The following is a 144,179-nucleotide window of genomic DNA, read 5'->3' as shown; positions in this document are numbered from 1 at the left end:
TATTTTTAAAAATCAGTATTTCTTGACATTATTCATTTGAATTCATTCTGATTTCTTGTTTGTACTTTATTTCATTCGTCACATTAAAATTAAATCCAGAGCAGCCATATTTTTTAGATAGGAAATTTAATTTGTTTTAATTTTAAAAGCATTTAGTTAATAGTTAACTTTAGTTGAAACATCCACTGAATTTTTGTTTATTTGTAAAACTTATTGTAGGCTTATTTTTAAAGCTTATCTACATAAGTGTGTCGCAAGGAATACTTTAAATCTTATCATAATTTAAACGATGTTGCTACGGTTATTCTATTAAATCTTCCTTTTGTATTTGAAAGTCGTGTATGACCTAATACGACTATAACAAAACTCACTTAAGACTGAAAGCGCCCATCTACATAACTCTGTTAAGACTACTAGTTAAAACCATTTCTGGACCTTTAAGATGTGAGGCGCAAATAAACTATCAAAATTACAGCATATTGCTATGGTATGTTCTTGAGACGGCAATGAAGCATCGAATATGACGTCATAATAATGATTGAGAATTATTAGAGCATTATTATGTTGTCTTGATAATTTTTTCTGATGAAATCCCTCGCGTAAGAGCAAACATCCATTCCAAGAAAATTTCACTGTTGAAATACATTATAATAATTAGAACAATATCAAAGCGCTTCAATAATTAGCACCTTTTAGTTAAAAATTATAATATTTAAAAAATACAGATTTGTTTTAAACGCCCCCAATTTGCACCAAAAGCTTTGTCATAATAAACATGACGTGAAAAGTGTTTTGGAAATTGCAATTTTTGCTTTGTCATGTAAGCTATGAATTTGTTTATCAAAATATCAACATGACGGACACATATTGGACACAAAAATCAACAATCATATGAATAAAAATGAATTTCATTGGCTTAAGATCAGAAGGACTTTCCTGATCACAAGTTCAGTTGATTTGTAGTGCAATATGTGTGGCTAAGATCGTTTTAAACAGTACATAGATTTAGGAAGCGCGTGTGCAGACTAGTGATGGGTCATTGGAATCGCACCCACGACTCGGAATCGCTTCCGAGCATTGCTACATTGCTACAGAATTTTGCACCTACCTTCCGGAACCGCTTCTTATTTTGGCGGAGTCATTTGGAAGCGATTCCGGATTTTTGTTGAATTTACCCATCACTAGTGCAGACTAACAAGTTTTAAGACTCTCCGCATACAGGCAGTGTCAGAGATACGCGGGACTTGATAATCGCATATTTACATAATCGCAATTTTCTCAGTTTTATTCCGTGCATAGATTATGAGAATCCCGTGCATAGAAAATACAACTTACGCAGAAGTTAAAGATGCTCGGCTTATCCACGTTTTGCGTTAATAGCTTATTCGCGTTAATAGCAATAGCGAGCTTTGTGGCCATTTGGATATAACAGAAAGTTCTGCAGGAATGCAACAGGTTCGATTTTCAACAGACCTGATACGTTGTATGCCTTTGGTGACACAGATGTATGATTTTTTTATTATTATGCACTAAGTAGTAACCTCAACAACGTGTTCATTGATTAACGTATTGATGTGTAGTGGCCGCTAGTGCATATACAACATGTTTAGATCCAATTCCAATTGCGTACTTAAAAACATACAATTCCGAAATGCTCATTTCTGCTCCAATCCATGTTCTGTTTTTTGTGCCCATAAATGTAAGATTGAACTACAAAAATATGATATCGCACGTGGTTCGAATTCCATTTCTACTCTTTTTTCGACCTATATTTCATACGTTAGGTAATAAATAATAGATGCTTAGAACAATTTCAATGTAAATATTAGCGGCCAATGAAATTTAATGAGGGTCGTTTCCAAAAACGCCATCAAAATTTTATTTTATTTTTCTGAAACTGGTTTTGAAGTATTAAATGGAATTGGTATTTGTGTATGAGACAATTGTTATTGTTGCGCCAAATAAGAAAATTCAAGGGTATGCATATAATTATTCCTACTTTGTAGTTCTGGTATTCCGATCTATGCTGCTATAGAAAGGGATGGTTCAACACTGTTATAGCCCTCCCAGATCAATTAACCAAATTCTCAAGCCACTTTATATGCTCTTTACGCCCCACATCTTTCAGATTTTGCTTTTAATTTGACGTATCCTTAACTATGGGCCGGTCTGGTGGTACAGTCGTCAACTCGAACGACTTAACAACATGCCCGTCATGGGTTCAAGCCCCGAAAAGACCGTGACCCCATACGTAGGACTGACTATCCTGCTACGGTAACAAAAAGTCACTGAAAGCCAAGCCCACTTTCACTAGGGGGTACAGACAGGCCTTGACCGGCAGCGGTTGTTGTGCCAAAAGAAGAAGAAGAAGATTCTCTTGGGCGTATTTCGATTGCTGATCATTCTGCAGTCGATGCTGATCTGGCTTAATGCAGTGGGCAAAGTTGCCCACCTTACGTGCAGTGTATTGCAGCCATGTCACGCAATGAACCATCGATCCCTTTAATGCTTTGTTCCGGAAGGACAGCCGGAAGGACAGCCGGAAATAAGTATTTCTTCTCGCCCGCGAGTAAATCGTTCAACTTTAACTTTGTCTTTAAAATTTTCAACTTTAACTTTCAAGCCGTCAATATTTACGCCGCTTTCTCGCTCGAAATTTCAGCAAGGCTTTTTAGTATATGGCCGCTTAGGGTCTCTCGCCTACATCTGCCTTTTTTGTCATGTGTTTTCCCGGTCCCGACTCAGCCAATAATGTGAAGTAGTAGATTTGAGGGAGTGTACATGTTCAACGTCCAGGGTATAGCATTGGTTTTTTTTTTCTTCAGGATATTCTTTACCACACTTATCTGCCGATAGTGTATGTAGTACTCGAGGTGCTTAAGCACCAACAATTAGTATGGTTGACTTTATGAATGATTGACTTAATTGGAATATCAACCATTTCACAATTAACCTACTTTGCATGGTTTTCAAACATTGTTTAAATATTGTCTTGAATATCTTAATTTATAATGGAAGAGGTATGAGGTGGGACACATAATCACCAGTTGGCTAACTTGCATCTTTAATTATTAAAAAAATCATTATTTCCAATACCATGTGATTTCAAGTTCAAATGTGCAAACAAAAATCTAATTAACCATTGCCCTCATCACTTGCGGGCTAGCAATGGTGCAGGGAGCAATTCTTTTCGCAGCAACGCGCGTTGCTAAGAATGCTCTCTCTCTCTCTCTCTCTCTCTCTCTCTCTCTCTCTCTCTCTCTCTCTCTCTCTTTCTCTCTCTCTCTATTTTCGATTTTATATATAGCGAGAAGAAGAAGCGAGAAGCAAGATTCAATAAGATCAATTGATTTTGATGCCTTAGTCTCAAATAACAAATCTTTAAATGTGCTAAAGAATACGTTTACAGGTTGATTAACGCCAGCCATCAAATCTCAAATTATACTTTTAACAGACAGTCTTATAAGAATCTTCAGAACGTTTCAAAGGTTTAACCACTTTAAAGACTGTTAAGGATCTTCAAAAGACATGTTAAAACTATATGGCTTAGTACACTCATAATAAAGAATGCTTTAAGAAATGTATAAGGTATGGGGAATTTTTCTTGGGTGTAGGATTGTATTTTATTATAATCGTGCTCGCTTTAATAAATTAATTTAGCAATCTGAAACCTGTTAATGGAACAAAATTAATAGTTCGGGATGTGTTTTCCGTATGGAATAGACAATTGTGTTTCATTATATTAAATTTCATCAATTGTGTAACAACAATCATCTCTAAAAAATTAGGTTGTTTTTCATCTTTTTGTTTAAAATTATTATTATATTTTTAATGAATGTTGAAAAATCATTTCAAACCATTTTTTTGCCTTTTTAAACAAAATATGTATAAAAAAATCGTGAGCTGCTGCTATCAATCATGCGACAAATCGGTATTTTGTTTACATTTTTTGTATGGAGTGTTGACATGATTTAAGCTGCCAACTGTCAAAATCAGTATATAAAAAACTGGCTAGTATTGTGAACTCCTACCATGTATTTTTACAGTTTATGTTTTTTAAAAATGTTTTTGTTTTGCTCTATCGCAGATTTTTTTTCGTAATTTTTATAAAGACTTTGAGCCGATTGGCATTCGCCTCTTTTAATAATTTAATTAATTCTGTACTTAAAATCTACCATTCTTCTTTGTCTGTCGCAGTTGATTTTGAGATGTTAATGTGATAGTAAAAAAATGTCAAAACCAAAATGAAAAACAGGTCGCAATTTGCCACCTAGCTTGTCGGGTTTACCTTCTAGATTTTATTAATATACATAAAATATACACAATAACCGCATACTCCGAATGATTCGATTCAAAAACTCATGGTCCATCACCTGGTCCCAGGTCTACTTTCTATATGCCGAAAAGAGTAAAAATGATGTTCAAAAAGGAACATACAAAAAACTAACATTTCTTCCCAAACCAGCAGCAACATCACGCATGTCAGTAAGCATAACTGGGCAACCACGAAGGAAGGAAATGGAAGGAACGAAAGTAATGTGTGCTGGGGGCCGATGCCAGAAATACATTTTCGCTCGAAAAACCCCAATGGAGAGCCCCTGCAAGGAATGAGGTTTTTGGGTTTGCGTTCTGTGGTCTCTCGCAGAAGGGCGCACAGAGGAAGGTGAAGCTCTTCAAAGGAACGAAAAACGCGGGAAAATTATTGGGCGAAAGGGCGGATGAAGAATAAAGGCGGTTAGGAATGGAAAGCAATGCATAGAGCAGCAACGACTGAAATGTGTGCATAGTTCATGAGGCGGGAATGTGAGAGGTGATGGGATGAATTTGTTGGGTGGGAAGAGACGCTACATGGGGTGTGAGAAGCAGTTTAGAAGAGCTCGATAGGAAGGAACGGTGGCACAAGGACGTATACGACATGACGTGCAGGAGGTAACGGAAAAGAAGGGAGGATAAGCACGAGATCTAGAATGATTGGTTTGCCTTGGTCAACGGTAGAGGGAAAGATTGGTTGAGAGCGAGCGAAAGGACGGTATGTATATGCCTGTATGTCGCTGGTGGTTGATTGGGGTTGTGGGCACGCGGGACAAAAATGGTATGTCGGTGTGAAATATGATGAGGCGGTAAGGAGATATCTGAGGAGTGGTGCTTCCGCTCCAACCTACTCTTATTCGTTTGCTACCCTGCATTTCCACTTGACAAACCCAAAGGCGAGGCAAAAAATATTGGTTTCTTTTCATAAATAGTCGACGAATGCTTGATTTTCATTGGCCCACCGAGTCAGAGGCTGGTGTAATCTTGCTTGGCATTAACTCCACGTGGAGTGATTCCGCTTCGCGTTAGGTTTGTAAATGGAGTGTGTGGTGAGTGACGGGCGAGTGTGTGTTGTGCAGGGAAGCGGGAAAAGAAGAGAGATAGATCTAAAGAGGATATTAGATAGAGATAGTTATATATGTATATAGAGAGAAAGAGAGTGTGTGAGAGAGAGATAGATAGAGAGAGAGAGAAAGAGAGAGAGAGAGAGAGAGAGAGAGAGAGAGAGAGAGAGCGAGAAAATGGGCTCTTTTCCGCTACCTCATGCTATCGTTTTGCTACGCCGCTACTTCTCTTCACATGTATACATCACCCTTCCACGCTCTTCCTATTAGACATACTCACCTACTGTGACGCTTGTCGGCTATGTTGCGTTGCCGGATAGACGGGAATGGTGAACGTTTTCATTTGTTAGCCGTCGTCTACGCTTCGCTTTACCTGCTCACGACCCCTAGTCTTTAACAGCCAAGCTCGTTCTTTTATCTCCTTCCCCTCTGTGTGAACCCCCGTTAACCTCCTACTGATCACAGTTAAACAATAACAATAACAGAAGTACAAAAAATATACACACAAACGTGGACACAGGTATAGCACTTACACAGTTTTTTTTTTTTTTTTTTTTTTTTTGGAGGACAGCTTAAACGCCACGGATAGTCACCAATTCCTTTAACTCCTGCCCTTACCTTCGAATTATTTCTCTAACGTTGGTTTCTGATTACCTAAAGCTGTCGGATCTCTCAACCTTCCCTGGAATCGTTCCGACAAACTTACTTTTATTTTTTGTGTGCATAACTTGTGTGTTTTTTTTTCGTTTTGACAACACGAACCCTGCCGTGATGTAAAGCATCGGTAGATGCTCACTTTTCATTTAATGAATTCGCTTATTTTTTCATCCCGTAAGATGTGCGTTTTATCTTTGCTCACGAGACTCAGAACTGTCAAAATACTCAGCATAAAGAATGGATTGTAATGTATAGTAAACCTTCTTCAATGTACTACATGTCTGTACCGCAGTGTTCATGAGTGTGCACTCGCTGCACTTAACTTTACATCGTCTTACTAACGCAATTAATGTTTCTTATACGTTTCCCAGAGTTTTGAGTTTGTTGTTTAACAACATGCCTGTACAGGCATCCCCCAAGTTACGACCCCCTCGAGTTACGACGATTCGCAGATACGACGATTTTGATTTTGACAGTTAAAACCTGTCACTGAGAAGAAATTGATGTTTTTTTTGAATTTCTTGCTGATAACGGTTTCACACACATTTCCAACTATCCTATCTTGAATATCTATATCGTGTAAACGGCTTTGGGAGTAAAATTAATACATTATCGAGCTTTATTTTAAATAAATTACACGATTTCCTAGATTCCGACTCTTCCATTTCGGTTACAAACTTTATGTTCACAGATATTCGACATACGACTATTTCGATTTACACCTTGCTTTGGGACATTTTTTTGGTCCCAAATACATTCGTATCTCGGGGGACACCTGTAATAGGTTTAACCACCATATGGATCGTGATGGAATAGTTCAATCGCTTAGGCCCGGGTCTATGCAAATGTTGCGGGAACATATGTTACCAAATTGTATGGACGAACATTCAATCTCATTTTTGGGAACATTTTTGTAGCAAGAGAAACAAATCGGTTTGTTTCACGTTTAGATGTTGCAGGAATATTTTCATTAGCGTTTGCATACCACAAAGGATACACAATAATTTCAACTTAATTTTAATTCATTTTCTAAGTATTTAAGCGTACAGTTTATGAAATTAATATAAATATCCTAACATGTAGCTATTGAACAAATGTTGCCGCAACTTGTTGCCGTCAACTGCCGGGCTTTAGCGAGCATACTGTGGAGGTTTGCAATCATGTAGGCCCGTGGCAGTGCTTCATCGGATACGATTCTATCGGAAGGCCTGTCAACATATTATATGGAATTTGACAGATTTCATCGTACGACGGAATCAAATCTTTTTTCCATGTTTTTTTTTTATTCCGTCGGATCGTTGCATCCGATTTTATCGATAAATGTAATTATGTAGGATATGTAGGAACAACATGAAATTAATCATGTATAATTGTAAAACAATTAAAATCATGAAAATAGCCGCAATATGGACCGGAATAGCGTGTGACAGAAGGGTCTGATGAAATCGCATTGAACTGTCACAGGCCATACCTGCGTCACACGAAGCGTAAGCATTAGAGTACATTTTCATGGATTTCAGCCATACCACCCTTTGATCTTTTGACGGGAAGTCTAAGCTCTCCCATACAAATCAAGCGTAAACTTTATGAGTTTACGCTTCATGTGACGTTGGTAACATACCGCTCTTTTAAGGATTTCGACAACTCGACTCATATACCTATAAAAACAGCTTCAAACTGATACCGACGATTTTTTCTTTAAAAAAATCATTTTGAGTTGTTTTCGTGTGGCATCCATCTGTATATGTAATAAACTAAATAAATACTGCCACGTAGTCACAAGCAGACATGATTAATCAATAAAATTAACTAAAATATTTTGGGATAATTACACCGGTTACCGCAGTCCAATGAAAGCTCCACAGCCAGCTTGCTTCTACCGCGTGGCATAATGCTATAGCACAATATTACAATTCACACAGTTGTGAGACATTTCCTACTCGCAGCCATAGAAGCTCACCTACGGCAACCATGGAAGGATTGTAAAGGCATTTGAAAACTTGTTGTGAGCACATTCAGATCGATGGTTCCAGGACCTACCAGTCAACTTTCACGTATAACGTTGGCAGGACCTGGGGCTTACCATTGGTCCTTTGGTAGGATACAACAAACATTGCGGGTAAAAGATCTTATAACCCCGGTTGCACGCGAGTCTTAAAATTGCATGCAAAAGCACTGAAAATATTACTCCGATTGGGAAATAAAGTGCGATAAAATCAATTTTGTTTAAATTTAATGATTTAACATCGTTCTACATAATCCGAGCTCCAATCCTGACTATTTTTTGACTAATTTAACATGCAATTTTAAGACTCGCGTGCAACCTGGGTTGTAAGTTATTTTTGCCATAAGTTATTTTTACCGCATGCAATTTTAAGACTTGCGTCCAGCCTGGGTTATAAGTTCTTTTTTGCCATAAGTTCTTTTTGCCGTATTTTTTACCGAATTTTCGATGGATTGCACGGAAGATGGCGCTCGCGTTGAGATACAGGCGAGATACACAGAGCCTCTAATACGCGGAATCGGAGATACGCGGTTTTCTAAATTTGACAATTCTTTGAGCAAATTGTACTGTTTTAAAACATCAAGTGTCAAATTCCATCTAATTTCCTTTTTGATTGAATGTTACAAACTTTAAACGGTTTAAACGGTATAACCTCAATTGTGCGCTGTAAATAAACCTTATGCTGCTGGTGGATCTGTTGCTCCGTCGCAGCGCCCAACGCCGATGCTTTACACCGATTCGAATATAATTTTCCTTCGTCGACCGGAGAGCGCCTCCGATTATTAAGAAACGAGCGATCCTGAGGTTTGTGTTCGAATGCGCTTGCTTTATTTAGGTTCTCATCTCTTATATGCTATTAAGTTGCTGACCGTATATAGGTCAGCTAACTATAACTATGACAATTTTGATAACAAGTTTTTAATTATACTTAATGCGACATGTACATATGTTTTATGAATTGCGTAAGGTTACTTCCTCGTTTGAACCGTGTGAACGGTTGACTACCTGTTTATGTTTGTTGCGTTTCTGAAGCGCGCGCTATTGCTTGATATTTGTTATATACGCGCTATGGCATGTTTTGCTTGATATGTGTTTACCTGAACTTTGTTTTAACTTGAAGTAGGGGAAGGTAGGTAAAGACGGACACGTTAAGGGAAATGGTAAAAATCTAGGGATATATAAGTGCAACGATCTTGAAAATGTGCATATATTATCTTACACTCATGTTTTATCAGAAAATTTGTTAAAACTTTTAAGTTTCCATCGATTTTTGCGTATTTTTCATGAATGAAAAACATGGTTTTTTTCGTGCGGTTTTGAAATGTTCGGGTAAGACGGACACCTGATATGGGAAAGATGGACACCATGAAGGGTAAGATGGACACCTGTAGAAATCGTTGGAAAGTGAAGAGTTTTACAGTATTTTAACAAATTCTATCGCTTTCCACGTCCTGGTACGTTTATAAACCAATTTTTGGCCTATTGCAACGACGATTCATTCAGCTGTGGTTTTAGAAATTGTAAGCACCACTTCTAATATATCGTAGAATGCAGAATCTAAAGCATTATTGAAATATCGCGCACTTACAGCTGACGTTGCTCCAGCTTACAGAACAACAGTCTAGAACTGCCTTTAAGGAAATTACTACGCGAAAAGACCACGACCCCAGTAATTTTTGAGGGACTTGTTAATAGTTTAATCCATTTTCCACCATGTCAAAATTCAACATTTGATGTTTGTAATCCCATAGAATTTCTTATCTATTCCTGAACAATGTCGTATCAATGCATCATCTTTTTATTGTTAAAAGTTGTCCAAGTCGTGACAAGATATTGGATTTCGTGAAGCGCCTCATCAGCGTCGAGCGTGTAATAGCATAACGAGTGGCTACTATTTTGACCGGTGTTTCATTTCTCGATTATTTAAATACTTTCTCTAGTTAATGATTGATTTATAGCACCGGAATAGCCTTATTTAAGGTATTTGAAGAAATATATTCATCACCAATTGATATAAGAAGTAAAAAAATCAATAAATTTGGTGTCCATCTTTCCCTACAACAAGGTGTCCGTCTTTCCCGCTTTGGTGTCAGAATGTTTAAACCACCAGAAAACAATATTTTGTATTGCTTTTATCCTCGTTCTTTCGCCAGTTTTTTCATTAATGATCACGACAACCCATTCATGAAATAAAACTTCCGGAAATATAAACAATACAAGTTGTAGAGCTTAAGATCCGTAGAAGCCAAATTAGATCCACAAGGATGATCATGATTGAAAGTTTATTTTGTTCGCTGATTTAACCAATTTTGCATATATATTACCAAAAATGTTCTCAAATGTGTTGTTCAACTTTAAGTTAGGATCCTGCATTGTTGATTTTTTCGAAAATTACCATTTTGATGCATTTATGAGGAGTGTCCATCTTACCCGCAGTGTCCGTCTTTACCTATCTTCCCCTATTTTACTTCGCTACATTCGCATACAGGTGTCCCCCGAGATACGACTGTATTTGGGACCGAAAAAATGTCCCAAAGGAAGGCGTAAGTGGAAATAGTCGTATGTCGAATATCTGTGAATATAAAGTTTATAACTGAAATTGAAGAGTCGTAATCTATGAAATCGTGTATTTTATTTAAAATAATGTACGATAATGTATAAGTTTCCTCCAAAAGCCGTTTGCACAATATAGATATTCAAGACCGGGGAGTTGTAGAATCTGTGGAAATGTATTTGTAACGATTATCAGCAAAGAAATTCAAAAAAATACATCAATTTCGTCTCAATTACAACTTTTAAATGTCAAAATCAAAATCGTTGTATCTGCGAATCGTCGTAACTCGAGGGGGTCGTAACTCGGGGGACGCCTGTATATGCTTTTACTTTACAATGAGGTCGTACGCAACAAAACCAGTGATAGTTCGAAAATGCGACCTGGGCAGCTGTGGGCCGATCCACACTCTTTGTGTCAGTTTCAATTGGTGTTGTCTTAATTTTTTGCGGTTTGTTTACATTTCGTTGCGGGATCTTTGCTCTGCACCCAAATAACCAAAAGCCTGAAATTGCCACCACACATGATTTATAATGAATATTAAATTTTCTATCATTTCTCAGGATGTGCGTATTTAAATGCTACTCATGGATGCCTCAAATATACTTGCGAAGGGGAGTTTAGTCCCCTTTCAAATACAATGTTTTTTAAAAGCATTAATGCCCCTCTTCGTACTGAAAAAGAATTTCGAGCCGAAGCATACCCAGATCATGTGAAAGTATTCTCTCTCCTCTTTTAGAAATACCTGACATCGATATAATGAGAGATGGCATAGTTTCAGAATCCCTGCATTTGTTTTACTTAGGTATATTGAAAAGACTTTTATTTGGATGGAAAGATGGCAAGTTAGGGAAATGTTACAAATGGCCTGGTATGCAATGCGATAGTGTATCAGAGCACCTAGTAGGTGTAGAATTGCCATCAGAAATACATAGAAGGTTTAGACGATTAGATGAATCAAAAAATTGGAAAGGTACTGAGCTAGCATCATTTTTACACTACGCTGAATTAGTGGTTTTGGAAAAGGTGTTTCCATCAAAAGGTGGGTTACAACATTTTCTACTACTTTTTTGTGCAGTCACGATCCTCTCATCTAATGAATACAAAAAAATTCACATAGCTGGTAAAATGTTGGGAACATTTTTCATCCAGTATGGACAAATATGTGACGAACAATATCTTACTAGCAACGTACATAATTTGCTGCACGTTTTGGTTCCTTTACTCTCCGCTTTTTGATATGAAAACAAACTACAGTTTATAAGAAATTCTCTTCGTGCAACCAATAGACCTTTAGCTCAGGCCACCCAGTGGCGCGTTAAACGGTGGGCGGACTGGGCGGCCGCCAGGGGCCCCGGCGATCTAGGGGCCCCCGTCATTGTGGATGTTCGACTTCGTATCGATTCTACCTCCCTCCCACCCACCCCCATCGCAGTCATTTTTCCCATCGCTTCACTCACTGTATTTTGTGGAGGGCCCCGAACTGTAGAAAACTGGGGCCCCAAACTACTCAAAGCAGCACATTAAATGTTCTAAGAAATCTGCCAATACTTGCATCAAAGTCGCAAGCAAAGAACGGTGCGACACGCGCGCACAGCTCAAATCAATACCTCATCATTGGGGGCCTTCACAATTCTAGTTAGTTTTTTGTATGGAGTTTGACAGTTGGAGGCTGAAATCATGTAAACAATCCATACAAAACCACACAAAAAACTAGCCTGCGATTTTCAGTCTAGAAAATTTTAGCCCAAAAGCTAGAATTAGATTCGAGTATCTGCTCGAAAACACGGGTTTGTTTACATTTATCCCAAGGTGCATTAAAGAAATCAGGTGATCGAATCTGGAATCAAAGTGTATGTAGTCCAGGTGGTCTCATAGCATTTTTTATAACCAAATGTGAATTTCACTTTTTGACAGAACGAGTGAAAACTTTTGCTCCAATGAGCTTTCTGGAGGCTTGACGAATACTCAAAACACTCCTACAATCTTCATTCAGAAGCAGAAGCGATAAAAATCAGCCTTCTAAATTCATACACCTTGGGATAAGCCCACCTGTATATTATACTCAATTAGATAGCTGCTCGAAAACTGCTATACAATGCAAACAGCTGACAGGCTGAAATTTCAGCCTACGAGCTTCAAACGGAAAGGGCCCCATTGTTGGCGCAAAGTATTGGACAGAGCGAGAAACTGTCAATTTTTGCTGGTGTGGATGGCCTGTGCACGAGACACCCAAACCCAAAACCACGCAGAGCAACTTGCTGCAAAAATGGAATGCACAGAACGCTGCGCTTAACTACCACCGAAAACCCGTTACACAACTACAACACACCCTAACAAAAATTTAAAAGCCCCGAAACACAATATCAATACACTGGCTCGTAGCCGGTAAAATTAGCAGGAAAAATTGACTAACATCAAACAAGCAACGGTGCTCCAGTGGGTAGAAGTTTCATTCGAGAAACGATTTCTTCGATATCGATGTGCGCGCTTTTCAATTTGGCTTGGATGAAACGTGTCTGTGCTTCTCTCTGGAGGCCCCTATACTTGTTTTGCAGATGTATGCCGAAAACAGACAGCTGTTTTCACGTGAAAAATGATATTCACATCTCAAACCTGAGATCGTGGAGCGTGCCTGCTTTTAACGCAAAAACTTAAATTTTCACGCGGGGCCCTACTCCACTTTTGTGGTCAACTGACAAATAGGGGCAATCGGGAAGGGGTGGTATTCAAATGTCTAAAGGGGATCTGGGCCATGTTAATATTAAAATTATGTTTTATCACTTTTTACATACAACTTTTAGCGTGAAGACATGATCAAAAACCGTTACAGCTATACGGAAGCCAAAACTCAAAGGTGATTTACGGGGCCCAACGATTATGTGGACTCTTCGATGAAGGGGCCCCGTCGGAAAGGGCCCCCGTCGGTAAGGAGGCCCCGTCAATAATAGGCTCCGTTCATTTGGTGTCTTGGCGTGGATGGTCGGTGCACGAGCTCACCAAAAAAAACGCGGAGACACTTGTTGCTAAAATCCAATGCACGAAACACAGAACAGAACGCTGCGTTTAACCACAAAGACAACCCGTAACAACAGCCACAAGCACACATCATACACAGACACAAATTTAAAGGCCTTTAAACCAAATTTCAATACACCGTCTCGTAGTCGGAGAAATTAGCAGGAAAAAATGACACCAAGCTCGCGCCGCTTTAAAAAGCCTAGGAAGGTCGTTTGGTCAACGGTGCTTCAGTGGGTTGAGGTTTCATTTGAGAAATGGTTAAATCGATGTCATTGTGTGCGCTCTTGGCTGGGATGAACCGTCCTGTTCTTGTCCCGCCATGCAATTGACAGCGATTTGCGAGGGCGCGCGAGGGCTCGCACGCCATACAAGTTCACCGCCCCAGAGCCCTCGCATTAAAGAGCTTGCGAGCCTTGGTAGTTTTTTCACCCCTAGTTTTAGCAGTTATTATTATAGCACCCCGAGAGCAGGTATAACAGTGCGATTTGTAGCATACTAAACACCTGAATTTTGACATTTTTTTTTTCAAAAATCCACAAAAATTTAAATAGTGATCTTTTCGCCAAATACTACCGCCAAAAAAATTCCATGAATAAAAATAAACGATTTTTTAAAATACCATAAGATTTCGAGCACATTAAATGTTTCGCAACCCTCGCAATGTTTGACGGGGTATACGGGGCCCTTGCTACCGCTTTGCGATTGTGTGCCGAAAGCAGACTGCTGTTTCACACGAAAATTGTTATTCACATTCCTGGCCTGGGATAGTGGATTGTGTGTCTTTTAATGCAAAAACTAAAATTTTCATTCTTGGCCCTTGTTGCGTTAGCAACGTCCGGTGATATTTATATATATTTTTTTATCCCGAAATGATTCACTCGCGGCGTTAGTTAGGTTCTCTTAACTTCACTTTATTGAATTCTATTAACGCAGTACGTAACGGTGGTACTGTAAATTTACTATAACAAAGTGGTTAAAAAAATTCCACTGCTTCTGGTTCCGCGGTGATGACGAGAAAAAAGAAAGTGCTTTCCCAAATTTCCCTTTTATGGCCTTTCCACCATTGCAAATTCGCGGGCTTGCGATTTGCTCGATCCTCATCGTTAGTCGAGCAGTCCCACAGTCGAGCAGTAACGTGGGTCAAATGTCACTGCTTGACACTTGCGCTGACATTCGATGTTTTCCTGTGTTAAACAATAACATTCTCCCGCCCAGTCAATTGCCCGGAAGCTCTTGACTCTTCAGTTCGTTATTGTTGTTGTGTCGTGACCATGTGTTTTCGCTTACCATTTCGTGGGTTATTCTTAGTGCTGTCGACTGTTGATCTCCAGCGGGTAAGTATTATTTTCCTGTTGTACATCCAACACGGCTATCTTCGTGGCCGGCCGTTCGTAGATTCCGGTGCTTGTAGCTACGGTTGCGCGCCGGACTTGCCCGTCCTTCGACTGGATGACCGCCACTACCCGTCCCTTGGGCCAAGTGTTTCGGGGAAGGTTTGGATCCACGATCACTACAATGTCGCCCTCCTTAATCGGACGAACCTGATGATGCCACTTAACTCTGCGCGTTAAGGTCGGTAAGTAGTATGCTACCCACTTCTTCCAGAAGAGATTAGCCATAACCTCTGATACCTTCCATGTGGTTTTTAGGGTAGCGACGTCGTCACTGAATACTGCTTTCGGTGCCTCTCCGTTAGCTGTCCCTAGCAGAAAGTGGTTCGGGGTTAAAGGAAGCTCGGATTCGCTGTCAAGTGGTACCTGTGTAAGAGGGCGAGAATTAAGCATCGCTTCGATCTCCGTTAATGCAGTCGTTAACACTTCGTCGGTTGGTAGCCGAGACATCCGTATTTCGCTCATCGCCTTCTTGACGGATCGCACTAGTCGTTCCCAGCAGCCTCCAAAGTGTGGTCCACCAGGTGGGATAAATTTCCACGCGAGACGCGGTGTTGTAAACTCCTCCGCTAAACGCTGTTTGTCTATCGCTTCACAGGCCTCAGCAAGCTCTCGCGATGCACCGACAAAGTTCGTACCGTTGTCGCTGATGAATTCCAAAGATTGCCCACGCCTAGCGATGAAACGACGTATAGCTAAGATGCATGATGATGTGGTCAGGGAGTGCGCAGCCTCTAGATGGATGCCCCTGGTGGTGAGGCAGGTGAAGAGAACGCCCCAACGTTTTTCGACTCGTCGACCAACTGCTACGGTTACCGGGCCAAAATAGTCGACGCCCGTGAATGAGAACGGCTTCTGATAAGCAGCAAGACGCTCGGAGGGAAGGTTCCCCATCTCTGGAGGCTCTGGCTTGGCATCACGCTCGAGCTGAATCCATGGCTTCGTGTTTGTGTTATGATGCATCATGTGTAGCCGTAACTCTTCCTTCGTGTCGGTGGGATATTGTTCGGGAACTGGCCACTCACACTCGGGCTTCCACAAGAAGTCCGGTCCGCGAAACCAGCGACTATCGGGATCTGCAGTTGGTACCTTCTGCCACTTCGTTCCATCATCAGCTACGTTTAACTTTGTTGATAGCCAGCGCCACTCATGCACAGAAGTCGTCTCCAGGAGTTCGCCTACTCGGAAAGCAACGAACTGACTAAATCGGCGATGATCAGACCGCATCCAGCATATCACGTCACGTGAATCGGTCCAGTAGAAAATGCGTTCGATGGCTATTCGGTGTTGGGCGATAATCGCTGCAGCAAAGCGGGCTCCGATGACTGCGGCCTGCAGTTCTAGGCGCGGGATGGATACAAACTTAATCGGAGCTACGCGAGTTTTGGCACCCACCAGAGAGCATTCGATAATACCCCCATCGTTGAAACGGAAAAACGCCACTGCAGCCATCCCGTTCTCGCTGGCATCGCAGAATACATGAAGCTGTATTTTTGCATTTACCGAAGTGAACTGACGATAGCACCTAGGAACACGTACTTGTGAAATAGTCGGCAATACCGCAACCCAAACGCTCCATTTTTCGGCTAGTCGACCGGACAACACATCATCCCATCCAAGGCCAGCACGCCAAATTTCCTGCATAAGAATTTTTACGTACATGAGAAAATTCGCGATGATTCCCATTGGATCGTAAATCGCCATCAATGTTCGCAGAACGTCGCGTTTTGTTGGCATCCGTCCTCCAGATAGCAGCTGTATGTCGTGTTTGGGGGATAGCTTGAAAGTAAATGTGTCGGTTAACGTATCCCACCACATACCCAAAACCTTTTCGGTGCGATCATCGGAGCACATGTTTATCTTGTCTTCGGGTGATGCCTCGCGTTGTAGGTGAGATGTCACACGATGTGAGTTAGACAGCCAGTTTCGGATTTCGAAACCACCTTCAGCATGGATATGCCGGACTTGTTCAGCTAACGTGATGATTTCTTCGTCAGTTTCAGCGCTGGCCAAAAGATAGTCTACATAATGTTCTTCCTTTATGCATTTTACAGCCCGTGAATATTTGTCAGCAAAACTGTCTGCGTTCAAATTTTTAATGAACTGTGCGGTACTTGGCGAACATGCAGCACCGAAAGTCATAACAGCAACTGCATAGACATCCGGTTCGCTACCTGTAAAGTCGTTCTCGTTCCATAAAATCATCTGGGATCGTTGATCATCTGGTTTCATACGGACTTGGAAAAACATTTCCTTAATATCCCCAACTATGGCCACACGATGCTCACGGAATTTATATAATACGGATAGAAGCCCTGCCAACAGATCTGGTCCATTTAGTAAATATGTGTTGAGGCTAACACCCTGAACCTTCGCCGCTGCGTCGAAAACTACTCGAACCTTGCCTGGTTTGTTCACATTGAAAACCGGGAATATGGGCAGAAACCAATCTCGGGGGCCTTTCATCGACAGTTCTTCAGGCGATAATCGTCGTATATAACCCTGCCTTTCATAGTCCCTCATTTTCTCAATGACTGCCTTAGCTAATACAGAATCTTTCGACATTCTTTTTTGCAGGCATTTGTATCTTCTCATAGCCATGTCACGAGAGCATGGCAACTTAACATCGCCAAAACGCCACAGCAATCCGGATTCATAATGCTTTCCGTTGAATTTCGATTCCGCGTTGAGAATCCCCAACGCTCGCTCATCATCCTTTGAACGAAGTGTTTCCAACGGTTTGACGATACCGAGCGATTCGAGCGAAAAAAAGTTTTTTACCGCTGCGTCCAGAGTGGCTTCTGCATCTGCGCCGCAGTTGCATATGTGGATGGTATGTATTGCTTGTATGTTAACACTGTTGGAGTTCTTATTACGTGGGCCATATACGATCCATCCCAATGACGTCTTTGCCGCAACGGGCTCATATTTCCCACCTTCCGCGTAACGAGTCGGTCGAACCAAATGATGGTTGTCGATACCAATGAGCAATCGAGGCCTAGCGTTTTCGTACGCATGAATTGGCAAACCCTGTAGATGCGCGTACTGTTTAGTCAGTTGTGTCACTGCCAGAGTCTGGGCTGGTAGAGAAAGGCTTTGCACCGTGTGCACCTTTGGGATAATATGTACACTGCTGTTTTGCCCGACTCCTGAAATCTCCAAAGGTGACACGCGAATTGAACCCGTTTCGTCGCGTTCCGAGTTACCTGTCCACTTCAGGCACAGAGGATGGGGCTGTCCTTCCAGACCGAGCTCCTCAATTAGGCTATGCTCGATGAATGTATCGGTAAATCCACTGTCAAAAAGGCAAAGGTCGTGATGGCCTTGTCTCGCCCGTAAACTATTACAGGGATGTATTTTAAAAATACATCACCGGTAACCTCAGAATGCGCGTTCAGTGATGCTGTGGCAACCGCGTACTCGTTTGGTTTTGAATGGCGCTCGGGATTGTGTAATAGTTCGTGGTGCAGATACTCGCAACCATTTTTCCCGCAAGCCTTTTTCCCTTTGCAGCCGTAGGTGTGTATTTTCAGACACTTCCGACAAGCATTCAGTCTGCGTATAGTTGCCCATCGATCATTCACATTTAGTCTGTTGAACTGCTCACACTGCGACAGGTCAACACAAGTGGCCTCACACAGTAGACAAATTTGACTTCCTTCACTAACCAACCCCGTAGCGTTATGTATGTTCATGTGATACGTTCTACTCTTATGGTCGAGTTTTCTCTCTGGCCTGAATTCTAGGGATGGCAATGTTATCAGACTAGCTGCCTTAACTTGGGTTTCTATCCACTTGCCAAACTCCGAGAGTGTCGCGGAGCTCGATTGCATACGGTGTCGTGCCCAGTCTAGCCGAAGCGCATGAGGCAACTTTTCTACCAACTCGTGCATTAATGCCACGTTGCACTTATATTCTTCTAGCCCCGAAGCGGTTATAGTGGCACACATATTTCGGACCGCCATCCCAAAATCGATTAAAGTTTCCAGGCGCTCGATTCGTGGTGCAGGCATTTGATGTATGCGGTGGATTAACGAATGCACAATTATCTCCGGGCGACCGTATAACATGCGCAGCGTCTCTATCACACTAGTAAGGTTAGAGGCATGAAGCAAACATGGTTGAACGGCTTCAAGAGCTTTGCCTTTAAGCGCCCGCTGCAGTCTTAAAGTGTTCTCTTCATCGGAGTACCAACAAGCAGCTGTCGAGGTTTCATATGTGGCGATAAAAATGGGCCACTCCTCGGGTTTGCCGGAAAAATACGGTAACTCCTTGCAGCTTGCCTTTCGAGCCAGAAGTTGACTCTGGTTGACATTCATCAACGTGGTTCCGATGCTGTTACGGAACGGGTAAGTATCAACCGCCCCATCAGCAATATTTAAATATTTTTCACTTCTAGGCTGACGCTGCTGACTGACCACTGAATCATTTCCCAGTTGTGCGTTTCCTGGAGGCTCAGTACGCGATGTAGAAGGTGACACATTCGGATGGTATGAACTATGCCCCTCACTATCCCCACGTCTCGACCAATCAACCATTTTATTTGACTCACCTTCGTCGTCAATCATGCTGATGAAGCCATCGCCGATCCTCTTCGATTCAGCCAAGATCAGCTGCTCTTCAAACTCCAGCTCTCGTCTCTCAAGCTCCAGCTTTCGTCGAGTCAAATTTCGCATCCGAAGTTCCAAGGCGGCAACAGCTTCGCTCGACTCCGCAAGCTTGTCCGCCATCGTCCTCCCGGGTGTGCCGGTTTGCGATGGCGTCGGCTGATGAACGTTCGAAATGGCTGCCCCAGATGCGCCGACCGCCGTCCGCAGTACGGTTCCCGCAGAAACGCCTCCCCTGCGATGGCGCTGGTTGTTGCACGTCCGCAGTGGTCGGTAGGTGCGCTAACCGTGGCACGGTTTCCGAGGATGAGCCATGTAAAGGCCCCAGGTCTGCCACAGTAGAGTTTGCAAGCGGTGTGTACCGCGATGCAGGGGCTTCGCGAACCTCCGAAGTCAACCGTTGCTGCGGTTCCCTCAGCAACAATCCTGCACCTAATGGTGCGTTCGGGGTCGATGACCTTGCGCGGTCAACGATCTCCAAAGACGAGTTAACCGTCCAATCTTGTCCTGTCGGCGCGAACGATCGGAAGTGAAGTGAATCCGCGGCCGGTGCGAGTGGCCTATGATCCAGTGCTCCCGTTTCAGGTTGCTGAGACTCGTTCGTTTGTGCTACCGCTGGAGGTGCTTTCGATTCGTGCTCGTGTTCCATAGTGAGAAATTGCGTATGTTGGTGTAATGTGTAACGTACACCTCAACTATTCTCTTGCCGTCCGACGTATCGTCTGTTGGTCGCGTTCCTAGGTGTTTCGCGGCCTCAACTGTCTTGCGACACGGTTCACTCACGCACTCGCGTAAACGCGTAAAATTTCCAAACGTGGATTTTTTTTTAAAATGTTGCGTTAGCAACGTCCGGTGATATTTATATATATTTTTTTATCCCGAAATGATTCACTCGCGGCGTTAGTTAGGTTCTCTTAACTTCACTTTATTGAATTCTATTAACGCAGTACGTAACGGTGGTACTGTAAATTTACTATAACAAAGTGGTTAAAAAAATTCCACTGCTTCTGGTTCCGCGGTGATGACGAGAAAAAAGAAAGTGCTTTCCCAAATTTCCCTTTTATGGCCTTTCCACCATTGCAAATTCGCGGGCTTGCGATTTGCTCGATCCTCATCGTTAGTCGAGCAGTCCCACAGTCGAGCAGTAACGTGGGTCAAATGTCACTGCTTGACACTTGCGCTGACATTCGATGTTTTCCTGTGTTAAACAATAACAGCCCTAATCGAACACATCAAGTTTGTGGACCGAAGAGAAGTGGAAATGGAAAAGGTTTCAGTTAGAAGGAAGGGGGCAAGGGTATAAAAATACTCAAGGAACCTATGGACCTATATGGTTTTTATCGACTATTTCAAATTTTCTGAATACAACAAGACCAAAAACCGTTACAGCTGCATCTACATACAGCCATACAGAGCCGTAATACGAAGAACAATCTCCATTGCCTCGGCCATTTGGGGCCCCGTTGATGATCCCGTCGATTGAGGGGCCCCTTCTATTTGGCGTTGTCAACCCAATATACTCCCATTTTTCCCCGGGGGTTATGTTTACAATCAGATTTACTATAACTACCAGACCTATCAGAAGCATATTTATTTTATTTATCAGAACCATTTTACTAACAGAATCAGAAAACATTTGCCTTTTTAACATGGGCAATATTTTTACCTTAGTTGGAAGCGCAGAACGCTGCGATACATGCCCACAGCTCAAAACAATAGCCGGCATCGCGAATAAATGAACACATTTTAACAGTCGTGTAAAGTTCATTTTGGTTTAACCGAGTTCATTTGTTGTTCATTCCTGTTCAAATAAACGACCGTCAAAACAGTTAACGACTGCTCGATATCGCATATAGGCAAACACGGGTAAAAAATTCGAGCAGTATAATTAAACGACTGTTAATTTGTATCGCATACGGTCTTGACAGACGTTTGTTTAACGACAGCATAGGACCAGTCGTTTAAATTAACAAATGAACTCAATGCGTTCGCGATGCCAAATTCTAGCAATTTTTAACGACTCTGGTTAATTTTTAACGACTGTTAATTTTAAACCAATTCTTTCGCGATACCAGCTAATATCATTTCATCATCGTTGGGCCAAAGCGTTGGATCAAATGCATTGAACGTTACGCACGAGTTGGGTAAAGCGAAAATCCGTTACAAGAGATGCCTCACGCAAACTACATGCACATACGACATTAAAAGGCTCCGAAACCGATCTTAACACAACGGTTCGTAGCCGTAGAAATTAGCAAGAAAAATTGGCTGAAACCAAGCACGCTCTTTATATCTGTTGAGGTTTCATTCAAGAATCGATTCCGATGTCGATGTGGGCGCTCTTTAATTTGGCCTGTGTCTGTGTTATCACGCAAAAACTAAGAACTCGTGCCCTGGCTAACCTTTGGGGCCCCAGTCAAAATTGTGGACTGGACGAAGTGATGGTGGAAAGGCAAGCTGTTGAAGGGTTTGGGTCAAATTTGGAAGGGTCGATGGAAAGGAAATATCGATATGAATGATCGCGTAAAATTTGAACTTATTAAGCTGTCGGCAAAGTCCGGCCCGCCACATGCAGTCAGGCCCGAGAAAATATTTGCGCGATTTTGAAAGATAGGAAGATCCTATTCATTAAAAATTAACTGAACATATTTTAATATGACAATTCATATCGTTGAACTCTTCCAAATTTGATCACCATAACATGGATTGTTGGACCAATCAATATGGTCAAATTTGAGGAGAAATTAGAAAATAGAAACGAATAATTCCATAAAAACCTGACTGTTGATTTTACGAGGACAATGGTTAGGGGAAGGTAGGTAAAGACGGACACGTTAAGGGAAATGGTAAAAATCTAAGGATTTATAGGTGTAACGACCATGAAAATGTGCATATATTATCTTATATTCATGTTTTGTCAGAAAATGTGTTGAAACTTTTAAATTTCTATCGATTTTTGCGTTTTTTTTTCATGATTTTTCATTTATGATGATGATTTTTTTTTCGTGCAGTTTGGAAATGTTCGGGTAAGACGGACACCTGATATGGGAAAGATGGACACCATGAAGGCTAAGATGGACACCTTTAGAAAACGTAGAAAATTGAAGAGTTTCACAGTAATTTAACAAATTCTATCGCTTTCCACGTCCTGGTACGTTTATAAACCAATTATTGGCCTATTGCAACGACGATTCATTCAACCGTGGTTTTAGGAATTGTAAGCACCGCTTCTAATAGAACGTAGAATGCAGAATCTAAGGCATCTTTTTTAATATTGGGCACTAACAGTGGACATTGCATCAGCTTACAAAACAACAATTTAAAACTTCGCTTTAGGATATTATTCCGCAGAAAGTCCGCGACCACAGCATATTTGAGGGACTTGTTAATAGGTCCAGCCATTTCTTACATTGAAGATTGAACTTTTTGAACCCCATTCTGTAAAGCCATATAATCTCTCATCTATTCCTGAACGATTTGATATCAGTACTTCATCTCTTTTTATTATGAAAGTTGTTCAAGTCGTCACACGATATTGGATTTCGTGAAGCGCCTCATCAGCGTCGAGCGAGTAATAGCATAACGAATGGCTACTATTTTGGCCGGTATTTCATTTCTCACTTATTTCAATACTTTCTCTAATTGCTGATTTGTTTATGGCTTCGGAATACCCTTATTTAAGGTGTTTGAAGAGTTATATTCATCACCAATTGATATAAGAAGTAAAATAACTCAACAAATTCGGTGTCCATCTTTCCCTATGACAAAGTGTCCGTCTTTCCCGCTTTGGTGTCAGGATGTTTAAACCAGCAGAAAACAAGATTTTTCAATTCTTTCATTCTCGTTTTTTTGCCAGTTTTTTGCTTAACATTTATGACAAATCGTTCATGTAACAAAACTTCCGAAAATATATACAATGTAAGATACAGAGCTTACGACCTGCAGTAATCAAATTACATCCACAAAGCTGCGCACAATTGAAAATTTGTTTTGTTCGTGAATTTTACCAATTTCGCATACATTACACGAAAAATGTTCTCAAATGTGTTGTTTTACCTTCAGTTTGGATTCTACATTGTTGAATTACTCGAAAATTACCTTTTTGATGCATTTATGAGAAGTGTCCATCTTACCCGCAGTGTCCGTCTTTACCTACCTTCCCCTACACACTATTGCTTTTTAAGGATGCAAATATTTTCTAGGAGCTTGTTTTTTTTAAAGAAATGCGCTATCAATTTGTCTGACCTGGCCTTACTTGACCGTGGCCTCATAATAGTACTGAACGTTTGTCTCGATAATTTTTCAGCTGTTAAGGTTTTTGTACCATCTTCAGAATATCCTGAAAACAATTTGTAACATGGAAGGAAGGGTGCATTAATTAATTAATTTATTTATTTATTTCATACACAACCGACTGACCATCGTGTCTAATCGGCAACCTTATAATTAAATTAAGATATATATAACAATGATCATTTATAACATATAAATAGACCTCTAGTTATAAGCTAACATTAAATGTGACGTAGACGCAATTTCTCCTTGAACGTAGATGTAGACATACTAAAATCGAACAAATCTAACACTTCATTGAACTCGAGGGACATACGTATAATGGGGTGTCCCTGGCTATGGTTGTTGCGGGTACGCGGTACACGGAGATGGAAATTGGATCTAAGAATCCGACAGGGAGCGAACAAATTGATGCTGGCTAGTAATGCCGGGGAATCGATCTCTCCGTTAAGGAGCAGGATTATGAAAAGGCATTGGGCGTTTTTACGTCGAGAGCAGAGTGGTTCAAGTTCGAGAGGCAGACACCGCTGATGGTAGGAGGGCCGAGCGTGGTGGGATTGCCATGGAAGGAGTCGAACCGCGTACCTGGTGAGTCTCCGTTGAATGGCTTCGAGGAGATTGATGTCACCAACGCCAAGAGGGCACCAGATCGGACAGCAGTACTCCAGGCACGACCTGATGGCACAGAAGATCGACTTGACGCACATGGGATCGGTAAACTCACTTCAGGTCCGCGTAATTAGACCAAGTTATCAATGTGAGGGCGAAATGACATCTTCTGATCGAGTAGCACCCCCAGATCACGGATACATGTCGTGCGAGACAAAGCCGTGTTGAGCATAGTGTATGTAAACGTGACAGGGTGACGGGCTCTGCTGAATGATATACACTGGCATTTATCAGCACACACTTGGAGAGCGTTTCTGCTGCACCTGCTGTCAAGATTCTCAAGGATCATTTGAAGGCGTACACAGTAACTGTCGTTTCCGACTGGAGCGAATATTTTTACATCGTCGGCGGTGTTGGTGACATTAGGTGTTGGCCTGGCGGTAAAACGAAAGATAGATCATTTATATAGATGAGGAAGAGTAGCGGTCCCAAATTACTCCTTTGAGGCACACCGGAGGAGCTGTTGAAGGAGTGAGAACGATGAGATCCGATGCTTATGTAGTACAAACGACCAGTTAAATATGATTGCAGCCAGATGATGTGCCAGTCGAGGAAACCGAGTTTTTTTTAGCTTCAAGAGTAGAATATCATGAGAGATACTATCGAACGCAGCCCTGAAGTCGATATATACTGCATCAACTTGAGTACCACGATCCATGTTGTCGAAGCAGAAACCAACAAATTCAGCAAGATTTGTGGGGGAAGATCTCCTTGGGAGAAATCCATGCTGACTAGGGCTCATATAGTTTTGAACTGCTGTGAGTAGCGGATTGTATAGAATGAGCTCAAACACCTTTGCACAAGCGCATAGAGAAACAATGCCACGATAATTACTAGCATGAAGTCGACTGCCTTTTTTATGGATAGGAACCATTCGCGCATGTTTCCAGGACGCAGGATACGTGCCACGCATAAGGGAATCATTAAAAATTTTGGCAAGAATGGGTGCGAGTGAAAGACGGCAGTGCTTCAAAATGTATGCGGGAATATTGTCAGGTCCAGATGATGTAGATGGTTTTATATCGCTGAGTGTGCGCGCAACTAGTGCTTCGTCAATTGTGGGTAAAATAAAGTCGATAGCATCCGATGGAGTATTGCGAGTGGCCTCAGCTAGTGTGTTAGGATTGTGAACAGGAAGGGTGAATGCATCAGCGAAACGATTGGCGAAAGTGTTGCAAATATCGGATGTATCGATACTAGTTTCACCATTGTAGCTCATTGACGGAGGGATACTTCTTATATTGCGCCGTTTGTTCCAGAAGCTCCAGAACCGTGTAGGGTTAGAAAACAGCTGCCTTTCAGTACGGCGAATGAAGGAGCGGTAGAGCACACGATTTTGTCGACGATAATTGTTCAGTGCATCGAAAAAAATTCTCCTATGCAGCGATGATCTCGTTCTACTGTAATCCGCGTAGGCTTTTGATTTTATTTTTTTCAACCGTCTTAAAGATGCATTAGACCAATCGGGGCCAGACTTTCGTTGAGCAACAGGAACGCAGGAATTAATCGCTGAGCGAATAAAAACGCTAAAGAAATCGGTGGCTTCGTCGATAGTGGCAAAGTTGGAGCAGTCAAAATTGCGGTGTAACGACACAATAAGAGAATTCATACGTTCCACATTCGTTTTGAAGAAATTTCTATTGACTGTACCTTGAGTGTGACTGTTGGTGGTGTGGGATAGTTGTACGGGATAATAAATCATCATATCCAATGAAGGATGATGAAAGTCCTCACTGAGATGTGGAATACTACAGTGTGTTACGTATGGGAGGGAGTTCTCTAGAGCCGAAGTACCATTCACAGAGTGCAGAGGTGTGATTGAGTCGCACAAAATATTGGTTGCGGCAAGGTTTGCGAAGACCAGATCCAATTGACGCCCAGATTGATTTGCAATACCACTCAACTGAAATAATCCGGTACTATGCAACCCATCAAGGAAATCAGTATTAGCCACGGAATTGCATAAAGGTGCATAATGCATGACAGAATAACATGGAGAGCAATCGGTGGCTTCTGATGTATTAGTCAGCTCCCATCTGATATCAGGTTTATTGAACTCTCCGAAGACGTATAATAAATCGCTCTCTTTAATGCGGCTTGAAATTTCACGTACACTATCATGTAAAGCGTTCATCACTGCGGGGTCATTCGCATGACTAGGCGGAATGTAAACAACGCCGATGTAAACAGAGACACCTGGCAGCAATGTTTTGATCCAAAGTTGTTCCAGTATGGTATTAGGCGATGCGATTTCACATGTCGGTATTGAAGAGGAACATTCAATTAAAACACCCTCACCGCGTGAGAGGGCACTGTTGGAAAGATTCCTATCGCACCTGTAGATATGATAATGATCGTCAGTGAGGAGCGAAGAAGGTACGGACTGAGTAAGCCAAGTCTCAGTGAGAATGATAAGATCATATTCTGATTCTGATAGCGCCAGGCGAAGATTTGTAGTTTTCGTTCGTAGACCACGTACATTTTGGTAGTAGATAGAGAGACTGGGATGAGCCGAGCGAGGTGCATCGCCGGATGCAGTGCAAGATTGCTATTCATCCGACGGGCCAGCGTCAGCAGATTCATCAGTCCGTTTAGCGTTTCCGCGCTTCGGTCTTTTTTTAAGTGCAGCTAAGCATTCCGGAGGCGACCTGGTAGGTGTGGTAGTGACAAGCATTCGCTCATCAAGGTCCTGTTGTGGTTCGGTTGTAAACAAAACTGCATCTGTGGTGGTCATATCATATGAAGTCGCAACAGGCTGCGCGGGCGGATCTGTATTGGCAGTTGGTATCTCAGTTGGTATTGTAGTTGGGAGTGCTCAATCCAAACCGTGGGAGAGGATTACGATAAGTGTCTGTAGTGAGAGTGACAGAGTGATCGAGTGTAGGTTGAAGCATCGAATTTGTATCGGCGGCTGCGAGAGCATTAGTGTTAATATTATTGGTCCGGTAGTCACGGAACTCACGGTACGTTAGAGCGGAGGGCCATGTCTCAGGTGAGAGAGCCTTGCTGCGTAGAGTGACTGGTATGCCCACCTTTTTTTTTTTTTTTTTGTTAACGAAGAGTAAGCATATTCCATCCCCCTCTCCGACTCACCCAACTCCAAGCCCGTAAGGCAGTTCTCCTGAAACGAAATTTGGATAGAGGAAACAAGAAAAAGGAGAAAGATATAGAAGAAAGCTGAAAATAGATGAGAGAAGAGAAAAGAAAGCTGGAAAGAAACGAAAAGAAAAGAGATAAAATTTTAGTAACTTTCCAGCTTACGGTGGCCCTTGCGGCGCGGGTTGTTGCCGTGCCGCAGGGCCTGAGGGACCACCATTTGCGTCCCTCACCCGCCGTCTGGCCCGCCTGCGTCGCCTTGCCGTTGGTGGACGCTCAACATCCCATCTCGCTTGGAGAGTGGAGAAGATTGTCCTGGCGGCGGTGCGGACGGCCTCCCACGTATCGCTGCGGGCGCACATTTCCGAGACGATGTTATCCATTGTTACTCGGGAATGGCACCGCTGCTGCATCTCGTTCCGGATCCGATCGAACCGTGGACAGTGGAACAGCACGTGTTCAACGTCTTCCACGGCGTCCCCACATTCGGGGCAGTTGGGCGAGCCTTCCAGGATGCCTTTCTCGACGAAATAGGAGCGCAAGAACCCGTGCCCCGTGAGGAGCTGGGTGAGGAAAAAGTCGACTTCCCCATGCTTGCGGCTGACCCAGAGATTAATGTCTGGAATCAGCCTCCTCGTCTTCAGTCCTGGTGCTCCTGGTTGCCCTGCACCCGTTTTCCACTGGTCCTGCCAGCGCCTCATCGTCTCCTCCCGTTGTCGCTTCCGTAAGTCTGATTGAACACCACCACTCGCTACCTTTTCGCCGTGGCAGCGGATATCCTCCTGCATGAGGAGGACTAACGGGGTGGTGTTGGCGACAACGCAAGCGGCATCATAAGACACGGTCTGGAAGGCGCTGGCGACTCGGAGAGCCCCCGGTCGATGCGCTCTTTGGACCGATTTGCGATGGGTCTCCTTGTCGAGCACCCATCGCCCCCAGGTGGCAACTCCGTATCGGATGATACTGTTGCCGATGTTTACGAGCTGTCTCCTACTGCGGCTCTTAGGACCACGCTTATTCGGCATTAGGCAGGTCAAGGCGTTCGTAATCCGTGAAGCCTTATTGACCACCTTCTCCAGATGCCTGCTGTGGTGCTGTTTGCGGCAGAGGTCCACTCCCAGGTACTTCAGCGTTTCCGTGGATTGGATCGAGTGACCGCCCGCTTGAAGCTCTGCGAGCTGCGGGACATGATGGTTACAAAAGATCATGAACCCGGTCTTTTGGTGGGCAAGTTCCAAACCGACTCCTTGCAGCCACCGCTCGATCCTCTCCAGGTTAGCCGTTGCTAATGCGCTGACCTGTTCCGTGGTCCTTCCCAAAAATGTGAAGGCCACGTCGTCAGCAAACCCGATGATGTCCGCTCGTAGTCCCTCGAGCGGCAAGCGGAGTAGGTCGTCGTACATGACGTTCCAAAGTGTTGGTCCTAGAACCGAACCCTGAGGAACGCCAGCAGATACAGTCCTCGACACTACTCCTTCATCCGTATCATAGTGGAGCGTTCGGCCAATGAAATAGTTCCGCAGCAACGCCTGCAAATAAGGCGGAGTGTTTATACGCTGCAGAGCTTGGCCGATCGCTGTCCAGTTTGCCGAGTTGAAGGCATTCCGGACGTCCACCGTTACCACCGCTCAGAGACGATCCCCTTTTCGCTTTTTATCCAGAGTGACTTTCCCGTTGTTCATCACCCGAGTGATGGCATCAACGGTTGAACGCCCTTTACGAAAACCGTATTGGGCGTCCGAAAGTCCGACTCCAGGTGGGTTGTCAGCCTCCGCTGAATCAACCGCTCCAAAATTTTCCCCAGCACACTCAGCAGACAAATTGGCCGGTATGACGAGGGCTCCCCAGGTGGTTTCCCCGACTTGGTAAGCAGCACCAGTTGTTGCCGCTTCCATGCATCGGGCCTGCCTCCAGTAACTGCTTGTAGCTTTTGGCAAAAACTTACGGAAAAGCCAGAATTGCCGCAGCTGCAGCCATGTTCGGAATGTTGTCGTCCCCCGGAGCTTTCTTGGGGTTGAGTGAGCGGGCAATCTCCTTCAACTCTTCCGCCAACTCCTCCTCCGAGACCGGATCCTGTGGATCCCCACCTACTTCCGTCTCGGGCCACTCCATCGGGGGACGATCGGGAAAGAGCTCATTCACGATGAACTGGAGCTTATTGGCATCCCGTTCCATCGGAACCCGAGCTCCTTCCCACTGCTGCTTGCGGATTTGGTACGCAGGGCCAAAGCCGTGCGGTTCCAATTGTTCCGGCAGATCCTGCTTGTGTTGGTCCTTGCTGAGTTTGATGGCCCGTTCCAGTGCAGCGCGTGCGTCCGATTTCATTTGACGCCTTTCCTCGCGCTGCTCCTCGGTCCGAGCCCGGTTGTACCGCCGTTTCATTCCATGAAAATGGCTGCGCAACCGATCAATCTCGGACGTCCACCAATAAACTGGCCGCCGGCCCTGTCGCCTTGGGGGTTGCCTAGCTGGTATGCCCACCTTAAATGAGACAAATGAGAGTGTACTGGTGTCAGCGCCAAATTTCGTCAGACGGTGAACGAACACATCCCGCTTGTCGAGTGCTAGACGTACTTGCACCATGTGTGAGATTTGCTCAGTGGTGACCGATGGGGCAAAACGTGTAAAGAATAGCCACATTCGCAAGTCAGTGTGTGGAATGATATCCAATGAATCCGAGACAAGCGGCGATCTGGATCCCTAAGAAGCGATATTGCGATTTCGCTTAATTGTTTGGAACTTTTTATGACTTCTGCACACTATGCTGCTGACTCTTAATTGAAGAATCTTTACAATCGATTTTAGTAATTGTAATTTAATAAAATGAATTTGGAACTTGCTTAGATGATATAATAATTTAAGAAAAAAAACAACAATATAACCAATCGCATTGTTTAATATCATAAACCAGTTATTTTGTGGATTAACTGTAATAATATAATAATGTATGTGTAAAAAATGCATTCTCCTGGCCCTCAACGCTCGATCATTTAGAAAGCAGCTGATCTAAAGCAGTAGTCTCCAACCTGTGGTCCGCGAATTACTTGAGACAAACATACTGCAATACAGGGTATTTCCAGTTACTTTCGAATGAAAATATTGTTTTTCCCGCGTGCAAGAAGTTATCGCTCTGACCGATTGAAAATGAAGTGGCCGTAATTCAAAGCAAGACGGTACTTCAGTATTCATTGTAAAGGTAAAAGCAAAATATTGTTTTCATGTTATGCTCACGATGACGATTTTAAATCAAATCGTCCATACTATGAAACATGAGCTGGAAACTGTAAAGTAGGAAAGAAAATATCGTTCAGAACCATCGTTCTTGTCAATAAAAGACAAACGTAACTAGCTTAGCGAAAACGATAAGTTTCCGACCTTTAACTGCTTTTGAGTATAAATATAACCAACTCCGATCATGGCAAGTCAGATTTGTTCGGATTGTCAGGATAGGACTAAGCCCATCCATCATCTATCGATTTCTCATTTAAGGAATTTACATATGTCCTCCTACCCAAGGTAAGCCCTTCAAACTCCAACGTCCTAAAGGATCGCCTAGACGATCAAGTGTCAAAAGTCCGCTTCGAAACAGTATCCACGTTACCCAAAAAATTGAACATACCACAAAGCTTTTCTGATATTACTGATTGTTTAGTCATTGATATCGATTAAAAATTGGCGAAAAAAAGGAATTGAAATTGGTGTTTTTATAGATGCGCAGGGTGGCAGTCCATTCTGCTCATGTTCATCTCTGTTTCATAAAGTTTTATACAGATGTAAACTGTATTTTGTCGAAACAAGTTTGTTGATTTGGTATGCACTCTCGGTTACTACGAAATTTCAACAAGAACAGCAAAGTGGTGTGAAGATTTTTCTCAACCAAAACGTTAATCCCGCAAGCCGAATACGCACCTAAAATTTTATCGGGGTGTCTGTAAGAGGTTACCAAATCAAGTTTTTGTTTATCACGAGCAAGCGGGCATCGCATTATATTTTCTTTTAAGGCTCAGACATGTCGTTTTGACAGAATAAATAGCTGCATTTTCAGTAATTAGTTTTACTGATATTCAGTGAAACGACAAAACCATGTATTACTCAGTAGCTTTCAGTAAAAAATGTAACTGCAGCAAACTTAGAAAATTTGCAGTGTATGATTCGTACTAGTTGTTTCTTAACTTTAGACAATCAAATAATTCGTTACCATTCTTTTGTTATCGATTCTAAAACAGAGATTATAATTGAAGTTTTGTTTTCACAGGCAATACAGACTATTTTCAGTGTCCCATGAAATCTAATCATTTATACATTTTTCGGGGAAACCGGCGAGATTTAAGAAAAAAATCTTCTATGTTAAAGTTAAGTGATTTAAAATGCAAGCTAGCTGCTGTAACAACAAATGATGGCGATGAATATGTTTTTGTACCTTTGCTACATACGTTACGATGAATATGAAGTGTCAATAAAAAAACAATAACATGTGAATAACTACATTGTTTTTTTTTATAAATTCATATAATTTTTATTTTTGATTATTTTTAGTTCACAGTCACAGAGTATGTTAGGTAAATAGATTCGTCACAATTATATTGTGAGTTACTAGAACTATGTTAAAAAATCAATTTATCACATTTCATCGTGTTTGAAAGTATGTTTAGTCGATTTTGTTAATCCTAATAAAGGATTATTATTATTATTTCGTCGCTTCTGTGCATACTTTAACGTATCCTTGAAATAGTTTGCAACTGCATTAAAAGAAAGTTGTTCATCATTAGTAGACCCTATTTCTTTAAAAAGGTCAACAACATTTTGATATGATAGAAACTGTATCTTGTTCCCAGTTCTTCCTACACCTGTTCAACTACATTTCGTTAAAAAGGTTTTGTCAAATAGAATGTCCAATGCTTGTATCAATCTATTATGGCTGATTTGGTTCGATATAAAAAAAATCAAGCCAATCAAATATTGTTTGCATGTTGGTAAATGACTCTAGATCTTTGTTAAGTTTTTCGAGATCTTCCAACGTTTTTATAATTTTAATATTAGCATGCTTTTCTGTTAGATGTGGAGACACACGAGGACAGGTCTTATCAAGCAAACTATTCATTTGGGTGATAAGAGTTGCTTGCATCTTTTCGATTCATGAAAGCCTGTTATCTATTTCGTTTAGTTGCTGGGTATGGTTATAGTTCCCTTTTCGGCTTTGTGTTTGTCTACGAACATTAGCCGGCATCGCGAATAAATGAACACATTTTAACAGTCGTTTAAAGTTCATTTTGATTTAACCGAGTTCATTTGTTGTTCATTCCTGTTAAAATAAACGACCGTCAAAACAGTTAACGACTGCTCGATATCGTATAAAGGCAAACACGGGGAAAACATTCGAGCAATATAATTAAACGACTGTTAATTTGTATCGCATACGCTCTTGACAGTCGTTTGTTTAACGGCGGCATAGGACCAGTCGTTAAAATTAACAAATGAACTCAATGCGTTCGCGATGCCAAATTCTAGCAATTTTTAACGACTCTGGTTAATTTTTAACGACTGTTAATTTTAAACCAATTCTTTCGCGATACCAGCTATTGTTGTTTTCATTTATGGACAGATGATTGCTTATTATTAAGTTATTTGTTTTATGTTGTTGTTGACTTAACTTTACTTTAACAAAACATATATATAAAACGATCAAAATATAAAAGTAAGGTAATACGGTGCCGCGCGCGCTAGCCACGTCTATTGCTGGTGCAGATAAAATCCCGAGTTTCCGTTACATCGCAGGATCCCCGATCGTAATGGATCATGCACGAGAGAGAGTGAGAGAGACGACTATATTCGCTACACATCGAATGCTGTCAGTTCCCGGAAAGCATCGAGAGTGCGAAGAGGCTGCAGTCTCGGCTGACTGCAACATCTCCCAAGGGCTAAATGAGCTGATAGGCTCCGAGCCGACGCGGAAGTCTTCTTACTCGAGAAGACCTGCGTGGCAAATCTATCAGGTGCTGGTCGGTCCTACCTTCGTGACGGTTGTCGAGGTCGGCAGCGCTAATGAATGATGGCTAATGATGAATAAGCGGGCGATGACGGTGGAAGCGCTGTTGGCTCGCTTACGATTGGTTCCAGCTCCGGCTGGGTTGGCTCTGGTCGGGAAGAAGAAGAAGACCATTCCTCTAACAGTACATCAAGCGGCAGCTGATGTCCCTCAGGTGCACGGGCTACCGCACGACGCCTGATTTGGTTTATGTGGCGCCGAAGTAAACGTCCATCGTTCGCAATGATGTCATACATAACGCGTCCACAGCTACGAACGATATTTCCCGGTATCCACTTCCATGAGTATCTATAGAAAGATTTTGTAGAAACGAGTCCGCCAGGTTGAAAACCTTCGCACTGAAATAAATGAGAAAGGAGATAGTGAGTGTGATGATGGGGGCTGCAACAGCTCCAGTGCTGTCCTGATGGGGCGGCCGAACATTTCCTCAGCTGGAGATTTCTGCTGGCTCAACTGCGCGTTTGGTGTCGATCGGAACGTCATGAGAAACAATTCCAGAGCCTCATCAAGGGACGTTTCGTCGCTCTGGATCTTCCGCAGTGCTCGTTTCAGTGTATCGACGAACCGCTCCACCTGTCCATTTGATTGCGGATGGAACGGTGCTGTGGTGATGTGCTCGATCCCGCTGCTGTTGCAAAACTCCGCAAACAAGGCGCTGGTAAATTGCGGACCGTTGTCGCTAACTAATGTTTCAGGCATACCGAAGCGAGCAAAAATGTTCCGTAACATGGAGATGGTGGCAGATGTTGTTGTACTCGTAGTCTTGTAGATTTCAGGCCACTTGGAGAAAGCGTCAACCACGACTAAAAGGTAATACCCTTCCAGTGGCCCAGCATAGTCCACGTGTACTCTACGCCAGGCGCCCGATGGTGTTGGCCATGTAACTGGTGTTGCTCGAGGGGGTGCTTTAGCGGCCGGCAAACAGGATCCACAAGATGCCACGTAGCTCACAAGATCGTCGTCGATCATTGGCCAATACAGGTAGCTTCTCGCAATCGCCTTCATTCTCTGCATCCCCGGATGACCCTTGTGCAGCTGCAGCAAACAACGGGAACGCAGTTTCTCCGGGATGACCACTCTCTCCCCGAAAAGTATACACGCCTCAACGGTTGAGAGCGATTCTTTCCTATTGTGGTTCCATGCCAAATCTGCTCCGAAGGAAACATCATGCGGCCATCCGTCCTGCACGTACTTATGGACTTTCCGGAGCAAGGGGTCAGTCTGCGTAGCTGTCTTAACGTCTCTAAAACATAAAGGAAATGAGCTAAGCGCATTAATGGCAACTGACCTTAAGTCGTTTTCTAACTCCAGGCTGGCGATGACGTATTCAGCTTCAGGTTTGGTGTGATGATGTATGAGCCGAGATAACACATCGGCGTTTCCAAATGAGCCTGTTGCTACATACTCGATGTCCATGTTATACAGCTGAAGAATAAGTGCAAACCTCTGCAGTCGGTTTGCTGTGTATGTCGGAATTCCTTTCTTACTGCCAAATATGCGTACCAATGGTCGGTGGTCGGTCTGCAGTGTGAAATGACGACCGTATATCATGCGATGAAATTTGGTTACAGCGAAAATTATTGCCAGTCCTTCTTTGTCGATTTGGCTATAACCAATCTCCGCCTTGCTGAGTGCTCTGGATGCGTGTTGTACCACTTTTAGGGATCCTCCTGGGTACTTGTGGCATAGCGTTGCTCCTAAGCCAACTGATGATGCATCGGCGGACACAACTATGTCGCGCGTTGGATCGTGTGTGAGCAAGAGCTCCGTGGACAAGAGGGGTTTAAATTGGTCGAAAGCTTTCTGACATTCGGGTGTCCACTGGAACACACTTCCGGCTAGCAGCAACTTATCCAGTTGGTAGCGCAAGTTTCGCATGTTGGGGATAAACTTGGCATAAAAATTTATCGCACCGATGAATGATCGAACGCTTGTGACATCTTTTGGCGCTGGTAAATTTTTGATGGCGTCGATCTATGCCGGGTCAGGTCGTAGGCCTCGGCTGTCGATGATATGCCCCAAGTAGTGTATTTCCGACTTGTTGAATGCGCACTTTTCACTCCGGATGGTAAACCCATAGTCCCTTATGCGCTTCAGCGTTTCTTCAAGAGCTGCATCATGCTCTTCCTGTGTTTTTCCTCCAACTATTACGTCATCCATGTAAGCAGATACTCCATTTACCCCGGCGAGCATTTTATCCATAATCTGCTGAAAGGCACCCGGGGCCACTTTTATGCCTGGAGGAAGCCTGTTGTAATGGTACAGACCACGATGCGTATTCATGGTTAGCAGGGGTCGGTTCTTTGCTTCTATTTCTACCTGCAAAAATGCATCGGATAAATCACTTTGTGAAAATATTACGCAACGGGATAGCTTGGAAAAAAATGTCCTGGGGTAAAGGAAGCGGATATTCGTGCGGGTGTAATGCTGCATTGAGTCCGGTGCTATAGTCTCCGCAAAGCCGTATTTTGCCGTTCGCCTTTCGAACCACTACGACTGGTGTTGCCCAATCCGAATGGTCGCAGCAACTGATGATGCCTAGATTCTCAAGCCGGTCCAACTCCTTATTTACAGCATCTTCCATCGCGTATACAACCGGACGTTTCGGTCGAAAAACTGGTCTGCTCCCCTGTTGCAGCTGTAGGTGAATTTGTGCCTTGGTGCACAGGCCCGTTCCACTAAAAAGCGATGGAAATTCTTTCTCCCAGGATCGTGGTTCAGCTGTGCCTATGTGATTGCAATAGCTATCCATCGGGACGGTCCCCAAGCCGAAAAGATGAATTAAATCTGCCCCGAACAATGACACATCAGCTTTTGACACGCGAATTGTCGCTTGCTTGGTGGTATTATTAATGCTCACGTTCGCTTCAAACTCACCTTGAAGGTCGAAAACTTCACCACTAGCTGCTTTCGCTCTTACCTTGGGTGGGTTGAGGTGAGGCTTACCCAACTGCTTCCATAGTTGCTGGTTAATGACAGTGATGTCCGATCCGGTGTCTAGTTGTAGTCGAGCTGGCTTCTCTCTGATGAGTATCCTATAACAAATTTTACAAAAAGGTTCTCATTTTCAATCTCTCACTACAGAGCGTTACTTTTTCACTCCTATAGTGAGACGAAGTTGGTTAGTGAGTTGGTGGTAGGTGCGGATAGCTTGGATGATTTTTGTACCGTGTTGGTTTTCTTGCACACTTAACACCGATATAGCGATTCATCGATGTAGGCGTTGCACGAAAAACGACAACCATGTTTACCTCAAACAAACATACGAATAATATGTTGTGTAATATTTATGAAGTGATATAAATAGTTTAAAAATTAAATAAGTACAAGTAAGCATAACATTAATTGCAGCAGCTTCCATGGTATGTTGGTACGGGTAACCAGTGGATCACACACCGCTGCCAGACTGATATCGTTACTGACCGCATGGTGTACTGTTGATGTCTGGATTTTTGCAGGACGACACCAAAATATCGAGGACCCTACAGGAAGCAGTTTCATTTGGAATGCTCAACATCTGCGTCACCTATTTTCCCTTATATTATCGGAGGGAATGTCCCAGAATCCTCTTTTAATGTAGGACGCAAACGTCGTTCTGAAGACTTTTACCGGCGAAATCAGAGCCGGAGTATGCCGCAGGTATCTGACTTTATGCAGATAGGACCAGACCTGCTACAATGCGCCTTATCTGTTGCCGAAATATTTTCCCTAATGGACGCGGAGCACTCTTATGCTATCGGTGTGCTGGACAACATATTAGTATACGTGAACCATTCGAACAACGAATAATAAATTACGATGTAATTATCGCAGCAGTGGATAGTTACGGTTTAACAGAACATTCCAGCCGAGAGAAGACACATGGACATAACTTTTTCTTTGATGGACCTGGTAGCACCGGGAAGCCGTTTCTGTTCGAAACTATTATTGCGTACACGGGATGCCAATCAAAAATTGTAATCGCAGTGGCTCCAAATGGAATTGCTGCTCTGCTACCCAAGCGCCACAGATTAAGCTTAAACGACTGGAAAATTGAATATCCATAGAAAAAAAATGAAAGCTCTACAGCTTCGTTGGTTTGATCAATAGATGGCGTATTACAACTCATCATTATATTGCTATCCTTTTTTTGCAATGTGTTTCGACAAGTTTCATCTTATCATGACGTATATAGCTTCTAACTTTCCGAGCAAAAATCTATATGAATGGTCTTGTGGTCAGATACGTGGGTATCAACACCAACGACCATTATTCAAATCTCACTTGCTTCAGTGCTGGTGGTTTCCGTTGGAGTTTAGTATTTAAACAAACGTATCGCCGTTCTAGTTCTAGCGATACATAACTTCAATGTGAAACCGTACAACAGTACAGAGGAAATGAGAAAGCTCTCCTCCAAGCGATGAAGCTCAACTGGTTGGGGTATCCCACCAACAGAGAGCGCCACCCCACCAGCTTTTTCGCTATTTTTAGAATGCATGAGTCGTTTGCCGTCTGCTAAACGAAGTCTTTCTATATTCCGTTTAGGTAGAGAACTTGAGTCGTTTAGAAGCCGGTTAGTGGTCGTTTAGTGGATTTGTGGCACTTGGGTACTGACCGGGGGACGTACGTTTCACTCTTCATTCAAGCTATCGCTATACCTGGACGCTAACAGTTCCTGTAACATTCATGTATTATCAGCACTGGTTGAATTGATGCAAAAGGCATCACTGATCTTATGGAACGAGACATCCATGAGCAGCTGCTATGCTCTAGAACAGGGGTCTATAAACTAATAATAGGCTCTCGAGGGCCGCATGCGGCCCATGGGCCTTAGTTTGGAGACCAATGCTCTAGAGGCTCGCGCTCCCTCGATCACGCCCTGCAGGACGTTATGGGAAATCGCCGAACGTTCGGTGATAAGGTGGTGCTGGTATGTGGCGACTTTCGACAGATATTGCCAATCGTTTCGCTTGGTACCAACGTTCAGGTCCTGCAGCAGTGCATCTGGCGGAGCATGCTGGGAGGCAAATTTAGGGCATTGTGTTTGCGGGAAAACATGCGTGTGCCGACAGCCCAGACTGTTCAAGATGCTGAAGAGCGGAAAGAGTTCGTAGAATACGACATTCCCGGGATTCGATAAGGCGTATGCCAAGATACCACGGGACTTGATGTTACCTGGAACGTATGACCCGAAAGATCAAATTTTTCGCAAACAGTGTGTATTTTGATAAAAAAAATTATTCCAACCGGTACACCACTCACAATTCAATTTGTAGTACATTAAATAAAGAAAATTATCAAATCCTATACACTGCAAAGTTTATTATAAATAATATTAGCACACAACAAATTCTTTTACAAAGGATTCAAAAACAAAATGATTATTTGAAGTGCAATTCTTATATCGTTGATAAGACGTATATGTCCCAATAAACGTTGCGTAGCCCTGTAACCGGGCCATTTTAACTAGTCCTATAACAAATTTTACAAAAAGGATCTCATTTTCAATCTCTCACTATAGAGCGTTACTTTTTCACTCCATAGTGAGACGATGTAGGTTAGTGAGTTGATGTAAGGTACGGATAGCTTGGATGATTTTTGTACCGTGTTGGTGTTTTCGCACACTTTGCACCGACGTAGCAATTCATCGATGTAGGCGTGTGACGTAAAACGACAACCATGTCTACCTCAAACAAACATACGAATAATAATATGTTGTGTTATGTTTATGAAGTGATGTAAATAGTTTAAAGATTAAATACGTACAAGTAAGCTTAAAATTTATTGCAGCAGCTTCCATGGTATGTTAGTACGGGCAGACAGTGGATCACGCACCGCTGCCAGACTGATATCGTCATTGGCCGCATGGTGTACTTTTGATGTCTGGATTGCGGCAGGACAACATTAACATATCCAGGACCCTACAGGAAGCAGTTTCATTTGAAATTTTCAAAATCTGCGTCACCTATTTGCCCTTATATTGTCGGAGGGAATGTCCCAGAATCCTCTTTTATTGTAGGACGCAAACGTAAAACGATTTTCTGAAGGGCAAAATCAGAGTCGGTGCACTGTACACACTCGGAGCAGAATCGGCTGCTGCGAACTGTCAAGCACCTCGAAGTGCAGCGACTCATTGATCAGCACCTGTGCTAAATCGCGCCGCAGAAGACGCTGACGATGTTTCCTGTATGCCGCAGTTATTCGACTTTATGCAGATAGGACCAGACCTGCTACAATGCGCCTTATCCGTTGCCGAAATATTTTCATTGGTGGACGATGAGCACTTTTATGCTATCGATGTGCTGGATTACATATTAGTTACATATACGTGAACCGATTAAAAAACGAATTTTCTGCTCTGCATCAACGTGAGTCATACGACGTACGGCATACGACATTCCCGGGATTCGATAAGGCGTATGCCAAGATACCACGGGACTTGATGTTACCTGGAACATATGACCCGAAAGGTAAAGTAAATTTATCGCAAACAGTGTTAATTTTGATAAAAAATATTTAATCCAGCCGGTGCACCATCCACAATTCAATTTGTAGTATATTGAATTAAAGAAAATTATGAAATCATAATCATATACACTGCAATGTTTGTAATAAATAATATTAGCACACAAAAAAATCTTTTACAAAGGATTCAAAAACAAAATGATTATTTGAAGTGCAATTCTTATATCGTTGATAAGACGTATATGTCCCAATAAACGTTGCGTAGCCCTGTAACCGGGCCATTTTAACTAGTGCTGACAAATTTCCGCTTCTGCTGCACGCTGCACACGTTGACACGTACTACTCGCGATGACACTGCACGGCGATGATCAAATCGCGGTCGTCCTTTGCGCCGTTGTGACGAGTTGCAGAAACCCTCTCGATGACCAGTACGTCCACAATCTCGGCACTTGTTGGTTCTGTAGGTGCAGTCACGGGTCCAATGCAGAGCACCACAAAGCCATCACGGGGTGCGGGGTTTGGAGGCTTCGTTTCGGGGTGCTGGTTTGGGGTAGCGCTCGTTGTTGGTGTTTCGTTGCCACTGGCGGTTGTTTCTGGCTTGCATTGCCTGCCTTGATCATAGCGCTATCAGCTTTCACACGCACTAAGCGTTGGCAATCTGCTGCTAGCTGCTCTAGGGTGGCGTTTTTCCTGTCTTCAATGGCGGCTAACAATTTCATTCTTATGTCCTGTACGCTTTCGTCCTTTGATCCGCATACGAGGATGAGGCACTTAAAATCTTCCTCCGTCATCGAAGAAAATTCCGCATCGACGCACGCTTTATTAACTCGACAGGTAAATGCTAGCAGATCCTCGGTGCGCGTTTTGGAAATATTAAGACACTTGAAGCGTTTGCTTAGCACCGACTCCATTTTGCCGAACAGGATGGTAAGCTTTTCCACCATTTCGTTGAAGCTGAAATCTCGCGGTGCACGTGGCAAAATGAAATTACTAAACCGGGCGTGTTCAGCGGTTCCAAGCTTACGTCCCAGGACTCGAACCTTGGCGGCGTCATCCAAGCGAGAAGCATCCTCACTAAACTAATCTACATACCGCGTGTACCATGATTCAAAGGTTACTCCCGCTTCTGGATCGTACCGGAACTCACTAATATTACCGGCAAGGGCTTCCAGTATCAACTCTGGGTTGCTCGGTTTTGGCACAAATTGCAGATCGGGGGTCGGTGGCTGCTGCTGCTGCTGTTGTTGTTGCACGAGCTGTGATAACAGTTGCTGTTGCTGTGCCATTTGCTGCTGCTGTTGGGCCAATTGCTGTTGTAAAAGCTGCAGCGTTTGCTGCAGCGACGATGAATCCGATGGCGTGTGCTGCGGTGGCTGAGGGTGAATGAATCCTGTGTTCAGGACCCCATTTTGTGAGAGACGACGTTGCTCCTCGATGATTGGCGTCTCTTTTGAACTGGACATTCTGCGGCGTTTCCCTACTTGTCGTTGACCGTTTCCACTTAAACTCCTCGCCACTTTTATGTTGTTGTTGACTTAACTTTACTTTAACAAAACATATATATAAAACGATCAACATATAAAAGTAAGGTAATAGGGTGCCACGCGCGCTAGCCACGTCTATTGCTGGTGCAGATAAAATCCCGAGTGTCCGTTACATCGCAAGATCCCCGATCGTAATGGATCATGCACGAGAGAGAGTGAGAGAGACGACTATATTCGCTACACATCGAATGCCGTCAATTCCCGGAAAGCATCGAGTGTGCGAAGAGGCTGCAGTCTCGGCTGACTGCAACAATTTGGATCACAGGGGATATATGAATGGGGGTATTGTACATTAGCATCGTTCATATCTGCAAACATTGGATAGCCATGGTTTGAGCACACTGTTGCTACCGAGTCATTTATCGTATCACATTCATCATTTGCGTCATTTTCATGAAGCCATTCTTCTGAAGAGTATTTGGCAGATTGATTTTCTTTTATAGAATCTTTATGAAGCTATTCTATAGAATATTCAGACCATCGATTTCCTTCAACAGCTTCTGTAGTTTCATTTTTAACATAATCTATAACCATTAAGATTTCAAAGTTAGCTCTTTTTATACCATCTAATGTATGTGCGGATGATATGCTAAAATCAGAGTTATTTTCGTCACTCATAGCAGTTACCAGTTGCTCCGCATGTTCTATCGTACCTATGTTCTTTTTTCACGATGTACTTAATCTTCTTCCAGTTGGGATCAGTGTTGTTAGTGGTGACGTTCTTTGACATGAAATTGCCTACTTTGACACGATTTGAAGCTTCGAATTCAGTTTTCACTCTTTCATTCTACAGTCATGTCAAAAAATGTCGTTTGCTTCGACGACATTTTTTGACGACATTCATTTGACTTTCATTTTCGAGTGCACTACATCGCCTTCTCCTTTGTAACATTTTTTCTTTTAAATTCGTGTACACCAGCAAGAAGACACTGATTTTCGCACTGGCCAAGTTAAAATATTTAATTTTTCAGTCACCTACGATCCTTAAAGGCACCAGGCAGTTCTGGATTCACAAGATGAATGTCAATTGAGATTCAAACTACATTTTTTTACAGTCATGTCATCGCAAAGACACTGACGGTAACTAAAGAAATGAATGTCGTTCTTCAACAGTCGTGTCATGGCAACAGTGGATGTGATGTACGAAAAATGATTTTGACCAGTAGCCTACTGCGAACGTCAAAAAAATGTCAACAGTTTACAACACTGGTTGGGATTGCCTGTGCAATTCCCATCGCTAACCATTTGTTGAAGATGGCGTTTGTTTTTGGCCAAAGATGATATGATTTGCCTCGGTTTGTTTCCTGTATCCAGCCCTCTGGGACTATATATAACTCGCCATTTCCTCTTGCATCAGTGGTCTGAACTATGGCGTGCGGCATTTTACTGAAAAAATATTTCAACGACGATGATTATTCGCCATCCATTATATACGTGTACTTGTGGCTCATACGCCGAAGCTATACCTGTTCTATATGTCCTCTAACAACTTGGAAGGTTTTTCACATCGATATCTCAATGTTTCCAGATAGCCGAAATGACAAAGACACTACAAGATGGATGCACAAAAAGGCCTCGGACAAGGACTTCACTAGAATAGGTAAATATAATAAAACCTTGGATAAAATCACATCACACTAATACCATATCACAATAAAGCAATAAACGCAATATTAACCAATAGGTGGGGAGGTAAAGCGAGGGATACACGCAATAAAGGCAATATTAACCAATGTGTATCCCTCGCTCCCGACAATCTCAGTCTGTTTGCCGACGATGCAAAAAAATTTGCGTCTATACATAACACAGGTGATTGTATATTCCTGCAAGACTGCATCAAAATCTTCTGTTCGTGGTGCAAGCGCAATGGACTGACTATCTGCATTGAGAAATGCTTTTGTGTCTTTTAGTCGATGCAGGAGCTCAGTTACTGGTGCCTACTTCATGGACGCCACTGCAGTAAATCGACAAAATCATGCCAAAAACCTAGGCATTCTTCTTGATTAAAGTTTGTACTTTAAACAGCATACCGATGACTGCTAGGTTCGCGATTATTAATTCCGTTACGCACGTATCAAACTGTAAATTCGCGTGGTGCGCGATCACCGTAATCTAGAAACCGGGTACGCTGCGTGTAAAAGCGGAATAAATATGCGTCACAAACACTAACACATGGCACTCACACGCAAAGGATACACTAACACCCTAAAATTGTATGGGCTTCCGGGGGTATAAAAGGGACGGAAAATTGAATAAAGATACCATTCGGATTTTGCAACTCTAAGGCTGGAAATAGACGAACCGAGATCATCGCGGTACCGCGAAAATCGCGTATGACTTGAGCTGTCAATTATGTTATAAAATCTGACAGATAGGCGAGATCAATCGCGGTTCGTGTATGGAACCATCCGAGGTCTGGTGACGATTGAATGTGCCAAGAAGAAATATTTTTCTATCAATTTGCGAATCAAATTATTTATTTCACATAGTGTATGCAAAATAAAATCCAAAACTCATTTCTCGACACGAGTTTTTACACAAATCCGCCAGAAAAGTAAAAATAATCGGTTCGCGCTACCGCGAAAATCTCAGCAATACCGAAGTTGGGTATCTCGGCGAAACAGCAGGCGCGATTGGAGGCGCGGAAGAATTGACAGCTCTACTGTTATACAACTGTTAGGCTGGAAATAGACGAACCGAGATCGTCGCGGTACCGCGAAATTCGCGCCTTGTTTATAACAGTTGTAGAACAGTTGGGCTGTCAAATCTTCCGCGCCTCCGATCGCGCCTGCTGTTTCGCAGAGATACCCAACTTCGGTATTCCTGAGATTTTCGCGGTAGCGCGAACCGATTGTTTTCACTTTTTTCTGGTGAATTCGTTTGAAAAAACGTGTAGGGAAAAGAGTTTCGTATTTTATTTTGCATAAACTATGTGAAATAACCAATTTGATTCGAAAATTGATAAACATTATTTCTTCTTGGCACATTCAATCGTCACCAGACCTCGGATGGTTCCATACACGAACCGCGATTGATCTCGCCTATCTGTCAGATTTTATAACAGAATTGACAGCTCAAGTCATACGCGATTTTCGCGGTACCGCGACGATCTCGGTTCGTCTATTTCCAGCCTTATAAACAAGGCGCGAATTTCGCGGTACCGCGACGATCTCGGTTCGTCTATTTCCAGCCTAAGAAACTCTTCGCCTTTTTTAATTTGCATATTCGGATCAGAAAGAAATCTCTCATCCCTCTTCACCCCCTTCTACGGCATAGGCTCTTCAAATTACTTGAGAGAGCAACTAGCGGGAAGGTTAATCACTGGTGTCGAACGGTTGAGAAGATCGCTGTTACCCGAGCGGGTTTGATTTACAAGGCCGCATCCTTCGCGTCCACGCAAACAATGAGACCCCAAATTTTGAGTGATTCAGGCCGAGGGGTATGAGGGAGCTTGAGGAAGCACGGAGAAACGCGCTGCGATGAGAGTTCGCATTCTGTTTTACACGCGCGCTTCACTAACACCAATACAAATACCGTGCTTTGACGAGCCGTCTGTGAATATGTGTGTCTTCTTTCAGCGAGCTCACCAACTTGGATCTGCTCGTCACATCGTGTTGTCTCGCTTACACTACAGCATCAAACCATCGTTCCGTATGCCCGCCCCCCCTCCTACGCGTACAAAACCACCAGTACAGCGCGACGCTTTGCCGGAGATGGTTGTGCGCGTTTTGTTCTAAGTCCCGCGCGCAAAATACACTCATTTTGCCGGACGGGGTGGCCCACAGATCCGTTCGCCGTAGTAACAATGACGTTGTAGCCAGAGGAAACAAACTACTTGGCGTGGTTATCCGGACAACTAATTGTTGTATTTACGAAGTAAAAGTTCTTGCATTTCGGTAATTCAGATAGTTCTAAAGGGTTACAAATTATTCTGGTTCACACACACGTCCGTACACCGTGGAGATCGCATACAAAGAGCGCGCACTTTCCTGGCTTCGGTTCCGACCAAGGTGGATTAAAAATATCAGGTGGTGGATTAGGGCCTTTGGGGGGTCGCCATAGTTGAGGGACTTTACGTCAGTTTAGAACCGTTAACCTTTGGTTTCCGCACACAAAGCTTAGCAAATAGAACAGATTTCTTTGTTATTATGTGCATTTTTGTGTGTCTATTGATTTTATCGATAAAATGAGATATATTAACAAAAGATTTGATGAGTTGTTTATGCACGAAAATTAAAATCATGTGAGTATGAGTTCTAATCTCACGTAAATTGTCCATGCGGCTCGTAGATAATGAGGATTTAATGTGAAAATTGAAAAAAATAATGATTTCTTATTTTTTTTCATCAAAAATGTCGAAAACACAATGAATTATAGAATAAATTCACGGAATAAAACAAAATAACACAGTTTAATCCATGTTCTAATGTTTAATAAGAACTCGCAAAGTCCAAAATATATTTTTAAAGAATATTTAATTGAAAAAATGGGGTAGATAAATTATATGAACAAATTAAATAAATGTAAACAAAGTTTGTATCATGGGGACCTTACGTCAAGTGACGAATTGTCAAAATGCACTAGAGTCCACCACCTGATATTTTTAAATCCACCTTGGTTTCGACCCAAGCAGCAAACGTCAAAACAACGCAACGCGTTTATGCCGACGGGTTAGCGTCTCCAACAATTTTCATCTCCCCACAGAATATGTTGAAGTGGACGGTCTGCCTCTCTTATCCATATCTGCCTATACATCTTCTCGATGTCTGCGGTCAATGCGTATCTCGGGATGCGAAAACGCAGTACGATACTAATCAAATCGTCTTGAATCACAGGGCCAACTAACAACGCATCATTTAGGCCCGAGTCTGTGCTCCATCGCATGCGATTTTATCGCACGTGCTGTCAAACGCTTTTTCGTATAATATTGCGATTATTTGGATGATTTTAATAATATAATGATTATGAAAAATTAAGTTGAGATTGTTCCTACAAAACACCACACATTTAGTTTGACAGATAAAATCGGATGCGGTGTCCGACGAAATCAAAATTTTTGATTCCGTCGTACGACGAAATCGCACGTCCGACGTTATCTGTCAAATTCCATATAAAATTTTGACAGGCCTTCCGATAAAATCGCATCCGATGGAGCACAGACACGGGCCTTAGTGAAACTCCAGACTCAGTTGCACAAGAGGCATCAAAAACAACCCTCAGTTTGGTCGTAAGGCTGTCCGGACGAATAATGCAATGGTGTGGCATGTAATACGTGGGTTCGTTTATGACTTAAGAGCTTTAACTAATCCCTTCCATGTGATTGAGTTCTAAATATTCATCTAAAAATTCCTGATACTGTTGTTTCAACTCAGGGTTGGCGCTTAGACGATGATTCAGCAAGTGGAGTCGACATTTTGCTATTTCGTAAGAGATCCTATTCTCCTAATCCTTTCCATATCTTTCGGCAATGCTACTATGAATTTACCATCGATTCCCCGTTTTGTAGTGCTTTCAAATATCGCTTCGCATTTCGATTCTTCAGGCGAAAACATATTCCCTGACTGGCACGCTTCTATCTCCCAAAACTGCTTTAGCCTCTCATCTAACGATTCATCGATGCACACTACGTTAACCAGACTTCTTTGATTTAAACTTCTGCATATCATAGATTTTCCCGACACTACCCATCCAAATAAATTCTCTTGCAGTAACAAATTATTTTCTCCCGATCGTAGCCTAACTAATCCGTTCAACAATATTTCATTATACACCTCCCTTCCGAGAAGCATATCGATTGCGCCAATCTCTGCACAGGTTGGGTCAGCTAGCTTAACGTTCGGTGGTAGTTCCCATTGTTGCTGATCAACCTTAACTGACGGAAGGTTCCACATGATCTCAGGTAGCACGTGCAACCTTAAAGGAAAGCAAAAATTAGTACATTGCGAATGAATCACCACATTTACCGAATGAGTTGATGTTTGGCAGCCTCTACCCACTGCTCCAATTGCGAGATGATCTCGTAGCCTTTGTGCTCGTAAACCTTGCACTAAACGTTCGGTGATGAGATTCACTTGCGCTCCTCCATCCAGTAATGCGCGTGCGATCATTTTGTTGCCATTCGATGCGACGACAGTTAGCAGGACAGTTGGCAACAATATAGATGTTGTAGGCACCAGTTGGTTCGCGGTCGGGGTCAGCATCACCGTATTGTTCGGTTCGATGAAAGATGTCGCTCTCGTTGATGTTGTCACCGTACTCTCTGGAACACTCGCGGCAACTGTAGACGATGATTCAATCGGCGTCCGATGTAACATAGTGTGATGCTTCAGCTTACACACACGACACGTGCAGGAGGTGCATTCTCGTACGCGATGGTCTGGTGCCAAGCAATTTATGCAAAGTCCTTTCTCTTTCACTTTGTCGTACCGTTGATTTACAGGCAGGTTTCGAAAGGTGTCACACTTAAATCTACATACCGCGTGTACCATGATTCAAAGGTTACTCCCGCTTCTGGATCGTACCGGAACTCACTAATATTACCGGCAAGGGCTTCCAGTATCAACTCTGGGTTGCTCGGTTTTGGCACAAATTGCAGATCGGGGGTCGGTGGCTGCTGCTGCTGCTGTTGTTGTTGCACGAGCTGTGATAACAGTTGCTGTTGCTGTGCCATTTGCTGCTGCTGTTGGGCCAATTGCTGTTGTAAAAGCTGCAGCGTTTGCTGCAGCGACGATGAATCCGATGGCGTGTGCTGCGGTGGCTGAGGGTGAATGAATCCTGTGTTCAGGACCCCATTTTGTGAGAGACGACGTCAAAAAAATGTCAACAGTTTACAACACTGGTTGGGATTGCCTGTGCAATTCCCATCGCTAACCATTTGTTGAAGATGGCGTTTGTTTTTGGCCAAAGATGATATGATTTGCCTCGGTTTGTTTCCTGTATCCAGCCCTCTGGGACTATATATAACTCGCCATTTCCTCTTGCATCAGTGGTCTGAACTATGGCGTGCGGCATTTTACTGAAAAAATATTTCAACGACGATGATTATTCGCCATCCATTATATACGTGTACTTGTGGCTCATACGCCGAAGCTATACCTGTTCTATATGTCCTCTAACAACTTGGAAGGTTTTTCACATCGATATCTCAATGTTTCCAGATAGCCGAAATGACAAAGGCACTACAAAATGGATGCACAAAAGGCCTCGGACAAGGACTTCACTAGAATAGGTAAATATAATAAAACCTTGGATAAAATCACATCACACTAATACCATATCACAATAAAGCAATAAACGCAATATTAATCAATAGGTGGGGAGGTAAAGCGAGGGATACACGCAATAAAGGCAATATTAACCAATGTGTATCCCTCGCTCCCGACAATCTCAGTCTGTTTGCCGACGATGCAAAAAATTTGCGTCTATACATAACACAGGTGATTGTATATTCCTGCAAGACTGCATCAAAATCTTCTGTTCGTGGTGCAAGCGCAATGGACTGACTATCTGCATTGAGAAATGCTTTTGTGTCTTTTAGTCGATGCAGGAGCTCAGTTACTGGTGCCTACTTCATGGACGCCACTGCAGTAAATCGACAAAATCATGCCAAAAACCTAGGCATTCTTCTTGATTAAAGTTTGTACTTTAAACAGCATACCGATGACTGCTAGGTTCGCGATTATTAATTCCGTTACGCACGTATCAAACTGTAAATTCGCGTGGTGCGCGATCACCGTAATCTAGAAACCGGGTACGCTGCGTGTAAAAGCGGAATAAATATGCGTCACAAACACTAACACATGGCACTCACACGCAAAGGATACACTAACACCCTAAAATTGTATGGGCTTCCGGGGGTATAAAAGGGACGGAAAATTGAATAAAGATACCATTCGGATTTTGCAACTCTAAGGCTGGAAATAGACGAACCGAGATCATCGCGGTACCGCGAAAATCGCGTATGACTTGAGCTGTCAATTATGTTATAAAATCTGACAGATAGGCGAGATCAATCGCGGTTCGTGTATGGAACCATCCGAGGTCTGGTGACGATTGAATGTGCCAAGAAGAAATATTTTTCTATCAATTTGCGAATCAAATTATTTATTTCACATAGTGTATGCAAAATAAAATCCAAAACTCATTTCTCGACACGAGTTTTTACACAAATCCGCCAGAAAAAGTAAAAATAATCGGTTCGCGCTACCGCGAAAATCTCAGCCGAAGTTGGGTATCTCGGCGAAACAGCAGGCGCGATTGGAGGCGCGGAAGAATTGACAGCTCTACTGTTATACAACTGTTAGGCTGGAAATAGACGAACCGAGATCGTCGCGGTACCGCGAAATTCGCGCCTTGTTTATAACAGTTGTAGAACAGTTGGGCTGTCAAATCTTCCGCGCCTCCGATCGCGCCTGCTGTTTCGCAGAGATACCCAACTTCGGTATTCCTGAGATTTTCGCGGTAGCGCGAACCGATTGTTTTCACTTTTTTCTGGTGAATTCGTTTGAAAAAACGTGTAGGGAAAAGAGTTTCGTATTTTATTTTGCATAAACTATGTGAAATAACCAATTTGATTCGAAAATTGATAAACATTATTTCTTCTTGGCACATTCAATCGTCACCAGACCTCGGATGGTTCCATACACGAACCGCGATTGATCTCGCCTATCTGTCAGATTTTATAACAGAATTGACAGCTCAAGTCATACGCGATTTTCGCGGTACCGCGACGATCTCGGTTCGTCTATTTCCAGCCTTATAAACAAGGCGCGAATTTCGCGGTACCGCGACGATCTCGGTTCGTCTATTTCCAGCCTAAGAAACTCTTCGCCTTTTTTAATTTGCATATTCGGATCAGAAAGAAATCTCTCATCCCTCTTCACCCCCTTCTACGGCATAGGCTCTTCAAATTACTTGAGAGAGCAACTAGCGGGAAGGTTAATCACTGGTGTCGAACGGTTGAGAAGATCGCTGTTACCCGAGCGGGTTTGATTTACAAGGCCGCATCCTTCGCGTCCACGCAAACAATGAGACCCCAAATTTTGAGTGATTCAGGCCGAGGGGTATGAGGAGGCTTGAGGAAGCAAGGAGAAACTCGCTGCGATGAGAGTTCGCATTCTGTTTTACACGCGCGCTTCACTAACACCAATACAAATACCGTGCTTTGACGAGCCGTCTGTGAATATGTGTGTCTTCTTTCAGCGAGCTCACCAACTTGGATCTGCTCGTCACATCGTGTTGTCTCGCTTACACTACAGCAACGAACCATCGCTCCGTATGTCCCCCCTCCTACGCGTACAACACCACCAGTACAGCGCGACGCTTTGCCGGAGATGGTTGTGCGCGTTTCGTTCTAAGTCCCGCGCGCAGTGTTTGGCTCGACCCGGTACTTTGCAGTATGACGTCATTCGTGAGTATGATAGATTGTGAATGTGTTGTGAAAGTGTACTTTATGTTTCAATAAAGTGTTTACTGAAATAAAAAATGACCGTGTTTGTGTTTGTTGTTAGAATAAGTGCGCATTTGCGATCGTGTCTATGCATGAAAGAAAACGAGAAACGAAAGAAACAACTATCTTTACATGTGTTCGTAGCATGGCTCGAAAGAACACAAACACATTGAGAACTGCAGAGCGCACCGTGCGTTACGGGTCGGGAGGGGGAGGGCTCGCGCGAGGGTGTAACTCATTCGTCGAAGAGACACTGTATTTCGACAGCGTCACTCAAATCACTCAAAAAATACACTCATTTTGCCGGACGGGGTTGTAGCCAGAGGAAACAAACTACTTGGCGTGGTTATCCGGACAACTAATTGTTGTATTTACGAAGTAAAAGTTCTTGCATTTCGGTAATTCAGATAGTTCTAAAGGGTTACAAATTATTCTGGTTCACACACACGTCCGTACACCGTGGAGATCGCATACAAAGAGCGCGCACTTTCCTGGCTTCGGTTCCGACCAAGGTGGATTAAAAATATCAGGTGGTGGATTAGGGCCTTTGGGGGGTCGCCATAGTTGAGGGACTTTACGTCAGTTTAGAACCGTTAACCTTTGGTTTCCGCACACAAAGCTTAGCAAATAGAACAGATTTCTTTGTTATTATGTGCATTTTTGTGTGTCTATTGATTTTATCGATAAAATGAGATATATTAACAAAAGATTTGATGAGTTGTTTATGCACGAAAATTAAAATCATGTGAGTATGAGTTCTAATCTCACGTAAATTGTCCATGCGGCTCGTAGATAATGAGGATTTAATGTGAAAATTGAAAAAAATAATGATTTCTTATTTTTTTCATCAAAAATGTCGAAAACACAATGAATTATAGAATAAATTCACGGAATAAAACAAAATAACACAGTTTAATCCATGTTCTAATGTTTAATAAGAACTCGCAAAGTCCAAAATATATTTTTAAAGAATATTTAATTGAAAAAATGGGGTAGATAAATTATATGAACAAATTAAATAAATGTAAACAAAGTTTGTATCATGGGGACCTTACGTCAAGTGACGAATTGTCAAAATGCACTAGAGTCCACCACCTGATATTTTTAAATCCACCTTGGTTTCGACCCAAGCAGCAAACGTCAAAACAACGCAACGCGTTTATGCCGACGGGTTAGCGTCTCCAACAATTTTCATCTCCCCACAGAATATGTTGAAGTGGACGGTCTGCCTCTCTTATCCATATCTGCCTATACATCTTCTCGATGTCTGCGGTCAATGCGTATCTCGGGATGCGAAAACGCAGTACGATACTAATCAAATCGTCTTGAATCACAGGGCCAACTAACAACGCATCATTTAGGCCCGAGTCTGTGCTCCATCGCATGCGATTTTATCGCACGTGCTGTCAAACGCTTTTTCGTATAATATTGCGATTATTTGGATGATTTTAATAATATAATGATTATGAAAAATTAAGTTGAGATTGTTCCTACAAAACACCACACATTTAGTTTGACAGATAAAATCGGATGCGGTGTCCGACGAAATCAAAATTTTTGATTCCGTCGTACGACGAAATCGCACGTCCGACGTTATCTGTCAAATTCCATATAAAATTTTGACAGGCCTTCCGATAAAATCGCATCCGATGGAGCACAGACACGGGCCTTAGTGAAACTCCAGACTCAGTTGCACAAGAGGCATCAAAAACAACCCTCAGTTTGGTCGTAAGGCTGTCCGGACGAATAATGCAATGGTGTGGCATGTAATACGTGGGTTCGTTTATGACTTAAGAGCTTGAACTAATCCCTTCCATGTGATTGAGTTCTAAATATTCATCTAAAAATTCCTGATACTGTTGTTTCAACTCAGGGTTGGCGCTTAGACGATGATTCAGCAAGTGGAGTCGACATTTTGCTATTTCGTAAGAGATCCTATTCTCCTAATCCTTTCCATATCTTTCGGCAATGCTACTATGAATTTACCATCGATTCCCCGTTTTGTAGTGCTTTCAAATATCGCTTCGCATTTCGATTCTTCAGGCGAAAACATATTCCCTGACTGGCACGCTTCTATCTCCCAAAACTGCTTTAGCCTCTCATCTAACGATTCATCGATGCACACTACGTTAACCAGACTTCTTTGATTTAAACTTCTGCATATCATAGATTTTCCCGACACTACCCATCCAAATAAATTCTCTTGCAGTAACAAATTATTTTCTCCCGATCGTAGCCTAACTAATCCGTTCAACAATATTTCATTATACACCTCCCTTCCGAGAAGCATATCGATTGCGCCAATCTCTGCACAGGTTGGGTCAGCTAGCTTAACGTTCGGTGGTAGTTCCCATTGTTGCTGATCAACCTTAACTGACGGAAGGTTCCACATGATCTCAGGTAGCACGTGCAACCTTAAAGGAAAGCAAAAATTAGTACATTGCGAATGAATCACCACATTTACCGAATGAGTTGATGTTTGGCAGCCTCTACCCACTGCTCCAATTGCGAGATGATCTCGTAGCCTTTGTGCTCGTAAACCTTGCACTAAACGTTCGGTGATGAGATTCACTTGCGCTCCTCCATCCAGTAATGCGCGTGCGATCATTTTGTTGCCATTCGATGCGACGACAGTTAGCAGGACAGTTGGCAACAATATAGATGTTGTAGGCACCAGTTGGTTCGCGGTCGGGGTCAGCATCACCGTATTGTTCGGTTCGATGAAAGATGTCGCTCTCGTTGATGTTGTCACCGTACTCTCTGGAACACTCGCGGCAACTGTAGACGATGATTCAATCGGCGTCCGATGTAACATAGTGTGATGCTTCAGCTTACACACACGACACGTGCAGGAGGTGCATTCTCGTACGCGATGGTCTGGTGCCAAGCAATTTATGCAAAGTCCTTTCTCTTTCACTTTGTCGTACCGTTGATTTACAGGCAGGTTTCGAAAGGTGTCACACTTAAAGGCGGAATGGTTCTCTCGGTTGCAGAATGTACATTTCTTTTCTATTACGTTTACGGTTGCACACGCTTGCTTCCATTTTTGTCGACCGTGGTTAGTGTGTGCGTGAGGGGCAGTTTCCTTTGCACTGGGCAAAGCTTGTAGGACCATAGCTGGTGCTGTCGCAGAAAATTCACCAAATCCTCATAATCTGCTACTTCACTACTTCGATGATGAGTTTCCCATTCCTTTCGAGTGTTAGAATCCAATTTGTCGCATAACATGTACGCCAAAAGCACATTCCAACCATTCGTACAGACACCAACCTTCTCCACCATTTTGATCGTTCGCTCGAAACCGTTTAGCAAAATGGTGTAACTTTCGTAACTTTCACGTTTTGAGGGAGAAATGGCGAAAAGATCATCCAGATAGCGCCGCACTAACACTTTTTTAGTTTCTACTACGTCGATCACCTGTGCTGCTTCTTTGGAAGCCACTCGTTTTAGATAAATTAATTTATTTACATCCGATAATCCAGGATGCCCATCAATCATGCTATTAAATGCATCACGAAACGTTGGCCACGATTCTAGCGCACCATCGAAATTAGGTAACGGAATTTCCGGTAAACGCACTTTCGATTTGGGGTTCGACACTCTTGGATCCTGCGCATCCGCATTAGGCACCGCATACTCCAGCGCTTTCGTGTTAGACACACACATCTCTGCTTCACGCCGCTTCAGCAATACCGTTAGCTCGATGCGACGTTGCTCGAACTCATCATACCGCTTCTCTTCTTCCTCCCACTGCACTTCGTCGCCCGTCTCCAGCAACGAAGCGTGCCTTCTCTCGAAGGCGGCCGCAATTGTCGTTAATTGCTCCGTACACGCTTGCAGGTATGACAAATCAGGAACTGCAGCTTCCACTGCTTTCACGAGGGAATCCATCCTACGCATTAAATGCGCTTGAAAACGTCCGACTACACTTGCCATCGATGTCGTTTCCTTTGGACTTGACGATGCTTGCACATCCACAAATGTAGATATTTCCGGATTCGACATTTCTACACTTTCACTACTCCAACTAAACAATTACTTAAAACGGTAAAAGTTATCAGCATTACTTTATAATCCGATCGAAGGACCAAATTTTATGTAGGGGATTCTCGATACAACTTTTCCGTTCGGCTTCTGGTTTTTGACTAACTGTTAGAAACTGGCGCTCTAACCAAAAAATAAGAAAACAAAGTGAATTTGATAGGTAAGCACTGAGGGTGCACCAAAAAATTAGTTTTTTTTCTTTATTCTCTGTTATCTTCGCTCTTGGGTGTTTTTATCGCAATTATCTTATTTTGCGCGGTTTTCTCCCTTTTTATGCTTATGTACACACACAAAAACATCGCCTTCGCTGACAGTTTGTTGGAACCTTATAACAGTTTCCAACACTAACTTTATTTCCTATCATTCTTTACATGTAATCGCTTATTCGGGCACGATTAGTGTAGCGCCTGGGAACGATCGTGTAACATCGGGTTTTTGGCTATCTGTACTAATTCAATACTTAACACCTTCAAAGAGAGTGTGACAGATAGATCCCAGTCGGAAAATCGGAATTCGACATGCTCAATTTTTACTGTCAATGTCAGTAGAGCATATTGAATTTAATTTATTTAATTTATATTGAATATTGAAGATAACAAAAATGGGAAACAACGAATGATTCTTTCGGATAAAGCCAAAAAAATCTATAAATTAAATAATAAATGTGAAAGGTAACAGGCTTACTAAAACAAATAGCACGAGACATCACTGACCCGATTTGCATCAAGACGCTATACTGTGCTTTGGTGCGACCAGTGTTAGAATACGCTTCAGTAGTATGGTGGCCTACAGCTGCTCGTCCCCTAGCTCGTTTAGAGTCCATCCAGCGCAAATTCACGCGGTTCGCTTTGCGCTCCTGGAGTGTCCAACTTGACTATGAGGGACGCTGTGCGTTGCTTGGCATCGAGACGCTGAAGCAGCGGAACTGCAACGCTCAGAGGCTGTTTGTCGCGGGACTTCTTGACAATCGGATCGACTCGCCCGCGCTTCTTTCGAGGCTCAACATGTATGTCCCGCCGAGATCGCTCCGAGCTAGATCGCTACTTGACGTGGAGGAACGCCGCACTCGCTTTGGCTCCTCTGATCCGTTTATTCGTATGTGCCGTGAGTTTAATGTTATTTGTGATCGTCATCAACCTGACATGTCGCGCACCGCATTGTTAAATAGTATTCGTGTCGTGCGACCTTTTACATGTTAATTATGTTACTTAAGACTAAGCGTGACAAATGAATGACCGAAATGTGACTATGTTATAATGAATGAATGTAAATGAATTCGCTTCAAGTGGGCCACTTGCGGTCCGTTGAATTTTAATTAATAAATAACAAATAACAAATAACAAACAGAACACCCAAGTGCCACAAATCCACTAAACGACCACTAAACGGCTTCTAAACGACTCAAGTTCTCTACCTAAACGGAATATAGAAAGACTTCGTTTAGCAGACGGCAAACGACTCATGCATTCTAAAAATAGCGAAAAAGCTGGTGGCGCTCTCTGTTGGTGGGATACCCTAACCAGTTGAGCTTCATCGCGTGGAGGAGAGCTTTCTCATTTCCTCTGTACTGTTGTATGGTTTCGCATTGAAGTTATGCATCGCTAGAACTAGAACGGCGATACGATTGTTTAAATACTAAACACCAACGGAAATCACCAGCACTGAAGAGCAAGTGAGATTAGAGTAATGGTCGTTGGTGTTGATACCCACGTATCTGACCACACGACCATTCACATAGATTTTTGCTCAGAAAGTTAGAAGACTATATAGGTCACGATAAGATGAAACTAGTCGAAACACATTGCAAGTAAAGGATAGCAATATAATGATGAGTTGTAATACGCCATCTATTGATCAAACCAATGAAGCTGTGGAGCTTTCATTTTTTTCTATGGATATTAAATTTTCCAGTCGTTTAAGCTTAATCTGTGGCGCTTGGGCAATTATCTTGCCTTACAGGGTTTACCAGTCCAATAAACAACTGTCCACTTGTTTATAACAATAGTCGTTTTGAATAGACACCGCTGTCTACCACTTGCTCACACGTCAGATGGTGTAAGCTACTCTGTCCAATTCAATAACACAATTTTCGCCTTCGATTGCACAACGGTCGGATTCGGCACGGTTTCTTGTGGTTGTTGTATAATTAACAAAATTAATGTTTTGATTTATTGAAATGTATGGTTTATACTGCATATTTCTTGAATAAAAGAAACGTGTTTGAAAATGTTTTGTTTTTGCAAAATTTGTCAAAACAAAACAAACAATGCCGGATCTGACAGTTGCTACTCGAAGGCGAAAATTGTGTTATTGAAATGGACAGAGTAGCTTACACCATCTGACGTGTGAGCAAGTGGTAGACAGCGGTGTCTGTTTATACACAAGAGTAAGGAGCTGAGGCAGCTGCAATGCTATAATTAGCGAATATTATAACTAGCGAATTGAACCATAACAGATGATAATGCTATAATTAGAGTGCCATAATTTGGCGGCCATCAACGCGTTGGTTGGTGTGCGTGAGAGGGCAACAGCAGAAAGGTGATCGCCCGAACAGCGGGAACTTTCTTCCACGAACGGCAACGGCAGCGATCGGACGCGCGCGCAATCCGCTTAGTTTTTAAGTTGTTTGTTAAAATAAAATTAAACATAAAAAATACCGCAACGTCCAACCCTAGACTGATCATATGGTGCCGTGACCAGGATTGAAAACCTTTTTTCGATAAGCGCTAAGTGAAAAGATTTATTCGCTGATCATTTTTTTGCTATGTGATTTAGTGCGTACCGTGCAAAGGAACGATCGTTAATACGTGTTTGAGTGTACGAACTTTGGCGGCCAGTAAATGTGAAATTTCAACCTGCAAAAGGACAATCGTGCCGTTTATTAATCTTCATTGATTACGTGTCCGTGTCTCCGTCTTATTCAGTCCGTTGCCAAAAGGACAGGCTCACTGCCGCCTTCCTCGGCGTCTTGCCGAGTAAAAGCTATAAGAAGCGTCCTACCGCAGCCATCGCGTTTTTTTTTTATACAAATCGGCGATTCACCGCGGTCGCGTTAAAACAAAACTGTGAGGCGTCTTGTGTCTATTATAATTTCGTTCGTCTTTGAATCGTGTAACGTCGTGTTACAAAGAACACTAAGTTTAAGTTACTGTTCAACCCGTTGAGCATTAGTGTGAGAAAACGTCAGCTTATCGTCCGTGTCGCAACCTATTACTTTCGCGCGTGTGATATCCGTCTTCGTAATCGTGTGTTTCGCGCCAGTCGCATTTTGGCGCAGCCATCCGTCGTCACCTGTGTGTGTTTCCCGCCAGTCGCAGTTTGGAGCAGCCATCCGTCGTCACCTGTGTGTGTTTCCCGCCAGTCGCAGTTTGGAGCAGCTATCCGTCGTCATCTGTGTGTGCTTCCCCGCCATCGTCGTTGCAACGGTTTTCCGAGTCCCGCCATCTCAACAGGTCAAGTATAAAGATGACCGAAATTGCGAGCCTAAGGCAAAAGTTGAATTCCTTATTCACGAAGCTGAAAAGAAATGAAGTTTTCTTAGCAAACTTCCAGCCTGAACAACATAAGCATCTCGTGCCTGTCCGGCTCCAAACGATTGAAGGCATGGAAAAGGAATTTGAAACGGCTCATACGCAATTGTGTTTGTTAGCGCCCAGTGAAGCTGAGAAGCTAGAGGAAGAGGAATTAATGGATAATTTTGAGGAGAGGTTCATAGCTATGAAAAGCGCAATGCTATCACACATGCCTAATCAAACAGCTCAAACCGTTAGCTCTGAGCTTGGCTCGAGCCACGTTCAAAACCCAAGCCACTCTCCCATCCAAAACCACGTTAAATTACCAGCCATCTCTTTGCCCGAATTTAACGGTGATATAATGCACTGGATGGCATTTCATGATACCTTTGAAGCATTAGTTCACAACAATGCAAGTGTTTTGTATATACAAAAATTCCATTATTCCATTATTATTATCCATTATGTCTATTCAAAACGACTATTGTTATAAACAAGTGGACAGTTGTTTATTATGCTGGTAAACCCTGTATTACACGTACGAGAGGCATTTTTGTGCCAAAGTCTAGGTTTGACAGATAAATGCCAATCGAAAAATGACAGTATTTTCCTCCGTCTAATAAGGCCTTAAAACTCCTCTTTAACAGCTCGATTTAACCCATTGCCTCATATAAACGCTTGAAAATATGGGTGTGTGAGTGAACAACGATGTGTTGAAGCATTGGAATTTATGTCAGAACTTCGGTAGAAGCCGGACAAACAAGAAGCTTGCAGTTTCGTCCTCGGTGTACAACAACCAAAACACTGAGTAAGAAGAAATAAACGATCTATACAGGAGTATCAGAATAGCGGAGAAACGCGTGGACTAACAAAACAACGTCAAAGAATGTTTTATTTATTTATTTATTTACATAACTGCTGTCTGAATTGAATTCTTAACAACATACCTATTAACTAAACTTATTAAAGATTTGCTCGGAGGATGGATCGGAAGGATGGTAAGGAGAGGTGATATTCAAACAGGTGTGCGCAGGAATTAAACAATCTCACAGCACGTAATAAAGGGTCATTTAAACCAACTGAAGTGCGTCGATTTGGAACAAATAAAGGAGCACGAGGGCGTAAGGAACGAATTGGAACATAGAAATTCAGGGATGAAAGAATGATATGTGAATCCACAGCATTAGATATGAGCGAGGCAACAAACATTATTTGGGAAATGTGACGGCGTTTCTCCAATGAGTCCAGGCCCAACAGCTGGCATCTTTGCTCATAGTCCGGTAGGGTATCTGACGTGAGGCCGGGCATTTTGCTGACAATATACCGAGTAAATGATCTCTGCACTCTTTCTATGCGGTCAATCGATGTAAATGAGGTGGGACACCAAACAACAACACAGTATTCCAAAATCGGTCTTACTAACGAACAATATAACGCTTTTAAACACAGAGGGTCGGTTATGCGGATTGAAAAACGTTTTATCATACCGATTGTTTTACGAGCCTTATTAACGGTAACGTCAATGTGATCGAGGAATGATAACCTGCTATCGAAAGTTACACCAAGATCTTTTACCGAGAGTACACGATTTATTGCTATACCCTCGAAGTTATAAGCAGTCGTAACGGGACAACGTGAACGACTGAAGGACATGACATGACATTTTTCGGGGCATAGAACTAGCTGGTTCGATGAGCACCATGATGCAAATCGGTTGAGGGTGTTTTGGAGCGATACGCAGTCACCAACAGACGATATAGATTTAAAAATCTTTAGGTCATCTGCATAACAAAGAAAACAATCGTGTGGAATGACTGAGTTAACATCATTAATAAATAAAACGAACAATAAAGGACTCAACATGGACTTATATGTAAACGTAGCTAAATTCTCACTTCACACTTTTCTTCTTCTTCTTCTTCTTCTTGCGATAGGGGATGTATCCTCCTATGTTGTTCAAACGCTTGTTTGAAACAGCATATTCAGAGGCTTACTCTCTCTTGTGAAGACTTCGACTATCTAGAGTCATATGTCTGGCAAATAGGATGTTTCTATTTTTTGTTGTTGGTATTTGATAATTCTGATGACAGTAGGCATCAGCTTGTATATATGTGTTTATATCATGGTATTTGTTACTTCGTTTTAGTTTTTTTATGTTTTGTTTGAATCGGTTGATTTTTGTGCATGCCATTTAGATGGGGAAAACAAATCTTGTTGGGTACTAATTTGAGTATCTTTCTCTGAATTGTATCCTTAATAGGATTTTTTTTGTGTTTCACTTTTTTTACATTTTTGGTTTTTGTAGGAAAATGAAACCAACGCGGGATAATTTTTTGCCGAAACGATTTATTTTAGTTTGCCAAAAAATTTGTCTAGATTCCGCGAGTGGTTTGAAAAGGGCGCAAATCTTATCCTGCGCTCTTTTTATAGCTTTTCCCTCGTCACTTCGTGTCCTAATCGGCTTGCGCTTCGTGTCCGTTAACCCTCCTGGTTTAATACAGGTCGTTCAGTACCTGCGCTATGTGACAACAGTTTTGGTCTCCGTATATTCTGTATTTTCCGTATCGATTGTGTCACCAACAGCGCTTGTGGCTAACTGTTCTGGATGTGTGATCTTCACTCTTTCTCCTTTGATGGAGATAAAAGGTGGGATGGGTGTTTCGATTAGCATGGTAGCTGCTCGATTGCCATCCTTAATGCCTGCGAAAGGCGATGGGTTCTTCCAAAACAGGTCTCTGATATCCTGTATTTTGCCGTATTTGGACAGTTCCATTTTGAGCTCTTCATTAGAAATGTTCGACGAACAGTCTAAAATTTTTACAACTTTGGTGCCGTTATCCATTTGAAGGGGGATATTGTATATCACTCCCTCGCGTGTCATGCTTAATTTTGAATCAAACATTTCCACGAATTCACGTGCGTCTTCAGCTTTTTTCATTTGTATTGCAGCTATACTCGCCGTATGTAGTAATTGAACCTTCTCCAGTTTCTCTGGATTTAATTTCAATTGTTCAGTACGGAGCCTCAAAATTTCACCTCTATTTGGTTTTCTTTTTACATGGAAAAATTCTACCCTAAAGGTAGCACAATCACTGATCGCCATTTCAAAGACGGCGTGTTTTTAACGATTCACACTGACGTGTTTTCTGGTCGAGTTTCGAATCCGAACTGCACTTCAGGCCGCAAATACACGACGCGCGTTTCCGCGCCCGCGGAAACGCGTATAACAATCCAGCCATAGAAATGAAATGTCATTCGAACGCGCTACCGCGGAAACGCAGAGATGCTCAGCTGGATATCTCTGCGGAACTGTTATACGCGTTTGAACGCGCCCGCGGAAACGCGCGTCGTGTATTTGCGGCCTCACACTTTTCATGCAGAAAACACGTTTGCCAGTCACCAGTAGCGAACCCATCGAACTCCTGTCAAAATTATATGGAGTTTGAGGGTACGATGGTTCGATGGTTGATAAAAAAAATGAAAATGGTGATAAAATTTATAAAAACTAACCGTATATCCTTCTGAAACGTCTCACTTAATAAATACATGAAATAAATAAACCGACGAAGTACTTAACCTAACAACATAAACTGACAACAGAAACAAAACTTCAGAAAACTAATCACATATAGAAAGAGGACATATGGCCTTTGATGCCGTCCAAAAACAACAAAGGTTGTGTTTAACACAATAGCGGACTAGCACTGAGGGCGGTGGCAACGCTTTTTCGCATTCGATTTTATCGGACGCCCTGTCAAATTTTTGTATGAGATTTGACAGATAACGTCGGACGACGAAATCGCACGTCCGACGTTATCTGTCAAATCCCATATAAATCTTCGATAAAATCGCATCCGATGAGCGTTGCCACCGCCCTGAAGGGCCCAGGAAGCTGGACTTCAGTTCCGAACCGTCAAACGACCTCGACAAACTGAAGAAGAAGAAGAAGAAGAAGAAGAAGATGGTTCGATGGATGGGCCCGGCAGGCAATTGACAGCTAAACTGACGGCGCCTTAAGAGGAGAAACGGGCGCCCAACCGTGCATGGCTCAGGCGCCCAACGGAAGACATGATTGGGCGTGGGGGGGTACGGATGAAACGGACCTCCCGTTCTTTCGTGTATTGTTTACATTCGTTTATCCGTGTATTTCTTTCATTCGGATTGTATATCAACACAGCTAATTTTCAAATCGACCGTTATTTTATTGATAATTAAATATTCTAAAAATACACTATTTTTCATACCAACCTAATTCAGCGCACGAAAACGGCTATCACGGAGATTTCCAGCACTAACCTGTAATTAAATTAAAAAAATAAAATATAGAATAAGTAAAGAAAGTTATTTGCGTTTCATATAAATAAAGCGTAGAGAATGCAATACATTACCAGTAATTGTGAGAAGCCAAAACAACATGTTTTTTTCATTAAACATGCCTCCAGTTGAAATGATAGTATGACGACGAACGTGCAGGAGTTGCGTCGTCATCGAGGACTAAGCCAGCTTCATCGTTTTGGCAGCATTCCGTCACCCAGATGTGATTGTCCTTCGTGATGAAGTGTAACTAACCGACCGTACATGGTGTGGCATTGATGAGAACGGTCTATCTGAAACTAAAGAAAGAAGAATAATATCAGTCAAGTGCATTTCATGCTGATCGTTCGCGATCGTTTCTTGTATGTACAAAGGAATAAAGGCGACATTTTTACAGATTTTTTCATTTGCACGCTTGCTACCCGCACCAGTGCAACCGGTGCTAGCGGACGAGCTAACACCCAATACTATGCCATAGATTTGGGCGCGGTTGTTGCGTACCTGTGGGCCCGGCATGTTTTTACAATCTCGGAACGTACCTCTGTGGCCCAAACATCTGTGCTAGCATTTTCAGAGCGCAAGTATCGCCTTACAATCCTAACGCGTCTACCACGATCATTCGTTCGGCGTACGTTTGCTGCAGGTGGTTGCTGTCCGCTTGGGCTTGCGTCAATATGCTGCGCTTCGTGCGGTGGTGATGATCTTGATGTTACCAAATCACTGCGACTTCCGGACGTTTGTTAGAGCCAACTGTAATTCTCACAGCACAGCTGAAATAGACAATATAAGAGAAAAATATTGCTAGTGGAGCGTAATCCATGTGTTTTGAATTTAAACATTAAAACTTAGACTTGGACTGCTGTGACAATTCATTTATTTTGACCGATCGCGTCGAGTGCTAAAGATGGACTAATTTTCGATTTCATACGCTCGTGATAGCAAACTTCTCTGGTTTGTCGCTTAACCTAGGAAATTCTAAGAAAGGCCGATCGGCCACCAAAAGCGCGCACGTGCCTTAGCGCAGACAATTGTCTTTTGTTCAACTTTTCATCCCACTTGCGAGCAGGCTTCACACTGTTCATATTGTTTCATTGTTTTACAAAGCAAATACAGAGTTCTTAGTATTGTTTTCGCTTCGCTCACACCATATGGCGCCCCTAGTTCCTAGCATCGTATTCTTTTGCTTCGACATACTCCCCCCCCGGTTGAATTATTGAATTCAACAGAATTGTTTTCGGTTACAGGCAAAATACAGATTTTTGATATTCCGCGCTTGTACAACCCATCTTTCGTTTTGACGGTAACTACTCTTATGTTCCCATCACTTCCCGGAAAAATCTCAACTATTCTACCGTAACACCATTTCAGGGGTGGTAAACCATCGTCTTTCACAAGCACCATTGTTCCGACGGAGATGTTGTTGCGTTGGCGGGTCCACTTTGTCCGTGGTTGTAGACCGGACAAATACTCAGTACTCCAACGTTTCCACAGCCTTCGAAGATATTCTTGTACTTCCTGCCATTGATTCAGCTGGTTGATTGGAACCGCTTCCAGGGATGGTTCGGCCAAGGCAGAAAGCGGAGGAAATGTCCCGGCGTCAAAACGTCAAGATAAGCTGGATCGGTTGATAGTTGAGTCAAAGGTCGAGAATTCATGCAACTCTCGATCTGCGTTAGAAGCGTGGTGAGCTGCTCGTAGGTCAGCAACGCGTTTCCCATCGTAGGCCTCAGATGATTTTTGAAGGATTTGACAGCCGCCTCCCATAGGCCGCCAAAATTCGGAGAACGAGGGGGGATGAACTTAAATTCGATGCCTTCATCGCTGCACTTCCGAGTTATGTCGCCTTGCCATGCCTGGTCCTTGAATTGCTGAGCTAGGACAGCCAATTCTTTAGATGCGCCTACAAAATTCTTAGCGTTGTCACATTCAATTAATGAAGGCTTACCTCTGCGCGCGATGAATCTGCGTAGGGCCGCAATAAAGGCGTCTGTGGTCAAGTCTGTAACAAGATCGATGTGCACCGCTTTCACGACCATGCATACAAAAATGACCACGTATCCTTTCAGCGGTTGCGATTTTCTATGGGGATAGCGGTATGCTATCGGACCACATAGATCCACTCCCGTGCGGACGAATGGTAAGGCTGGAGACACGCGTTCCATTGGTAAGTCGCCCATAATTTGTTGAAGCGATGTTGGTCGACAGCGGAAACATTGCAAACATGAGTGCACTGTCTTTCGGGCTAAATTTCTGACTCGCAAAGGCCAAAACCTTTCGCGCAGGCTCGTGGTCAGAAATTGAGGGCTGGCATGCAACATTTTCAGATGAACGAACATTGCAATCATGTCGGTGAGGGGATGATTGGATGGAAGTATCATAGGATGTCGTCGATCGTTAGATACTTCTGCATGACGTAGCCTGCCACCTACTCGCAGTATGGCGGCTTCGATGTATGGATTTAACGACTTCAACTTGGAATGGTTTGCAACAAAACCATTTTTTCAAGATTTTTAAAATCTTCCGCAAATGATTCATGTTGTGCTAGACGGACGAGACACTTGATTGAATCGTTTAGTTCTTCAGTGGTCAGATGCGTAAATCGTCGTTGATCACGATTTTTGAGTTTTGCATTGTGAGCAAATCTGAGTATCCATGCTACAAGTCTTTTCAAATCGCCAAATGACGAACGCAGTTTAAAAATGAAACTTGGTTCAATAGAATGAGCTGCCAACGTAACTCTTTCTTCGAGATCTTCCTTCGGTAGTTCAACCTTACTTGCAACCTTTGTAGGGAAAATCAGAGGTTCTTCATTTAGCCAATTTGGGCCGTTCCACCATAAGGTGGCATGCTGTAGCTGTGCTGGATCCATTCCGCGAGAAATTATATCTGCTGGATTTTCTATACCGGGTACGTGATTCCATTTTCCATTTGCAGTGAGATGTTATATTTCCGATACACGATTCGCAACGAAAGTTTTCCAGCGCGATGGGTTTGCTGCCAACCAGTGTAGGACAATACTTGAATCCGACCAAAAATATGGTTCTATTTCAATTTTCAAGGCACCGGAAACCTTTTCATACAGATGTGCCAAGAGTAAGTCGGCTGATAGCTCTAAACGAGGTAAACAAACTCGTTTTTGTTTACGCGAAGTTGCCAGAGGAGCTACTTTAGATTTAGCCGTTAGTAAATTCACTGTAACTGTATCATCGCTGGATACAGATCTGATGTAAATACAAGTGCCGTACGCCTTTTCAGACGCATCGCAAAATCCGTGTAGCTGTATTTGTTTTACAGGCGTGTGAGAAAGAACCCAACGTTGAATACTTATTTTATTAAGTTCTGCAAGATTTTTACGAAAATCTCTCCACTGTTTCTGTAGTGGTGGGTTGAGAGGTTCATCCCAAGACGTTTCATTGCGCCAAAGCTCTTGAAGATACATTTTAGCTGCCACTATCACAGGACCGACCAATCCTAAAGGATCGAAAAGTTTTGCCGAGTCTGATACAGCAATGCGTTTCGTAACTGGATTGTCATGATTGCTGTACTCAGGTGTTTCGAAGAGAAAATTGTCGGTTGTTGGTTGCCATTTCAGACCCAATTTTTTGATGCATGATGTTGGCGAATCAAGGTCATAAACAGTTCGATCATCCCGAAGATCAACGGGAATTTTTTCTAGTAGTTCGGAGCAGTTAGATGTCCACTTACGAAGACAAAGACCAGCAGATTGAAGTAAATTCAATAATTGGTCACTGAGTTTCTGCCCTTCCTCTACACCAGGGGTCTCCAAACTTTTCAATTCGTGGGCCGCATTGCTTCGTAAATAACGATGTTGCGGGCCATTTTAACGTTACTTTTGGTAATGAGAACGTTTAAATCATATTTTCATATGAAAATACTTAATGAATATTCTGCATTTTTATTTTTTAGTAACTTGATTTTTGGCTTGGTTTAGTAAAAATTAAAAATTTGATAAAAATTGTGAAACTAATATGATATTTACATTATCCTTTGCAACATCACCGCGGGCCGCATTATAGGCTCTCGAGGGCCGCATGCGGCCCGCGGGCCGTAGTTTGGAGACCCCTGCTCTACACTATTGACTCCTGTTAGCATGTCGTCCATGTAAAAGTCGTTAGCTAAAACCTTTGTTGCCTCTGGGTACGTATTTGCTTCTACTTTTGCTAGATGTTGTAGAGTTTTAGTTGCGAGGTATGGTGCGCAAGAAGTACAGTATCGGACAGAAAGATAGAACCCTGGTGTTTTCAACGCACCATGCACCCGTTGGGCCAGGTTTATGTGTGATTTGTATGTGTTTTGTGTGTGTGTGTGTGTGTGTGTGTGTGTGTGTGTGTGTGTGTGTGTGTGTGTGTGTGTGTGTGTGTGTGTGTGTGTGTGTGTGTGTGTGTGTGTGTGTGTTTGCATGTGTATTGGTGTGTGTGTTTGTTTCACAAGTATGTCGTTTCGGATAGATTTGTTAGTGGTTTGTTTGTGTTTTGGGTTAGTTTTTTGTTGTAATTAGCAGGACCACCGCCCTTGCGAGCAGTGATCCCTATTCAAAAATGCAATAAGCTCAGTTCTTGATCTTATTGCCGTCGCCAACAATGACATTAATCATGCGTTGACGCATCGACATCACCAGTTTCTGGATCGTTTTTGGTGGAATTTTTCTCCACACCTTTTGCATGTGATCGAAGAGGTGATCCAGATCTTCCGGTATGTTTTTACCCAGCCTCTTCTTGAATATTGCCCAGAGGTTCTCAATGGGATTGAGATCCGGGCTAAGGGCAGGCCACTTCATTGTTTTGACATTGTTGTCAGCAAGCCAAGTTTGGACAGTCCCAGAAGTATGCTTAGAATCGTTGTCTTGCATAAACATCCAAGACCGAGGAAGGTTTCTCCTAGCATGCGATAGCAAATGAGTATCAAGAATGTCTCGATAGCCAAAACGATTTAAATTACCGTGGATTCGAACCAACGGACCCATCCTATAGTAGGAGAAGCATCCCCACACCATGAGACTACCACCGCCATGCTTGAAAGTTTTGAAGCAGTACTTCGGATCAAGAGCACAATTAACAGGGCGCCGAACCAACCTGCGTCCGTCCGACCCCTGTCGATTGAATTTCGACTCGTCTGACCACAAAACCCTGCGCCAATCCTCCTCATCGAGGAACATGTGCTCAATTGCAAATAACACCCGTGCGTTTTTATGCGCAGGTGTTAAATTGGGCACTTTGCGTGGCACTCGCGCGAGTAGCCCGGCACTGACCAATCTTCGCTGAACTGTTCTCGGCGTCACCGCCAATTTCTGCCTCGGATCTCTGGTGCCGAGCTAAACGGATGTTTCTTCGGTATGTTTACGATCTTACGGTCTTCCTCCGCCGTGGTCTTCCGAGGACGTCCGGGTGACTTGCGCGTTTCGGTTGTCCGAAGCGTGTTTGCCACAAACGTGCGCGATCGTTCCATCACGAACTCGATCGTTCTGCGCTTAATGCCAGCAGCCGCCATTCGCTTAATGATATGGCGCTGATAATCGGTACAATGTTTACCTCGACCCATTGTAATAAAAATTGCTTGCTAAGACCGTCAAGAACACACTGGTTAAAAACTTGGACACGACTGATGCCGTGCTCTGCCTGCATTCTGCTTTTATACGCGATGAATCACATCGTTGTCGAGCAGCAAAAAAAGCGTATGGATAAAAACAATCAATGAGTAAGCGAGCGAGCATCTACCCATTCAAAACCAGAACAGGTTACTGCCGCGCTCATGAAACAAAACACCCATTGAAAAGAACACCTGCGCGCTTGCTCAATGCACACACAAAGTTTCCCATGCGCACACAACGTTCAACGCAGAGATGCACGCAGGCCTTTCAATGGCGTGCACTGGCGAAACACCTGTGAGGGAATGCCGAGTTCATTGGTATTGTGCGCGTTTCCATTTCGCACCGGTGTCGCATTCACATTCATGAAACAGCACACCTGCGTTCTCGTCCGAGGAACAAGCGCTGCTGTCGATGCAAACTTTAGCTTTTATCCAAGTGTGAACGCACGCTGTTTCATATGATAACACACATTAAAAAGCACACTCTCATTCTTCTACTACTACACACACACACATAAACACACACACACACACACACACACACACACACACACACACACACACACACACACACACACACACACACACACACACACACACACACACACACACACACACACACACACACACACACACACACTCACACACACACACACACACACACACACTCACACACACACACACACACAAGTAACGTGGCAAAACAAGTGCACGGTGCGTTGAAAAAAAAGGGTCCTATCTTTCTGTCCGATACTGTACCATAAGTGACTGTGCTCAATTCAAATGTACAAATTGGATCGGTTGGTTTATTGCGCCATAGAATTCGTTGCAAGGGACGGTCTTCGTCAGCTACCAAAATTTGTCTGTACATTTTTTCAATGTCCGCCACGAGTACAAATTTTGGCATACGAAATCTTAGCAAGATAGACATAAGATCGTCTTGAAAGATTGGGCCTACCATCAAACAATCGTTTAATGAGACTCCACTGCTGGAAGAGCACGACGCATCAAACACCACCCGAAGCTTGGTGGTAGTTTTATCGGGACGAAGCACACAATGGTGCGGTATGTAATAGCTTGGGCTAACTTGTCCTATGGTGTTTTCTGTTATTTGTACCATGTGGTTAAGGTTTATATATTCTGAAACAAACTGTGAATATTCTGCTTTAAGTTGTGGTCTGGTTTCTAAACGTCTTTCTAATGCTCTGCGCAAAGCAATAGATTTGGATTCGCCCAGCTGGGCAATTTTGTCGTCGCGTGTTGGTAGAGAAACCACAAACCGACCTGCGGTGTTACGTTTTGTTGTTGCATCTAAATATTGTTCACATATGCTTTCTTCCACCGATAGTTTGCTGTTAGTCTGGCATGCTTCAAGTTCCCAAAATTGTTAAAGCTGTGCGTCGAGGTTGCTGCTCACATGAGCCACTACTGATGTTTGCTCACTTGGTTGGCAAACGGTGGCTCTTCCAGCTATGACCCATCCTAGCACAGTTTTTTGTACTGGCAATGCACCTGACTGCATTTTCAAAAGGCCCTCTTCCAAGATTAGATAATACAGGTCCATGCCGATTATCATGTCGATTGGTCCGGGTTCATGGAAATTATGGTCTGCTAGTTCGATGTTTAGAGGTAAGGTTAGCTTTGTTAGATCGACTGCATTTACCGGTAGATTTCTTGTGACTTGGCTGAGCACATGAAATTTGGATGTCGTTCTAAAAGCACTGCAATTTGACTTGATGCTCACCATGACCGATGAGTAAGACATGATTTTCGACTCACCAATACCGCCGATCGAGTGTACTTCCTTGATGCGAGGGAGTCGAAGACGTTGTACTAGTCGTTCTGTCACAATATTCAATTGTGATGCTGAGTCGAGCAGAGCTCGCGCCCAATACTGCGTTCCGTTGCAGTCACATACCATGACCACGGCCGTTTGAAGCAAGACCGTTGAAGATACCTGATTAGAAGCCGGTGGCACATTCACAAAACAATGATTTAACGAAGCTGGAGTTTCTGGATTAGACGAAGCTGGAGTGGAAGGACCGGGTTGGCATTCGGGTATCGTTTGCTGTTGCAATACTTCCTGAACTGGCATGGCATTCGATTGTTCGTGTAACATGGTGTGGTGCTTCTTGTGGCAAATACGGCATGTACCTGATGGACAGTCCTTAACCGTATGACCCAATGATAAACAATTGAAACACAGTTTCTTGTTCTTCACTAAATCCTTTCGATCATTCACTGCCATGTTTCGGAATATAACGCACTTGTAAGGAGAATGTTTCACGTCACGACAAAAAACACACTTTTCCGCTGCACCTAAGGACACTGTCGAATACGCTGCTGTGTTCTTCTGGACCGGTTTGCGTCGAAACTGTGATGAGGTTTTGTCCGACGGATCTAATTTCACTGATTCCACAGATTGTAACACTCTACAATGATCTCGGAGAAACTTCACTAACTCGTCGTAAGTAGGAACTTCAGTCGAACGCTTATGTGTTTCCCACTGTCGCAAAGTAGCCGGATCCAAACACGATGACAAGTGAAACACTAACAACGTACTCCACCCTTCAGGCCGTTCACCAAGCTTTTCTAACATTTTCAAATTTCGCTCAAATTCATCCACCAGACGCATGATAGATTCCGGACATTCCTTTTTAATCGGAGAGATGGCAAAAATAGAGTCCACATGAGATTTCACTATTAGATATTTGTTCTCATATCTGGTGCATAGTAAATCCCAGGCAACGCTGTAATTCGCTGTGGTAACTTCTATCACTTCTATCACGCGCTTTGCATCTTCCGTTAGACATGAAATCAAATACGTAAATTTGTCCACTTCACTTAGCTCCGGCGCCGCATCTATCAGCGTTTTGAAATTATCACGAAACGTCGTCCAATTTTGCAAAGAACCGTCAAATTTTGGAAATTTGATTTCCGGTAGCTTTACTCGCGATGTTTGCTTCGAAACGTTAGAAGGTAACACTTCTTTCACTGTAGCAGCTGCGATTCGCTGCTTTGCGTTTCGCATTAATTTATACAACTTCGTCTCGAAGCGTGCATAAATTTCTTCCTCTTCTTCGATTGTGTCCGACACTTCTAAAATGCTCACATGCACTTTCTCGTATTCCGACTGCACCGCCGCAAGTCGGTCCGCACATTCGTTAAGCTGGGAAATTTCCAGATCCGCATCGCTTAGAATGGTATCCAGTCGGTTCATCTTTCGATCGAGATGATCGCGCACTCTTTAAGCCTTTTCATGTTCCAACATGTCACTTTTTCCCGTTCCGAAACCTTTGAACGGGTCAGAGAGATCCATCTTAGACGTCGACGGCAATTGTTCACCTGGTGTGTCACTTTTCTCTTGGTCGCCCACTAGATCGGCAACTTTTACCGGCGTGCGTTCCACTGACATTGTTCTTATTGTTCATCAACACTTTCACTGTGCACAATCACGTTCGCGGATAGTGATTGTAGCTAGCATTAGGTTTCGAATCAAACTAAGCAAAACTGCTGTTGGAATTCGTTTCGAGTAACCAAATGTTCGAATACGGTTAGAAGGACCAAAAAATGTTTTGAATTTAAACATTAAAACTTAGACTTGGACTGCTGTGACAATTCATTTATTTTGACCGATCGCGTCGAGTGCTAAAGATGGACTGATTTTCGATTTCATACGCTCGTGATAGCAAACTTCTCTGGTTTGTCGCTTAACCTAGGAAATTCTAAGAAAGGCCGATCGGCCACCAAAAGCGCGCACGTGCCTTAGCGCAGACAATTGTCTTTTGTTCAACTTTTCATCCCACTTGCGAGCAGGCTTCACACTGTTCATATTGTGTCATTGTTTTACAAAGCAAATACAGAGTTCTTAGTATTGTTTTTGCTTCGCTCACACCATATGGCGCCCCTAGTTCCTAGCATCGTATTCTTTTGCTTCGACACCATGTAAACCATTAATTTTAATTATATCGTCAATTTGTCTTTCTCTTACATTTTACACTGTCGCTAATTTCGGTAGCTTAGGTAAGTCAACAGTACGACGATGATCTGGATACCGCCAATTACCGGCTCGTAGATGCGTGAACGCATCACTGAAGATTTTGTACCTCCATAACAGTCCGCCTCAGACGACGAAATTATTAGCAGTTGCGATCTGATACACGACGCCTAAACGCGATGAGAAAAAACACATCAAAAACGTTTTAGATGAAAAATATAATGTCAGTGTAGCTTAATAAACATTAAAATGAAATATTTATTTTGCTTTTTCGCACGGCATATTAGCTGAAATGAAAAATAAACATTGTTAACCAGTTTATCAAACTGTCTTTCTATTACTTTAGATACTGTCAGACTTACTTCAACTTTGCTTCAATTTAGCACGGTGGCCGGTGACCCACGGGGTTTTCCGCTGTTTCCAGTTTGTGGTAGTCCGGTGGTTTTTATAGAGCAGTGACTCCCACATTCTCCAGACGGTGCCGGAGGATGAGGAATAGGAACGCGTGCTCTAATTTTGTCTTTGCGGAGGCATTAATCGAAGCAGGACAGGTGCAGTATGATCCGACTACAGCGCGATGGCGAGTAACCCGGAAACACCAAGAATGGGGACATTAAACGCGGTTATGTGATAAGTAGCTTCGTCAGTCAGATGTACCAGTCCGTGTTGTTGGACAACTTCCGACGACAAGTGCAGTGCCATCGATGGTTTCGGTTGCCATTCCTCGTACCATCCGTCCTCCCGGATTGCCAGTGCGTGTTGTTGGACAACTTCCGACAACAAGTGCAGTGCCTTCGGTGGTTTCAGTGGCCGGTCAGCGCGAGTCAACAAAGAATGCCAGTCCGTGTTGTTGAACAGCTGAAGGTAACGGATGAAGTGTCAGCGCTGGTCTCGAATGCCGGTGATGGTAATCATCATCGGTCAACATTACCTGGTGTTCCTGCACCATTCCGTCCGTTAGGCCAGCAACATGGACAGCAACCGTCAACTAGTACTGCTGCGTCATCAGTGGTACCGGTTGCTGATGCTCTACCGCAGGAATCAGGCATGAAGATCGGTAGACAACAGGCATTGGCGGGATCTGCAGTACCATCGATTGCATCGCTTGTCGAAGTTCATGCTCCGAAGAATCAGCGTGGTATGATGTCCGCTGTTGTAAGACAACAATTACCCACCAGTGCTTCTGCATCGGTGATAGCGGCTGCTAGAGGATCTGTTTGTATTGTGAGCCGTACACCAGCCAAAGTGATCAGCGTTAATGTTCAAAAACCATCAACGAGTACTGCTATATCTGAGCAATTTTTTACCTGTGTTCCTAGCCAGATCCGTCCGCCAGGCAAGATAGTTGATGGTGGTAACCAAGTGCCATCGACAATCGCCGGTACATCGTACATAACGACTGAACGAGCAACTGGTCCTGTTGTGATAAATTTGCCTAAAAATATAACCAGGAAAAATGATCAGAAACCGTCAACGAGTTCTGCTACGTTTCCGGTGTACGAACCTGTGCTGCCTTCATCATTAATAATGATGATCACCGATGATGAACACCAGGCTGCAGCAGGAGCAAATCAAGCAGTCCTTTCAATTACTTCTACAGAGCATTATGGAAGCTGCTGCCTTCGTTGTCGGATGCTGTTAATGAAAATAGATGCACGCAGCGCACAGATTATGGTGATTTTAAATTAGCATTCCACAACACTGAATCCTATGAAGGGTATGAGAAGAAATGCGCAGAGTTTAGCAATAGAAAAAATCGAAAATGAACAAAAGTTTGATGCATTTGAAGCAAAAATAGCTGGAGATGATTTTGCATTTGGCAGTTATACTTAAAAAATAGATGCAGATATCAGCAGCCAGGATGCCAACAACAGGATGCATGAGGCTTTAGACGTGTTGTATGATGGGACTTTTCTTGCACGGTGTACCTGGGAAGGATCGTCAGGAAAAAATAGCTTTTAGTATCTACCCAAATACAGTGCTTATTTAAGTCTATCGCCACAAACCACGTAAGAATAGACGTAGATATAGAATATGATAAAGAATATTTATAAAGAAAACTGACACATGCACCGGCAAGAGTAAACATTCAGGGAAATGTTAAAACAAGCTGCCATAGAAGGAAGAAATAAAAATAAATTTATTTAGTTAAATTGTTCTACCTATTTATAGTTGCTGTATATATATTACATATTATTTATTGATGAACACATTGCTTTTCCATTTTTATTAATTGTAATGTCCTATTGATACTATATTACACATTTTATCTATTCTTTTCTAAATGATGATCTTCTTCTTCTTCTTATTTGGCTCAACTACCGTTGTCGGTCAAGGCCTGCCTGTACCACTAGTGGGCTTTGGCTTTCAGTGAATAATTGATTTCCCCCCATAGCAGGATAGTCAATCGAGTTACGAGTTGACGACTGTACTATGAGACCGCCTCATGATGATACACGATTCTAAATGATACACGAATGATGAATGACAAATGAATTAAAAAATTGTAGCTTTGGTAGTTTTCAGGGGTTAAGATAGGACTTGTTTAAGATAAAAAATGTAAAATGGCTGTTGGTTTCATTTCGCAAATCACTCACAACCATCGCGTTTTTGCTCCTATCATTTATTGTACTTTATTGCCAACCGTTTGACGATTGACACAGGTGCTAATTTCAAACGTCTTCCGTTTTATTAGGAGGAACAACGCTAACCATATTCCGGAAAATAAATAATGCTGTAGCATCTTAATAAATAAAAACAAAGTGCGTTAACAGCAATAACACGATTACACGACGACAATACTGTCGGGATCGAGAGCAGCAAGGAAAATAAATATATACATAGATCATAGATTCGAATAAGGCAAGTAACAATCATTTAATGATGATCAGATAATCAGATAAGAACATACATATATAAGTTTATTAAGTAGAAACATGAAAACTGTTAAGATAGAATAGCGATTAACGAAAAGTATCGGCGCATTCAAAATAAAAATCAGGCTAATCGCAGAGAGAGTGAGATAGCGAGAGTGATACATCCGTTCGTATGGAAGTGTCAAAATAGGAGGCTTTTCGAGGAAAGGAGGAGAATCGTCAGTCTTGTGATTGATCTTAGCAAGGATGGACGCGACTGTTCGATCGGACAGAATAAAAAGTTGTTATTAATAAAAAAAAAATCGGAAATCACCATAAATACGACCATAGCAAGCTCTGGTGTCAATCGTCTCGGTCAAGCAACAGCAACTAAACCCGAGAAAGGCCGGGATAAGCTGTTCCGTTAGAGCAATTTTCTAAAAAGAACAACAAAAAACATGTCGTTGGAGCGCTAACGCTCAAATTAATAAATAAACGAATTAATGAATAATTAGATAAACACATGCATTCATAAGCTATATATAAATGTTACCATCGATTGTTTACAACGATGTTCACAGTGTGCCGTAACTCTCTTCAATTCCCAAACTTGAGACAATTTCCGCCTGGAACGAAATGCTCATCCGGTTGTTGCTCTGACCGCGCAGTTCCAAAGGCCCGCATCGACGATCCAAGGTTGTTGTAAACAAAAATAAGAATAAGAAATCTAAAAGTAAAAAGAATCAAAGTTTCCTTACTATCCCATGCCCACTTCTTTGATGGCTTTCCAATATCCTTCGCATGAAATCCGCTGGGTGCATACGAGGTGAATCGGATTTGTGTGCTTGGATTGTGGATTGCGGATTTGTGTGTCTTCGGACAGCTTGGAACACTTCTGAAGAACACTGATAACATCGATTATTCATAATGTTAAACGGCAAATTTTATCCGATTAGTTATTTAATTGCAGCGTAATGAAAAATTACAAATACAACAACTTTAATTAACATACCTTCCTGCGGAGGCAAATAGCTGCACGTATAAATAGCTGCCTAACCTCAATCTATCGTTTTCTCCTGGTAAAGGATAAGGACACCCAAAAATATGGAAAATTAGATAGGTACAACCGAACATTAGACAGATACGTATACATATTTCTAATTTATAACACTTTAGCACACATTTTTGCTTCACACTAAGCATAACAAACTAACATAGGAAGCTTCAATATTTCAACGCTTCAATATTCGCCAACAGCACACAAGTGAATAGCACCATTGGTCATTACTTTTAAGTTCACATTACAAACTTTAACACTGAAATTATGCAACTAAAATACATGTTTATCACAAAGACGCTTCTGCATCAAACTCTTTCACTTTGTAAACATAACCTCGATCCATCTTCGCTGCCTAAAATAACACACACACATCCACACACTGTACGTCGCCACATGCCGTTTGGTGCTGTTGCACGCACACAGTTGCAGTTCATCAGCGCTCGTCCGTGTTTCTTCCTGCTCTTCCATGCGTTTCAACACCCCTCGCCATAGTATGAAACGTCAATTGCCTGCCGGGCAGTATCTCGCCGTCCAAATAGACATAGAGCGACAATGTCGCGCGCGACGAAAAATAGCTCAAAATTTTACTCGGTGTAGATCAAAGTAGCTCATTTGACTCAGTCAACCAACTTGTTTTTTATTTGAAAACACACAAATACAGGTTAAAATGTGTTCAAATCTATTTTTTTGCGTTTGGCATTAATCTAGCTTGTAAAAAATCTAGATAATTCGATTATTTAGGATGAAGCAAAATTGTCTCGCGCGACGAGTAGCTCTGTTTGCAAAATTGAGCTACTATTTGTTGCGCGCGACGTCGTCCGAGATACACGGTATCTCTTATAAGCGGATTTGGAGATACGCGGTTTTCTAAATTTGACAAATCTTTGAGTAAATTTTACTGATTTGACACATATATAAAATAGTAAATGCAAAATAATTTCTCTTTAGATCGAATGTGAAAACCATTTCAAAAGGTTTGAAACGGTTGTATTCAGTCAGTATCATATCAAAGAATTCATAGGCCGAAAATACACGGACCGGAATTTCGCGGCCACGGAATTCCGCCTGCTGTCAAACCCATATACAAAGTGTCAACGGCAACTTTCCCGAATTGTCATATTCATACATTTTTCAGCAAGCGGAATTCCGCGGCCGCGAATCCGTGTATTTTCGGCCTAAAGTGGCTAAAACCGCCCCCTACTTGCAAAATTACTCAAATATTAGTGATATTTCAGATGGAAATTACGAGATTCGACTTGCACGGAAATTCGAGATACGCAGTATTTTGCAGCCGTTTTCGGTCCCCATTAGCGGTGTATCTCGGGGACCGCCTGTATATTGAGCTACAGCCAAACTGAGCTACGTTCGTTGAACGTACGAATTGTCACATTCGTCGGGTGTGAAAGAGCTCTGACGACACCTGCTTTATAGTCACTTTGATCATAAACACAGCATTGTTGATATTTTTATGGTGTCTGAATTCAAGAGAAAAGGAATGGAAACTTAACGTATTATCCTAACGTTTTCCTTTCTTCTAATAAGCATAACGGTTTAGTAATTAACAACACAAAGGAAGGAAAATGTCTGATCCTCATGATGAACTTTGTCCACCGAACCAAGAGGACGATGAACTAACGTTGCCACGAGCCAGCATCAACAAAATAATCAAAGAGCTGGTATGAATTGGATTGCTTAGCCGTCTTAGTCTTAAGCGAAAAGTTTTATAACAAAACATTTTCATTTATAAGGTACCGTCAATAAGAGTTGCGAATGAAAGTCGTGAGTTGATTCTGAATTGTTGCACTGAGTTCATACATTTGATCAGCTCGGAAGCAAATGAGGTTTGTAATCAGAGAAATAAAAAAACAATTAATGCCGAGCATGTTTTAGAGGCCCTCGATCGATTGGGGTTCAAAGATTATAAACAGGAAGCGGAAGCTGTGTTGAACGATTGCAAACAGGTGGCTGCTAAAAGAAGGCGACAAAGCACTCGACTCGAAAACCTTGGCATTCCCGAGGAGGAATTGTTACGACAACAGCAAGAACTCTTTGCTAGAGCGCGTGAGGAACAAGCAGCTGCTGAACAACAACAATGGTATAGCGTTCAGACTGCTACACTACAGAATGCCGAACTTTTTCAAAAACAAATGTCTCAAGACGAAGACGACAGCGATGAATATTAAACATAAATATTAGCCTTTCATGAAAAGTTTCGCTGAGTAGACCAGAGAGAATTGGTGAACGGAAAAACAGTGCACATAGTTAACAACGGAGCATTGAATATTTTCTAAGAAAACAAGAAAGCAGATAAAATACCGAATTTTCGAAATATAACAGAATAATCGTATCAATACAAGTTTACTTCATTTAAGGTTTATTCTCTACACCGAACTCGTATTTACCTGAACTAGAAACTTTACTGACGGCGGTCTCGTGATACAGTCATCAATTTCGGTTCAGCTTCATTTTTGTCTGCGTGGTGGACGATGGAACGCGACTCGGGAGATTTTTTTTTGATGATTTAGTATGATCTCGGCTGTTTTGGACGTACCGTGTATACCCAGTGGCGGATTAAGCAGAACCCAAACTAAGCCGGGGCTTAGGAGCCGAAGCCCATTCCCCGCTGACAAGTAAATTTGCGTCCCATTATTCTGGTTTAGAATTCCACTTTCAACTTCTTGCTTGACACTTCAGAAAGGCCTTCATTTCTGTAACCACTTAGGGCTTCCACTCGTTTTAATCCGACACTGTGTATACCTGGCCATACAAATTAATATGGGCGTCGTGGGTTCAATCCTCACATAAACCGTCCAGCCGTGGCAGGAACTGACTAGCAGACTGCATGGTACTTAATAATAAGTCTCACCTTGACCGCATAGTGCGTCATGCCAATAAGATGAAAAAGAAACTTTACGCTGTTAATTGTGAATGCTAAAATTTTCTTATTAAACTTCTAGCAATCGACATTGAAATTTTACTTATTATTGTGTCTTTGGCGCTTCGCTCAGGTACTTTATTAAACACTCGGCTGCGCACCAGCCGTATCGTGCCCTGCTCGACCGGCTGCTTGCAACTAGTGATGGGCAAAACGGCTCCGCACCACCGGCTCCACAGCCGGCTGGTTTTACAGATATTTTCTAGTAGAATATGCCACCTTAAAAAGCGGTATGTAATGCATGTTTAACAAATTATGAACAAAATCGGCACTATTTGCAGGAGTTTCGGCTGCACCCGCGGCTCTGGAGCCGACTCCGCACCCACGGCTCCGGAGCCGGTTTTAACACAGCGGACCAAAAAACACCTTTTAATGATGTTTCAATTGAGAGAATCCGTAAATAGTCAAGTAAGTCATGTTTAAAGGATTTATAAAAAAAATAAAATGAGAAGTTTTGAACATTGTTAAGATAGACGAGACCGACGAATGCTACACAACGTCATGCATGTCAATACTGCAATTACATCGTGCGTTAGCTTCCACACGTGCGAGAAGATCTATTCGTTTTTTATTACGCTATCATACTATGCCGTCTCTATTCAACCGTTGGTCCGATGCTGTTGATTCGCCGCCGGCTCCGGAGCCATTGAAGCGGAGCCGTTGGTGCGGAGCCGGTTCCGGGTAAAAGTCGGAGCCGGCTCCAGAGCCGTTGGTGCGCTCCAAAGTGCCCATTACTACTTGCAACACACCCCCTTGCGGCACGCGCTTAGTGTGCGGGTCACACTGTCGTTCTCTGGGCATTGACCGGTGGTAGCGCAACTACCACGGCAAATCTAGGGGTCGGCACGACTGCCCACATCATCTCCCCCTTTTACTTATCCGGATAGGTCGCACCGACACGCGCATATTACATTGCTGGAATATCGGTGTAGAGACACCATCCGGTCCTAGCTTCATTGTTCTGGGGCATTGCATTGTTTTGGGGCAAGCGCTGCTATGACGTTCTTAGAAATCTCTCCGGCGGCGACCGTAATGTCCCGGTAGCCTCATCCGGTAGGAGAGCATTTCCCAGCAACTCGTTCCGCACGCTGGTACGCCGCTGCAGGCAATCTCTCCGGCGGCAATCGTTTTGTCCCGCAAGCCTCATCCGGCTTGCAAGCCCACGGCTGCAACCGGGGCAGCATGGCACCATGCCCCCTTTTCCGTCGGCACAACGGCAGCAGCGGGGCGGCATGGAACCTCGTTCCCTCTCCGTCGAACACAACGGCAGCAGCGAGGCGGCATGGAACCTCGCCCCCTCTCCGTTGACACTACAGCTGCAGCGGGGCGGCATGGGACCTACCCCCCTCTCACTGGTCTACGACGGCTGGAGAATAACAATTCGCCCCTTACACTGCCGGCGTTCCTTGGGCTGCAGCCATTAATTCTCAACAGCCTATATAGGCCTGGCATCACCGCGTAGGACGTCACGCCAAATAGAACTGTTACTAATTTCCATTGTCTCCAACTTAAGACACTATTTATAGATCGTGCATATACTATTATTTCCCTAAATCTTCTTTCAACGGGAGCAGTACTACCAGGAACGCACATAGCATATTCAAAGATCAACGATTCAACAACTTCCACACTTATGATTTTCTTTAATACGCGTACTCTACGTTAAATTATTAAAAATAATTCCTTCTCTTAATCCAATAATTCAAATCTTCAATAATTAATCTCTTTTCTCTTTTTTTTTTTTTTAATTAATCAGGCGTCTCCAAACTTTCCAGTTTGCGGGCCGCATTGCTTCACGAATAACATTGTAGAGGGCCATTTCAGCTTCACTACTTTTAGAATGAGTGAAAGTGCAAATCTCACAAAAAATGTTAACTAAATATATCAAATTTCTACAGCTTTCTAAATGTCTTAATTCCGAGTAATAAGACAAAAAAAGAAGCTATTTAGCTTTACAAAGTCATCACGATACGCTTTGAAAATAACATACAACATTGCCAGATAATATCATTGCAAATTCTACCTGTAAATATTGTTGAAAATTAATATGAATTCCTTCATCAAGCTATCAACCATTAGCTTTCGACTTTAACAACGATGAAAAGTTTATCAATGTGTCAATTGTAATGTTTGTAACATAGCTTATTTTATTAAATTATTCTATATAGCATGAAATCGTCTACGATTCAAATAGCCAAAACGTCTGTCTCATGGCTTAATTGAGTCTGCAAATTTGACAACTTGTTTTTCAAAACTTGAACTCCCATCAGCACAATATTTTCTGGTTTGAGGGCACCAGAAGACTCGACATTAAAGAAGAATTTGTTTGGCTTCAACTCCCAGTTATAGTCAGCTTCGTCTGGAAACACAAAAATAATTGATAAATTTGGCAAAATATTACTAAAAATGCTTTTTCAGCTCACATTTGTCATCGTCCAATTCGGTATGTTCTGATTTCGGCCATTCATCAGGTTTTGGGTATAGAGTATGTCTCATTGCATTATCTGGATCGTATTCAAAGCTAACACCACATGTAGGATTCCATTTCGCATGTTCTTTCCCGAAGCCTTTTTTGGCATAAGCTTTTAGCTTTAACTCCTGTCCTTTGCGAAGCTTAATGATAAGTATTTCATCCGTTCCTTCTCCGTATTCGTTGTCTTCATCGTCTCTATGTCTGGATGTAACTGGCAATACCCTAGGGTCACTTGATTTCAGATCAGCTGTTGTAACATGTCGAGTGTGCTCCTCGTTGCATTTTACGTCCAAAGTGAATTCCACACTGCACTCGTTACAGAAGTCCAAGCACGGACAATCACGGCTGTATTGCATACGATCTACCACTTCATCTGAAATGAGCGGTATTAACCCAACGCGATGAGCAAGAAATTCATCGGCTAGAACAGTTGTATTAGACTCCAGCTGCACCCAATCGATCGCAAGCGTCGGCGTTTCCGCAATAAATACTCGCCGTAAACTATTGGCCACACTGCAAATACATAATAAAACATAACCAAACAGTCTTTCGATACATGCGATGAGCTGCATTCTAGCTTACCTTAATTCTGTGTCTTCAACGATGAATTTTACATTTTCGTCGGTTAGCTCCGAGATTGTAACTGATGGTTGGTTAGCGTAAGGCATTTTTTTGCACAATTAGCTTATGATTCAGTTTTGTAATGTTAGTTAGGTACAAGCGTTGCTTCTCACATTCAAGCTTTGATGTCACACTGTTTCTACTCAACAACTTTTCTGCGAGAGTCGCTAGGGTAATTTTACTCAGAGTGACCAGAAATTCCGATTTAGGGCGGTGGCAACGCTCATCGGATCAAGGTGTTATAAATGACAAGGTGAAGTTGTTTAGAGCAAAATGACATTTCTCGATTTGACATTTCTCTTCCGGGGGCTCCGGTATAAAAATCGAGGAGGGCTGGTGCGGGGTAATGAAATTTGTATGCAGAGAGTGACAGATGTCCCCCACAATGTCGCCCAGCAAAAGCGATAAAAATCAACCTTCTAAATACATTATCCTTGGTTAATACAGGGTTTACCGTGTCACTTTGTGATGTGAGGTGCTCAATTGATCTCACTTAAAGCGTATTTCTATTATGACCGTTCAAATAGACATAGAGCGGCAACGGCGCGCGCGACTAAAAGTAGCTCATAATTTCACTCCGCGTAGATCAAAGCAACTCTTTTGGCCCAGTCAACCTACATGCTTTTTGTTTAAAAACATAAAAAATGACTTAAAATGTGTTCCATTCTAATTTTTTGCGTTTGGCATTAATTTGGCTCGTAAAAAACTGGATAATTCTATTATTTCGGATGAAGCAGAAACGTAGCGCGAGATGAGTAGCAATGTTTGCAAAATTGAGCTACTTTTTTTCGCGCGAGACGTCGTCGTGCGCAACGTTGTCGCTCTGTGTCTATTTGAACGGTGACGTGCTACTTCATTTGGCCACAAATAATTTTCTATTCCGCCACATTCATTTTCATCAAATATATGGAGTTTTTTCTCAAGGAATGTTAGCTGAAGCCGTCCGCGATGTTTAATTTTTTTTCCAAAATTAAATTTTAGGGCATTTAATATTTTTATTTATATTTATTTATTATTTATTTATTTAAATCAAAGTTATCGGGCAGTATGCCTAAATAACTTAATGCTTACAGAGTACAAGTTTAAAGTATGGCCCTAGAACTAACCTGAATATGCTGACGCAGTTGACTAACGGATTGATTGAAATCTGCTGTTAACCCTAACCTATTATACACATCAATCATTTTGAGCAGTGGATCATTGGCACCAAAACCAGTCGATCTAAAAGGGCTTCTTAGTAGCTCTCTATTTCTAAGACCTCTAGAGGGAGTAGAAAAGCAAATAAAATTTAAAATGTCAGGTGCATCAAAATCTCCAATTAATAATTTAAGCATAAAAGTTATCTGAGCCGTAGTTCTCCTATGCTGTAAAGTCTCTAAGCCAAATAGTAAACACCGAACATTATACGAAGGACGTGGAATTTGGTTTGACCAGGGAAGACGATGAAACATAACACGTGTGATTTTTTTCTGATTTTTTCAATTTTATCTATGTACAGGCGGTCCCCGAGATACACGGTTAATGGGGACCAAAAACGGCCGCAAAATACCGCGTATCTCGAATTTCCGCGTAAGTCGAATCTCGTGATTTCCAGCTAAAATATCACAAATTTTCGTGCAATTTTGCAAGTAGGGGGCGGTTTTAGTCATTTTATGAATTATTTGATATGATTCTGACTGAATATAACTGTTTTAAACCTTTTGAAATAGTTTTGAACATTCGATCTAAACGGAAATTATTTGGCAATTTGCAATTGATGTGTCAAATCAGTACAATTTGCTCAAAGAATTGTCAAATTTAGAAAACCGCGTATCTCCGAATCCGCGTATAAGAGGTACCGTGTATCTCGGGGACCGCCTGTATGTGATTTGATGGGGACACCAAACTACACTGGCAAATTCCAGGATGGGACGGACTAAAGAACAGTATAATGTTTTTAAACTGAAAGGATCTTTAAAGTCGGCCGAGACACGTAAGACAAATCCTAACAGTTTAAGAGCTTTAGTGACGATAGTTTGATAATGGCTAGATAAACTAAGCTTACTCTCTAAAATAACTCCCAAGTCCCGAACCTGAGAAAAACGTGGAACGCTGTCTTCATTGATTTTGTAGTTATAAATAAAAGGATTTTTTTTCTTTGAGAATGTTATACAACTACATTTGCTAACATTAAGTAACATTTCATTATTAAAAAACCATGCAGAAAAATGGTTTAACGAGTCTTGTAACATTTCACAGTCGTCAGAATATTTAACAGGTAGGAACATTTTTAGATCGTCAGCATATAATAACAATTTAACATGAAGAATAGCAAACATGACATCGTTAATAAATATAATAAATAGTAAAGGTCCTAAAATACTCCCTTGAGGAACACCAGATAAATTATGGAATGTGGCAGATAAACTAGTTCCTATCTTAACGTTAATGCAACGATCAGTTAAATAACTTCTTAACCACTCAACAACATTTGTGTGAACACCATACTTTGATAATTTAGATAGCAATACAAAGTGGTTGACCTTGTCAAAAGCAGCGCAGAAGTCAGTATAAATAACGTCAACCTGTAAGCCCTTGTCAATATAGGAGTGGCAAAAGTTAAGTAAGTATATTAGATTGGTCTCAATCGATCGTTTCGGCATAAAGCCATGTTGAACATTAGAAATTAATGGTGAAAAGGCTTGGAGCATATGACGAGACATTATCTTTTCAATCAGTTTACTGCACGCACATAACATTGAAATTCCTCTATAATTGCACACATTACTTTTGTCAGATTTTTTATAAACAGGAAACATCCACGATGATTTCCAAAGACGCGGGAAGCATTTCGATTGCAAGGATTTGTTGAATAGTTTGGTCAGTATGGGAATGAGAGCAGCCTTGCAATTAATGAGAATTGCGCTGGGAATATTGTCAGGCCAATGCTAATAAAATAAGTATTGTCTATCATCTGTAGATTTTGGATGCGGCCACGGTTACCGTTCAAATAGACACAGAGCGACAACAGCTAGCGCGACAAAAAGTAGCTAAATTTTACAAACAGAGCTGCTTGTCTCGTGCGGCATTTCTGCTTCATCCGAAACAATCGAATTATATAGTTTGTTTTCAAGCCAGCTACGCAAAAAATAGGTTTGAACACATTTTAAGTGTTTTTTTTGTGTTTTCAAACATAGAACAAGTTGGTTGACCTCCCAAGTGCCACAAATCCACTAAACGACCACTAAACGGCTTCTAAACGACTCAAGTTCTCTACCTAAACGGAATATAGAAAGACTTCGTTTAGCAGACGGCAAACGACTCATGCATTCTAAAAATAGCAAAAAGCTGGTGGCGCTCTCTGTTGGTGGGATACCCCAACCAGTTGAGCTTCATCGCTTGGAGGAGAGCTTTCTCATTTCCTCTGTACTGTTGTATGGTTTCGCATTGAAGTTATGCATCGCTAGAACTAGAACGGCGATACGATTGTTTAAATACTAAACTCCAACGAATACCATCTGCACTGGAGCAAGTGAGATTTGAGTAATGGTCGTTGGTGTTGATACCCACGTATCTGACCACACGACCATTCATATAGATTTTTGCTCAGAAAGTTAGAAGGCTATATAGGTCATGATAAGATGAAACTTGTCGAAACACATTGCAAGAAAAGGATAGCAATATAATGATGAGTTGTAATACGCCATCTATTGATCAAACCAATGAAGCTGTGGAGCTTTCATTTTTTTTATGAATATTCAATTTTCCAGTCGTTTAAGCTTAATCTGTGGCGCTTGGGCTCTAGCGCCAATCGAACACGACATCGAACATGAAAAATGTATGGGATTTGACATGTTTGTGTCTGACAGTGCACCTCCATGTGATTATATGGGTTAGTTCGTGTCGGATGTCGTGTTCAATTGCTTCTATAGCGCCGCCTGACTGGGTCAAATGAGCTACTTTGGTCTATGCCGAGCAAAATTTTGAGCTATTTTTTGCCGTGCGAGATGTTGTCGCTCTATGTCTATTTCATCGGTTAGTTGGGGAGCAACTTTGTGAAATATTGGTATAAAGTTTTCACGGGCAAACCTTGCACAAAGTAAACAAATGTAGCAAGCCAAATCATGGCAAGCTCCATTTCAAGTGGTTTTCGTGAGGATTGTTCCGAATTTTTGTGTGATTTTGCAAAATTGAAAGCAACAGATTATCAAACATTTAGTCAAGAATGGAAGAGAACCAATTTCCAGTATATTTTTTTGTAAGTTCACGGCACAATTGAGCATTCTGTTGATTATAAACTTTCAATTTGTGTTTATTGCAGCGGGCGGAATACCGATGCAGAAATGGCAGAATATTTAGGAGAAATCTTTTATACAGTGAAAAAAATGTTTATCGCCTCAAATAATCCATTCGAACGAATAGGATCGTTTTACCTACTCTATACGTTGTATTTTAAACAGCCGTTATTCATGTTCAGCAAAATACGACTGACTTTGACAGAGTGGCGTATGATGAAAACATTTGCAAAGTATCCTTACAACGAGAAAGAATTGCCGCAAATAACAGTTATCCTATGGAAAATGTTCAAATCAGATGCATTTCGTTTCGTACAAGACGAACTAGAACGTGGATTCGATCGATTTTATTTAAAAAGCTTTGGAACGAGTTATGACAGTTCAAGTTCGTACAGGACAATCAGAGATTTGGAAAAAGAGCTACAAACATTGACGGCGCCTGATGGATTGATAAATGCCATGGAAATTTTGGAAATGGGTTATAACGAAATGAAGGAAGCCCTGGACGGTAAGTAACATGCCGATTTATAACTCTTACTAAACAATAATAATAGGGTCCTTTCCGTTTTAAGTTCGTTGGCTGAAATTTTAGCCTGTTAGTTGTTTGCATTGTATAAAAGTTTTCGAGAATGTATTTCGGGGACCGCCTGTACAGTTCTCCGGGCTCATTCTGGTTTGTTCAGTACTCGACCTCACCCGTTTACAGGCGTCCCCCGAGTTACGACTCCCTCCAGTTACGACGACTCGTAGATAGGGCGATATTTATTTTGGCAGTCAAAAGATGTAATAGAGAAGAAAATGATGTATATTTAAAATAATACTGATAATTGTAACAGACAAATTTCCAAAGATTCCCCAACTACCCGATCTTGGGTATCTATATTGTGTAAACGGGATTTGGAGTTAAATTAATATATTAGCTAACATTTTAATTAATAAAATTCACGATATCAGAAATATCAGATCTTCAATGTTGGTTATAAATGTTATATTCACAGATATTTGACATACGACTATTACGATTTACGCCTTGCTTTGGGACATTTTTTCGGTCCCAAATACTGTCGTATCTCGGGAGTCACCTTTACTCGAATAATACGGATAATGGGTTCAAGTGTGTTTTCACAAAATCACAAATCAGAACATCTTAAAGATTTTTTAAAAGTGGCAACTATGTTTTATGAACTTCGTAATATGTTTAACGAAAATACATACAATTCTCTCTAAGATGTCGTCTCTTCAAGATGAAATGTTTCCTTCAGGTGGAAATTTTGGCGGTTTAATGATGATGATAATGGTCCCACCTCCACCCCTGCAGGATTAAGAAGGACGAAGCTATCTTTCAAATAGGTAAACTGTATCAGTTTTCGGCAGCCTTGTGCAGCAGATTCACAAAAATTGCTGGTAAACTTTTAATATTTATTATTTTGAATGAAAGTGATGTTATTTTGGTTGATAAACTATTTTTAAAAGATATTTTTGATTTGCCGTTTCAAAGGCATTAATTAGAAATAATTGTTAAATTGCAAACATTGGTTTTGCTCCTATTTTCGGAAATTTGTTCCTATTTTCGGTGGGCTGTGTTTCTATTTTCGGCAGCGCGAATACAGAAAATGTTTAAATCAATAGAAATAGGTAGATTTTTTTTAAAAGCAATTTTACACTCTTACTTTCCTATGATTGGTTTTGAAAAGTACTTAAATTATAAATTTTATGTTGCTCATTTTGGTCATTGTCAATTTTTTGGATGTCACTTACAGCAACCACTGAAGAAAAGTTACTGTTTGACGGTTATACAATTATAATCGCGGTAAGATACAATTATACTTATCACTTATTGGACCTCATCTAGATTTTTGTGCCTCGATTTTATTTCTGGCGACTGAAACACAGTTTACGCGACTTCAATGGCTGCAGAATAAGGCAATACGGGCTATCCTTGATTGTGGGCGTTATACCTTTTCTGTTACAATGCGAATGGTCTTACAATGGATGTCCATAAAACAGAGAGTGACGTATCAGACAATGATATTCATTGATAATCTAATAAAAAGACGTCTACCTTCATATCTTACGCAAAGAGTTGTGAGAGGAGTAGACATTCACAATTACCCCACACGGGGAGCTAATGCTCCAAGAGTGCCAAACTATATGACTGCAGGAGCCAGAAATTCTTTGTTTCACAGAGGTATCCAGTATTACAATAGAATGCCACAGGAAATTGTCAATGCTGGTTCGTTATCTGAGTTTAGAAAATTGTGCTCTGATTTTGTTAGAACTAATGTAGTCTAAATGTATTGTCAATTGTCAACTTTAGGTGATGATGATATTTTTTTTAATTCTTGTCTTTTGTCCTTTAAAATGCGATGAATATCTTTTAACTAATTTACATTCTAAATTCACCAAAGTTTTAAAACTATAAATATACAAAAAAAAATAGAATGAGACTACATTGAATTGAGACACGCGTGCGTACAGTAGACTCCGGGTTTGGAGCTTGGTAGATTGGTGTTGATCGGGCTAATAACTCGTCATACCTTTATGCTTTACTCAGCTCTCAAACATCTACTCGTTTGAATATTTGTAGCTGTACCAAATTCGCAAGATACCTCGAACATCTCAATCCTTTGTAGGGGTCAGAGGTGGCTCATCATCATCATCATCATCATTTTTTTATAGAGTACGGCACCGAAAAAATAATTATTTTTCTCTTAAGATTATGCTTTATTCATTGTATTTTTTTATATTTTATAGAAGAAAGACCGTAGTTTAAGTTGACATACGCATTGTAGTGTCCATACAAGTTTTAAAGGAATATTCTTCCAAATCCAAGGAATGTTGTTAGCCGGCATTGCAAATAAATAAACAGTCCTTTAAAGTTCATTTTGGTTTAACCAAGTTCATTTGTTGTTCATTCCTGTTAAAAGAAACGATCGTCAAAACAGTTAACGACTGCTCGATATCGCATATAGGCAAACACAGCGAAAAAAATCGAGCAATATAATTGAACGACTGTTAATTTGTAACGCATACGCTCTTCACGATCGTTTGTTTAACGACGGCATAGGACCAGTCGTTAATATTAACTCAATGCGCGATGCCAAATTCTCTGGTTAATATTTAACCAGTTCTTCGACTCTGGTTAATATTTAACGGCTATTAATTTTTACCAATTTCTTTCGCGATACCGGCTATTGTTATGAGTTTGGGCAGGAGCACACAGCATTGAACTGTCAAAAATGAACATTTTCTGTGTATCTATTTCCGGCATCTGTTAAAGTGAAAAATAACTTGTTTATTGTGATTTTGGAATTCTAAACAAGTCAAAATAAGCATAAAATCTTTAATATCAATAACATTTTCATTTTTTACTGTTCTGGTTCTCTTAATAACAAAACCTGTCAAACTATTGGCTGACAGAAAATCTACCGAAAAATGTTGAGCTGAGCCCAATTTATTGAATATTTTTGTAAAATACGCAAGGAAATGGTGTGAAACCTCGTATATGAATAAAAAATGAGTAAACTATCACTGCAAAATTGTGTTTTGAGTAATTTTTTGTGCAGAATTTAGCGTTTTTAGTTACCCTGCCTAAAATAGGTACACTGCCGAAAACTGGTGCAGCCCAGTCAGACAAATTGGGCTAAAATATCCTCTATCTTATAGCCAAATTACTGGTAATTTAAGAGTAGTTTAATGGTATATAAGCAGTCGTTAATTTATCCATTCGAGTAGTTTTGATGGATCCTATTTCTTCGTCTATATTATTTCGATTTGTTTTCGGTCAAATTGTTAATAAATAACACAAAATGCGTTAAATTATAGTTCATTGGTTATATTTAATTATTTTCTTGTATCATACAAACGATTCCCGAGTTACGCGGTTCTCAACTAAGAACCGTGCATGTGCTTCATTAAAAGAGATTTTGTCACACTCCGCCATGCAATAACAGCGATTTGCGAGGGCGCGCGAGGGCTCGCAAATCCCGTCAAACATTGCGAGGGTTGCGAGTAGTATCATCTGCTCGAGATCTTATGATATTTTAAATAATATTAATTTTTTTATTTATTTTTATTTTGCTTTGGTGTTATTTGGCGAAAAGATCACTATTTCATTGTGGATTTAAATTTTTTTTTGTAAAAATCCAGGCGTTTAGTATGCTACAAATCGCACTGTTATACCTGCTCTAGAGGTGCTATAATTATAACTGCTAAAACTAGGGGCGAAAAAACTGCCTAGGCTCGCAAGCTCTTTAATGCGAGGGCTCTGGTGCTGTGAACTTGTATGGCGTGCGAGCCCTCGCGCGCCCTCGCAAATCGCTGTCAATTGCATGGCGGGATCATACAAGTTCACAGCCCCAGAACCCTCGTACTAAGGAGCTTGCGAGCCTAGGCAGGTTTTTTGCCCTTACTTTTACCAGTTATAATTATAGCATCCCGAGAGCAGATTTTTAGCATACTAAACACATGAATTATGACATTTTAATTTGCAAAAATCCACAAAAATTGATGAAGTGACAAACAACACCACAAAAAATGAATGAAAGTTAAAGATTATTTAAAATACCTTAAGGCTTCGAGCAGGTGATACTACCGCAACCCTCGCAATTTTTATCGGAACGTGCTGTCACGTGCACGCTTTTTTTATTCATCTTGCAAAACAAATTCTAGCAGATTGCGAGCTCGCATAAAACCTTACACTCAAGGTGTTTTCGGTATATTAGGAGGTTAATTCAGCCAGACAGCCTTGTATTAATTTACCCATTCGAGCATTTTTTGTTGTCTGTCACAACAGTAATTTAAGAGCAATTCAGCGGTACGAAGTGTTGTCGCTAATTGTCGGCGAAAAGTTGTAAATAAGACCGTAAAGAGTATTCTTTTAATGAACTTTTAGCGGAAGAAGACGTCGGCGAGGTGTTCAAAACTACTTACTTTTTACTTATCCGGCGCTACAACCGCTTTGCGGTCTTGGCCTGCCTCAGGAGTGTCCGAAACCGCTCACGGTCTCGCGCCTTCGTCTGCCAGTCCGTTATCCCGGCCTTAATGGCGGACGCCTCCACGGTTCAAAACTAGGAATGTAAAAATCAGCCGAGAAATTGCGTTTATTAGTGCTAATTGTACAACGTCTACTCCGGTTGAAGCGGCTGTCCCAGTCGAGTTTACTGAAAAAATCCATTGTAATCGTTTTTATAACTTAAATAAAATGATTAAATATAACCATTAAACTATAATTCAATGCATTTCATTATTTATTAACAATTCGGCCGAAAAAAATCACAATAAAATTGAGGAAGGAATAGGATCTATCAAAACTACTCGAATGGGTAAATTAACGACAGATAATTTGTCATTAAATTATTCTTAAATTACCGGTAATTTAGTGGTAAGATAAAGGTAATTTAGCCCGATTTGTCTGGCTGGGAAGTGCTTCAGAGCAAATTGACATTTCACGACTTCACATCAAGAGGCGCAAAGTCACGGAAGCGACAAAATGCTAACAAAATTTTAAAAAGTGAGCTTTTGTTACTTTTTTGAGCTTTTGTCAAAATTTCGTAACCTGGATGAGACAGGAATCAAAATTGACAAAAGTTGACAAAAAGGAACAAAATTTGACGTTCACGAAAAAGTGGAAACAAACAGCTATTTGGTGCAGTTGTGACCCATTGCTATGGTAATAGCTGGCATCGCGAATAAATGAACTCTTTTTAACAGTCGTTTAAAGCTCATTTTGATTTAACTGAGTTCATTTATTGTTCATTCCTGTTAAAATAAACGATCGTCAAAACAGTTAACGACTGCTCGATATCGCATATAGGCAAACACGGTGAAAAAATTCGAGCAGTATAATTAAACGACTGTTAATTTGTATCGCATACGTTCTTGACAGTCGTTTGTTTAACGACGGCATAGGACCAGTCGTTAATATTAACAAATGAACTCAATGCGTTTGCGATGCCAAATTCTAGCAATTTTTAACGACTCTGGTTAATTTTTAACGACTGTTAAGTTTAAACCATTTCTTCCGCGATGCCAGCTAATATTACTAAAATGCATGTTTCTATATGATTTATGTACATATTTAGTACTTATTAAATAAAATATCGATGATATTCGGTGATTTAAGCCTTTTGTCGTTCATGTGTAGATTTTTGATGCGGCCTTGAGAAAAGCTTTTTTCAACAGTTGACAAGCAGTTTTGACAAAGTTAAAAAAAAACAAAATTCTGTCACCTCCGTGGCGCCGCACCAAAGGATGTTATAATCAAAGTCTCTTAAAAGAGACCAGGTGATGGAACAGCCCTTCTGAAATCTAGCCATTGTAGAACCCGCGTGTCGCTTTTCCGAAGTTTTAATACGCAATTATTGAAACTACGTTGCACTTTTCATTTATCTTCGATTATATAATAATTATGGCTGGTATTATTGAATCCGTTCGTAACGGCGGCGTACATCCCGACACTCATTTTCCTAACGTACTAGATGGTTGCTACAGTTATTCACCGCGACGTTGTAGGACAGGGCTCAAGAAATGTGTTGTCATCTCTAGAATTTCATGTGAGCGCCGTACGTTCCCGCGACGAACGGATTCAATAATACCAGCCTATAAGATGATTTTTCTTATCCAAATTAACCGTTTGTTTAGTTAAACTTGTAAAAATATTATAAACAAATGTATACGGGTTTTGAAGATGTATGGGATTTGACATAGCTGCTGGATCGAGAACCCACGTCACGTCAAGAGGCGATTTGTCAAATTGCTCTGTATTCTGGTTTCTTATAACATCCTTGCTTTACATAACAATACTGTGGACTACGGTCGATGACTGTGTAGGAACGAGGTAAAATATTTGCCAAAATCGGATTGACCATCTTGGATGCCATTTGACAGCAGAAAGCCCTTGAAAATTCACGAGGAACGAGGTAAAATATTTGCCAAAATCGGATTGACCATCTTGGATGCCATTTGACAGCAGAAAGCCCTTGAAAATTCACGAGGAACGAGGTAAAATATTTGCCAAAATCGGATTGACCATCTTGGATGCCATTTGACAGCAGAAAGCCCTTGAAAATTCACCATTCCCTCAAACATTTACTATTACAACAGGCATACATGCTCTTCCTGTAAAATGTATCAACCAATTAACATTTTTCTTGTAATGACCAGACCGAAATATCATTTTAATCACAAATCAAATTTGAATCGAAAAGGGCTCTTAGATGTCAAACTGCCTGTAACGAACTTTTGGCTACTTATCAAATCGTTCTACAATACGGGACCTCGTTCCTACACAGTCTTTGGGCCACGTTATTAAAATCGGGAGGGGCTGGAGGGGGGTATAGAAGATTATATGCGAATTGACATAACAATTCTCAATGGTGCGCCCTGCAAACGAGCTAAAAAATCACCTTCTTAATAAATAGATCTTGCTCGCACTCGCGAAAATTGCGGTAAATAAATTAAATTGTATGGATAATGTAAAGATTATCAACAATTCAAAAAATATGCGAGCTGAATATTGTTCTCAAAATCTCGCAATGTTAGCGGAATTTTGCGATTATTTGGATGGTTTTAATAGTTTAACGATAAAAAAGTAATTGAGGTTGTTCTTTTAAAACATCACAAAATTAGTGTAACAGATAAAATCGCCGCATCGTCCGACGAAATCATTTTTTTTATTCCGTCGTACGACGAAATCGCTCGTCTGGAGTTATTTGTCAAATCCCATATAAAATTTCGACATGTCTTCTTTTTTTTCAATGTTATTGGACAAATGCTATTGCCAAAAGAAGAAATGATTTAACAAAATGGGAAAGAAGAAAAAAAACAATAAAAGAAAAACCAAAGAGTAAATAGGGTTAAAAGTATATCTGTGATAACGATCTGCGAAACCCGACAACAGAAAAGAGGGAAATATATACAGGTCTAATCCTCAATGACAACATGTCCCTGATAATGGGGCCCTTTCCGTTTGAAGTTCGTAGGCTCAAAATTTCAGCCTGTCAGCTGTTTGCATTGTATAGCAGTTTTCGAGCAGCTAACTAAGTGTGTATAATATACAGGTGGGCTTATCCCAAGGTGTATGAATTTAGAAGGCTGATTTTTATCGCTTCTGTTTCTGAATGAAGATTTTAAGAGTGTTTTGAGTATTCGTCAAGCCTCCAGAAAGCTCGTTGGAGCAAAAGTTTTCACTCGTTCTGTCAAAAAGTGATGTTCAAAATTGATTTTAAAAAAATGCTATGAGACCACCTGGACTTATACACTTTGATTCCAGATTCGATCACCTGATTTCTTTAATGCACCTTGGGATAAATGTAAACAACACCGTGTTTTCGAGCAGGTACTCGAATCTAAATCTAGCTTTGTGGCTAGAATAATCTAGACTGAAAATAGCTGGCTAGTTTTTTGTGTGGTTTTGTATGAAGTGTTTACATGATTTCAGCCTCCAACTGTCAAACTCCATACAAAAAACTAACTAGAATCGTGAAGGCCCCCAATGACAGCAACGCCATAGGGAATGAAAGCCTGTCATATATCAGAAGAAGAAGAAGAAGACATGCCTTCCGATAAAATCGCATCCTATGCTGCACAGACTCTGACAAAAATACCGAATAATCAAATGTATTTTATGAAAAACATTAAATTTGACTTCCGCGAATATTCATATAAACGTTTAAACCACGTTCTTTCTTCTCTTTTCGAAATATCTCGCAGGTTTTCTATGAAAAAAATCTATGGGATGAGTTTCCGATTGATTGTGTTAAAAAACTTCACATTGTGTTTATTAAAGTAGCTCAATTCACCTGGTCAATCTGTATCGTTTTTTTTGTAAACATAAACAAAACTGGTTGAGTCTAACTTTTTGAGTTCAGTTTTAAAAAAGACACAAGCAGGACATTCTGGCTTGTAAACAATCTGGATGATTGGCCTATTCCGTTTGAATCAGAAATTTCACGCGGGACAAGCACCTGTGCGTGGAAAATTGAGCTACTTTTGGGACATTTCGCGCAGAGTCTCGCTCTACATGTATTTGCACGGTAACTGTTCAAATAGACATACAGCGACAACTTCGCGCCGCAATAATCGAATTATCTTTTTTTTTTACAAGCCATATTAATGCCAAACGCAAAAAAATAGATTTGAACACATTTTAACCTATTTTGTTGTGTTTTCAAATAGCGCGTGGCCACGGAGGTAACAAAATGTTGAAAAAAATTTCAATTTTGTCAAAATTGGTTGTCAAGTTCAAAAAAGAGCTTTTTTCGTGGCCGCACCAATAATATAGACAAGAACGACAAAAAGCTTCAACATCTGAATATCATCGATATTTTGTTTGAGAAGTACTAAATAGGTACATAAATCAATTAGAAGCATGCATTTTAGCATTATTATCGTAGCAATGGGTCACTTACTTACTTACTTATCCGGCGCTACAACCGCTTTGCGGTCTTGGCCTGCCTCAGGAGTCTGCCAGTCCGTTATCCCGGCCTTAATGGCGGACGCCTCCACGCCATCTTGACACCTCAATTTGGGCCTCCCACGCCTCCTCTGTCCTTGTGGACGGCCTAAAAAGACTTTACGGGCTGGGTCGTCCGTTTCCATGCATATAACATGGCCAGCCCACCGGAGCCTGGCGAGCTTTATACGCTGTACGACAGTGAGGTCGCCGACAGTGAGGTCGGTCTCGTATAGCTCGTCATTATAGCGGCTCCTCCATTGTCCTTCCACACATACGGGGCCAAGTATCCTTCTGAGCATCTTCCTTTCGAACGTGGCTAAGAGGGTTTCGTCAGATTTGGACAGTGTCCATGTCTCAGAGGCGTATGTGAGTACTGGTACTATATAGGTACTATATAGTCCCAGCTTCGTCCGTCGCGACAGGTTCTTTAAGGTGAACTGATTTTTCAGACTGTAGAATGACCGGTTGTCAGCCAGCATCCTTGCGCGCAACTCAGCTTCCATGCTATTGTCGTTGCTGACCTTTGACCCCAGATAGGTGAATTGTGGGACGACTTCAAAAGTGCGTTCATCTATCTGCACGTCACGCCTACGTAGATTTTGATTATTTATTGGTAGGCCCGCTGATGTTGCCACCTTCAGTTCGGTCTTTGCCTCGTTTATCTGCAATCCGAGGTTGTCTGCCGCCTGATCGATCCCTTGGTAGGCTTCTGCTACATAGGAGAGCCGCAGACCAATGATGTCTATATCATCAGCGTATGCCAGGATCTGGGTTGACTTATAGAAGATGGTTCCCGTAGTCTCCACCCTCGAGTCGCGGATGGCCCTCTCTAGCGCCAGGTTGAATAGGAGACAGGCAAGCCCGTCCCCCTGGCGCAGACCCTTGGTGATAGCAAAAGGCCTTGAGAGTTTTCCATCCACCCTCATCTGGCAAGTGACGTTGGTCATAGTCATTCTAACTAGCCTTATCAGTTTGGCCGGGATTCCAAATGAGCTCATAGCGTCGTACAGTTTTACCCTAGCTATCATATCTTCTCCAAGATCTGCCGCATAGTGAAGATCTGATCAGTGGTTGAGTTTCCGTTTCGGAATCCTCTTTGATAGTTTCCGACTATCTCTTCGTCGTGCGGGACAAGGCGATCCTGAAGGATCAGGGAGAATATTTTATAGACGGTATTCAACACCCCTGGAGTTGTTGCAGTCCAACCAATCTCTCTTCTTGTATATGGGGTAGATGATGCCGAGATTCCAATCACAAGGCATCGAATCGCTATCCCACACCTCAGTGACAATTTGATGAATCTCGTTTTCTAGTCGTACACCTCCATTCTTGACCAGTTCAGCTGCAATTCCGTCGGTTCCGGGTACCTTGTTATTTTTCAGCCGACGGTTAGCCTTTTGTGTTTCTTCTATGCTAGGTGGCAGTAGCATGACACTATCTGCTAGTGGCGCTTCTAGCTGTTCGCTAAACTGGTCATTGAGTAATTCATCAAAGTACTGAGCCCACCGCGAGAGGACCTCTGGCTGGTTACTGACCAGATCTCCATCCTTGTTGCGAAAGCAGGTAACCTTAGGTACAACGTTGTTTCGGTGACCTGCTATCGCTAGGTAAAACTTTCGTGTCGGTCCGCACGCCTCTCTGGTTTTCTCGAGTTCCCGCACGTTTTGCTCTTCCAAAGCTTGGTGCTTGGAGCAGTGAATTCGTTTCTCTTCGCGCCTGAGACATGAATATTCTTCTGCGCATGCCCGCGTTCTATGCCGTTGCTGCATTGCTCGGTATGCAGTATTCTTACGTTCGGTCACTTGTCTGCATTCATCGTCGAACCAGCCAGATTTGGTGTTGCCACGACGTAGTGGGAGTATATTTCTTGCACAGTTTATTATTTTTGTTTTTAGAGCGTTCCACCTCTCGCTCGTAGTTTCATAACTGTTTTCAGGTAGTAGAGACTCGTCTAAAGCGGCTTTGAATTCCTGTTGGACAGTAATGTCCCTTAGAGAGTCCGTGTTGAGCCGAGGCTGCGTGTTTTCTCCGCCCCCATTGGCGGGTATGGCAATGGGTCACAACTGCGCCAAATAGCTGTTTGTTTACGCTTTTTCGCGAACGTCAAATTTTGTCACTTTTTGGCAACTTTTTACAACTTTATTTTCTGGCTGCTGCAGGTTACAAAATTTTGATAAAAGTACAAAAAAGTGACAAAAGCTCAAGTTTTGAAAATTTGTTAGCATTTTGTAACTCTCATGGCCTTTCGCCTAAATATAATACAAGTTGGTTGACTGAGGGCGGTGGCAACGCTTTTTCGCATGCGATTTTATCGGACGCCCTGTCAATTTTTTGTATGGGATTTGACAGATAACGTCGGACGACGAAATTGCACGTCCGCATAGTTAATGGGATTTGACAGATAACGTCGGACGACGAAATTGCACGTCCGACGTTATCTGTCAAATCCCATACAAATCTCGTCCGATGAGCGTTGCCACCGCCCTGAGTCAAATGAGCTACTTTGATCTACACGGAGTGAAATTTTGAGCTATTTTTCGTCGCGCGCGACGTTGTCGCTCTATGTCTATTTGCACGGTTACAGAAACTACAAATATCTGGCCAAAATAAAAAAAATATCCCTTAGTGCAAATAATTTACGTTTTTTCATAGGGGCGACTATTGTCACGTATCTGTCTCGCATATGTCTAAGCAGATAAAAACAATTATTTGTGTTTTGCAAAATTCTTACGATTTACCAAAAATGTCGGAAATAATGTTCGATCCCCGTGCGTTTTGTAAAATTATGCTTCATGCAGCAAAGTATCCTCATCTAGCGGTGAATGGGGTACTTTTGGCTGAAAATGGTAAAACAAGTACGATTGCGGACGCGGTGCCCCTCTTTCATCAGTGCCTTCATGTGTCGCCCATGGCAGAGGTGGCTCTGGTTCAGGTATGTCACATTTTTAAATTTATCAGAATGTTTAAATATTAATGCATTTATTGATATTTTTAGGTAGAAGCCAAAGCATTGCAAAAGGGACAACATATCGTCGGTTATTATGTAGGCTGCGAAAATTTCTACGATAACCGTTTTGAGCGGGCGCCGGGAATACGAATTGCGGATAAAATAGCTGAAAGTTGTTCCAATGCTTGCATTGCAGTTATTGATAACTGTTCGATTTCGATTAATATGCGTTATCCAGCTTTGAAAATGTGGCAATATCGCGATAATCGTTGGTCCAAAGCTAAATGTGTAGTCGAAAATGACAGCGTTACATTCGACGCTGTATCGTGTCTGTTGCAGCGTGGCGCTGCAAAGGAGTTGCACGATTACGATAATTATCTGGATAATACCCAGAATGATTGGGACAACGTGCATTTAAATGGAGATTTAAAACAAATACTTGCTATGTACTAACTAATATGAAAATGTTCGTTTGTCGTCTACGATAAAATACATTTATGATGAAATACAAAAGTGTTTTTTAACGTAGCGGTGAAATTACACTAATTAAAGGTGATGTTACAGAGAAATTACACTACATACATCCGACAGATTTCATTTTTCTCCCTTTGTTTTTACTATTAGTATTTTGCTGAACTCCGTGCGACCTCGAATGAGAGCATGCAGAGCAGATGCATGCGAGTGCCTTATCATTTTACTAAACTAATTCACATTTATTTATATTATTAAAAGTATCAACAAAATAATAATATTATCAATTGTTTTTAAAAATGTATGACTTTAATAATAGATAACGGTGTAACCACGGCTGAGACAATAATTGAGGATAAAATTCCACAATCATCGTTGATAAGAACAATGCATCAGGATTTAGACTTGTTTAAGCGCATGCTTTACAATCACGATACCCAGGGTTCATCTCGCATAGATGCAAATGTGGTAAAAAACGACAATGACCCCGTGGGAGCCAAACGTTATGCATTAAGAAGGAAGGCTTACAAACGAGAAATTAAAAAGAAGATGTTTCGCATTGCCGGCAAGGTCAGTCCTCTCTTGTCTGAGGAATCGGATGATCAAATTTCATCTTCTACATTAGAGAAATTAACAACAAGAAATCACCAGAAGGAAGATGATTTCGAAACTAGCGCAATTCGAAACATTCGTCACAGCATGTTGAAATTAAGGTAAGATTAAAATGTAACTTTAATCTAAACAATACATACAATATATTTTTGTTTTGTTTGTAGTGATCATAAAACGGATAATAGCTAGTGGAGTCATAAAGCGCGTGGCCACGGAGTTGACAAAGTGTTGAAAAAAATTTCAACTTTGTTGTCAATGTTGTTAATTGGTTGTCAACTACAAAAAAGAGTTTTTCTCGTGGTCGCAACAAAAATATACACAAGAACGATAAAAAGCTCAAACATCCGAATATCATCGATATTTTGTTTAAGAAGTACTAAATAAGTACATAAATCAATCAGAAACATGCATTTTAGCATCATTATGATAGCAATGGGCTCAGTTAGTTAGTTAGTTCTTTTATTTCCATTTTTAAATTTCATTAGTATGAACAAATGTTTGAAATCTTACGCGATAATGGGTACGAAACTATTGTCTCTTCTCATTGAATTCTATGCTTAATGGCAATCTTGGCCGGAATAACTTAGTAGATTTCTAACAATTGCAAAATTAAGGAACAATTTAATTAAGGGGAAAATACAATTTGAATTGAAACCCCCATGGATGAATACAAGACTTAAATTAATTTTCATTGCTTATGATACTATGTACAGGCATAAACATAAAAATAAAAATAATCAGTCGTACAGGCGAACTCTTTCGTTGCTGGAAACGTTCGCCGCGACGCTCATTTTCACTCATTTTATAGCCCTCTAGATCAAAAATTGGAAAACCGTTTAGATTTTGTACTGGCCAACCTAGTGGTACAACCCTGTCCACTCATGAGCGACGAATGTTTCTCGTCGAACGAGTTCGCCGGTACGGCTGAATTATAGTAATTGTAAACCTAAAACTATGTTTTTAAGAGTTCAATTCTCTTACTATTTGTAGTGGGCTAGTTGTGCACTTTGTGTTGTAGTTTAATTTCAACCTGGCTAATATTTCCACTATTGTGGGAATGTTACATTCGATGTGTAATGCAGCTGTGTTGTACCACCGAGGGATTCTAAGATTAGCTTTCAAGAATTTATTTTGAGCTCTTTGCAATTTTAATTTGTGTGAGTGGGCACAATTTGACCAAATGGGTACTACAGCATTTTGGTTTTGAAATTTAATTTCGATTTCCTATTAAGAAAACTACAGAATTCTAAAAAGTTTTTCACATTTAACAGTAACATTTTCTGTATGATGTTTTATGTATCTGTATGTCAGTCGTTTATCTAGCGTTAGTCCTAGGTATTTAGTATGATCTTTCCGAGAAATTTCACAGTCGTTAATTATTGGTCTAGTACTTGGAAGCTTCCTAGAACAGGTATACCTTGTGAAGAAGATAGCTTCAGATTTGCTGCCATTTAATTTAAGTTTCCATTTTGTGAAATATTTACTATATTTTTTAAGTGCAGTATTTAGATTTATAACAATCGTTTTTGGATTTTTCGCTGAGGATGAAAGCGCAACATCGTCAGCATAAAAGTATTGCTCACAGCTCTTTATGTAAGGTATGTCTGAGGTATATACAGGTGTCCCCCGAGATACGACTGTATTTGGGACCGAAAATATGTCCCAAATCAAGGCGTAAGTCGAAAAAGTCGTATGTCGAATATCTATGAATGAAGTTGGAATCTATCGTATCGTGTTCGATAATGTAATAATGATATTCCAAAAGCCGTACACAATCAGCCGTACCGGCGAACTCGTTCGTCGAAAAACATTCGTCCCTCATGAGTGGACAGGGTTGTACCACTAGGTTGGACAGTACAAAATCTATTTGATTATCATATTTTTTATCTAGAGGGCTATGAAATGAGTGAAAATGAGCGTCGTGGCGAACGTTCACAGGAGCGAACGAGTTCGCCGGTACGGCTGAATATAGATATTCAAGATCGGGAAGTTTTGGAATCTTGGGAAATGTGTGTATATCGATAGCAGCCCAGAAATTTAAAAAAATACATCAATTTCTTGTCAATGACAACTTTTAACTGTCAAAATCAAAATCGTCGTATCTGCGAATCGTCGTAAGGCCCGTGTCTGTGCTCCATCGCATGCGATTTTATCGCACGTGCTTATTTGAATGATTTTAATAGTATAACGATTATGGAAAATTAAGTTGAGATTGTTCCTACAAAACACCACGCATTTAGTTTGACTGATAAAATCGGATGCGGCGTCCGACGAAATCAAATTTTTTTGATTCCGTCGTACGACGAAATCGCACGTCCGACGTTATCTGTCAAATCTCATTTAAAATTTGGCAGGCCTTCCGATCGCATCAAATGGAGCACAGACACGGGCCTAACTCGAGGGGATCGTAACTCGGGGCACGCCTGTATGTTAAAAAGTAAAGGTGACAGAAAGCTGCCTTGGGGTATATATGCTTGATGTACTGTTTAAAATATGTACTTTGTTTTAGCGATTTTAAGTGAATGAATTTACTTATATTGATAAAGTAGTTGGGAAAATTTAGTTTGATGTGTTTGGAAAGTAAACCTTGATTCCAGATCGAGTCAAATGCTTTCTCAGTACAGTCAAACGTCGATTATACGGGCAGCTCGGGACCTGACGGTTTCCGGTTATTCGATTTGCACGGATAATGGTCCAAGAAATGTCAAATTCATATACAAATTATAAAATCTAATAAATTCTTCTTCTTCTTCTCTGGCTCAACAACCGATGTCGGTCAAGGCCTGCCTGTACCCACTTGTGGGCTTGGCTTTTAGTGACTAATTGATTTCCCCCCATAGCAGGATAGTCAATCCTACGTATGGCGGCACGGTCTGTTTGGGGATTGAACCCATGACGGGCATGTTGTTAAGTCGTACGAGTTGACGACTGTACTACGAGACCGGCCCAAAAAAAATCTAATAAATATTACTAGAATATTATTTTAATCAATAACTATAGTTTTAATAACTGTTCATGAACAATAATGAATTCCGAAAATACCATTAGACACTACAGAGCTGCACAAAAAACTGGTTGCCCTCTTGGCTATCGCTGCAAATGTTCGCTGTACGCTTGAACAGCTATCACATTTATGCGCACGGTTAAACTGCCCGCCGGTTAATCCGCCCCCGGATAATCGACGTTCTACTGTATCTAGAAGAGCTCTGCTCGATTTTGTTGTGCGGGACGCAAAGCGATCTAAAACTCAGCGTCTCCCGCTGCGCAAAGCGATTGAAAACTTCTCAGCCTCTCGCTCAATGTAGCTAGAGAGCAAGAACCAATAATGATAAAGCAAGGTGAAGGGATGGGGAATAGAGGAAGGAGGGGAGAAAGAGAACGTGGGTGTGAAGTATTTTTCGGCCATTATCATTTTTGCGCCAACACGGTCGCGTGCCAGAGCCTTTTTGTCAGAAAGAGATAAACACATACAACGCGCTCTCTTGAACGATCGTAAACGCTTCAATTGATGAAGAGGTTCGATCGGTTCTTCGAACGTTTCTGCTCGCTTTCTCGATCGGTTTCGGCGAAAAGCGAGCTAGAAAACGATATCAAAAACTGCTCGATTTTGTTGTGCGGGTACCGGAGCTTTTTTGTCGATCGGTTCTTCGGACATTTCTGTTCGTTTTCTCGATCGCTTTCGGAGGAAAGCGAGCTAGAAAGTGAGCTAAAAAACTGCTCGATTTTGTTGTGCGGGATTGAGCGAAACGCCGAGTTTTCGATCGCTTTGCGCAGCGGGAAGCATCGATTTCAAGCATGCATGTCGTGCGACATTTTGCCAAGCGGGTTTTACCGGGCCTTCTAGTCTCTCCCGCTTGGAAAAATGTCGCGCGACATGCATGCTTGAAATCGATCCCGCTTGGAAAAATGTCGCGCGACATGCATGCTTGAAATCGATGCTTGTTAACATTTTATTTCAAGCATCCTGAGTGACCCAGCGTGAGCGCTGAGCGCACCTCCCCTCATTCTCAATGCCGCGTTTTTGGTTAATCCTCGCTCCCACCCTTTCTTCCCTTCTCCTCAACGAACCCACCATTCCCGCGAGCGTAGACCGATCAAAAAATTCCAGGAAATTCCGACAGTAAGTGTGCAGTTTTTATTCACAGTACTGTTTGGCAAAATATCAATTCTTGATGGTGCGTACTGGCGATCAAATCGTTAGCTGCTTGATCCACCGATGGTACGTGCTGTTGGAAGAGAAACACTTGCTGTTTGATGCGTTTGCCTGAGGAATGAAAGATATATCGAGCATAAGAATGGTGAACAAAACTAGTACTATTTAAAACTTACCGATCACGAAGATATTTTAAATTAAACTGCGACTCTGTATGCCCTATCCATCTGCTTTGATCTGTTATCAGGAGCTTTGGTGATGAAATAGCTACGTGTGATGGAAAATAATAGAAGATTAAACAAACATTAAAAGCAGTACGATTGTTAGAACATAAACATCATTTGGAAGATTCTTCTTCTTATGCATCTACTTACCCGCAGATCATGCAACAAAACAAACTGCATTTACGCCTGCGTTGACATCTTTCACGATTCTCTTAACCACTTTTCTATTATCATTTCATAATTTTCGCTGCATCTTCCAAAATGAAATTTGCATTCGTTCTGGCAATGAGTTTCGAACTATCACCACACAGCGCGAGAGCGAAGAACACAAAGTAAATGGCACTATGTACAAGTGTTGATCATATGGTCGAAATAGAGTATAATGTAATTTATTTTACTTCAAATGAATTGATTTTATTCTGATTTACATTTCAACTATTGTTATCAGCCTGGTTGTTAATGTTTAAAATTTTAATGAAGTGAAAACATCATTACCAGATAAATGAAACGATAATCGACGCATTTTGACCATATCGAATTATGATCGTCTTTACACATAGTGTCATCTCTTGCGCTTCAGGGTCTCACGCTCAGAGCAAATTTTCTCCCATCTTCGCAACGGTGGGTGCGTTCAGCTGTGGAGGAGTGCGAGTGTGTATCTCATGCACACAGCGAAATTTTGGTCAACACCTCGATGGTGGGAGCGTTTTTCCATGGGATGGGGTAGTGGAGTGCGAGTGTGTCGCATGATTCGTTTAAAACTAGGGTCAGGGGTAGCGAGAGGCATCAAAATGAGTTACTCTTTGTCAAGCGGGCGCAAAGCCGACTTAGGCGGCGCTCTGGCACCAATCGAACACGTCATCGGACTCGAACAAACCCATATAATCACCCGCTGCGCAAATTCGAGCAGTTTCCTGCGCAGGAAATGTACCAAAGCCTGCGCTGGCCAGTGCAGATTTTGGCTGGTTGCCCGCGCGGGACTTCAGCGATTCCTGCGCAGGGCTGCGCAGGTTTAGCGCCCTCTTTTGGCGAAATGGACGAACTATTTATGGCGGCGGAGCAAAAAAAACGGTCAAATTTTTTTTTAAATTATTGGCGCCCATTTTTTTGTCCGCTTCTTCTCCCTCCCTCACCCTGCCTTGCCACACTTGCGCTTCTGCCCGTGCCTTCCGCCGCCAGCTGATTGGCTGTTGCGGTGTATGCGTTGATACTCATATGTGCATTGCGGTTGTGTATTGTTATTGGTGGGTGTTAGCATTTATTGGCTGGTATTATTGAATCCGTTCGTAGCGGGAACGTACGGCGCTCACATCAAATTCTAGGGATGGCAACTCATTTCTTGAGCCCGGTCCTACAACGCCGCAGTGAATAACTGTAGCAACCATCTAGTACGTAAGGAAAATGAGTGTCGGGACGTACGCCGCCGCTACGAACGGATTCAATAATACCAGCCATTAATTTGTGTGTGACCTTGAGACGATGCGGGAGAAGCTGGATTGGGATTCAAAGTGTTATCGGTGTATTGATGGTTTATTTTATTTCGTGCCGCTGCTGATGAGACCATTCGATGCCCCTGCCAATCGAGGGTGATGAAGCCTATTTAAAACAAGCGTAGGAGAACGTCTAACACTAATCTAATATTTTTTAATTTGAACATGTTTCATGCTTCAACGACCTTCTAAGCATCATGTAGCACAATGTATAGTGGCAATAATTTTTTTTTAATGTGCCGAAATCTGTCTCGAGTTTTCGGGTCTCGATACACACACGCACACACACAGCGCGGGGAAAGTGACCGTTCACTCTATCATGTCGCGATTCCCCACCCCGCCCGGCGCTAGGGATGAGGATGCGCTACATGATAGCTGAACCAGCCTTTCTTCCGATAAGGTAGCCGTACTCGCTCGTGCGTGTGCGTGGGTTCGTAGGTGCGTTCTCGCGTGCGCGCGTTCGTAGGTGCGTTATCGCGTGCGCGCGTTCATAGGTGCGTTATCGCGTGCGCGCTTTCGTGGGTGCGTGCTCAGGTGCGCGCGTACGTGCATATGTGTGTGCGCGCATACGTTCGTGTGTGTGTGTGTGTGTGTGTTTTTTTGTTTTACAAGGAGGGGGAATCTTCGAAAGACTCCCGTTGTCGCACGGGTGTTGACATGGGATTCTTACCCAGTAAACCCCCTCCTTGGGCCATATACCCTTCCCCATGGGTTCACCTTTCGGTATGCTTCTTGGGGAAGGGCTTATGCATTAGCATTGCATCCTCGCTATTGCACAATGAACCAGAGTTCGCGAGACAGATCAAAAGTACTATCAAACATCACACAGCAATAGAGCTCACAATCAATACACCAAGCACTTCACACTTCGCATACTGCTCCATGGGGCACACATACAAAACACTCCAAACCGTACCACGTTCACACGCGTCCCAGGTCCTGATCTCCTCTCCACAGCTGGTCCAGCCTTGTCAGGATCAGTCTCATACATGTTGTTGCAGCTTCCCACAACTCTTCGCTATGTAGCATCAGCTGCACTAGGTTGGTCTGTCTTACGGCGGTTCTGCACTTCGTGTCAAGCAGCTGGCGCTCCTCTAGGAAACGTGGACAGTAGAACATTACATGTTCCGCAGTCTCGTCATTGTCCTTACATACTGGGCATCGAGGTGAAGAAGTGTGCCGGAATTTGTGGAGGTAGCTCCTGAAACACCCGTGGCCATAGAGCATCTGCGTGACAAAATAATCCACGTCACCATGTTTCCGGTTTATCCACATTGCTACATCGGGGATTAGCGTGAAGGTCCATCTCCCATTACAAGCGTTATTCCAAGCCGCCTGCCATCTTCGCATGGACTCCTCATTTGCCTCCTTTGGGGATACAGCACGAGTATCTCCCGCGCGTGAGCTCTGGAAATTTACGGAGTCCTCCTCTAGGGTGATGCAAAGGGGCATCATACTCGCAATTACGCATACTGCTTCATATGAGATGGTACGATACGCGCTAGCAACGCGTATGGCCATTTTTCGGTGCACCTTATTTATAGCGTACTGGTTCTGTTTATTTCTTAGTATGTGTGCCCATACTGGTGCTGCATACCTTATATTAGAAATGGCCACGTTGGCATGTAAGCGTCTTATTGTGCTGCTTGGACCACCTATGTTGGGTGTAAATTTAGCCAACGCGTTTGCAGTTTTTGTGGCCTTTATGCAAACTTCCTCAAGGTGCTTTCGGAACTTTAATCTGTCATCTATGATAACTCCAAGGTATTTGAGGCTTCTTATAGATTCTATTTGCTTAGTGCCTACCATTATGTGCGCTTTTTGGACCTCCTTGTGGCTACTTATGAGAATAAATTCCGTTTTGGCGTGTGCTATTTCCAACTTCATTTCTCGCATCCAATCGTCAATCCTGCCGACAGCATCCGTAGACAGCAACTCGACCTCCTCTACACTATTTCCTACGACAGTCAGTGCAATATCGTCTGCAAACCCGATGACCTCAGCTCCTGTGGGTAGGGCCAGGGTTTATACTCCGTTGTACATAATGTTCCACAAGGTGGGGCCAAGTACTGATCCTTGCGGTACGCCAGCAGAGATGGTAGCTATTTTTGTTCCCTCTTCCGTGCTATACTGTAGAACGCGCCCGCTGAGATAGCTTCTCAGTAGCCGACACAAATGCAAGGGGATTTTTATGCGCTCTAGAGCTTTTGCTATTTCCTCCCAGCTAGCAGAGTTGAAGGCGTTCTTCACATCGATGGTGATGATCGCGCAGTAACGAGCCCCACATCGCTTCCGTTGAAAGGCAGCATCACCCTTCACCAGTACCGCCTGTATCGCATCAACCGTGGAGCGCTTCTTGCGGAAACCGAACTGACGATCTGATAAGCCGTGTTCTCCTTCTGTATATGGTGTCAAGCGATCGAGAATTACCATTTCCAGTGCTTTGGCCAGTACGTCGATCAGTCCCAGTGGTCTTAGGGCTGATAAATTCCCTGGAGTCTTCCCTGGCTTTGGTGTCAGGACTAACAACTGCTTCTTCCACACTGATGGAAACTGTCCTGTCGTAAGTATGTTGTGGAAAACTTTTTGGAACACCCTAGGGAACATCCTCATGGCCACTTTGACGTGTGTGTGTGTGTGTGTGTGTGTGTGTGTGTGTGTGTGTGTGTGTGTGTGTGTGTGTGTGTGTGTGTGTGTGTGTGTGTGTGTGTGTGTGTGTGTGTGTGTGTGTGTGTGTGTGTGTGTGTGTGTTTGTGTGTGTGTGTGTGTGTGTGTGTGTGTGTGTGTGTGTGTGTGTGTGTGTGTGTGTGTGTGTGTGTGTGTGTGTGTGTGTGTGTGTGTGTGTGTGTGTGTTTGTGTGTGTGTGTGTGTGTGTGTGTGTGTGTGTGTGTGTGTGTGTGTGTGTGTGTGTGTGTGTGTGTGTGTGTGTGTGTGTGTGTGTGTTTGTGTGTGTGCGTTTGGAAACCCCAAAACTATTTGATTCTGATGCGTACATTTTCATCCGCTGTGGCTACAAAGTCCATGCATTTTCGATCCCGTTACCTGAGAGACAACACAACCATTGGCATTGCCATCTTTGCGATCGGCTCTGCTGTTGGGGGTATTAAAAAGACATACGATCGAAGCAAACGTGCGTGTGATACATTGCACATTTCTTTCTAATTAAGCTAGAGGGCGCAAGTGGAAACAAAAGTTGAATTGAATCCATACAAAGGGGGATTCCGGATTTGTTTATTACGGTCCGCGTTTGGTGCTGCACCTGTCCGTCCAGAATCTGATGGCTTGTTGGTTTGGAGTAGTTATCATGACGCCGATTGATCGGCAATGCCTTGGAATGGGTTCGGATCGGTAGGTTCATGTTTTGGTCGAGTGCATACCGTGCATTTGTCACGCCACAGCAGTAGACCCGGCAGCACCAAAGTCAAAACAAAAACCTTCCCCTAGTGTGGACTGCTATGCTAAGTTCTTATTATTATTATTATTATTATTATTATTATTATTATTGGCGTAATGGCCTACGCGATCATGCCGGCCTTTTCAGGACTAGAGTACCACGTAGCCGGATAGTCACGGTTAGAACCCACGACGGGCATGCAGATGTGAGTAATGAGGTGCCGCGGGATCGCTCCTATCCAGCGGGCAACTTGCATACTGCCACACTGTCTTCTGCCCGATGCATACGCTGCAGGCAGGGGGAAGGATACACTCTACAGTAAAAAAAAAACACCGTCATGAACCAGCGGCGGATCTACCGGTAGGCGGACTAGGCGGTCGCCGAAGATCTCTAATATGTTGTTCTAGAAGCAAAGTTCTTTCTTCAACTCAAACTTAAAACGTGATCTTTTAACTCGTAGTTTACTGCACTACTTTATTGCTCTAAATCTTACAACGTAGCAAAGTAAATTTCGCGGCGGATCGGTTAAAAAATTTCACGTACGCTTTCTTACGCTTTCTGACTTGATCTCATGGCGCTCGCGCGATGGCCGTTTTTCGATTCGCGCGGCGATGTTTTTTCTGCTCCCTCTGGTAACGGCAAATCGGCGACGTTTCGGTTCGGCTGTCAACGGCTTATCAATAAACACAAATTGTAAACAACAATTTGTCACTTTTCGCCGACCTCGTTGTTTTCTACAACATATGTAGTATGGCGTATGTTTACAAGTGGACATTATGTATGTTTACAAGAGTATTAGCGACAAGGGCCCGCGGAAAGATGGTCGTTGTGGCACCGTGGCTGGAGAATCATTTGCCCCCCTCCCCCTCCCCCTCATGCCGGCAATAATGGTAGGGCCGGTGACCGATGATCGTAGGGGTCCCCGAAATCAACAGCTTAGTGTTATGCTTAATGCTTAGCACGTTCAGTTCGATGGCAGGCCCCAGGGACTGCCAGTGAACTTTCCAGTATGCTGGTTTCACAATCAGCTTGCGCTCTAGATGCCGGCAGAACGGAATGTTGATGAAAATCAGCGCCGGGCTGAACGTGTTAATGCGAATTAGAGTTCTGCGCGATACACAACAAACCCTCCTGCGTAAACTAGCGATTCCATAGTCATTTTTATGTTGCAGTGTTTGAACTCATTGCGATTTTTTGGTTTGATTTGTGAAAATGCAACTTCATCGCCGCAATGTTTGTTAACGGCTTTTAAGCGCCACAGCAACTCATGAGCATTGACCACATGCGAGAAAGAGATAGCGCTATGGAGGGAAAAAGCACGGACGACGGCTGACAGCGATTGGCCGTCTGACGCACCAACACATCCAAACCTTCGGCAGCGCGCTCAGGCGAGGGGTATGAGACGGAGCCAGGGACGGGTAGCTCGACGAGCTGCTCGACAAATTTGCCGTTGGAGCGAAAAGGAAGGTGTTCGAGCAGCTACGCGAATCGTGCAGATTTGAACTGCGGATCGGATCACATCCGTGCCCGTTCATGTACACATCTCTATCGATCTTCAATTAATAAATAGAGGGCGAAAAGGCTTTTTCCCTCTCTTCATCACCAGCAATTTCTTACAACGGCTTCGGTAATTATTAGCAGCAAAAACCAAAGAAAGAAAAGGAAACTTTATCCGAAAACTATTCGCGACGAAACATTGGTGCCGTGACCAGGATTGTGCCGATATCCTGAATATTCGCATTTTTTTCGATAAAGTGCTAAACACCTTTGCCTTTCACTGCCCGACCGTTACACTGCACTTTACACTACACTCGCGCACACGATAATCGCAGTTTTAGTAAGATGCCAGCTCAACCGCTTATTTTGTCGTCGAGACGAACGATTTTGATTGCCATTTTGGCCCGTTACGAAGAGTTTCTTCAAAACTACCAGCCCGATAGGGATTCTATCGAGGTGGAAACTCGTATTTCCAAATTTGACCAAATATGCAAGGATTTGGAGAGCCTTCAACAGCAGCTGGAGGACAGTGCAACCACTGCTGAAGAGATGACACACAATGCCGCCCTTAGGGAGGATTTTGAACGGCGCTTGATTCGCGTTCAATCGGCATTGAAAGCGAAATATAGAGAAATTCCGCGCAGCGAAGTGTCGCAGCAAGAAGCCGGTAGGAACCCGTTACAAGGCATAAAACTGCCCACCATCGCTCTGCCGGAGTTTGACGGCGATTATATGCAATGGCTAACCTTTAGGGATACCTTTGAGTGTTTGATTCACGATAATGTTGATTTGCCGCCAATACAAAAATTCCATTATCTACGCGCAGCCCTAAAAGGTGAAGCAGCGCAAGTGATCGAGGCCATTACAATAAGCGCCTCCAGCTATGAATTAGCTTTAACACTCGCTGAGCGATATTCGAATGAATATCTACTGAAAAAACGCCACTTACAAGCGATGTTCGGCATCACACCAGCGAAGAGAGAAAGTGCGACAACCCTGCACCAGTTAGTGGACGAGTTCGAGCGTCACAAAAAAACTTTAAATCACTTGGGAGAGAAAACTGACGGGTGGAGTAGCATATTAGAGCATTTACTTTGCACAAAATTGCACTGTAACACATTACGTGATTGGGAAGAATTTGCTTCGACCAATGACAATCCGAGCTACGATTCGTTGATTGCCTTTTTGCACCGCCGTATGCGCGTACTCGAGACGCTATTAGTAAACAAACCCGAACCATCACCTATAGAAGCACCGATACCACCAAGACGCACAATTTTTCCGCGCACTGCTAGTTTTGCTACCACTGACCGCGATGTTAATAAATGCCCCTTGTGCAATATGCCGCACACCATAACAAAATGCCAGCGATTTAATGCCATGAATCCGGCCCAGCGGTACCGTAAGGTACTTGATGCCCGCTTGTGTTTGAATTGTCTGCGAGACAATCACCGTGCCCGCGATTGCTCGTCACAGTACAAGTGTCGTCATTGCAACTTGGCGCATCACACAATGATTCACACTGAAAGCACTCCCAGCACATCTTCCACTACATTTCCAATGCTAGCTGCGCAAGATGAACCTTCACACACAACACACGCCACTGATGTTGTGGCTAGCACGGCTAGCACGGCTAGCATACAACGCAGCTACGCAGCTGCAATAAAACAATCACCTTCACAAATATTATTACAAACTGCACTTCTAAATGTAACCGATGCACACGGCATCCTGCATCCTGTGCGTGCACTCTTAGACAGCGCATCACAGCCCAATTTGATGAGCAATCGCCTTGCTCAGAGGTTGGCTTTGAAAGGTAGCACGGTTAACATAACCCTCAAAGGAGCAGGACTATCCACCAGAACGGTGAGGAGGTCGGTTCGAGCTCAAATTGCTTCACGTGTTGAACATTTTGACTTGGATGTCGATTTTCTGATAGTAGACAAGGTGATCGCTGATCTGCCGGCGCATGATGTTTCCACTCGCGGCTGGAACATTCCTTCGGAATTTGTTTTGGCTGACCCGCAGTTCGATAAATCAGCCCCGATTGATCTCATCCTTGGTGCTCGTCATTACGCTTCCTTCTTTACGAACGTAAAATCGCACAAGCTTGCTCCGAACCTTCCAACCATGCTGAACAGCGTGTTTGGATGGGTCATGATTGGTCCCACCTCTCCTCAGAATACTGCATCTCCGACCGATTGCACCGCCGCGTCCACAATCGTCTGCATGGCATCCCTGGAGGAGTCTCTCGAACGCTTTTGGAAGCTGGAAGAGTTAAGCGTCAATGATTCGTACTCACCTGATGAGCGGCGATGCGAAACATTGTATAAAGAAACCACTCAGCGCGACGAGTCGGGTCGATATATTGTACGATTGCCCAAACAGACCGACTTCACGGAAAAGCTTGGCCTGTCTAAAACTACCGCTTTGAGACGCTTCGAGCTGCTGGAAAGGAGGCTAGAACGCAACCCACAGCTCAAGGAAGACTATCATGCCTTCATGAAGGAGTATTTGGAGCTGGGGCACATGTCGCTCATGAACAAAAATAGTGGGGATGAACAGGCGTACTACCTACCGCACCATCCCGTATTTAAAGCCTCCAGTACCACCACGAAAGTAAGGGTCGTGTTCGACGGATCTGCAGAAACAAGCACCGGTTATTCCTTGAATGACATTCTATGTGTTGGTCCAATCGTGCAGGACGAGCTGCTTGATATTGTGATGCAATTCCGCACCTACCAAATAGCACTTGTGGCAGATATAGCTAAAATGTACCGACAAATATTGCTGCATTCTGATGATCGTCGATTGGTGCGCATATTCTTTCGATTTTCGCTGCAAGCTCCGATCCAAGTATATGAGCTCAACACCGTTACATGCGCAAGTGCGCAAGTGGACATTAAACAATCTGAGCGTTCTCTCCGGCTTAAGCACCGAGCATATCGGCACACACTCATCGCTGCATTTTGTACCCAACGAGACGGTCAAAGCACTCGGCATCTCTTGGAAGCCTGAATCGGATGAGTTGTGTTTCGAATCCAACACTGAGGCTGATGAAACCACGTCGACTAAGCGATCTATTTTGTCGAGCATTGCCAAAATGTACGATCCGCTCGGATTGATAGCACCGGTGATCGTGCGTGCTAAGATGCTGATGCAGGAGCTATGGCTACTCAAATCCGGCTGGGATGAACCTGTTCCTAATCACATCTGTAAAAAATGGAAGGCGATTCAGAGCGACTGGAAAACGTTATCCGAGTACAGGACTAACCGTTACGCTCTCTTACCAGATGCAACAGTAGAATTTCACACAGTTACCGATGCTTCGGAGGCCGCCTACGGAGCATGTGTCTACGCTCGTTGTGAAAACGCGGCGGGAGAAGTCCGCATCAGCCTATTAGCTTCGAAGTCTCGAGTAGCACCACTGAAGCGCATCACGTTGCCGAGGCTTGAACTAAGCGCAGCTGTCCTGGGCGTCCATCTGCATCATCGCGTCAAGGAGGCAATGCAGATTTTGTGCGCCGAATCGTTTTTCTGGTCCGACTCAACAGTGACGCTAAAATGGATTGCGTCACCTCCCAACTCCTGGAAGACGTTCGTGGCAAATCGAGTAGCTGAGGTGCAACACTACTCTCATCCAAGGCAATGGAGGCACGTTCCTGGCACATCCAATCCTGCTGACTTGGTTTCCCGAGGCATGTCGGCAGCACACTTCACGCAGAATCAGCTTTGGAATAACGGTGGCTCCAGATTGGCTTGTGCAACCTTCGTCCCATTGGCCCAGCTCAGATCCAGAACCAAGCGATGAGGCGGGCCTAGAAACACGCCAGGTGAGTGCCGCTTTAGTTTGTACACCAACTCATCCATGGTTTGGCATTTCTTCATCCTTCACCAGAATGGTACGCATCATTGCATACTGCATACGGTTTGTGCGCAACACCAAGCAGAAGGCGCGATCACAGCGACCGATACCGCACACCAATGCATCCAAGACGATCACGCCCAAGTACGTGGATGCTGCAAAAACTGTGCTTTGCAGACTAGCCCAGCAAGATGCATTTTCCGCGGAAATCAAGCAGCTAAAAAAGGGAGAAGCATTGATGAAACAATCACCTTTACAAAAACTTACCCCATTCCTGGATACAGAAGAAGTAATACGGGTGGGAGGACGATTGAACTTGTCGCAACTACCGTATCAGTCCAAGCATCCAGCCGTTCTACCGAAGAACCACAAATTCACTCGTCTACTTGCGGAAGATTATCATGAAGAGATGAAATATGCTAGTGGAAGGCTATTGCTATCCCGCATTAGAGAGCTGTATTGGCCACTGGACGGACGTTGCTTGGTAAAAAGCATTGCAAGGAACTGCTTCCGCTGTATTCGGCAAGATCCCGCACTCGCCCGGCAGCCGGTTGGCCAGCTTCCACCATCCCGCATCACCCCGAGCCGACCTTTTTCTGTAACCGGAGTGGACTACGCCGCTCCATTCTACTTGGCTTCTCCTTTGCGAATGGACCTGTCTATGTTTTCCACGCTCTTATGTCGATTTGACGCTTTCTGACACTAGTCGCAATTAGTCCCTTTTTTGGAGAGCTGGTTGATTACTTCTATTTGAGTGACGTTTCTCTTCAACGATCTATTTTCCACGATTTCTCTTTACGACATCTAGTGGACTCTGATAGCACCAATCAATATTAAAAATTACAGATGTTCGAAATCATTAAAGCATCAACAACCCGCTGTCAATCAAGGCCACCCCAACAATAATATCCGTTCCCCATTTCCCTTTTTTGTAGAGTAAAGACGTTTAAAGCTACTACTATTATAGGGTTACTAGAATGATTGAACCCACCAATAACATATTTAATAATTTCCTCGGTTGAATACTTCAGGTCCTCTAACACTCCTACGATCTCGACAACCGAACCAGGAATACACCGTTAGAGTATATTCACGGTCTTTTCATATTTACTTGCAGACGATCGCTCACCGCTACACGGATACGATTTGGGAGTACTCAGTACAACTTTTACCGATGCATATTTCGTATAAAATGATTTTTCAATTGCTCTAGTTTCAAGAGGCTTGGCACCAGGCATAACATAAACACGAAATTCACCATCCCATTATGTGGGATATGCACGCCTTCTCGGTTCTACGTGCACTTTTCTAATTTTTTCAGCAACTTGAAGGCTTTCAAGCTTTCTTTTAGATGCATCAGCTTTACCTCTTAAGAGTGTAAATCCCTCCGTATCATCAGACCCCACATAATCTTTCTCTATTGTTTTAAACCATTTTACCATTTTTTTAAACGGCATTATTTTTCTAATATGAGGTTACATAAGCACAAAGTTTTATTTTGGCTCACCCAACAAGGCAAAACAACCCAAGTGACATTTGCTCGAAATTGTTTTTCCATATCTGCTCGATTAGTACTCGATACGCCTCAAATTGTGGTTTTGTGTGTGATCAAGTGTGTTGAAAGCGCCAAGATTTGGTGTGATCATAAATTAGACGTTCCTCTATCGATGGACGATGCCGTCGAGCTCATTTATCATTCATAGCTATGGTTTTTTTTTATGAAAAACAAAAGCTAATTTTTTGTGACGTTATTCAATAAAAATGGGAATTATTTAAGTATAAAATGGGTACATGACCAACTATAACGATAGGAAACATCGTTTCCGAGAGAAACCAGAAGAAAGTAACGAAAAAGCCGCATCACAGGACTTTTTTCTAAATTCCCTTAAACTGGTGCAGTTTAAGGGAAGTTTAAGGCTCCAGTTTGAGGGAATTTGCTCGAATTCCCGATTATTCGTGCTCAAAAATGTCAGTTGGGAAGATACCACTATACATACACTACCGGGTACTAACAGTACTAACACCAACAGATTACTAAGCAGGATCATGTAGATAACAGTCACCCGGTACTCGATTCTCTCTCCACTCACACGTCGACTGCTTACTACTAATGAGTATAAGCGTAGTACCGCAATGTTCATCGCCGAAATGAGAACGTTTTGTATGTATTTGTGTGATCTGCGGTAGGGAATATGGGGAGCGAGCAGGAATATGTTCGATCTCGTCCAAGGTTAGAGGCAGAATTACCCAATCCTAATTGATTGAGGTTAAATTTTTCGAGGTTAATTTTTTTTTTGAAAAGTTAATTTACGAGGTTCAAGAGGTGAATTGAGGCGGCCACGTGAGAACTTGCCCATCGTTGGTTCAAACTACATATGTGTAGGATCGAGAGCAGCAAGGTAAATAAATATATATCATAGATTCGAATAATGCAAGTAACAATCATTTAATGATGATCAGATAATCAGATAATCAGATAAGAACATACAAATAAAAGTTTATTAGGTAGAAACATGAAAACAGTTAAGATAGAATAGCGATTAACGAAAAGTATCGGCGCATTCAAAATAAAAATCAGGCTAATCGCAGAGAGAGTCAGATAGCGAGAGGCGATACATCCGTTCGTACGGAAGTGCCAAAATAGGAGGCATTTTCGAGGAGAGGAGGAAAATCTTCAGTCTTGTGAAAGAGAATTTATTTTGCATTTGACATTTGATGTGTCAAATCAGTACTGATTAACAAACTGTTAAATAAAGAAAATCACGCATACCAAAATCGCGTTTATCGAGTATGGCGTATATCTAGGAATATCTGTACAGGGGTTTTCAAGTCAGTTTCGAATTTAAACGTTGTTATTCACCGCGTGCAAGATGTTAATACATCATCATCCAGATCATATTATATTTTATTTACATCATAATTTTTAAATTCTTCATCATCCACATCAATATGATATTTCATTTCCATCATAATTTTTAAATTCTTCGGCATGGTTTTCAATGCGTCTTAAGCTGGATTGAATTAGACAGTTTTTTGTGATGTGTTGAAAATCATGTGTAAAAATTGAAATTTTATTATGAAGTAAATACACCATTTGATTAATGTTGAAAACCTTCTTGCAGGTGGTGAATAATTATGTGCACATTCGAAAGTGACATGGAAAACCCTGTAACTCTCGAAACCCTGATAGACCTGCATGACCGCGTAGGATGTTACTCCAAATAGAAGAAGACAAATTTACGAGCAAGTCAATGTGCTTTGATCGGATAAACTTATAATGACGTTGACGTCTCCTGTCGTTATTTGGTGAAGAAAATATCTAGTTATCTGATGAAAAAGTTTTTTTTTTAAATTCGGTTAGCCTACTCATTCGTTCAATTCGTACTTCCAATGCAACTAATCGTGGCCTTGCTAAATTTGCATTCGTTTTTGGACGTTGAGGAATCCAAACAAGATATGTAAATTTTATGAAAGGAAGGAAAGGAAAAGAGTCAAATTGAGAAGGCATTTAGTTATCGTGAATCATCAACCACATTAGTTTCAGACGAGACAAGTAATGGGTATAATGATATAGTCATGCCCGTCTAGAGATCAAAATTTCAATGGTTTTCAGTACATATATCGGAGTGAAAGACAAAACCAAAAATTGAGGGCCGCATGCAGCCTGCGGGTCTTAGTTTGGAGACCCCTGATGTAGGGTACCGTTCGATACATTTAGCTGCGTCAGTTTGTCTTTGGTCATGGTATCATAACATGCGATCATCACGTTCACACCATCATCACCATGAGAAAAAGATAGAAAAAACTCAGATCTTGCGTTGAAAAGAACGAAGTATGAACAGATGGTTTATAAATAACGAACTGTACCTTAATGCGGTAGTTTATCTTACCACGCACACGCGTGGTTTGGTGGGAGAATTGAATGTGATTTTTTCTCACAATTTTGTTTTGATGTGTACCAGACTGGTCGGTGGATGAATCAGTCTGTCTGTGAATTTTGTAAGTGCCGGATAGAAATTGGCTCGGTCGGTTGTTCGCTTATAACAGTCAAATTTAGTTATCGATAGTTTTGATCGCGCTAACTTTCGTGTGAGACAGTAGATTATACACTTTAATAGCATTGTTAGTTATTAATCGTTGCTCTTCGTTTTGCTAGTCTTCGGCGGAGCCACTTGATTTCAATACTGTACGAAGTGGTTATATTGTAAGATATATTTTTAAGATGGAGAGTTTGCTCTGTGAATGCGGAGCGTGATCAGTCAATAAATCAAACAAACTTTTTTTGCAATGGACGGGGAAAACGAATCTATGAATCTAACCCTGACCCATGTGTTTTCGTGTTTCTGTATTTCTCTAGATGGTCTGTTGTGTTTGACCAACATATCAGCGATTATTTATAGTCTTGCATTTATAAAATTTGCGTCTTAAACCCTTGGGTAATTGCAGCGAATGAAGTTTAAAGACAAACTAAAATAAACAAGATTAATGATGGGTACTAAATTGGTGCTGCTGCTCTGGATGGTGACCATATCTGAACATTTAGCCATGATTACTAGCGATCCCATCGGAGATAACGTTTTCTCCGAAGAAAATTGCCATCAGAATGGGATGCTTGTTTTGTATCGCATCAAATTAGTAACAAGATGGTCAAAAAAACTCTTTCCTAAACACTATCCAGAATTTCGGCCTCCTCCACATTGGAGTATGACGTTAGGTAAGTTGAATGTCTAGATTAATTTATAGTGTTAGGACATCAATTATGACATCATAATTGCATCAAATAACTTCGACATCTCAACTCAGTGCTTCAAGGAACGTCTCCGGCTTTTGCCGTGGCCGCAGTGAATTGCGATGCAAATCTTGTTTTTGTTATGTATTTTTTTAATGAACTGTTACATCTTAATTAGGCCATACCGTCCGTTGAAGATTAAAATAAATAATAATAATAATAATAATAATAATAATAATAATAATAATAATAATAATAATAATAAAAATAATAATAATAATAATAATAATAATAATAATAATAATAATAATAATAATAATAATAATAATAATAATAATAATAATAATAATAATAATAACAATAATAATAATAATAATAATAATAATAATAATAATAATAATAATAATAATAATAATAATAATAATAATAATAATAATAACAACGAGGTCGAGTAATTAAAAGCTGTTGATTTTGGAATGATGGGACATGATATAAGTATAGCAATTGATTTTGGCAGATCAGAAGTTGAATCGAGTCAGAAGTCTAACATCACCTTCGAGATTGAATCAAATTTCACAGAATAGATGAAATGTATTGTTATTGTGATATTGTAATAATTTAATTACAAAGTGTTATGTTAATAATTTAATTAGAAAAAAAATGTTACAATATGGATGGAATGATGGATGTTATATTAGTGTTATTAATGATGCTTCAAAAATAAATTTGTATTTCATATGGGCTCACTAAACACGAACTATTTGAACGTAAATAATATGCAACCACTTTCCCAAACACGATCGAAGTGGGAACGATCGACGCATTTGTTAGTAATGATATACAATGGTGCTTCATTTGGAAGTTATTAGAACTTTTTCGATTGTATTGCTAAACTTGATCGCACCATAAAAGCCTTATTAGACGAAGGAAAATACTGTCATTTCTCAATTGGCTCAATTTACTAAATCTCTACTCTGTAAAAATCTACTCTGAAGCAAATAGGAATTGAGCATGCCGAATTCCGATTTTTCGACTGGCATCTATCTGTCAAACCCTGTTAAACCAAAACATATTAAATAAAATACATTTATATACATAACTACTATTTCGACTGTAACGACCAACGCGATCATGCCGGCGCTAATGCAGGTTTTCAAGACATATTTAGTACCACACAGCCACATATTTAGTTGGAGAGGGGGCGGGGTGTCCATATATGTAGAATATTTGAAGTATTTTTAAGAGTATTTGTATATTTACTGTAATCTATTTTAGAGCGAATTATAATCAAACTATTTATACAGTAGAACGTCGATTATCCGGGGGCGGATTAACCGGCGGGCGGCTTAACCGTGCGCATAAATGTGACAGTTGTTCAAACGTACAGCGAACATTTGCTGCGATAGTGAAGTGGGCAACCAGTTTTTTGTGCAGCTCTGTAGTGTCTAGTGGTGTTTTCGAAATTTATTTTTGTTCATGAACAGTGGTTAAACTTATGGTTATTGATTAAAATAATATTCTACTAACGATTTATTGATTAATTCAAGGTGAATTAATCATAAAACTAGTGGATTTTTTTTAATTTTTATATGAATTTGACATTTCTTGGACCATTATCTGTGCAAATCGATTAACCGGCAACCGGATAATCGACGTTCCACTGTATATCAATTATAAATTTGCAATTTTTTTTACTGACGCATAAGCATACGACCTAACAACATGGGTTCAAGCCCCCAATAGACCGTGCCCTCATACGTAGGACAGACTATTCTACTATGTGTAAAAGATACATTCCAATGATCAAAGCGTATTCATTGGAATGTTCTATGAACACCATGTTAGTTTTATAACCCTCTAATAACAAATAGCCAAGAAAAATACAAAATAAGATTTAGTAACATATTGATATAATTTTTGCCATTTCGAAAATAAGTTTAAACCAATGTCACAGGAATGCGTGAAAGTTTTAAATTATATTTTTTAAAGATATGATATTTCTATATAATTTGTCTTAAGAGTTTACTTGCAAACGTCAACGAGAAAGGATGTGTTATTGTTTTGATTTGCAAGCCATAATGTGTACGACCGAAAGATATGGAAGGAAAACCTTCCGTATCGACTATTCGGAGGCTCCTAAGCGACCCAACTTAGAAGAAACTGTGAACTTCCTTTTTGAAGTGCTAGAAACGGGTGTGGATGTGAAGATGGTGCAACGCAACACTGCGCAAGGTGCCGTCTACGTCATTATGCCAAAGCTTGAACGTGCGGAAAGTATAGTGATAGAGCATTCGGGTAAGCACTGCATCACGCACGAGGGGAAGCAGTATCCGATTCCGACCAAGATGGTGGATGGTACGACGAAGGTGATTTCGTGATTTTCCGCCAGGAATCCCCGACGAAAACGTTGCCGCTGAGCTGAAACGTTTGGGTAAAGTGCTCACTATTGTACCCGATGTTTGGGGAGCCGAAACGCGGCTTGTCCGGATTCCGTCGGGTGTACGCATAGTGCGCATGAAGCTGGTGAAACCCATTCCTGCCTTCATCACTGTGTGGTGAGATGACCGGTGTGTTGCACCTAGCGATGAGTCAAATAGCACTGTGCCACCACGCACACACAGCACAGTAAAATGTGCGAGCACAATTGCACATTTTATAAAATTGTGGTGCCACACTTCGCACATTTTTTGTGTTCCGCACGAATTTTTGTGCTCCGCACAGTTTGTGTGCTTCGCACGATTTTTGTGCTCCGCACAGTTTGTGTGCTCCACACAGTTTGTGTGCTCCGCACAGTTTGTGTGCTCCGCACAGTTTGTGTGCTCCGCACAGTTTGTGTGCTCCGCACAGTTTGTGTGCTCCGCATAGTTTTTGTGCTCCGCACAGTTTGTGTGCTCCGCACAGTTATTGTGTGCCCCGCACAGTTTATGTGTTCCGCACAGTTATTGTGTGCTCCGCACAGTTATTGTGTGCTGCGCACAGTTTCTGTGCCCCGCATAGTTATTGTATGCGCACAATTACACCGCGCTCTGACACCAATCGAACAAGACACCACATTTGTTGTGAATTTGATCGGTTCGAGACGATGTTTGTCTTGTTTGTTCGAGATGTCTGACGGGAAATCCTCACGTCCCGTCAAACATTGCGAGGGTTGCGAGTCCTATCATCTGCTTGAGATCTTATGGTATTTTCAACAATATTATTTTTTATTCATAAATTATATTTTTTGCCGTGTTATTCGTCGAAAAGATAACCATATCCAGTTTAGTGGATTTTTGCAAAATAAAATTTCAAAATTCAGGTGTTTAGTATGCTACAAATCGCACTGTTATACCTGCTCTCGGGGTGCTATAATTATAACTGCTAAAACTAGGTGTGAAAAAAACTACCAAGGCTCGCAAGCTCTTTAATGCGAGGGCTCTGGGGCGGTGAACTTGTATGGCGTGCGAGCCCTCGCGCGCCCTGGCAAATCGCTGTCAATTGCATGGCGGGGTTTGTTCGACTCTGATTTGCTCGTTATACCAGCGGCAAACGAAGCGTAAACTCAAAAAGTTCACGCTTGATTTGTATGGGAGAGCATAAACTTCCCGTGAAAAGATTATAGATTAGATTAGATTGACACGCCCCGTCAAACATTGCGAGGGTTGCGAAAGATTTCATGTGCTCGAAATCTTATGGTATTTTAAAAAATCGTTGATTTTTATTCAAGGATTATTTTTTGTGCGGTAGTATTTGGGGAAAAGATCACTATTTCAATTTTTGTGGATTTTTGAAAACTAAAATGTCAAAATTCAGGTGTTTAGTATGCTACAAATCGCACTGTTATACCTGCTCTCGGGGTGCTATAATTATAACTGCTAAAACTAGGTGTGAAAAACTACCTAGGCTCGCAAGCTCTTTAATGCGAGGGCTCTGGGGCGGTGAACTTGTATGGCGTGCGAGCCCTCGCGCGCCCTGGCAAATCGCTGTCAATTGCATGGCGGGGCCCCTAGTTTTAGCCTAGTTTTAGTTTTAGATTTTCGCCCCTAGTTTTAGCAGTTATAATTATAGCACCTCTAGAGCAGGTATAACAGTGCGATTTGTAGCATACTGAACGCCTGGATTTTTACAATTTTTTTTTAAATCCACAAAAATTGAAATAGTGATCTTTTCGCCAAATAACACCAAAACAAAATAATTTATGAATAAAAAATTAATATTATTTAAAATATCATAAGATCTCGAGCAGATGATACTACTCGCAACCAGAGTTGTTAACTGTTGACATTTTTCATGACAGTCACCGTAAATAGCCGGTCAAATTAATTTTTTGCCGATGACATTCAATGCTTCCACGACACGACTGTCATTAAACGAAATTCATTCGTGTCGCTACCGTCAGGGCTGATGCAATGACATGAAATGTAAACAATGTAGTCTGAATGTCATTTGACATTTTTTGAACAACACAAGTCGATGCGATCGGAGGATTATTAAGTGTATCATCGCTGAATATGGGGATTCAAACAAACGTTTGAACAAATATTGGAGGATTCATTCTTTCTCGTAAAATAAAAGAAGAAGAAGAAGAACATTATCTTGAAGTAACTGAACTGAGGTGAAGCAACTTTTTAAAATGAATTTATTTTATCGATTAAAATTTAATATTGATGAACAGAACATTTAAGTGCATTTTTACACGTTCGTTATGGAAGTTGATTACTTTTGGCTATGGAAATGTGAGCATTATTCACACCATTTAAAAAAACCATTTTAAATTCTTTTTATTTTATGTTTTTTATTATAATGATGTTTCAATCAATCGCCCAACAGCTTTATTTCGACATTAATAGTCATATAAAAGTAAAAATATTACCAACTGTTGTTTTATAGCCTCTTGAGCCTAGTTCGGATTCTACACCTTTGCAATAGAATCGCTATTTGTAATCACTATTTACAGCTCTGCTGAGACAAACACAAATCAATATACAGCAGCAATATGATGTATTCAGCAAAAACTCTAATGTAGATCCTGTCGTCGATGATTTGTGGTAATGCCAGATTTGAATAATGATTTGGGAGTACATCATTAACTTGTACGACTTAACATCATGCCTGTTGTGGTGTCAAGCCTCGCATGGACCGTCACTCCGTTGCAAGGTCTGACTATTCAGCTTCGTGATTCTTGCTAAAAAGTCTCCAAAGCCTGTATAGGCCGGCATAACTGCATTGTGCCAAGAAGAAGAATATTGGGTTCAACAAGTATGAAAATAATTTCTGGCACAAAGAGTATTAAACAGAATACACGAAAGCAAATCATTTTCCAACTCCCAATTGAAAAAGCTTAGATGATCGTTTTATACCGTTCATTTCTTTCTAGAAATAATACAGCATTGTTTTGTGGTTTCCAAACGGCATTGCTATTGTTATCTTTTTTTGTTGATAGTTCAGTATAAATCATAATTCAAGTCATAATTCACAGCATTTACATAGATATAGGTACACTTAAAGTAATGGAAGTAATTACACGAAGTTTAATTGGTTATTCAGTTCGATGATCACAGATTTTGCACAGATATTTTAATGTATTATTGTACAGATTCTAATTAATAGCTCAGTTCCATTTTCACAGCCTTTACCTAATTATTTGAATGTTTAAAGCAATATCATAAAAAAATTAATTGTGAGATTAGATACGGTCTTCTATCTATCTTTAAATAAATAGGTATGTTTTAAAAAATGTGAACGTATTAAGTATAGTAAAGTAATATTACAGTTTGTATAGTTCATTCATAATAGTTCATAGTTTTTCGTACGTTCAAAGTAATATTACACTTCGCAATTCACAGCCATTCATTAGTTTACGCAAACCTATCAAAACTTACTATAAATTTTCTTCATTCCATTGATAAAGGGTAGGGAGAATCTTTTCAAATGTACATTTGTTAAGTTTAATTAATAGAATATTTTCCAGGGTATCGTCGTTTAGCTTAGTTCGTTTGTCTGAAAGGGCTAAACTAAGAGCGCTGAAAGCTCGCTCCACCGACACTTGATTTGACGGAACTGCTAGAAGTAGTGTGGCTATCTCGCATAGTTCAGGGTGTGTATATTTCCGCGACATCCAGTAATGCCATACATCTATCGGGAGATAATTGATCAGATTCTACACATGTTGCTGGCAGCGATCCTCCATACAATTCTGTGAAAAAAATGTCAAAATCGCTAGGGCTGTTTTGTGTATTATTGTTGCATGTAGATGAAGACGGTTGTGTAGATGTCTGGAGTCTAGCTTTGAATTTTTGAATTCGTTCTGATGTGGCAATGATAAATGCCTATAATTAAAAATAGTAAAACTTTTGTAAAACTTAACAAAATAATTGAAACTTATTGTGTTCAAGTCGAATTGAAACACTTACACGAATTTCCTCCTTCTCTTCCGGGCCAAAAAACCTGGAATTCAAATAATTCATCCTAGGATCTATAAGTAGTGCTGATTTTACTACGATGTTTTCTTTGAGAACTTTAAGTCGCTGTTTCAGGGCTTGAGTTAGAGCCTCAACAAATCTATTGTTTTGAATTAAACTAATCTGCATGATAGTCTTCATCCACGTTAAATAAAATTCATTTAATGATGTATGTACAGCCTGCATCTTTTTCGTTGCTATGTACACTGGCTCAAACGCTTCAACATATTCTTTTACGAATTGCCATTGTTCCATAAGGTCTGTAAGTAGAATAAAATTTCAAATTATAGTTAAAACCAACCTTATGATGAGTTTAATAATACAACCTAGCTCCGGGTACTGTTGGCCCAGGTCACTGAATAGTTCCTCACGCTCACTAAAATATTTCAGCATTTCAAAAATGCCTCCCCATCTCGTTTTGGAATATAGCGGTGGAAGTGACTCTTCGCTAAACACAGACTTGTATGCTATTTTACGGCAGTTGTTTGCCACCCATGTACATTTGCGTAGTTCCACATCGTATGCCTTGATGACATCACTCACTGAAAGCTGCATAGTATGTACAGCACATCTCACTACAGTTATAGTGTGACTGAATTCTCGTTCTACGAATTCAGTCCACTCCAATTGTTCGTCAGGAATCGTGCAGCCATCGTCGTCCGTTGGTGTGTTGAACAGGGTTTGAAGTTCGGATTGTAATTGCTTAACAGCAGCTATCATGTTCGCCCCGTTATCGCATGTTACCGTGAATATCTGCTCTAGTGAAACATTGTATACACACTTAAAAATATTTCACGACCTCGGTTAAAAATACTGCCGAAATTTGTTGGCTCTTTCGATTCTTGCTGATATGTCAGTTGAAAAATCCCAGTAGCCGAAAATCAGTACCATTTAAAACTGAAATATCAGTTAAATAAATATTTCAACCGAAACTCGGCAACCCAACTTGCCGAGAACATACGTTAACACTGCTGTCACCGAGCTCGTCCGTCAAAATAACCGAGATTTCAGCTTTACTGTTTGGATTAGCCGAGGCTCGGTATTTTATCTGTCATTCGCCATTCTGTTAATCTCGTGCTAATGAAACGAAAACTTTTCGGAGTGATGTTGTGATGTAAAAGTAAAAGTGTAAAAATACAAGTGAAAATGAGTCTCTCAGCGTGATAAAAAACCGAGTATCAGTAGCGTGCGATCGAGCACGGGTATGGAACGGGGTTGGGGTTAGGAAACTCCATCAGCGCACGCAATCGGTGCTCTTCAGAGCGTCACTCGGAGCAGTCCCTATTGAAGGATCATATGTGGAAGCTAATCCGATTGGTTCAACCTTAGCCAGGCCGTTCAGACTTCCAGGATTCATTTCCGGTCACCTACACGAGTAAGTAAGTATCAACACTCGACCACGTAAAATCTAAACAGGGTTCACTCAGACTTGTTTCACTCTGCCCGCTCTACAGAACCGTGCCTGTACCAGTGCCCGCTCCTTGCCCGGCTCATTTTCCTGTAAATATACCACATCCAAACGCTGTGCCCCATCCGGCGGATGAACCAATGCCTGTCCCTACGCTTCACACCAGAAATCTCATAAGAATAGGGTGACTTTCTGCCGTCCTGCTACAGTAAGGGGCACGATAGTGACATCATGCTGCAGAAGGTTTACACCGGCCATCATCATAGGCTCAGACTGCTATGACTATTTCTCCCAGTAAATAATATTGTTTATTTATGTTACCTAAATAAACCCACTTGATACGCAAATAAAACCACTAAAATAAAGATAAAATGTTTTTATATTTAGCCGAAATCTCGATTTGCTCTAACCGAAAATCTCGGTTAAACGTAAACGTCAAAACAAAATGTCATTAACCGAGATGTCGGCAACAGAAATTTAACCGAGATCCTTGCCGAGATCTCAGTTGTGCAGATCTCGGCAAAAATTAACCGAGATTCGGCAAAATTTTTTAAGAGTGTAGAGCGAGTATTTCCAATATCTTACTTTTAAAAAATATTCCAGTGTGTCTATTGTTTAATTCCAGCATGCCTGTAGAAGTATTGATATTTTCATTTTGGAAACATGTGCAAAGATTGAAAGAATATAAATCAAATTGAAATTATTTTTGCGTTTGATAATAATTTGTAATTTTGTAAGACGTATTACCTATGGTGTAAATAACAATATCCTTTTTCATTGTGTCATAAAATTGTATGTTAACACCTAATATGTGTCGTCCGAGCCGGGTTGCACTGTCGATCTTGAGGCAAAGTAGTTTTCCTTTAACTACCGAGGATATTTCACTCCGAACTTTTCCTGCAGCAGCTCCTAGGTGGCAGACAAGGTTCTGACGATTCAGCTGAATTTTTAATGCATCACATATTGGTTGAAGGATTATCCTCAAACCTTCCCATTCTACGCAGAGCATGGGTACATTATGCATGCATATCAATTTTATCATGCCTTCTAATAATTTTTGTCGGTCGATGATTACTGGAACTTTTGTAATTTTTTTTTGCTTCGATGGAGCTGCAGCTTCTTCTTGCATGAGTCCACATGACTTAGCCAACACTGGGTAAGCCGTTCGTATGTGCCGGATGAAGTTCCCCGGATCATATTTTTCGCTCTTTTGCAACCGCGGTATTTGCAACCATTGACATTGTCAATAGTGCACACCATGTGTCCATTTTCCACAGCCACGCAGTCATCGATCAGTATACTGCGTAGATTTCGTTTCCCTCCCGATGTACTCGCCGGAATGTTTTCGACCATTGCTCTAATGTTTTGTATCACTATATCACACTCAAAATTATCCACTTTTACACTTAATATTACACTCAACTTGCTACGTGTATTTCGTTTTGATGAAGATTCGAGCGATTATCGTATTAACACAAACAAAAACTAATGAAATGAAAGCCTCTGTTGTAGTTTGACATGAATACGGCCCTCGTCAAACATTGCGAGGGTTGCGAAAGATTTCATGTGCTCGAAATCTTATGTTATTTAAAAAATCGTTGATTTTTATTATTCAGGGATTATTCTTTGTGCGGTAGTATTTGGCGAAAAGATCACTATTTATTTTTTGTGGATTTTTTAAAATAAAATGTCAAAATTCAGGTGTTTAGTATGCTACAAATCGCACTGTTATACCTGCTCTCGGGGTGCTATAATTATAACTGCTAAAACTAGGTGTGAAAAAATTACCAAGGCTCGCAAGCTCTACGAGAGCAGGTATAACAGTGCGATTTGTAGCATACTAAACACCTGAATTTTGAAATTTTATTTTGCAAAAATCCACTAAACTGGATATGGTTATCTTTTCGACGAATAACACGGCAAAAAATATAATTTATTAGTAAAAAATAATATTGTTGAAAATACCATAAGATCTCAAGCAGATGATAGAACTCGCAACCCTCGCAATGTTTGACGGGCGAGCAGGTATAACAGTGCGATTTGTAGCATACTAAACACCTGAATTTTGAAATTTTATTTTGCAAAAATCCACTAAACTGGATATGGTTATCTTTTCGACGAATAACACGGCAAAAAATATAATTTAGGAATAAAAAATAATATTGTTGAAAATACCATAAGATCTCAAGCAGATGATAGAACTCGCAACCCTCGCAATGTTTGACGGGCGATCGAAATCTTTTGTTTTTATCACATTTTTTACTGTTTACTCTAGAAAAGGAGGAAATTGAATGGCTAACTCCAGAGGAAGTTTCAAATCTTACTGAAGAAGAAAGAAAAGCTTATATTCAACAAAAAAAATACATGAATTTTTGGAATACGATAGCGAAGATAAAAATATGATTTCTGCAGTAGTAGAAGAAGATGAAATTCCTGTATTTGATCAAGTGATCATAGATTCTGATGCTGAAGAAATACAACTACCAGAGTATAATCCTCTCGAAACTGATAGTGATGACGATTACGCAGAATCTTTCCAACCTTAAAGCGCAATATATAAAACCAACGATGGAACTATTCGGTCAAGTGAACCAGCCATACCCCGTAAAATTTTAGCCCACAATATTTTACGTTCTTCACAGTCAGGTCCAACAGCATAATAAAGACCTTCAAGCTGTTGATATCTGACGAAATGATTGATATCATTGTTGATATCAAATTTATGAGCGCGAGCAGGTCACAAACTCAGCGAAATCAGCAAGCATGCATACATGGAAAACATTAACCACATCAGAATTCGAAGCATATCTTGGGATTTTATTACTAGCCAGAGTTATGCGTTCTAATTACGTACACTCTACGGAACTATGGAAAACATCTTCACATCCAATATTTCGTGCAACAATGAGTCTCCAACGATTTCGGTCGATCAATCGTTTCATTCGCTTTGACGACGGACGAACGAGAGAAGTTCGAAAGGAAATGGATAAATCAGCAGGAATGTCGGATATATTTGCAATATTGAATAGAAATTTACAAGCATACTATGTTGCAGGTTCGTATGTAACTGTTGATGAACAGTTATATCCTTATCGTGGTGGCACAGGATTTACCCAGTATATACCATCTAAACCAGCGAAGTATGGGATAAAAGTGTGGTGGGTATGTGACGCAGTCACATCATACCCCATCAAAGGCCAAATATATACAGGGTTAGCACTCTGGAGAAAGGGAAAGACACCAAGGTGAGCGTGTAGTAAAAGATTTATGTAGAATATTTCGCGGAAGTGGTCGTAGCGTAATTTGTGATATTTTTTTCACAAGTTACAACTTGGCCTCGTCATTAATGTCAGATTTCAAACTAGCACTTTTAGGAACAGTAAACAAACGACGAACGTTTGTTCCGCCAATGTTTGCTAACCCTCACGGTAGGGAAAACCAATTGTCCGAACAACTAACGATGCCCGAGATTCAGAGACGTTCGGAAAATGTGCAAATAATGCGACACTTTTGACCACGCAGCGGAGGACCATTGATGGCATTATCTAAAAAAATACTACTAAAGATGTAGAAGAACGTGATGTGTCTGGACGAATCAAACACAAAGGCAATTGCTATCTATGTGTAAAAAAACGATCAACGAGAAAATCGTGTTCTACTTGTAAAAAGCCAATTTGTACGCTGCACAGTGTTATTAAAACTAGTTGTAAATCGTGTGATTAAAAAGAGGAACTTTTATGTAAAAGGAATTATATTGGCATTATGTTCAAATGCATTGACAATGTTTCGAAGTAAACAAAAACTTGAAATAAACATATAAAAATTAAAATTAAAACATAATAAGCATATCTTATAGATCGTCAACATATATTTTTATACAGGAAGGAAAACAACCAAAAGATGTATACTTTTGAAATTTTAAGATTTAGGTTTAACTTTTGTAATAAACGTAAGTAAAACTTAAAAAAAGACACAAACATCCACTCAAAACTTGCGGCAAGGCTGGTTGGGGTTTTGGAGTTACAACATATTTTTGATTGAAAAAAATATTGATAGGATTTTTTAAATTCTTATTTTGCTACGATATGTTAGTAAACATTATTATAAACCTATGAGACAGCTTTCATTCAAATCTAACAAGTAACTCAAAAGATATACGCTTTTAAGCACGAAAAACATCATCCTTCCATACAAAATGTATCGTCTACCCGGGTAGGTGGTTGTACGGTTATGTAGAGTTTTTTGGTCGTACACAAGACGGTTAAGCGAAATTCCTAATTAGTGTTGGGTCAAGAGCGAAAGAGGTACCTCAATCGCTCCGCTATTCTTATTGTCCGCGCTCCCGCACTGCCCACAGGAAAAAAGGTAGCTCCGCACGCAGGAGCGATTGTGCGATGCGCTCCCAGAAGCAAAATTTCGCACTTTACTTAGCGCTGCACGCAGGAACGATTGTGCGATGCGCTCCCAGGATATAATTTCGCACTTTACTGAGCGCTGCACGCAGGAGCGATTGTGCGATGCGCTCCCAGGAGCGAAGTTTCGCACCTCACGGATCGTTACACGCAGGAGCGAAGTTTCGCACCACAAGTAGCGCTGCACGCAGGAGCGATTGTGCAATCCCGCCAAACATTGCGAGGGTTGCGAATGATATCATCTGCTCGAAATCTTATGGTATTTTAAATAATCTTTGATTTTTTTTTATTCAGAAGAAACGGCTTCGGCCGTATCTCGAATCTTTAATTTTAAATCATGGATTTTTTTTGCGGTAGTTTTTGTCGAAAAGATCACTATTTAAAGTTTTGTGGATTTTTTAAATCAAATACCCGTCAAACATTGCGAGGGTTGCGAGTAGTATCATCTGCTCGAGATCTTATGATATTTTAAGTAATATTATTTTTTTATTCATAAATTATTTTTTTGTGGTTTCATTTGGCGAAAAGATCACTATTTCAATTTTTGTGGATTTCCAAAAATCCAGGTATTTATTATGCTACAAATCGCACTGTTATAGGGACCCTTTCCGTTTGAAGCTCGTAGGCTGAAATAAAACCACAAAAAAATAATTTATGAATAAAAAACTAATATTATTTAAAATATCATATGATGATAGATGATACTACTCGCAACCCTCGCAATGTTTGACGGGTTTCCTGCACAGGAAACTGCTCGAATTTGCGCAGCGGGCGGGAACAGACTGTAGTATAATGTGCTCGAAATCTTATAGTACATGAAATAATATTTATTTTTTACTCATAAATTATTTTTTTTGCGGTGGTATTCATTGAAAAGTGGTCCGGTATGGTGGTACAGCCGTCAACTAATACGACGTAACAAAATGCCCGTCATGGGTTCAAGTCCCGAATAGACCGTGACCCCATACGTAGGACTGACTATCCTGCTATGGTAACAATAAGTCACTGAAAGCCAAGCTCACTTCACTAAGTGGGTACAGGCAGTCCTTGACCGACAGCGTTTGAAAGAAGAAGATTCTTGAAAAGATAACTATTTATAATTTTGTCAGTCAGTCTTTTAAATAAATACACCTTGGGATAAGCTCACCTTTATATTATACCCACTTAGATAGCTGCCAAAAACTGCTATATAATGCAAACAGCTGACAGGCTGAAATTTCAGCCTACGAACTTGAAACAGAAAGGGCCCCATTGCTACGAGCAATCAAAGAAATAGCCAAAACAACAATACGGAGCGAATTGTCGATATTCAACGCAAAACTCATGCACCACCTGTAATAACTGGCACAAAAAGGATATAGCATCTTTTCCTATCAAAATAGTTCCCGCTCATTCAACGGTGCAAAAATGCGCGCTGTATATTTCCCGGCTCTCTCCCGATACAACCAGTGACCAAATTGTACAAATGGTCAAACAAGCTTTATCGATTGATGATGCTACTGCATACTGCCTTATTCGCCAGGGTACAAATACAGCGACACTCTCATTCCTGTCATTTAAAGTGTTAGTGCCTTTATCACTACGTGACAAGGCTCTTTCCCCCGACACCTGGCCCCTTGGCCTGTCAGTACGTGAATTCATTGACTACCGAAATCAACAACCGGGTGCAAATTTTTGTCTACAACCGCCAATGGGTCTCTCCACCCCTACAACTTTGCCTACGGTGCTAAATATTCGGTCACCGCCACTGCTGGACCACACAATTTTATCGGCACACACTCCACGCACTTCACCAACACCGTAGACCCACTAATATTTTCCGGTATTCATTTCACGCGCATTGCACACACTCACAGTCACACAAATAATCCTGACATGACTCATGAATCGAGGAACACTGGCGCTGAAACAACTTTAGTGAATGTTAATTGCACTTACCTGACGAATGTTCTTCCAGCAACAAACGATATTCTTTCTGCTGAGGCAGTGCTTGACGAAGGGCGCACGCAGCTTGATGATCGTGAGACCAAAACAAACCATCGCCATAGAACGGACACTACACTCACACAATCGCATGACTATCATGTCAAGCCTACAGGGGTCGCCTGCCGTAATAATCAAGGACGAACAATGACGAATAATGACCTTAGCATTTATTACCAAAACGTTCATGGACTACGCACTAAACTTGAGGATGTGTACATTGCTTCTAGTGAGCTTGATCATGATATTATTGTTCTCACAGAAACATGGCTTGATGATACCATACTTTCGCAGCAAGTAATCTGTGACAAATACGCTATCTATAGAAGCGATAGAAATGCTAATAACAGTGCCAGACAGATAGGTGGTGGTGTCCTGATTGCTGTTTCCAAACGTCTCAAATGCCTTCCTGTGCACACCAATATAACGAGTATCGAACACTGCTGGGTTAAAATCCTGTTGCCTTCAAGTAAAATATTTGTCGGTGTAAGTTACATCCCTCCTGACCTTAGTACAAATACTGCAACTATGACTGCTCTCGACGAGGCTCTTGATAGTGTGAGTGTTTCTATGAACGACAACGATACGATGTGTCTGTTGGGTGACTTCAACCAACCAATGATCTCCTGGCGTGCTATCGATAGGCACTATGAACCCGCGTCATCCATGCCTGGTCAAAATCGCTTTTTGGATTTGATAATTTATCATTGCTTAAAACAAATCAGTGGCATAGTAAATGACCTAGGAAGGCAATTGGATCTTGTGTTTGTTTCAAATGATCTTGAAGATAGCGTGCCTGTGCAGTCAGTCTATGTCTCCCTTGTCGCGATTGTTCCGGTTGATAACCACCATCCACCATTGGAAATCAAGCTGCAGTTTTCCCACACTAGTTCAGACGATAATTCCGGCATAGTCTTGCCTGGTGCTGTATCTGCTTATAATTTTGCCAGAGCTGATTTTGTTAGCATAAAGCAAGCGTTGAGGGACACTGATTGGACTGGACTTCGAAACATGGATGTAGAAGCTGCTTCTGAATACCTTACGTCAGCAGTGTCAGACATTATTGAGCAATTCGTACCTAAACGAATATTTACAAATTCTCAACCATGGTGCACTAGATACCTTAAAAGGTTAGAAAGAATGCGTCGTTCTGCGTATCGTATATTCAGTCGTACACGCAATGAAGCCGATAGAAGCAATTTCCTGGAGGCTGCAAGAATCTTCAAGTTTCATAACCGAAAATTGTATGCTAATTACATTCGCCGTGTCCAGATATCCATTCGGGCATGTCCAAAATTATTTTGGAACTTTATGGACCGTAAGATGAAACGTACTTCCCTCCCATCATGCATGACACTTGATGGTCGATTGTTTACTGACACGCGAGAAATATGTAATGGTTTTGCTGAGCTGTTTGCGCGTAGCTGCACGAGCTTTCCCGAACAAAACCAGAAGGTAGAGGAAGCGTTACGTTTCGTGGCACAAGACTCCGTTGACATTTTATTGCCTTCTTTTACTATCGATGATGTTCGTTCAATGGCTTCAAAGCTGAAACCCTCCTTAGCCTCTGGACCCGATAACATTCCGGGAATAGTTATCGTATCATGCATCGATGAATTGGCTTCACCACTAGCATCCATTTTTAATAATTCACTTCGCACTGGTATCTTCCCTGACCTATGGAAAAAGTCATGGATATTTCCCGTTTACAAAAAGGCGACAGAACTTCCATCTCAAATTATCGAGCTATTTCGATGCTATGTGCTCCCAGTAAGCTGTTCGAATTATTAGTCCATAAACATATAATGCATGGTGCTATTAACATATTTACACCTTTGCAACATGGCTTCCTACCTGGACGCTCCACCGTCACAAACCTAGTGCAGTTCTTGCATTTTACTTACAAGCAGCTAGACAAAGGGTTCCAAGTAGATACTGTTTACACTGATTTTCACTCTGCTTTCGATAGCGTCAATATCCATACCTTGACTAGCAAACTTTTAAAACTTGGTTTTCATATCAGCATAGTTAGGTGGCTGAATTCGTATCTGTCGCGTCGTTCAGTACGTATTAAGATTGGAGATTGCATCTCTAGTGAATTTAGCAGGGTCTCTGGTGTTCCTCAAGGTAGCATTTTAGGGCCTCTATTATTTAATCTCTTTATTAATGACATTGTTTACGCTATACCTGACTGCCCGGTGCTACTGTACGCAGATGACCTTAAAATGTACTTTCCTGTGCGTAGTTCTATTGACTGTCTCCGATTACAAGGCTTTCTTTCTGTTTTTAACCTTTGGTGTTCCTTAAACTGTTTGTCACTCAATGTTAGTAGAGTGCTCGGTCATTTCGTTTACTCGTGCGAGAACTCCATTATGTTTTAATTATATTCTTTCTGACACTTTATTGCCTCGATCTGAAACTGTTAGGGACTTAGGCATTATATTAGACACGAAACTTGTTTTAGACAAACAATTTGACGACGTAATTGCTAGGGCTAACAGGACTCTTGGACACATAATTAGAAGTAGCAAAATGTTTCATGACCCTCTCTGTTTAAAAATCACTTTACTGTTGCCTTGTTCGTCCTTTGATTGAGTACGCTTCAGTTGCTTGGTTTCCGGAGCAAGTCACTAGAATTGAGAGGCTTGAGAGGATCCAGCGAAAATTTACCCGGGTAGCTATTAAGCGGCTTCCGTGGAGACATAACGACGTGCTACCAGCTTATCATACGAGGTGTCAGTTGTTAGGGCTTGAAACTTTGGAAAAGAGAAGAATGGTTGCCCAAGGAATTTTTATGTTCAAACTATTAACTGGAAGAATCGATGCACCTCTATTGCTAAGTCATGTAAATTTGTATGTCCCTACTAGACCTTTAAGAACTCGACAATTTTTAATAACTGACTTTCGTTATCGTCTTTTCTGTGCTAGGGATCCGTTGTTATTAATGTCCAAGAATTTTAATTTATTTTCAAATTTTGTAGACCTGTCCATTAGTGTACCGAAATGTACTAGCGTCATTCGAGATTGCATTACGTCTAATTTTAGGAACACATAGTTTATAAGACATTAGTTTTAATTGTGTATGTAGGCCATGGAGGCTCGATACTCTATAATAAATAAATAAATTATAATTCTATTAAAATAATCTTCCTTGGCGATATGACTTTCACAGTCATACTGATTTGTATTTATCAATAAATATATTATTGTTATATCAGATGTTTCTAAACTATAGCTATTATAACTGTTGTTTCTAAACTTTCTTCATTTTCTGAAAATTTAGGTTTAACTCATAACCAAACCTATCAACTTTTTCAACTGAAGCACACTGCTTCGATGGCTGTGGCAACTTTTGCCGAGACGGGACAAGTAGCTTTATTGGAAGAAACTTTGGAAGTTCAACAGGATTTTTTATTCGATGAGTTTCGACTACCAAAAATTCGCAAAGGTAAGGGTGAAAGTGAGGCAACTTTTTCGTAAACGGAAAACATTCGAGCGTGTCTTTCATCACAAAGATAATACCATCGCCGGATTGGTTCATTGGATTGGACACTTTTGACGTAGGTTGATAACAGGTTTATCTCACGTTCGTGTAACTTTTTTTTTTAATATGGTTTTGAATTGTCTCGCAACAGCTATGCTTCAAAGGACGATGGCTTGAAAAGGTAACGATACCGCTGCATCCGCTCGACGCAGGTAGTAGCAGTGGATTAACTTTTACCTCACCAAAATGGCCTACCAATCCAAGGGGTGTAGTTCAACAAATCACTTCCAGATCTCCTCTCCATTTCGCAAGCAGCTTTTTCTATCCTGAAATCAAACACCTTCCACCGATAGCTCATGTTACATTTACTAAGGTAAGGATGAAAAAAAAGCTCGTGTTGCTCATTGAAAGATTTCTATTATGTATTATTTCAGATCAAAGAATACAACAATCACAACAACGTGCACAAAATGGTGAAGAAACTCAAATATAAGCACCGTACGAAGTTACTTAAAAAACTTAAATACCAGTCAAACGTTGGAAACACTCAAAATATGAATCATACCAACAAAACTCTCAATGATACAGATTGTCGGGTTAGCGAGTGGTCGGCCTGGAGTCCTTGCAGCAAGACATGTGGCCTTGGTAAAAGAAATCGTACACGTAACATTATACGAGAACAGCGTCTTGGTGGAGTTGAATGTCCGATGTTAGTGGAAACACAGTGGTGTGGCTCAGCTCGCCAGTGTTCAGTGTTTGACAGCTACTTTAAATGGTGAAGGTTGAAAATAATTAATTGTACTGGAACTACCAACACAACGTGCATAGTGTAGTATGGTTACATGACAAAATCAGCATAAATTGGTTTAGAAGGCAAGTTTGATGTATGTGAGAAATATTTGTCGACCAATCAGTTGTCATTCTGGTTTTGTACAAATATAGTTTACTAAAAAAATAAAACAATATATGTTTTATTTGGGATAGCTTGGCTACCCAGCTGCATTCATCACTAACTAAAATAAGGAAGTACATAGGATAAACGAACAAATAAGAGTGGTAGCACTAAAAGACTGTGTAGGAACGAGATCAAGTAAAGTAGAACGATTTGACAACCCGTTAAACATGGCTAAAGTAGCGAGTAGTATCATCTGCTGGAAATATTTTGGTATTTGAAAATAATCTTAATTTTTTATTCATATTTTTTGCGGTGTTGTTCGTCGAAATGATCACTTTAAAAAAATTTTTAGATTTTTGCAAAATAAAATGTCAAAATTCAGATGTTTAGTATGCAACAAATCGCACTGTTATACCTGCTCTCGGGGTGCTATAATTATAATTTCCGTTGAAACGGTTAGAACTATTTATTATAAATAAAATGCTAAATTTTATGCTCCCCAACACCAGAACTTTTATTTAAATTAACTACACTTCCGATCTAGCCAAGCACCGACACCAGAATCTCCTTCATCTTTTTACCGCCATCGCCCGTTTGCTCCTTCGATCGTCAACCTTGTCCTCTCTCCATTCTCACGATGATCTTTCTCTCACCTCCTCTCCTATTTCACGGTTCGTGTTCTTTAGCCGCCTGTACGGATACGGCCGCTGTTATCAGCTGTCATTGACGGTCTATATCGTAGCGGCCAAGGTCGCTACATGTCATTACACTTTCTTTTTTTTTTTTTAACGAAGCTTTAGCAAGAAAATTCCGACGTGGATTGTTTTTTTTTCATGCATATCGATATTGTTATCGCCGAACTTTGCCCTTTTTTATCGCATCCGGCAAACCTTCCTCGTGCTTTCAATAGGCGTGTGCTGGTGCTGGTGTACCTCGCTAAATAAGAATATCTATTTAATTTGATAATGCTTCGGTTTCGTGTTTATTGCTTTCTCTCTTATTTGATAGGGTATATTGTTCTGACCGCTCGTTATAAATTGAATGCTGCTAACCGTGAGTCGAACACTTACTGGGGGAGCTATTTGCATATTAGTTCGATGCCTCATCATTCAATTGCGCCGCTCAATCTACAGCTCAACCTCACCAGCTCAACCTCTATCATAAAATTCGTCTTCATCAGTGCCGTCATGTGTGAAGACGAAAAGCAACTCGTAACATTGTTGGTGTTACATTTGGCGTTGTGCCGACCTCCCTGAACCCGTGTTTCTATTGTTCCACTCGCTGCTGTTCCATGTGTGTATAGTGTAACGTATACAATTTTGCTGATGTGTGCGTGTGTGTAGGCTAAAAGTGTCGCGTAAAAGTTATGAGGTGCTAGTTCTTCTAGTTCTTTTTTTTCAATAATCCTTATTCCTAATTTACAACTTTTTCCATCGATTTATATAACAACCGTATTGTTTTGTGGGTTTACAGGGGTTACAAGTACTTTTTATTATCACCACTTAAGATAACAGGATGGGTGTGTGTGTGCCGCACCGATCGCTTCGGTGTCGAGCAAAAGAGAGAGAGCCTCGTTACCACATTGCCACTACTTATAAAGCCTAACTGAGTGCCTCTCGCGGGCACTCCCTAGCTTCGGGTTTGCTATAAACTAAAGCATGCGTTACACTACGCTAACCTTAGCATGCAGATCCCATAACACGCCCAATTTTTTTTTTTTTTTTTTTTTAGTTATGCCATTTCTTGAGCCTATTCTTGTGTATTACTTCGCTTTTATTATGATCTTGGGGCCTAACGTTTTCTCCTTCATCTTTGATTACGGTGTACGGACCAGTGTATGGAGGTTCTAATTTTTTTTGTTTTCTTCCCTGATTAGTACTTGATTGCCTGGTTGGAACATTTTCGTTTTTGTTTTTTCATCGTAGTGGATTTTGCTTTTTTGCTTATTTTTTATCAACCTTTCCCTGACTTCTGCATGAGCTATTCTCAATTTTATTTGTAATACATTCGCATAGTCGTCTAGATTGTATCGCACTTTCTTTGCGCTCTCATTTATTATGCTGGTTGGTACATTAGCCTGTCTTCCATGCATTAGGTAAAATGGTGTATATCCTGTAGCGGTATGCACGGTATTATTATAAGCAAACTCGTAAAAGTTTACCCATTGGAACCAATCTAGTGCTTTCTCTTCGCTATATATCCGTAAGAAATTTCCTAGCTGTTTATGTGAATTTTCCAGCGCTCCAACTGTTTCGTGATGGTAAGCGGTTGATTGTAATTTCTGAATTTGCAATACCTTACATATTTCGCTAAATAATCCTGATAAAAATTCAGTTCCCCTGTCAGTACAAATGGTTCTTGGCACTCCATACTTTAGGATGACTTTTTCTACGAAAGTTCGTGCTACTGTATCTGTTCGTTTATTTGTGATTGGCGTAGCTGTTATGAATTTAGTTAGATCGCATTGCGTAGTTAAGATATATTCAAATCCGTTAGAATTTACTAGGGGACCAACAAGGTCTATAAAAATCTTCTCCATTGCTTCATTGGCCGTATCTGTTATTTTGAGAGGAATTTTAAATGGTTTATTTGATTTATAAAGCTGACAGTGCTTACATTTTGCTATCATATCTCTAACGTCTTTATCGATTCCGGGCCAAGTGTATTTTTGCTTAATTGTATTAATCGTTCTTTGAATTCCTGCGTGCCCTGCGGTTGGTAGTGTATGATAATCATTCATAACAATCAATCTCTTTGCTTTTTCTTGTTCTCCAAGTACTTTTACGTCTTCGTTTAGTATGATTATTTTTGGCATCCCCTTCTCATTGAGGGTTTTTAAGTTTTCCATTAATTTGGTTGTATGTTCATCACGTTTTCTTATTACCAAATATATCTTACTTTTCAACGATTTGATGTAAGATTTTATCCTTACTATCATTCCTCGTAAGCGAACGATAGTGGTGGATTGTGGTAATATTATTTTGTGTTTAGAAACAATAAGATCTTTAGTATTAGGATTTAACTGAAGCTCAACATGGGTTACTTTAGATATTGCTGACTCATTAATGTCTTCGCAAGTATCGTTGCTTTCAGTTTTGGATCTCGTAGATATTAGCACTTCATCTCGCACACTCATGGCCTTCAATTCAGAAATTGGCAATCGGGATAAGGCGTCCGCTATTACATTTTCTGCTCCTTTTTTGTAACAGACGGAGAAGTTGTATTCTTCTAACGCTAAACGAAATTTAGTTAGGCGGCTTGAAGGATCGTTCATGGTAAATAGATACGTTAAAGATTTATGATCTGTGAAGATGTTAAAATGTCTTCCAAATAAGTATGGACGGTAATGTTTAATTGACCATACTATTGCTAATAGTTCTTTTTCAATTGTTGCATAATTTAATTCGGCTTTGTTTAATGCTCTACTAGCAAATGATATTGGTTTTTCATTTTGATTACTAAGGACTGCTCCTATGGCACTTTTGGAGGCATCAGTGTGCAAATTGAAAGTATTTGTTGAACTAAAATCTGGAAAATCTAAAATCGGTGGTTTAACAAATGATTCTTTCAATTTTTCAAACGCAAATTGACAATCAGGAGTCCATTCAAAAGGAACACCTTTTCTTGTCAAACGATTTAGTGGCATGCATATTGCAGCAAAGTTTTTAATATGTTTTCTGTAATAGTTTGCAAAAGCTACAAATCTCTTAGTTTCATCAGCAGATGTTGGGGCTTTCCAATTTTGGATGCATTCCAATTTGCTCGGATCTGGTTTTATACCTTCCGCGGAAATATAGTGACCTAGGTAGATTAACTCTTCTTTAAGGAAGTGGCATTTTTCTGGATTCAGCTTTAGGTTTACCTTTCTTAATCTTTCAAATATATTCATTAAATGTTTGTTATGTTCCTCTATTGTTTTTCCAAATACTATAATGTCATCTAGATATATCAGACATTGTTCTATATTTAATCCTGACATAGCTACCGTCATCATCCTTGAAAACGTAGATGGGCTTATTTTTAATCCCATCGGTAGCTTAGTCATTTGGTATTGACCGGTAGGGGTTGTAAAAGCTGTAATAGGCTTGTCTTTTTTTCGTAATGGACATTGATAGTATCCCTGGGATAAGTCTAAATGCGAAAAATATTTGCATCCAGACAACGTATCAATGACTTCATCGATGTTAGGTAGAGGAAATTTGTCGTTTTGCAATACCGTATTTACCTTTCGGTAGTCTATTACGAGTCTCCATTTCTTTGTATCATCAGCACTCTTTTTAGGGACCAATAAGATTGGACTATTCCACTCCGATTGTGTTTCTTCTATAGTTTTATTTTTCAACATTTTGTTAATTTGATTTTCTACTTCTGCCTTTTGGGAGTAGGGTAGTCTATAAGGTTTGGAATATATTGGCATAGTATTGTTGTTAACTTTCAAGGAAGCTTCGTAAATTGAAGTAGTGCTTATTTGATCGTTTTGTAGACAGAATACATCATAATATTTGATGCAAATTTTCCCAATAATAGATCTATCAGGTTCCGATAAATGAGTTAGTTTGAGTTCTTTTAATAGTTGATTTGCGTGATTACTATCGTGACGAGGAGTATTGAGTTCTAATATTTTATAATCTGTAGCAGGTTTTATGATTGGAAGTATCTTTGCTAAAGTTACGGTTTTGTTTTGGAAATTTGCTATCCGAATTGGAAGTTTACCATTTTTAGGATGGGCTATAGAATTTGCTACATACACATTTGGTTGAAGCACTTGATTTAATACAACACAAGTATTGGTTTCTGCTGTTTCCAAAAAATGTAACAATCTCTGTTCTAGGCGGAATTATTAGGTTTACTGCATTATTATTGGTAGAACAAATTAAATCCATATTTCCAAAGTTTGGGATAGCCTTATGTTTTTTAAGAAAATCAGCTCCTATTAATCCTACGATATGAGAAGGCAATGTATCCACAACATGAAATACTATATGAAAACTATTTGAATCCGTAGAAATGATGGTGTTAATACATCCTAGTGATTTTGCTGAACCGTTAATTCCATACATTTTAAACACAATTGTTTTATCGATAATTGCATTTTTAGGCAAGTAATTAAGATTTAATACACAACAGGTGGCTCCTGTATCAAGGACAAGATCATGATATTCACCAAATAAATAAAATTTTGCTTAAACACTGCTATTGAAATGTAGCTTAGCGAAATAAATTAATTATTTCCTCATGTTCAATATCAGATTCTGGGATGTTACCGTTAACTGATTCTAATGGATTACTAGATGCCAATTGCACTCGAGTTGTTGTATTATTTCGTCTATTGGAATTATTGTTAGATGGTAACTGACTAAAGTGATTGTTGGAATAAGGTCTACCTCTATACGTTCCTCTGTTGTTATTATTGGTAAATCTTGATTGATTTTCACTTGAGGAATTGTTACCAAAACGTTGTGAATTGGATCCACGGTAAGGTTGATTATAAAATGATCTAGGATAATACGAGTGATGAGGGCGTCTGCTATATCGACGCATGTTCTGCGGATATGAACACCAAAGTGTCATTTCTCTATCCTCTCCAGCTGATTTAACTGGTTCGCACTCCAAAGCATCAGATATGGCTTTATTTAGAGTAGAGGGGTTGCGAGCTTGAAGGAAGAATTTTGTATTGGCTTTGTTTAAACCTTGTATGAATGCACGAATCACTGTAGGGTTTACTATATTATGCGCGGCAAATTCAGTTTCAAACGTTCCAGTAGACACGTGAGCAGCAGCAAGTTTAGCAGCCATTTTCTCCAATTCTAGTCCAAATTCAGAAATCGATTTAGCACCTTGTCTTAGAGACAGGATTTCTTTTTCCACGGCTGATGGTG

The 144,179-nt window shown here is 41.4% G+C and overlaps 8 protein-coding genes, 2 long non-coding RNA genes and 1 pseudogene across 17 annotated transcripts in view; 3 read left to right on the top strand and 8 right to left on the bottom strand.

Moving 5' to 3' along the window:
- The window catches only part of LOC120900053, a 16,446-nt gene extending 10,534 nt beyond the window's left edge, over window positions 1-5,912 (bottom strand). Inside the window, exon 1 of the long non-coding RNA XR_005739137.1 lies at window positions 5,656-5,912. This is a non-coding gene — a long non-coding RNA (uncharacterized LOC120900053). The remainder of the gene's footprint in view (window positions 1-5,655) is intronic.
- A 27,280-nt stretch (window positions 5,913-33,192) lies between these two features.
- Window positions 33,193-73,668, bottom strand: LOC120900048 (uncharacterized protein K02A2.6-like). 8 transcript variants are annotated; one of them, XM_040306556.1, is made up of 9 exons: window positions 73,553-73,668; window positions 73,279-73,479; window positions 72,984-73,188; window positions 70,288-72,908; window positions 63,557-63,787; window positions 63,092-63,316; window positions 62,952-62,999; window positions 33,771-36,746; window positions 33,193-33,704 (listed from the first exon to the last, which is right to left on the bottom strand). In XM_040306556.1, exon 8 carries the CDS (start codon window positions 35,587-35,589, stop codon window positions 34,000-34,002), a length of 1,590 nt encoding a protein of 529 aa, XP_040162490.1. In that variant the 5' UTR covers window positions 35,590-36,746; window positions 62,952-62,999; window positions 63,092-63,316; window positions 63,557-63,787; window positions 70,288-72,908; window positions 72,984-73,188; window positions 73,279-73,479; window positions 73,553-73,668; the 3' UTR covers window positions 33,193-33,704; window positions 33,771-33,999. The 8 variants fall into 8 exon arrangements, with proteins under 8 accessions (XP_040162490.1, XP_040162491.1, XP_040162487.1 ...); XM_040306557.1 differs by having other exon boundaries at window positions 33,193-36,746; window positions 63,519-63,787; XM_040306553.1 differs by having other exon boundaries at window positions 33,193-36,746.
- LOC120900052 (uncharacterized protein DDB_G0293534-like) lies at window positions 39,870-43,353 on the bottom strand. The gene is made up of 2 exons (XM_040306564.1): window positions 43,166-43,353; window positions 39,870-43,085 (listed from the first exon to the last, which is right to left on the bottom strand). Exon 2 carries the CDS (start codon window positions 41,616-41,618, stop codon window positions 41,235-41,237), a length of 384 nt encoding a protein of 127 aa, XP_040162498.1. The 5' UTR covers window positions 41,619-43,085; window positions 43,166-43,353; the 3' UTR covers window positions 39,870-41,234.
- Window positions 52,739-54,421, bottom strand: LOC120900050. The gene is made up of 2 exons (XM_040306563.1): window positions 53,645-54,421; window positions 52,739-53,561 (listed from the first exon to the last, which is right to left on the bottom strand). The coding sequence occupies exons 1-2, from the start codon at window positions 54,260-54,262 to the stop codon at window positions 53,544-53,546; spliced, it is 636 nt and encodes a 211-aa protein (XP_040162497.1). The 5' UTR covers window positions 54,263-54,421; the 3' UTR covers window positions 52,739-53,543.
- Window positions 54,314-55,038, bottom strand: LOC120901063. The gene is made up of 2 exons (XM_040308768.1): window positions 54,399-55,038; window positions 54,314-54,339 (listed from the first exon to the last, which is right to left on the bottom strand). The coding sequence occupies exons 1-2, from the start codon at window positions 55,036-55,038 to the stop codon at window positions 54,314-54,316; spliced, it is 666 nt and encodes a 221-aa protein (XP_040164702.1).
- Window positions 63,869-67,331, bottom strand: LOC120900049. The gene is made up of 2 exons (XM_040306562.1): window positions 64,963-67,331; window positions 63,869-64,890 (listed from the first exon to the last, which is right to left on the bottom strand). The coding sequence occupies exons 1-2, from the start codon at window positions 65,393-65,395 to the stop codon at window positions 64,544-64,546; spliced, it is 780 nt and encodes a 259-aa protein (XP_040162496.1). The 5' UTR covers window positions 65,396-67,331; the 3' UTR covers window positions 63,869-64,543.
- A 4,252-nt stretch (window positions 73,669-77,920) lies between the features above and the next one.
- LOC120904099 (protein Dr1) lies at window positions 77,921-78,892 on the top strand. Its single transcript, XM_040313855.1, has 2 exons — window positions 77,921-78,212; window positions 78,285-78,892. The coding sequence occupies exons 1-2, from the start codon at window positions 78,117-78,119 to the stop codon at window positions 78,717-78,719; spliced, it is 531 nt and encodes a 176-aa protein (XP_040169789.1). The 5' UTR covers window positions 77,921-78,116; the 3' UTR covers window positions 78,720-78,892.
- Window positions 78,893-81,591: 2,699 nt separating this feature from the next.
- On the bottom strand, window positions 81,592-82,719 carry LOC120903845 (DNA-directed RNA polymerase II subunit RPB3). Its single transcript, XM_040313499.1, has 3 exons — window positions 82,527-82,719; window positions 81,895-82,457; window positions 81,592-81,830 (listed from the first exon to the last, which is right to left on the bottom strand). The coding sequence occupies exons 1-3, from the start codon at window positions 82,610-82,612 to the stop codon at window positions 81,658-81,660; spliced, it is 822 nt and encodes a 273-aa protein (XP_040169433.1). The 5' UTR covers window positions 82,613-82,719; the 3' UTR covers window positions 81,592-81,657.
- A 3,905-nt stretch (window positions 82,720-86,624) lies between these two features.
- Window positions 86,625-138,365, top strand: LOC120899576 (annotated as a pseudogene).
- LOC120899578 (ER membrane protein complex subunit 8/9 homolog) lies at window positions 98,943-99,780 on the top strand. Its single transcript, XM_040305579.1, has 2 exons — window positions 98,943-99,228; window positions 99,292-99,780. Exons 1-2 carry the CDS (start codon window positions 98,980-98,982, stop codon window positions 99,694-99,696), a joined length of 654 nt encoding a protein of 217 aa, XP_040161513.1. The 5' UTR covers window positions 98,943-98,979; the 3' UTR covers window positions 99,697-99,780.
- LOC120899579 lies at window positions 104,294-105,009 on the bottom strand. Its single transcript, XR_005739070.1, has 3 exons — window positions 104,854-105,009; window positions 104,656-104,746; window positions 104,294-104,590 (listed from the first exon to the last, which is right to left on the bottom strand). It is a non-coding gene; the product is annotated as an uncharacterized LOC120899579 (long non-coding RNA).
- Window positions 138,366-144,179: the final 5,814 nt, after the last annotated feature.

Source organism: Anopheles arabiensis, chromosome 3 (assembly GCF_016920715.1).
Source record: "Anopheles arabiensis isolate DONGOLA chromosome 3, AaraD3, whole genome shotgun sequence".
Taxonomy (NCBI): domain Eukaryota; kingdom Metazoa; phylum Arthropoda; class Insecta; order Diptera; family Culicidae; genus Anopheles; species Anopheles arabiensis.
This window is presented reverse-complemented; position numbering and strand designations above follow the sequence as displayed.

Bases quoted from the DNA above. Each gene is read 5' to 3' on its own strand.
- LOC120900050 (XM_040306563.1), bottom strand. From the start codon at position 54,262: ATGGTCCTACAAGCTTTGCCCAGTGCAAAGGAAACTGCCCCTCACGCA.
- LOC120904099 (XM_040313855.1), top strand. From the start codon at position 78,117: ATGTCTGATCCTCATGATGAACTTTGTCCACCGAACCAAGAGGACGAT. The intron at 78,213-78,284 runs GTATGAATTGGA...TTCATTTATAAG, and splicing joins ACAAAATAATCAAAGAGCTG to GTACCGTCAATAAGAGTTGC.
- LOC120900048 (XM_040306557.1), bottom strand. From the start codon at position 35,589: ATGCGAAACTTGCGCTACCAACTGGATAAGTTGCTGCTAGCCGGAAGT.
- LOC120899578 (XM_040305579.1), top strand. From the start codon at position 98,980: ATGTCTAAGCAGATAAAAACAATTATTTGTGTTTTGCAAAATTCTTAC. The intron at 99,229-99,291 runs GTATGTCACATT...TGATATTTTTAG, and splicing joins CAGAGGTGGCTCTGGTTCAG to GTAGAAGCCAAAGCATTGCA.
- LOC120901063 (XM_040308768.1), bottom strand. From the start codon at position 55,038: ATGGATTCCCTCGTGAAAGCAGTGGAAGCTGCAGTTCCTGATTTGTCA. The intron at 54,340-54,398 runs GTTGGAATGTGC...AACACTCGAAAG, and splicing joins GGTTGGTGTCTGTACGAATG to GAATGGGAAACTCATCATCG.
- LOC120903845 (XM_040313499.1), bottom strand. From the start codon at position 82,612: ATGCCTTACGCTAACCAACCATCAGTTACAATCTCGGAGCTAACCGAC. The intron at 82,458-82,526 runs GTAAGCTAGAAT...ATGTATTTGCAG, and splicing joins GTTGAAGACACAGAATTAAG to TGTGGCCAATAGTTTACGGC. The intron at 81,831-81,894 runs GTGAGCTGAAAA...TTGTGTTTCCAG, and splicing joins CGAATTGGACGATGACAAAT to ACGAAGCTGACTATAACTGG.
- LOC120900052 (XM_040306564.1), bottom strand. From the start codon at position 41,618: ATGTCCAGTTCAAAAGAGACGCCAATCATCGAGGAGCAACGTCGTCTC.
- LOC120900049 (XM_040306562.1), bottom strand. From the start codon at position 65,395: ATGATACTTCCATCCAATCATCCCCTCACCGACATGATTGCAATGTTC. The intron at 64,891-64,962 runs GTAAGCCTTCAT...TGGCTGTCCTAG, and splicing joins CAGATTCATCGCGCGCAGAG to CTCAGCAATTCAAGGACCAG.